General features: G+C 42.3%; 7 protein-coding genes across 9 annotated transcripts; 4 read left to right on the forward strand and 3 right to left on the reverse strand.

The window, feature by feature from the left end:
* Positions 1-4,922: 4,922 nt before the first annotated feature.
* On the forward strand, positions 4,923-22,754 carry LOC117400821 (tyrosine-protein kinase receptor Tie-1). Its single transcript, XM_034001139.3, has 23 exons — positions 4,923-5,350; positions 6,337-6,633; positions 7,329-7,439; positions 8,376-8,531; positions 9,703-9,834; positions 10,097-10,237; positions 10,814-10,942; positions 11,285-11,430; positions 11,531-11,675; positions 12,111-12,269; positions 12,779-12,913; positions 13,144-13,434; positions 13,809-14,099; positions 14,249-14,442; positions 14,731-14,941; positions 15,351-15,461; positions 16,282-16,472; positions 16,890-17,003; positions 17,806-17,876; positions 19,461-19,501; positions 20,500-20,596; positions 20,800-20,899; positions 21,703-22,754. The coding sequence occupies exons 1-23, from the start codon at positions 5,302-5,304 to the stop codon at positions 21,772-21,774; spliced, it is 3,384 nt and encodes a 1,127-aa protein (XP_033857030.3). The 5' UTR covers positions 4,923-5,301; the 3' UTR covers positions 21,775-22,754.
* Positions 22,755-25,370: 2,616 nt separating this feature from the next.
* On the forward strand, positions 25,371-32,345 carry LOC117404240 (thrombopoietin receptor-like). 2 transcript variants are annotated; one of them, XM_059031447.1, is made up of 9 exons: positions 25,371-25,652; positions 27,701-27,821; positions 28,000-28,175; positions 28,735-28,868; positions 29,228-29,366; positions 30,063-30,171; positions 30,331-30,485; positions 30,636-30,778; positions 30,896-32,345. In XM_059031447.1, exons 1-9 carry the CDS (start codon positions 25,547-25,549, stop codon positions 30,899-30,901), a joined length of 1,089 nt encoding a protein of 362 aa, XP_058887430.1. In that variant the 5' UTR covers positions 25,371-25,546; the 3' UTR covers positions 30,902-32,345. The 2 variants fall into 2 exon arrangements, with proteins under 2 accessions (XP_058887430.1, XP_058887429.1); XM_059031446.1 differs by having other exon boundaries at positions 25,372-25,652; positions 30,888-32,343.
* A 565-nt stretch (positions 32,346-32,910) lies between these two features.
* LOC117405418 (origin recognition complex subunit 1-like) lies at positions 32,911-45,765 on the reverse strand. 2 transcript variants are annotated; one of them, XM_059031444.1, is made up of 19 exons: positions 45,485-45,765; positions 44,930-45,039; positions 44,419-44,543; positions 43,451-43,629; positions 42,216-42,567; positions 41,318-41,621; positions 40,647-40,766; positions 40,083-40,142; positions 39,595-39,696; positions 38,629-38,890; positions 38,135-38,241; positions 37,877-37,978; positions 37,588-37,759; positions 36,873-36,980; positions 35,970-36,119; positions 35,357-35,476; positions 34,583-34,749; positions 34,091-34,178; positions 32,911-33,742 (listed from the first exon to the last, which is right to left on the reverse strand). In XM_059031444.1, exons 2-19 carry the CDS (start codon positions 45,025-45,027, stop codon positions 33,548-33,550), a joined length of 2,811 nt encoding a protein of 936 aa, XP_058887427.1. In that variant the 5' UTR covers positions 45,028-45,039; positions 45,485-45,765; the 3' UTR covers positions 32,911-33,547. The 2 variants fall into 2 exon arrangements, with proteins under 2 accessions (XP_058887427.1, XP_058887428.1); XM_059031445.1 differs by lacking the exon at positions 40,647-40,766.
* Positions 45,766-45,814: 49 nt separating this feature from the next.
* On the forward strand, positions 45,815-50,342 carry LOC117417420 (pre-mRNA-splicing factor 38A). Its single transcript, XM_034029564.3, has 10 exons — positions 45,815-46,019; positions 46,916-47,075; positions 47,262-47,383; positions 47,609-47,694; positions 47,807-47,914; positions 48,471-48,577; positions 49,179-49,205; positions 49,337-49,428; positions 49,807-49,855; positions 50,106-50,342. The coding sequence occupies exons 1-10, from the start codon at positions 45,890-45,892 to the stop codon at positions 50,146-50,148; spliced, it is 924 nt and encodes a 307-aa protein (XP_033885455.1). The 5' UTR covers positions 45,815-45,889; the 3' UTR covers positions 50,149-50,342.
* A 553-nt stretch (positions 50,343-50,895) lies between these two features.
* Positions 50,896-67,676, reverse strand: LOC117411850 (terminal uridylyltransferase 4-like). The gene is made up of 29 exons (XM_034019653.3): positions 67,501-67,676; positions 66,959-67,125; positions 65,990-66,106; positions 65,069-65,246; positions 64,560-64,648; positions 63,888-63,939; positions 62,766-62,835; positions 62,120-62,246; positions 61,655-61,774; positions 61,355-61,561; positions 60,678-60,852; positions 59,658-60,331; positions 59,110-59,260; positions 58,601-58,687; positions 57,197-57,300; positions 57,049-57,106; positions 56,841-56,944; positions 56,577-56,666; positions 56,347-56,460; positions 55,869-55,946; positions 55,294-55,471; positions 54,782-54,829; positions 54,578-54,660; positions 54,017-54,132; positions 53,768-53,916; positions 53,435-53,541; positions 52,782-53,292; positions 51,910-52,080; positions 50,896-51,425 (listed from the first exon to the last, which is right to left on the reverse strand). Exons 2-29 carry the CDS (start codon positions 67,109-67,111, stop codon positions 51,337-51,339), a joined length of 4,200 nt encoding a protein of 1,399 aa, XP_033875544.3. The 5' UTR covers positions 67,112-67,125; positions 67,501-67,676; the 3' UTR covers positions 50,896-51,336.
* A 3,125-nt stretch (positions 67,677-70,801) lies between these two features.
* Positions 70,802-78,945, forward strand: LOC117413501 (glutathione peroxidase 7-like). The gene is made up of 3 exons (XM_034022743.2): positions 70,802-71,083; positions 76,670-76,931; positions 78,069-78,945. Exons 1-3 carry the CDS (start codon positions 70,952-70,954, stop codon positions 78,230-78,232), a joined length of 558 nt encoding a protein of 185 aa, XP_033878634.1. The 5' UTR covers positions 70,802-70,951; the 3' UTR covers positions 78,233-78,945.
* Positions 78,946-97,317: 18,372 nt separating this feature from the next.
* LOC117401454 (protein shisa-like-2A) lies at positions 97,318-102,120 on the reverse strand. The gene is made up of 3 exons (XM_034002180.2): positions 101,685-102,120; positions 99,358-99,497; positions 97,318-97,976 (listed from the first exon to the last, which is right to left on the reverse strand). The coding sequence occupies exons 1-3, from the start codon at positions 101,864-101,866 to the stop codon at positions 97,792-97,794; spliced, it is 507 nt and encodes a 168-aa protein (XP_033858071.2). The 5' UTR covers positions 101,867-102,120; the 3' UTR covers positions 97,318-97,791.
* Between the last annotated feature and the right edge of the window lie 380 nt (positions 102,121-102,500).

Here is a 102,500-nt window from a genome sequence, read left to right on the forward strand (position 1 = left end):
TTAACACAGTCAATTATTATTTCCTTCTTTATTTATTTGATGCATTGATGGTTTCAGGCTTTTCAAATCACATTGCAGTGCATTCTGGTAAGTGTAGTCCTGCTGTGAAAGGTACCTGCGACAGGTAAAACATACCAGCATGCATCGGGTGTGAGTTGAACTGTCCCAAACTGTCCTAGTGTACACAAAGTCATATGGTCCCTCTAGTTTAAGGTTAAGGGTTAAATGCATCCACTGCTTTCAGATTCTGGTGCATCTCTCAAAGTTAGTTGTGTGTGTTTCCTTTCAGTCGTGCTTCACTCTTGCTCATTAATGTCCAGTGATGTACTCACTGTACTCAGCAGTAACCTTGATGTATAACTTCATTGCAGTGGGACACACTTCCATACACACCTTACACATCCACGGAGCTCGTCAGAAAGAACGAAAGCCAGCCAGCCAGACTGGCATTGCATTGCTATGAGTTATAACACATTATTTATACTGTAACAAGTTCAGAGGGTTATAGTGACATTCCAATACTGTACTGCCTGTGCACAATTAGAAAAGAGGATCTGCAGCCATGTGAAAAAGGCTGAGGACTGACAGCCAGGAACGTTACATCAATAACAGGGTGTTTCTGTTAATTGATTGAAATAACATTTTGAGAAATACAGTAAGTGGTGCTGTACTGTAAATTACCCCATTCAGGTTTTTTTCCCGTAGCGACACCAAAATATTAAGAAATCCTGGCTCCATTTCCAAATCAGGCTGTCTCTCCATTAATGTGCCCATTAGACTCCCCTTGGTGCCCCTCACACTCCTCTGAGTCCTGGCCTTGTTGGTGAGGAGGGAGCAGCGCGTGTGGAGAGCTGCCAGCCCCCTTGACAATAGCTGGAAATGGAAACTCACAACACACTTTCTCTCTCAGTTTTTCCCACAGTATTTTTTTTGTGTTTCTCTTTATGACCTATATTCTAAGTTAAACTACCATTGAAAAAAAAGTAAAAAATGCTTTCTTTTTTTAATTGCATTTAAGTTAATTATTTATTTCATGCAACTTTTTAAAACTTCTGTATTACAATTTTTTTTTTTTTTTTGAAAAGAATCGGCTAACAGGAACATAACAAGGATGATATTAAATACCATAGATTTCCCCCAAAGTGTGATCCTGTGTATAGCAGTCTCTAGGAAATGGGTAGATGTAGGCAAAAATACACAGTCAAAATATGAAGAACAAAAACCTGAAAACAGACATTTGGAAAAGGATGGAATACATTGTGCAGGATACGAAAAGTGCACTGTGCATTGTGAGATATGAAAAGTGCATTGTGAATATGAAAAGTGCATTGTGCATTGTGAGATATGAAAAGTGCACTGTGCATTGTGAGATATGAAAAGTGCACTGTGCATTGTGAGATATGAAAAGTGCACTGTGCATTGTGAGATATGAAAAGTGCACTGTGCATTGTGAGCTATGAAAAGTGCATTGTGAATATGAAAAGTGCATTGTGCATTGTGAGATATGAAAAGTGCACTGTGCATTGTGAGATATGAAAAGTGCATTGTGAATATGAAAAGTGCATTGTGCATTGTGAGATATGAAAAGTGCACTGTGCATTGTGAGATATGAAAAGTGCATTGTGAATATGAAAAGTGCATTGTGCATTGTGAGATATGAAAAGTGCACTGTGCATTGTGAGATATGAAAAGTGCATTGTGCATTGTGCGATATGAAAAGTGCACTGTGCATTGTGAGATATGAAAAGTGCATTGTGAATATGAAAAGTGCATTGTGCATTGTGAGATATGAAAAGTGCACTGTGCATTGTGAGATATGAAAAGTGCATTGTGCATTGTGCGATATGAAAAGTGCACTGTGCATTGTGAATATGAAAAGTGCATTGTGCATTGTGAGATATGAAAAGTGCACTGTGCATTGTGAATATGAAAAGTGCATTGTGCATTGTGCGATATGAAAAGTGCACTGTGCATTGTGAGATATGAAAAGTGCACTGTGCATTGTGAATATGAAAAGTGCATTGTGCATTGTGAGATATGAAAAGTGCACTGTGCATTGTGCGATATGAAAAGTGCACTGTGCATTGTGCGATATGAAAAGTGCACTGTGCATTGTGCGATATGAAAAGTGCACTGTGCATTGTGAGATATGAAAAGTGCATTGTGAATATGAAAAGTGCACTGTGCATTGTGAGATATGAAAAGTGCACTGTGCATTGTGAGCTATGAAAAGTGCACTGTGCATTGTGAGATATGAAAAGTGTAAAACTGCTGTACTGAGATCAAGCACTGATCTGCTTGCTGGGCCAAAACAGGAGATCGTGATCCAGTGAGTAACAGGGTGCACCATTGGAGGAAATAGCTGAAGGAAAGCCCTTTGATTGTAGGCTGAAGGACTTGGGAGGAGCCTATCATCTCTGAGTAAGAGGGATCTGCAGGACCTCCATAAGCACATAGCTGGAAGATTAAAAACACCACAGGTTATTTTCCTTAGAAATCTTCACCTACTATCCTAATCTCTCTGCCATACACGTGCACAGTCTTAGATCCTGTCTGATATAATCAACATATTCAGGAATACTAAAAGAACGAGCAAATCCCTTTCCTCAGAAATAAGAATTTCGGTATGTTTTGAAATGGAGCATATGCCTGGCAACCCTGTATAAGCACCGCATCTTCAGATAAGCGATCACACGCAGACGACTAAATATTAACGCTGGATTTACAAAAGCCTTTCAAGACAATGCCCCCCCTTCAGCGGTCTTGACTTCCTCGCCCAGCCGGAGACAAACAACCCCCCCCCCCCCCTCCCCCCGGCTTCCTCCTCCTTCAACCTGACCCCCCCGTGCTTCCCCTCTGGCTCTGAAGAAGGGCTGCCTTCAGGACAATAATAATTGTATAGGTCTCTACATGTCTTTTTATCGTAGATGGACATCAAAGCCCAGGGCGGATCCTCTGAGGCGGGGAGGACTCTTCACAGTTTGCACAGGAAACGTGAGGAAAGGCCGCTCTGAGCCGCAGTTATTTGTGCTTTTCATGGCCCAGCCAGGGGTGAGAGGTCTGGGATACTGTGAGGGAGGCTTTATAGTAAACAAGGAGAGACTAGCTTTATCTAACAGAGCAGAGGCAGGACACAAACCAGAGACCTTGCACAGTGCAAGTAAGAGTCTAAACCACAATGAAAAAATAAACGCTGGGCTTGTCTTCATTCATGGGTCTAGAGCTTTTAACCTCATCTCAACTCACCAATGGGGGACAGAACAAGAATCCGTACTGGCAGCGCATCACACAGCACTGCTGAAACTTTCAAATGGACACACCAGCTGTACCAACCATTGCCCACTGGTCAGGTCACATTGTATCAGGGCCAATCAAGGGCATTGTTCTTTAACTTCGTACACTCAGTCACACAATCTGACAGCAGAAGGGCCAGTAGACCTGTCTGCTAATGCCTCCATTGTGTTGCCATGGCTGACAATGCTGTGGTCTGTGCTGTTACTGTACTGTTGGAATGCATTTTCTATTGTTTTGGCCAGATTACAGTTTCTGCGCTGTGTAGATGATTTTATTCATGTTATTAGTTGTTATAGTAATGATTAGTTGGTACTCACACTCTCTGAACCCGGCCGGCTCCTCTGAAGAGAACACAAAAACTTTACTGCCCCATATTACTATAGCAGCCTTATGTTACTATCCACATTTTTTGTAAAATAAAACCAAAATTGTTTGAACTCATACAGAAGTAATTATATTAAATGTATATTCTTGGTTCAAATCTTTTTTTTTTTTTTTTTTTTTTTTTAGATAATTAAATATAACAAAAGCTGTTTGAAAACAGGAAACCAAAACAAATAACGCCAACGGCAGCCAAATCCAGTCACTGGAAGTTGTCAGGAAGCCCTCCACAGAAGTGACTGCATGGCCCTGCTCCAAGTTAATTAACACTGTACTAGATTCGCTGGGGAAAATGTAGCTGAATGTTAATTGTAACAGCCATGTTTGCTTCCTCACATGGATGTGCTGTTGGAGCGACTAGCACTCCTAACCATTGAATTCTAGAATGTGGAGCACACAGTTTCAGGTTGGACTGCTCTCCACGAGACAGACCGTACCGGACTCTTTAAGGGTTATGCTAAAGAAAGCAATTGCGCAAAAAGAGAGGAAATCAGGCAGTCATTGAAATAGCGAAGATATTGAGGCCTTTTATTTAGTAAAAATAAAACAAATAATAACAGTATATAGTTAACCTGGCTACGTTTGGCAGCACTGAGCAGACAGGCCAGAGGCAGTCTTTTATACACACTGGATGAGCTAAACCATTGAATAAGTGATTGGCACACCAGTCAAGGCCCACATTTTACTCCATTCGATCCACATTCTAACATGGAAATGAAGAACCTTAATTAAGACAAACTGCACCACGCCCTGGGTTTAGAACGCACACTCAACCAACCTGCTGAACATTTAGAAATGACAAAAATCAACCCCATTTACAAGTGAACGCGTTCAACCCTGTCACAGCAGTATGTGTGATGAGTGGTGTAACGTCAGAGCTTTTCCAACCCCTTGTGTTAAAGGGGAAGATTAATTATCCCACAAGCATGTATCCTAACTTTAACCCATTCAGTAGGGCAGGCTACTTTGTAAATATTTTTGGCCCATTTTTAAACTGGCATCTACCTGTGGTAATTCAATTTTCTCTTTAATTTTATGATAACTTACTCAGTTTTGTTAACAGCAAAAGTTAAGTCTAAATGTAAACTATACAATGACATAAATACAGCTGGTGTTCTGATTTTTTCAAACGTATTTGGTACTGAATGTGTTAAAGTCATTGTCAGTCTGCATGTCGGTGTGGAGTACAGTACATGTGTGTTTGTGGAAACCCCGATAGATCCACCAACCGAGCCGAGGTCCAGCCCCGCGATCTCACGGCTCAGTTTATCTCACAGCAGAAAGCTCCCCCACCTCTGACGCGGTTCCTTCCTTTCCCACCCAAAAAAATCTAATCTCTGCAAAGTTTACAGCAGAGTGAAAAAAACAAGTTCTCGTCTTGCTGACTGGAGGAAACGCATTACATTCTTACTCAACCCACTTGTATGTATTGTTTTAAGAAATAAAAAAAAGAACTTTGGGATCTTGGATGACAGATTTTAAATGCAGAACAACGCGTGAGAACCGAGCCTTCACGCTGGAAAGTATTACTCGGCTCTTGTTTTTCATCACACGGAAAGTCTGACATCGCCAGGTTGTGTTGTTCTGCGTTCCTTTGGGTTACGCGGTTGAGATCTGCTGTTGCTAATGAAGCCTCTCAGCGCTTGGGTACTGATAGGTCTTTTCTCGTTGTCGGGTAAGGTCCGGGTCTTGTTTTTTGTTCATTTTGTGATGTTTTGACCTATTTATCACTTGTTTGAAATACTTTTTAAATGCGATCATTTGAAAAAGTTGGGCTATGTCTGGCAAGTATATTGTACTTGTAGACCATGTTTTTATACATTTAAAATTACCATACAAATTATTTTGTAAAGGTAACTAATTGTATATTATTATTATTATTATTATTATTATTATTATTATTATTGATAATAATAATAATAATAATAATAATAATAATAATAATAATAATAATAATAATAATAATAACGGACAGGACTCAAGATGACCAGACTTAAATCATTATTTTAACAACTGCAATTTTATTGAAACAGGAACAGTAAAGATGCTCAGAAGAATATGTATATGTTAAGTTACTACATTTTCTCAACCACATGCTAAACTGTTTTTAAGTTATTGTCTGACTAATAACTAACAACAACCCATATTGATCAGTCAAAATGCGTAATTCCAAGCCGCTCAGATTGGCGTGGTATTTGTGAGTTCATACCAGTGCTGTATCAGTACTAGCCTTGCCAAATACTAATGCTAAACCTTAGCTTGCCATATGACTCCACGCACACTAGGACAGTTTGGGACAGTTCAGGCTTTTCAACTCACATCGCAGTGCATTCTGGTAAGTGTAGTCCTGCTGTGAAAGGTACCTGAGACAGGTAAAACATACCAGCATGCATTGGGGTGTGTTGAAAAGCCTGAACTGTCCCAAACTGTCCCAGTGTAACCCTAGCTAAACCCTTTCTCTGAACTGTCCCAGTGTAACCCTAGCTAAACCCATTCTCTAAACTGTCCCAGTGTAACCCTAGCTAAACCCTTTCTCTGAACTGTCCCAGTGTAACCCTAGCTAAACCCTTTCTCTGAACTGTCCCAGTGTAACCCTAGCTGAACCTTTTCTCTGAACTGTCCCAGTGTAACCCTAGCTGAACCTTTTCTCTTTTCACGCAGGGGCTGCTTTAGACATCACCCTCATCTCTAACTCTGATGCCAGCTCAACACAGAACTTCTTCCTGTCCTGCGTCTCGGGGGAGCGGGAAGCCAGCAAGATGGAGCTGCAGATCAGGAAAGATAACGAGATCTTCATGGTCCCCAATCCGCCCCAGTTTCAGTTCATTCGGAGGAAGGATGAGGAGCTGAGAGCCACGGGCTTCAGCAAGCCACTGGACAGGCAGGGCATCTTCTACTGCAAAGCCAAGAGGTCAGCCGAGCAGACGGAGGTGGTGCTCATCAACAACAACCCACAAGGTACCGCGCCCAGCACGTGCTGCACCGTGGATTCAGTAGATACCCTTATCAGCATCAGCAGCATTGACGCTGGTCCTCTGCATGTCCCTTCACGTGCTGTACAGCGCATTCAGTAGATACCCTTATCAGCATCAGCAGCATTGACGCTGGTCCCCTGCATGTCCCTTCACGTGCTGTACAGCGCATTCAGTAAATACCCTTATCAGCATTGGCAGCATTGACGCTGGTCCCCTGCATGCAAAAAAGGGTCCAGCGATGAAAGAAAGGCTAAAAGTCCTTCTTCCTGGTTCCCTATTACTTCCTGTTGTTAAGGTCAATTTCCAAAGGAATTCTGGTAGGCACAGGAAATGTTAGTGTACCAGGAAGAGCAGCCCAAGCTTTACAAATACATGGGCTGGATACTGAAATAAAATACATCTGCATAACCCCAATTGAACCCCCAAAGTACGGAAAGGTATTCCTCACAATGATCAAGAGGCCAGTAATAGAGGTCAGAAAAAATATGTAAAGCCTTCTTTTAGTTATAATGACTAAACAAAGCCAATGTTATCACAGCCCTTCTTGAAAGCAGTCCATTTGAAAGCATTGTGAGACACACAGTACCTGGTTAGCAGCTGTGGAGCTGTTCGACAGACAGCCCTGCTTTCTACAGCACTATTCTACAAGGACTGGGTCATCCTTCCTTTTGTTTTCAGCCAAATTTCAGCCAAAGATCCTCTCGGTCACAGCGAACAAGGGAGAGACGGTGCAGCTGGCTGTGAAGGTGCTCCAGTTCCAGGAAAGAGACATCATGTGGAAGTACAATGGTGAGCTTCACTGCTGTCCATTGAGGGAGGAGAATTGGAGAATCAGGACTTAGGAAAACTGAGTTTCAACCACTTTCACAAAACTAATTTCATGGGCAGAACAATTAAATAAGAAAAATAAATAAATACATAATAATAATAATAATAATAATAATAATAATAATAATAATAATAATTATTATTATTATTATTATTATTAGTAGTAGTAGTGTTAGTATTCTTCTTTTCAGATTATATCCCATGTTTACTACTCTGTTGTGACTGATGCAGATGCTGTAGATGCTGTACTCATGCGTGTCCTCTAGCGAGCACACGCACGAGTACATGCATGTGCTCTAGCGAGCACACGCACGAGTACATGCATGTGCTCTAGCGAGCACACGCACGAGTACATGCATGTGCTCTAGCGAGCACACGCACGAGTACATGCATGTGCTCTAGCGAGCACACGCACGAGTACATGCATGTGCTCTAGCGAGCACACGCACGAGTACATGCATGTGCTCTAGCGAGCACACGCACGAGTACATGCATGTGCTCTAGCGAGCACACGCACGAGTACATGCATGCCATTGTTATTCAGAACACCACTATAAACTGGAGCTGTGAGGTTTCTGCTGTTCTCTTCCAATCTGCATGTGACTCCTCCTGTCTCTGCTGACTTAAGCTTCAGTTTCAGTGAGTATATTAAAGACTCCCTTAGAAAAGCTTACCGCAGTAATCCTGCAGTTTCCCCATGTTTTTCCCCATTGTTGATCATGGTTTGCTGTGTTTTTTATTATGCTTTAGCATACCTCTCTGAGCTTTACAATGCTTTCATATACTTTGCTTTCACTGTTCTTTATTACACTTTGCTGTGCTTTTACTCCGGGAAACTCTTATAAGGACTGTCTTAAGCAAGCTTTATGAATGGCAGATTTTGCCTTTGTGTTGCAGGTAACTACCACCACATGAGTCACGCTGGAGACATTGTTAATGACACTATAGTCCTGACGATGGAGGGAGTGAAGGAGGAGAACACAGGGGTCTATAGCGCCTGCTATCTGGCTGAAAGTCCCATCTTCAGCGTCTTTCTGAGACTAATAGTCAGAGGTAACCACCAAGTCTCTTTAAATCCCAACTTGAGTTTGGTCTAAAGGCTTTACCATGATGATTTTGAAATACTGGTATATTTCATGTAATACAATATAATTTCAACACACAAGACACATATGAAAAGATAATATAAACGCAAAACATTTATTAGTAAACAATTTTGCACAAGAGAATTAAGTAACTATATATTATAGTATTCAATACAATACAATACAATGCACATTTCTATAGAACTATTCATCACAAAAACCATTACATTGAAAACAGTTTAATACAAAATTTAATAAAACAGAAAAAAGAAAATGTGTTCTTAATTATAAAATTATACCATTTACCAGACAGCTGCTGAGCTGCGTAACTCTAATTCCAGTAAAGGTGTGTTTGTGTTTGAGTCTTTAGTTCCAGTAAAGGTGTGCTCGTGTTTGAGTCTTTGGTTCCAGTAAAGGTGTGCTTGTGTTTGAGTCTTTAGTTCCAGTAAAGGTGTGCTTGTGTTTGAGTCTTTAATTCCAGTAAAGGTGTGCTTGTGTTTGAGTCTTTAATTCCAGTAAAGGTGTGCTTGTGTTTGAGTCTTTAGTTCCAGTTAAGGTGTGTTTGTGTTTGAGTCTTTAGTTCCAGTAAAGGTGTGCTTGTGTTTGAGTCTTTGGTTCCAGTAAAGGTGTGCTTGTGTTTGAGTCTTTAGTTCCAGTAAAGGTGTGCTTGTGTTTGAGTCTTTAGTTCCAGTAAAGGTGTGCTTGTGTTTGAGTCTTTCATTCCAGTAAAGGTGTGTTTGTGTTTGAGTCTTTAGTTCCAGTAAAGGTGTGCTTGTGTTTGAGTCTTTAATTCCAGTAAAGGTGTGCTTGTGTTTGATTCTTTAGTTCCAGTAAAGGTGTGCTTGTGTTTGAGTCTTTCATTCCAGTAAAGGTGTGTTTGTGTTTGAGTCTTTAGTTCCAGTAAAGGTGTGCTTGTGTTTGAGTCTTTAATTCAAGTAAAGGTGTGCTTGTGTTTGATTCTTTAGTTCCAGTAAAGGTGTGTTTGTGTTTGAGTCTTTAATTCCAGTAAAGGTGTGCTTGTGTTTGAGTCTTTAGTTCCAGTAAAGGTGTGTTTGTGTTTGAGTCTTTAGTTCCAGTAAAGGTGTGCTTGTGTTTGAGTCTTTCATTCCAGTAAAGGTGTGCTTGTGTTTGATTGGCAGCATGTCAAGCTAAGAAGTGGGGCCCGCAGTGTGACCAGGACTGTCAGGCGTGCCTGAACGGGGGGGTCTGCCATGATAAAGAAGGGGACTGCATCTGTCCACCCGGCTTCATGGGGAGACGCTGTGAGACAGGTAAGAGGACAGAGACGAGGCGTCTTCATGGGGACACAACCAGTTACATAGTTACAATGTACTTCATGTGTAAAACATTTTTGCATGATATAATCCTAACCATAACTCTAAACCTTACCCCAACCCTAACCCTTTTCTGATACTATTGTGTACTTACATATGTCATGCAATAAGATTTCCACGTTAAGTACATTGTAACTATGCATAACATTGTAATTATGTGTAAGTACACATGTATTTACTATCTGACTACTCCCTGCAGCTTGCCGGGCAGGGATGTTTGGCCGTAACTGCCAGGAATCGTGCCGAGCGGAGATGGACTGCAGCGGGCTGACGTTCTGCCTCCCGGATCCATACGGCTGCAGCTGTGCCAGCGGCTGGAACGGGCCGCAGTGCAGCACGGGTGAGTACCGGACAGCGAGGATCAGGCTGAGAAAACACAGCTCTGCCTCTGTGTACGGAGATGCAAGCAAACCTGCAAACCTGCAAGCAAAACCTGCTGAATGTTTCAGCTTGTAATTACTTCTCTGGTTTTTATTCACCTTCGGATTTATCACAATACAAGGCAAGGGAAAGTCTGATTTATCCGCACCTGTTATTTAAGAAATGAATGAGGATTTTTATTTTATGAATAAGATATAAAATAATAACATCCTACAATCCAATGGAAAATTACTTTGGAATACCTTTTTTTAGTGGTAAATAAAATAATTACTTGGAAATTGCATGAATTTGCAGTATAAAATTTCTATATATTGTTACCGATAACAAGTAAAGAAATTAACAAACTTTATTAAGAAATAAACTCATTGACCGATTGCTTAATCTGAAAATCATTTCTGAAAGCAGTTCTCTGTGCCGTAGTTCTATTAAGAGCCTGGTAGCTGTGCTGTTGTGTGCTGTTTGTTTTATTAATGCCCTCCTTTACCTGACTGTTGGAAAGGATGTTAACTCTGTTAATTGTCTCTCCCCTGTGAAGCTTGTGATAAAGAGTCCTATGGGCCCGGCTGTCAGCTGAAGTGCGAATGCAGAAATGGAGGGACCTGCAACCCATTTAGTGGCTGCCAGTGTCCCACAGGGTGGCGTGGGCAGCACTGTGAACAATCAGGCATGCAGCATTTTAAATCATCTCTCTCTCTTTCCATTCCATGTGTTTGTCCGCTGAAACTGCTAGCCTTCTCTGCCCCAGTGCTACTGAGTTCTGCAATGCCACTGCTCTGAATGGAATCCTATTCAAATTCCTGGTCTACATAATTCTAATCGTAATACTGATATAATCACTTACATTTCACTTTTATTGATAAAAGATCTATAAGTAAACAAAAAAAAAAAAAAAGGTTGTATTCACGCTGCAGAATGCATATTGATAATACATGCTGTTATCAGTGATTGCTTCTCCAATCCCAGTCATTCAAAAACTAGCATGAGTGTTTTTTTTTTTTCTTCCCAGATGGCGTCCCCCAGATCTTAGACAATCCCAATAACCTGGAGTGGAACTTGAACTCCAGCCCCAGGATCACCTGCTCTGCGTCGGGGAACCCTCTGCCAGGGCACGGCAGCATTGAGCTGAGAAAGCTTGATGGTGCTGTCCTGAAGGTGAGAGTGAGGGGTAGATTACGTAAAGAAAGTATCACAGTTCATCAATACAAGACAGATCGTTACACCCCTAGCGCTAACGCTGTCCTTCTTCCTGCAGGCCACCAGCACCACCATGGAGTCCAACAAGAGCTCTGCGCTGTTCGAGATCAAGAGGCTGTCGAAGGAGCACGGGGGGCTGTGGGAGTGCCGCGTCTCCACCAACGGGGGGCAGGATTCACGCAAGTTCAACCTGACTGTGAAGAGTAAGAGAGGAGACAAAATACAGATTGTAAACGATCTCAGGATCGAGTCGAGATCACGATATAAACAATCTTTTAACACGCCGCGATGGAAGTGCAATATCAGTGTTACTGCATTATTCCATAGTTGCAGCCTCCTCTGCAGTATGCATCTTTCTGCTCCCCCCAGAGGAGTTAGCTGCCCCTTCAAAACTGAGCGGCTCCAGATTTTACCTCCAGCTTCTGTTGATGAGATCTCACCTAGTTTAACTCGCTTTGAGATGGCTCTGGGGAAAACAATCTGATTGCTTGATTGAACACAATTCAAACCATTTTAAAGCCTTTGCCATAGAAATAAAAACAATAACCCTTGAGCCAGACTGCCCTTGAATTGCATCTAAAAGAGGTTCCATGGCTGGATTGCGTTGAGTTTGAGACACTCTCTGCTTGTCCTCACAGCGCCGCCCTCCCCCAACACCCCTCCCAAGCTGCTGGAGAGGAGGAGCAAGCAGCTGGTGGTCCTGCCTGCAGAGACCTTCCAAGGAGACGGGCCCATCATCTCCACTAAGCTCCTCTACAAACCCAAGGACAGCGGGGCCCCGTGGTCCTCCATCATAGGTGAGGATGGAAGGCAGGTTGAGTGACTGAGTGCCCCGCGCTTTTGAGTTTCCTTGGGGTCTCTGCCCCTACTAGGAGTGCTCATTCCAGCTGCAGGTATAGAAGAGAGAAACCAAAGAAAGACTGAGCTCAGGTGTGTCCAGTCACGGTCCTGGAGGGCCATTCCAATCCAGGTTTAACAGGTAAAACTAAGAGAATGAACTACTTCAGGGTCTGGATGGAGGTTTAATTGGTTCCATGAAACAATTTAGAGCAGGGTTGGAAAGAAGACCAGGACTGGAAGGGCCAGCTTTGGCCACCCCTGATTTATCACCTGCAGATGTTACAGCACAAATTATGAGAAGCAAAAACTACTCATTCATAAAAGGCAGCAGTGGAGTCCTAGGTTAGATCAAGACTACAACTGTGTAACCTACAAATACGTAACTGGCAGCTGAACTCTAGGTGCTATTTCTGAGGTTTCAAGCCTACAGTGTGTGTTTGATTGCTTTCCTCCTCTCCCCCTGCAGTCGACAACGAGCCCACCACTCTAGTGAACCTCAAGCCCTCCACCAGCTACCAGGTGCGCGTCCAGCTCACCCGTCCTGGAGAGGGGGGGGAGGGGTCTGAAGGACCTGAGGCCAACCTGGAAACTGACTGTCCAGGTAACTGCCTGAACGAATCCTATCCTGATCTCAGAGAGAGGGTCGTCTGTCCATATGAAGCAGTCAGTGCATATAGAGTACACTTGTAGGCAACACATACTACCCATGCTGGTGTACTTCTGGGATATTGTTGCCCATTATTTGGTGCCTCCACCTGCCAAGTCTAATTCTTTGCACTTGAGGTCCTGTGTCTTTACATCCATGTTTACGTGTTGCCCTTTGCCCCCCAGAACCCACGGTCCAGCCGTTCATCGAGTTCACCTCAGTGGAAAGTAGGAACACCCTGTCGGTGAGCTGGGGTATCCCCCTGGCCCACGGCAATGGCAACGGCTTCGTGGTGCGTCTCTTCAGCTCCTCCAATGTCCTGCTGAAGGAGGTGGCCGTCCCCTCCCTGCTCATCCGCACCGCCAAGATCCCAGACCTGGAGTTCAAGCGGGACTACCGAGTGGAGGTGATGATGGTCAACTGCGGGAGCCTGGGGCCGCCATCCGAGCCATACCCCGTGCGCATCACCAGCCAGGGTAACTGCCAGCACTGCACCAAAGAGAGAACTAATGTGACTGTGACAAGATTCTGAGCCCGCGGGCTCTTTATATTTCACATACAGAAGCTAATATGGTCCTGAACTAATAGTCTGGGATTTTTAAAGCCAGTATTGGCCAGTGCAATTATAATACAGTTATTTCTGTATCTCAGAGCTGATGTGACAGCCTGCCCACTACTGTGATCTGTTAATTCTAACACTCAGCTCAGTCATAGATACACAGTTCAGCTAGTGTACATTCACTTCTGCAGTTTCTTCAACCTCTTACTTACACTGCAGTTGAAAGTATGTCTTGAGCTTTGAGTACCGTTCCAGACACTGATGTGTGTGCTGTTTCTGCCACCCCCCCAGGCCCCACGTCCCCACGCAATGTCCAGGCCACCCCTCAGTCCATCAGCGTGGTGCGGCTGACATGGCAGCCCCCCGTGGACCCCAACGGGGGCATCGTGAAATACATCATCGAGTACAAGCAGGTCGGCACGGGCAGCCTGCACCAGTGGGTCGACACCGACGACGGCAACAAGACCAGCAAGGACGTGACGGCCCTCAACGGCAGCACCCACTACCAGTTCCGGGTCCGAGCCAACTCCAAGGTGCCGGGGGAGTGGAGCGCCCCTGTCACTGCCTGGACGATGGGGGACGGTGGGTGTGGCTCAGTGCATTGCACACTTACTGTGTTTGTGAATGGCTCTGGCAATGAGGAGATAGCAGAGGAGCCAGTCCTGATAGATAAACTGAGAAGGATTCTTCTCTGTCGGTGATTCTCTGATTCTCTTTCCATCCCCTCCCAGGACCCCCGAGTTTCACCCCGACCACACAGGAGGTGCAGGGGCTGCCCGGGGGCAATGACCAGCAGCTGATCCTTGCCATCGTGGGCTCGGTTTCGGCCACCTGCCTGACCATCGTGCTGGCCCTGCTCACGCTCTTCTGCATCCGCAGGAACCTCTGCCACCAGCGCCGCACCTTCACCTACCAGTCTGGATCCGTGAGTGTGTCCCAGTGGTCAGCCGCCCCGCATGGGGAGAGCAGCTACTAACAGCACTGCAGACAGGCAGTCGCTGCATACTGTACTGAAGGAACAACGCCCTGCTAGAATATGTGTTAAACAAGTGTAGTTGATGCTAACAGGTTCCAATGGGGGCTGGATTTCTAATCTGACCTGTGTTAAGAGGTGCCCTTGATTTCTAATCTGACCTGTGTTGAGAGGTGCCCTTGATTTCTAATCTGAACTGTGTTGAGAGGTGCCCTTGCTAATGCATGAGTCTCCACCCAGGGCGAGGAGACCATCCTGCAGTTTAACTCGGGGACTCTGACCCTGACCCGTCGCCCCAAGCCGCAGTCCGAGCCCCTGACCTACCCCATCCTGGAGTGGGACGACATCAAGTTCGAGGACGTGATCGGGGAGGGCAACTTTGGACAAGTCATCAAGGCCATGATCAAGAAGGACGGCAACAAGATCAGCGCCGCCATCAAAATGTTAAAAGGTCAGGGGGCATGAGCGACCCGAAAGGGGAGGCTGGAGTTTCTCTTTGTGATCAGCATGTTCTGAGCCGTTTTCCCATGCTTTTCCCACGGTTATACTCTGCATTTACCAGAGGTGACCCTGGTTTGCCATGCTTATTAATATGCTTTACTATACCTTGCTATTCTTTACAATGCTTAGCTATGTTTTCCCATGCTTTCTGTGCTTTATTACACTTTGCTATGCTTTTACTGTGGTACATTTTTATAAGGGATAACAGAGTGCTGGGAAGCTAGCAAATGTTTTTTTTATGTGTAATTAACGGAAGGCAGGGCTTATTACTGAGTCTCTTGGAACCACAGCCCTCATCAGCTTTCCTATCAGTAACACAAGCACAAAAAACTCAACTGTTTGGTTTTCTCTCCCCCTAGAGTTTGCTTCGGAGAATGACCACAGGGATTTTGCAGGAGAGCTGGAGGTCCTGTGTAAACTGGGGCAGCACCCGAACATCATCAACCTGATCGGAGCCTGCGAGAACCGGGGTGAGCCGTCTGTCTGTCTGTCTGTCTGCAAAAATAGCAACTGCTGAATTTTCTTTTGTACTAAGTGACTTTGTGAAAAGATATACCCTAATATAGATTATAAAATAGTCTTAGTTTCCAAGTCATTAAAAAAAGACATTTTAAAAGTGTATATATATATATATATATATATATATATATATATATATATATATATATATATATATATATATATATATATATATATGCGGTATGCAACAAGATGATAAACCTGAAAACAGAGCAAACAGCGCCTTCTAGTGGAGAAACAATTACATGTTTCTCCTCTGTTGGACTGCAGTGTGTTTGCTGCTCCCTCACTCTGGAGCAGCATGGATTTAGTAGGTATGTTACTTGATGCTTGTTTGTTTGTTTGACAATTTTTTACATTGGAAATAGTTCTATTTTCCTACTTGCAAAAAGTTTGCTCTGGAGAAGAAGTAAGTCTGGCCTCGAGTCATCATTTAAAAAAATAAAAATAAAGACATTTTCACTTCTGTTAATGTGAATTCAGAACCAATGGGCACCCTTATAAAAGAGTCCCATGTTAAAAGCATAACAAAGTGTAATAAAGCACAGTGAAAGCATAGCAAAAGCATAGGTACGCTTTTTATAACACAGAGAGGTAAGGTAAAACATATTACAAAACATGGCAAACCATTATAAACTATCGTACAGTAAATGCATAGTATAAGCATGGAAGACGAATGGAAAAACTGTAAAAATACCACACAGATTTCCCAGAGTAAACCTTTCTAAGGGCAAAGGCAGCGTGACTGAGCACTAGTGTGTCCCTCTCCAGGTTACCTGTACATCGCCATCGAGTTTGCCCCCTTCGGAAACCTGCTGGACTTCCTGCGGAAGAGCCGCGTGCTGGAGACGGACCCGGCGTTCGCCAAGGAGCACGGCACGGCCTCCACGCTCACCTCCCAGCAGCTGCTGCAGTTCGCAGCCGATGTGGCCACGGGAATGCAGTACCTCAGCGAGAAACAGGTGGGCACGCAACCCCCAGCCACGGAGTCCTGAATCTGAAGGGACCGGAACACCACGAAAATATACATGTTCTTAAACAAGAATTATTACACAAATTCACATTTTAGCTGTACACTGAACACGTATACTTATATAATAACACATGTAACAGGTAATGCATTTCTCTAATGTCTACAGGTACTTCCAGTGTCTTTCTCCATCTTTTCAGAATGCCATACGTGTCTGTGTGTCAGTGGCAGAACAATGTATGGGAACGGGGCTGCGGCTGGACTACCCCGCTGATAACACGTTCATTAAGGGGTTTATTCCACCTGCATAGTCGTGTGTCGCGTTGCTTGTGTGTTCGGATGTAAAATGCCATTGAGTTTCCAGCATTCTCTTCAACGTGCCGTAACAGTTTTGTTTCTGTTTTTAAAGTTCATTCACAGAGATCTGGCCGCAAGAAACGTGTTAGTCGGGGAAAATCTGACAGCTAAAATAGCAGATTTTGGACTTTCCAGGGGAGAAGAAGTGTATGTCAAAAAGACTATGGTGGGTATTTTTCGTGCATTCAGAATTGTACTGGAAGCACAGCATACATCTTTAGAGGGGTTATGCTAAATGGAAACACAGTATTTTTAATATACTGTAGTGTATGAATTACAGACAAACCTTTTTTCTTCTTTCTTTCCTTCCTTCGTTCCTTTCTTTCTTTGTCTTTTTTCTTTCGGTCTTTCTTTCAAACAGAGTAAACATTGATGAGTGTCAGGGCTGCAGTTCACCACAGCTTCATGTTTTCACTGTCTGCTGCAGTTGTGAGTTACAGCCCTGATCTCAAAATACTCACAGGAAGTCGGGGCTGTACTGTAAGCTAGTGATCCCAGCCTGTTTTACCAATCTCCAATGCAATTAACTCTTGTTTGATCAGGCCCTGGTGACACAGTATATAGAACATGCTATTTATATACTACTATGTATTACTAGTATGGGTGCGAAATCCCAATTCATTTATTCTTCATGTTTAAATTCTCTGAATGTCAGTTGTCACATCCTGGTGATTTTATTTTTTTGTATTAAGTTTAAAGTTTAAGAATTTGGAAATAAATCCGAAGCATGTTATTCACAGTCAACACAAAAAACACGTAAAGACCCTGTAGTAGTAGTAGTGTTAACCTTGTTTAAAACAAAAACTCTTTATTATATTACTATATTCAGGTTCAATATTGAACCTCTGGCTAGGCTGTTCAAGGCAACAGTTGCAGCTCCTCTAAGTATGTGAATCATTTTTTAAATGATTTTATTGGAGGATTTAAACTTTAAGAACGAGTCCAGTGACACCTCCTTTATTTTCCAGGGAAGACTGCCAGTGCGATGGATGGCAATCGAGTCTCTAAACTACAGCGTCTATACGACAAAGAGTGACGTGTAAGTAGCTCTTTCTGTCTGTGGAGCAGGTAGATGCAAGCTGATATATACAGCATGAGAGATCATCGTTTAGCCAATTGATAGAACGTTCATTCTTTGTTTTAGACTGCTTACATCTTTCTTTCTCTCGTTCATTTAACTAAACCTCTCGGTCTCCACAACCATACCATAGGTGTAATTTACATGGGGGCATGGGACCCTCACATTGCAGCAGTACTAAAAATTGTATTTCTCAATAATAATAATTCCTATAACTACTAGTCAGGGCAGCATTTTCCATTCGGAGCCAGCGGATACGGCAATCGACTGAGGCAGCGTTGGCACACAGTGCATTATGGGCGATACAAGCCCTGGCTGGTAGCCTGGTCAGAGGCTGAGTGGAGATTTGAACCCCAGTACTGAATGCCCTCTTTTGTATGTTTCAGGGTGTTGTTTTTTTTCCACGATTTATCCCAGAAAACATGCTTTGTACCAATAAATAAATAAGTAAATAAAGCCAGTGAATGAGACCTCCATTGTTTATAGACGTGACACTTCATTAACATGTAAATATTAAATCTGCCCTGGACCTCCCTGCTTCTCATGCTGATACAAGTCTGCTACATGAGAGATACCATTTACCAGGAAGCAAGCGTGAGAGACAGCCGCAGCTAGGTGGTCAGAAACAAGTCTATTTATACTGTGCTGTGAACTGTGTGCAACATAATTCAGAACAAAGGAAGTGGGGGAAAAAAACCCAAAAGATAAGGCTTGGTGTTCTTAACTCAAGTCATGATAGCGAGTCCAGCCAAGTTAGAGGAATAACAACTCTGTATCAGGACTCGGCACATTGGCAGTGCTCAGATACAGCTATTCCACATGGTGAAGCGTCTTTACTGCTGTGTTTGAGAGCTAGACACTCTACCGTCAAACAAGCAAACAAACAGACAACATGTTAATATCATAATTGGAGTCATTATAGGAGGCTGTGTGGTCCAGTGGTTAAAGAAAAGGGCTTGTAACCAGGAGGTCCCCGGTTCAAATCCCACCTCAGCCACTGACTCATTGTGTGACCCTGAGCAAGTCACTTCACCTCCTTGTGCTCCGTCTTTCAGATGAGACGTAGTTGTCAGTGACTCTGCAGCTGATGCAGAGTTCATACACCCTAGTCTCTGTAAGTCGCCTTGGATAAAGGTGGCTGCTTAATAAACAAATAATAATAATTAGTTAAGAGAAAACACTTGTTTTGTGCTTGATGGCACGTTTATGGCATCTTCTGTGTCTATTACAGCCATCAAGTGATGAATAATAACTCTATAAACATCAGTGACTGTGTTACTGCTGGGAGATTAAAAGCACAGCTAAAGAAACCCCAAAAATCAAGGCTGGAGATTAATTATTATTTTTTTTTTCCTGTGGGGTACAGTATGTGTGTAAAATAGGGTTAGAATTCTACATACCGCCATTTTGAGTCAAGAATGGAAGGGGAAGCCTTCTGCACATGTAACATTTTAACAAAATCCTTTACAATACATGTATTATTATTCTGAATTAAATTGTATGTGCATTTTCTTTAATTTTAAATACTTGTATTTTCTTTCTCAGGTGGTCTTTCGGAGTGCTGCTGTGGGAGATTGTAAGTCTAGGTAAGCACATTTCTAGCTTCCTTTCAGACCCCAGCAGTGAACCCATAAGACACTCACACTCACATGCCTGGGGTCACAGCCCAGTGAGTGAGGTGCGAGACAGACGCTCACACTCACATGCCTGGGGTCACAGTCCAGTGAGTGAGGTGCGAGACAGACACTCACACTCACACGCCTGGGGTCACAGTCCAGTGAGTGAGGTGCGAGACAGACACTCACACTCACATGCCTGGGGTCACAGCCCAGTGAGTGAGGTGCGAGACAGACGCTCACACTCACACGCCTGGGGTCACAGTCCAGTGAGTGAGGTGCGAGACAGACACTCACACTCACATGCCTGGGGTCTCAGTCCAGTGAGTGAGGTGCGAGACAGACACTCACACTCACATGCCTGGGGTCACAGCCCAGTGAGTGAGGTGCGAGACAGACGCTCACACTCACATGCCTGGGGTCTCAGTCCAGTGAGTGAGGTGCGAGACAGACACTCACACTCACATGCCTGGGGTCACAGCCCAGTGAGTGAGGTGCGAGACAAACACTCACACTCACATGCCTGGGGTCACAGCCCAGTGAGTGAGGTGCGAGACAGACACTCACACTCACATGCCTGGGGTCACAGCCCGGTGAGTGAGGTGCGAGACAGACACTCACACTCACATGCCTGGGGTCACAGCCCAGTGAGTGAGGTGCGAGACAGACGCTCACACTCACATGCCTGGGGTCACAGCCCAGTGAGTGAGGTGCGAGACAGACACTCACACTCACATGCCTGGGGTCACAGTCCAGCCGTGTCTCTAATTATGAAATTGAACCCACTGATTCCTTGACCCCCTTAAGCACTTGGATCATTTAGCTGTAGCTGTTAACCCAGGACTAGACCAGCACTCCTGAATGGAGCTGCCTGTGTCTGCAGTCCTGTAGAGTAGGTCTCATTTGGGATTGGGCTGGCTGTGGTGTGGTGGCAAGTGTTTAAACCCTTTGGTCCTGTCCTACTTCAGGTGGCACTCCCTACTGCGGGATGACCTGCGCTGAGCTCTATGAGAAATTACCGCAAAGCTATAGGATGGAGAAGCCAAGGAACTGTGATGATGAGGTGTAAGTACAGTACAGCAGTGATCATCTCTATTGTGTGCTTGTTTATTCATGGTTCCAGTTTCAAGTGTGTCCGTGTCACTGGTGTGGGCAGCAGCCAGTCGCCATGCTGCGGAGTGTCTAGGTATTCAGCAAGCAAAGCAGTGTCATACACCTGTGAGCACCGTGATTGGCTGGGAATGATGGTAATGCGTTTGTAACTGCAGATACGAGCTGATGAGGCAGTGCTGGAGAGACCGCCCCTACGAGAGGCCCACCTTCGCTCAGATCTCAGTGCAGCTCAACAGAATGCTGGAGGCTAGAAAGGTATGCAAGATACACAGGACATATATCGTAGATGTCAGTATGCATAGGTAGATTGTAAATTTATCCCAGTTATATTCTTCACTATTTTGCACATTTTTTTATATATATATTGGTATACAGATATATTTCCAAAACGTAGTAGCGCAGGTCTATTGCATTCATTTGACCATATAGATGCAGTATTACACTCACGGGGTTTGAGCTCAGAGCGAAACATGGGCCGTGCCTTTTCACATGTTTCACATTTTACTGAAACACAAACATCACAGGAACCTTGGGTGAAATGAGATGCATTTCCAGACAGAGCCTCCATTGTGGTTGCCATATATCATGGGGTGCCCTTGAGAACGAACACTGGCAAGCTATCAGGGCTGTGCAGGCAGGCAGGAAGCTAACCCGGATACATTCATTATTTAAGATGTACAGCATTTCATACAGGATGTACACATATAATATTGGTATATCATTGATATGCCCTATATGGGAAGTTGGCTCTTGAGCAAAACATTATTATATATCATTTTATTTCGAATTTTTAAAACTCGGTTAGCTTACTGTAAAAACATAAATCTGTAGGAAAGGTCAGTGAAAGTAGGGAAGGCATAGTAAAGCAGTGGTGAGCATGAATAATCACCAGAGTACAGTAAAGCCTGATAAAAAAAGCACATGGCAATGCACTGTAAATTCACATTATAGGCAAAGAAAAAACACAAAAAGTTGCAGTTGTGCAGAGCTCCATGTTGAGATGGGCGTACCTTGTGCTGTCAGACCTCATACCTGTTCTCTGTCCCCCCACACTGCAGGCCTACGTGAACATGGCTCTGTTTGAGAACTTCACCTACGCTGGAATCGATGCCACCGCAGAGGAGGCCTGACCTGGGTCCCACTGGACTCCTCCAGATAATCCCACACCTTTAAACCAGGAGCTGACCACTGCCATGCTGCTGGATCCTCGAGAGGCGATAAGAATCTTTAAGAAGAACAACAGCAAAAAAAAAAAAAAAAAAAAAGACTCAAAAAGACTGAACTTTATGATGTGTTGAAAAGACTGTTAGAGACGGTGCTGAAGAAGAAAATGGAGTTCCTTTCTCTGCTAGTGGCGCAGCGAGCCATTCTTAATCGATGGAGCGTGATGCTTCCTGTCATGAGATCTCGGGATAGAGGAGTGTATCGTGATACATGACTAAAAGCAATAAGATACTTGTAATCTATCAAAGGGTATCTGATTGATGAAGATATAAAGAAAAGTGATTTATAGCTATTGTGAGAATACATGTCCGTCACATCCCATCATTACTGATCGTTTGATCTTATTACATAGAAAGTAGCCCGCCAGGAACATGACACGCATGGCAATATATATCACACCAGGACTGTATTGTTACACCCCTGTCTGCTGCATTTGTAAACTAGAAGAAATTACAAACTAGGAGAACTACTGCAGAATAAAGTGACGGTGCAATGAGAGACAGGCCTGATACATGCAGGCAGACTGAGAAAGGAATAAGACACCACAAAAGGGGTCTGTATTCTCTTCTGCATGTGGCTGGGCCTGCTGTGGACTGGAGTCTGTTTGTGTGTGTGCAGGTTAACTGGAATGGAGCTCTGCAAGGTCCAGTCTTTCTTTCCATGGTTATAGAGAACAGCCAGTGTAACTGGAGTGAATGATGTTGAGGCACTTAATGACCTGCTCGGTGTACTGTAGGGCACCCAGCTGCAGGGCTCTCTTGTGTAAGAGTAACAGATGTAACCCTTGTACTGTATCTAACTGTAGCATCTGTGTATCCAAGATACAATTCACTAACAATGTTAAACGTCTTGCACCGACATTCACATAAAAGAGACGTATACTTAAGGTGTGTTTTATCATTTAAAAAACCAGACTTGCAAGTAAAACAAGCCTGTGATGACAGGACGCATCACATTTAAAGATATTATTTGGGTTATTAACTGGCACAGCTTTACTTTAACGTACCACCATGTGTCTTAGTAAATCCGCTGTGCGTGGCCCAGTTGTGACATGTATATACACTGAATATACACTGAAATGCATCCAGACTGTAAAAGGTTAATGGGAGAACTCGCTGTGGATGTTTTCTCATAACAAGCCCCCCCCCCCCCCCCCCCCCGGGTTGCTCAAGTGTCAAGAAAACATTTCAAACTTTAAGAAGCGTGCGGTCTGTGAGTTGTGAACACTTGCCCCTGCTGTGCCTCGCTGATCTGCCACAGCGTTTCCTCACACCCTGGGGTGCTCTCTGAAGCAAATCCAGATAGAGAAGCGCAGCGAGGTTCAGTCCACAGCCTCTCCCCTAACTCTCAGGGCAGGCTCAGGGTCCTACAGCTTCACTGCATCTCCCCTAACTCTCAGGACAGGCTCAGGGTCCTACAGCTTCACAGCCTCTACCCTAACTCTCAGGGCAGGCTCAGGGTCCTACAGCTTCACTGCATCTCCCCTAACTCTCAGGGCAGGCTCAGGGTCCTACAGCTTCACAGCCTCTCCCCTAACTCTCAGGACAGGCTCAGGGTCCTACAGCTTCACAGCCTCTCTCCTAACTCTCAGGGCAGGCTCAGGGTCCTACAGCTTCACAGCATCTCCCCTAACTCTCAGGACAGGCTCAGGGTCCTACAGCTTCACAGCCTCTCTCCTAACTCTCAGGGCAGGCTAAAGGTCCTACAGCTTCACAGCCTCTCCCCTAACTCTCAGGGCAGGCTCAGGGTCCTACAGCTTCACAGCCTCCCCCCTAACTCTCAGGACAGGCTCAGGGTCCTACAGCTTCACAGCCTCCCCCCTAACTCTCAGGACAGGCTCAGGGTCCTACAGCTTCACAGCCTCCCCCCTAACTCTCAGGGCAGGCTCAGGATCCTACAGCTTCACAGCCTCCCCCCTAACTCTCAGGACAGGCTCAGGGTCCTACAGCTTCACAGCCTCTCTCCTAACTCTCAGGGCAGGCTCAGGGTCCTACAGCTTCATAGCATCTCCCCTAACTCTCAGGGCAGGCTCAGGGTCCTACAGCTTCACAGCCTCTCCCCTAACTCTCAGGGCAGGCTCAGGGTCCTACAGCTTCACAGCCTCTCCCCTAACTCTCAGGGCATGCTCAGGGTCCTACAGCTTCACAGCCCAAGTGTTTGGCCCCTGCTTACAGCTGGTGTTCCCCTCCCTCCCTGCCTCCCTCCCTGCCCCGCTCACACTCCCTCCCCAGCAGCCACTGCCAGTAAATGCCCCTGTTTTGAGACATTTGCTTATAAAGGTTTACTGCGGTGTACCAGAGCCTGCAGAAAGCATGGCAAAATACAGATAAGCGGAGAAGTATGGTAAAAACAGACATGGTAAACCACAGTAAATGCATACGGGAAGCATGGTGACTGCAAAATGACCAAGCAAGAGTGCCTGCAATGTGGGGAACTACTGTAGCCTTCTAAAAGAAATACTTTTGGCAGAATTGGTAAAGGAAACGTACCTAACTAGTTTTATGTTAAAACGCCCTTGGAGGTATGAAATGTGGGCATTCACCAAATCTACAATATTGGCTATTGTTTTCACTCATTGATACAATTTCATTAAATAAATCTGGTCTGTGTTGATATCCCTACATCCTATGGTATGGTTACCATGGCAACCTACTAAATCTACTGAAGTGGGCAGCATGTTTCTACAGTGCACATTTTTAAGCAAATCATATAAGGCAACTCTTCCCTATACAAAAAAAGTGCCCAGTCTGCTCTAGTCTAATTTACACCAAAACTAAACTCCAAAACTGAAAAAAAAAAACCAAACAACATCTTTAAAGCAATAAAGTGTTTCATGCACAGCATGTCGTTTTTATATATACCTTTTGTTTCTTCTTTTTAAATCAAGTTCAATAATAATAATAATAATAATAATAATAATAATAATAATAATAATAATAATAATAATAATTGTATGAAATCAAACCACGCATGTGAGTTTCATTTCTGCATTTCAGTCAGTAAAATATGCAACATGCCTGGGGTCCTATTTAACAATTTTATACACAGTTTTAGATCCGGCAACGTTTATATCAATTAATACTGGGATGGAAATAAGACTCCCATTGCATACAAGTTTGATCCATTTCTGGTTTTACTATGAGTTTAATAAGACAGACCTGAGCTTGTTACCTGTACACTGCGGCTAATCAAGCACATATTAAAACCTGGAATGGGTGACTCTTCTATGCAATAGGAGTCTTATTGCCATCCCTGGAATAATAATAATAATAATAATAATAATAATAATAATAATAATAATAATAATGAGGAATAAGTTAGAATTGAAGAACATTTTAAACTGTAGTTATGTTGTCTGCAACAAAGTAAAAACGCAACCAAAAAAGCTCCTGCAACTTGTGAGATAAGCATTCGTATCACCCTGTCTGTTTACCTGGCAGTAAATCAGGTGCACTTTCATTTCTTTGTTTTGCTGTGCCCTGTCACCCTGCTCGCTGTCTGTGTGGTGAGCTGGTAAGGGGTTAGCTGTGGGGCACTCACTGGGGAGCAGGCTCAATCCTCCAGCCACACTTCCTGATCAGCCAGGCTGAGTCTTGTGAGATAGTACTCACTTTCAGAGGGTCTCACAACAGAGTAGCACAGAGCAGCTTGGATGGGGTGAGTCGCACCTGTTGAAGAATGGCTCCTCGTTTTGCATGGAGACTCAGGATCATGTTCCCTGCTTGGATCAGCTGTGCATTGCTATTGACATCCCCGTGTGGATCCCTCCGAGTGCTGAGGGAAGGTAGGATGAATCCTCAATTTGCATTGGTAGAAAAGGGTGGAATCATGTGTGTATCATTTTGTTAGGTGTTGTTCATCTGAAACTATTAAATACTCAATCATGCTAAATTTAATTTGCACAGCCAGAAACTTAATTGATTCAATGACAAACGTTTCCACTACAAATCTCATTTCTGTGTTGTTGCGCAAAACACAAGAAACTAGCCCAGTTTTTTTCGTTCAAAATAAAGCATTATTTTGCTAGTGCTGATTTTGCTGTTATTTTGTATTTTGATAAATACAGTTACTGTGATTAGATTCTGGCAAGTTCCCCCTGTGTTTTCTGTGTTTTTATCAAGCTTTACGATTTCAACATGGTCTGGTTGATTTTTCAGTACAATTAGCTTTTACCATGAATTGCACAATACTAACACTTACTTTTCAATTCATAGCAAAGTCATTTCTTACAATGAACTTTTATTTTCGGTTTGCTGCAAAACATCCGTTTCTGTCTACGTGGCTTTTTAGTGGCTGTTCGTGATCTCCCTAATAATCTTTTTCGGGAGATCTATCATGCTACAGTAGGTTCTTCCAATGTTTGCTGCTTTGTCAGATCTCAAAAATCCTGAAATGGACACATTCTGTAATCTTTTTTTTATATAAATATTTGTATTACATTTTTAAATAACACATGCAATCTTATAATACAAACATATTCTCAAATATATATCTTTAACATTCATGCATGCATAAATCTAAGCCTTCAGTGATACATCATAGGAACAGTATGATAACACATGCTACAACATATCGCTGCAGTAAGCGACAGTAATATATATATATATATATATCACCTCTATTTTTGTAATTCATTTATAAATGGGCCCTACATTTTAAGGAAGCAATTTAATGTTCTTTTATATTCTCTATTGTATTGCACTGTATTGTATTGTATTGTATTGCAATGTTAATTCAGCAGTAACACATGGCATTAGGTTAACAGAGGGCCTCTCATCGTGATACAGCCACCAATCGCCGGTATGAACACCCTAATGCTGCTGCGATAGCTGTGATATATATATATATATATATATATATATATATATATATATATATATAGTAATATAGCGGGTTGTGAGAGACGGCAGGGAGGGGGTTAAAACCTCCCTGCAAAGAAAAAAAAAAGAAAAAAAACATGTGAAAATGCACCTTTTTGTTTGATTTGTATTGTGTTGCTTTATTGTTTCATTTAATTTTCTAATTGATTTCGTAATTGAATTATTGTTTAGTTTAATTGTTTTATTATTAATTATCATCCGCACCTGGGCGTTATTGGGGAATTGGACCCAGGTGCGGGGTTTAAAAGGAGAGCAGGCAGTCTACTCGGGGCTGCTGAGTAGAAGGAGGCAGAAGAGGTGCTCTGTCTCCGAGTAGCCATTGAAGAGCAGGAAAGAAGTAAGTGCGGTTTTAAACCGGGTGTTTTGGAAAGGTCGGGAAAACAGCTTAGCTGTCCCGTGTTAGTCAGGGTGTTCCTGTGTGTTAGTTAGTGCTCGTACAGAGCTAGGTGTTTATTTTGTGTGTTTTGTTTTATTTTGTGTTTATTAAAAATAGCGCGTCAGCGCTTGAAAATCCATTTCAGTGTCCTGGGTCTGAATACTTTTGCAAGGCACTGTATATATATATATATCTATATATATATATCTATATATATCTATATCTATATATATCTATATATATATATATATATATATATATATATATATATCAGTGCCTTGCAAAAGTATTCAGACCCAGGACACTGAAATATATATATATATATATATATATATATATATATATATATATACAGTGCCTTGCAAAAGTATTCAGACCCCTGACCAATTCTCTCATATTACAGATAGTACATTGAAATTTCGTTCTGTTTGGTATTTTATTTTAAAACACACACATCTTCGGTTGGGTTGCTGAAACGCTAGCGCCACCCTGCTTGAAATGCTGTTTCTTTGCATTTCATGTGATTTTAAAATTGCAAGAATTTTTTTTAATTAATTATTATTTTTTTAATCAAAGAAATCTCTCTGCTTGCTGATGATAAAGATCCCAAATGCTTCACCCGAGCGGACAAAGACCTGACTTGTTTTTGGAAAGGCAGCAATATCACTTCATACGATTTCTATTATGAATATGAGGGGTGAGTACTGGAGCTGAACGGTGTGAAAAAAGTACCGTAACTGTCTGAATATAAGGTGTCACCATGTATAACATGCAACCAGTGTATTACAATGCAGCTTTGTGTTGTATCTCTTAAGCAAGCACATATACACAATCAAACATTTCTGAAATGAGGGAAAAACCTTTTTTCCTCCCAGAGAAGAGGAAAAGAAATGCACACTTACCCATCAGAGAGTGGACCCAGACACAGGGCTTCACGTTTGCTCGTTCCCTCCTGAAGATGTTTACCTGTTTGTAGAAGCACAAATCAAAGTGACGGAGTCCGGGACAAACGAGCCTGTCTACGAGCGCGTGGTGAATGTGGAGAACCAAGGTACAGTAAAGATTGTACAGCATTTATTGTGATTACTCATGACTTTAAGGTAATGTTGCATTTTACCTCCTGAAAATACATTTTACTGTTAAAATTTTAGGGTAAGTTACTCCCAGACTCAAAACCTTATCTGGAGCGCTTGTAATGTGAATAAAAAAGCCTTCCTACAACCTACAGCACTTCATAAGAGCAGAGAAGTGATTTTGCACATTTTGAAAGACTAATGAGAAGGCTTTTCTTTGTCTTTCGCTTTGGTAAGGGTACCGCTTTAGGGAGCTGGACTGCTGTTACAGTTCAGCCTATCATGTGGAAGATCACCTCTGTGAAAGTTTACATTTGATCCCTCCCATTTCATCTTGGATGTTTACTGTGGTGTTCCACAGTCGAAGGACCGAGTTGCGCAGTGAAGCATGCTGCATGCATAATAAACTGCTGAATAAGACATGGTACCCCATAGTGTCTGTCAGCATCATCACAATCCCAATTTATGTATCAACCTTTATCTTTATCTGGCTCTTGCAGGCAGGCAATCTGTTAATCCCAGCTTGTTTTTTTGCAGTTCTGCTAGACCCACCAACCGATGTCTCAGTTTCTCTGAATGGTAAACCACAGCAGCTTAAAGTGAGGTGGACAGCTCCCAGACCAGGCAATCTGCAGTATGAAATACAATACTCCACTGACAAAGCACAAGCGGTAAGACTGAGATCTTATTCCTTACCTGCAGCTTCCATCCGTAACCTTAAACACAGAATCATACGTTTGGAAATGTTAAGATAAACTAAACAGATCCAGCAAGCGCTTTGATTACAAGTCCTTCTCAACGTCTTCAATGCTGAAATGAGTCGAGAGTTTGCTAGCGTTAAGTCGCGCACGACAAAATCATACAGCAGCACTAAAAGGAAACTTTGCATCATCAGACTTCTTTTTTGAAGAGAAGCTGTTTATCAGAACATCAGCAAAATGTATGAGTGGGAGGTAGTTAGGTAAAAGTCATTCTTACAGTAGGTGTCCAATTTGTTTAGCATTTCTTGACGCACTTTCTTTTTCTTTAGAAGGTAAGCGAGCCACAGTCACTGGTTCACACTCTGTATGGGCTGAGTCCGGGTGAGAAATATAACATTGCAGTTCGTGCCAAGCCGGACGGCAGCTCGCGGGACGGATTTTGGAGCGCTGTGGTGCCCAGACCTGCAGGTGGGTTCCGTTAGCAATCCTGGAACAAGCAACAAGGCACACCAGGCTAAAGAGGCACAAGATCATGAAATAATCCTACCTGGCTTCTAATGCTTTTGTATAGGACCTGCTTTTTTTTTTTTTTTTTTTTCTTTCTACAAGGACTCTCCAGATCTTGTATTTGCATTTAAAATACGATGCCCAATCCTCACGAAAGGGCACATACCAGGACACACTTGAAAAAAATACATTTAAAAAAACTAAACAAATCTGGAATTCAGTACAGGAAGTCAATCTGTTTTCAGCGTACCTGAATATTTTATACCGTACAGCCGGAGCTGCCAAATCGGGATACTGATAATCGGGATTGCTGCTTAAATGGGATAAAACACTGGGAGATGGGTCTTCCCAATGCTATTTATGTTTAATTGGGATACAGTATTTTCAAATACTCTCCTGTGGTTTCTCAGGCTGCTTTTGCAAAGAAAGTTGGTGTGTCAACATCGCAGGTGTCTCGCCTTGTGATAAAGCGACGCAGACTGTATTATTATTATTAATCCAATATGATAAATGGTTAGTCATTCTTAAAATCAAATAAGCTAGAGATTAAAACGTTGCATACAAACAAAGGAACAAGTGGTTCCCGATCTAGTTAAATATCCTATTTGCTAAATACAGGACACGTTCAGTAACTCAATGGTAATCTTCTTTTTATAGATGAAATTCATCTCAACTGCTTCACCCCTTATCTCCAGTATGTTATCTGCAACTGGAATTCAGAAGAGATGGAGAAGGATACTCAATACACTCTCTATTACCAGTCCAGGTACTAGTGCTCACTGGAGATAACCTGACATTATGAAATCTCTGCTGGTCCTGCTATATACCCTGTACAGTGGGGTCTCAGGGATGAAGGCAATCAGCTTTGCTGCCCTGTTGTCAGTTGATTTATACGGGGTCCTTTTTTTCCCCCAATTCCCATCAGAAACGGTGACTGGGAAGTGTGTGACCACAGTGACGTCACCAACACCTGCACATTCCAGGGCTGGAACTCCAGTGACATCATCGTTACCGTCAATGCCAGCTCAAGGCATCAGAACCACACCTTCTACAAGGAGCCAATCAGCATGAATCGCATGGGTGAGTGGCAGGGTGGAGAGAGGAAACCCGCAGTGTACTCTGCCATCTCCTTTCTTATGTCCGTGCACTTCATAGATGGTACAGTTCAGGACACGGTGCAGTAATTCTTTTAAAGAGGTTTTCTTTATAAACTCTCTGTGCTGTTTTCAGTTCTCACAGCCCCGCCGAAGCACTTGGCAGGTGAAGTGAACGATGGCAAGCTGAGGCATCAGTGGGAACCGGCCGTGGCAGAGCTTGCAGACCACATGGTTTACCAGATCCGGTATTCACTGGATAACCACAGTGGATGGAAGGTGAATACCTTGAGGGGGAAGGGTCGATTGTGGAAACCTGCATGTAGCCACATTTAAATCAGCACTCATTTCTAGAAGAAACCACTTGATAATGGCCACGTTCTCTAAGTTTTTCAGGTATGATCCTCTACCTAACCCCACGCCAGAAACTGGCCGACCCTTCAACTACGTGACAATCCTCAACTAAACCAGACTTGCAATCCTGGAGACAATCCTGGAGTCTCCATCGCATCTCAAACTATATACACAGGATTTTGTACAGAGGACTGGTTTAGGGGCAGACAGTACAGCTGAACACTGCTGGGTCTAAGGGGCGCTCTAGGGCAGGGGTTTTCAACCAGTGGTACTTCTAAGGCTCATAGAACTGCACAAATAAAAATGAAGGTAAAATAAAAGAAAATAATGTTTTTTTTTTAACAGTGTTATATATTCTCTAAAACACTGTGTATAATTATCTAATCTTTGTTTAGCAGATGAAAACAAATACACAAAATCTACCACGTCCCATTTTCCGCCTGTACGCACGTGTGATTTCGATTGAGTGGATTTGATATATAGGTGAAGCAGGCGTCTGGCGATTATGCTGAGGTGGGAAGTAAATGGTAACATGATAAACATTTACTGTGCAGACTCTTTTGTATTACGAATAATGACTTTGTCAAATAGAATGTGAATACGAGTGTTCTCGAAGCGATTCCTAAATACTGTCTTTTAATTCTGTGCATCCAATGACGTGTAATTAAGTTTTAAGAATTAAGCCAACTGTTTGGTATTCTGTGTTAAACCAGCAGTTCAGTTGTCAGCTCAAGACTGTTGTGAAAAATGATATATTAAATAAACAGGGAAAAAAAATGTGTTAATCAGATTATTCTGCCTTTCATTGCAATTGTGGAGGCACTCAGTGAGCAAAACTGTAGAGGGTACTTTAGCTGAAACCGCCCGACAGAATGGGTACAGTTTCAAAAAGAGGTTGAAAACCGCTGCTCTAGAGAACCCTCAAGTCTGTTTTTAATAATGTGTTATTACTGTAGATAGAACAAAATGTACAGAAAACATATTCACATGTCAGTGTTCAGGGAATGCTTAACTGTACATAGAGATTAGAGACAACAAATAATGAGGGGGGTAACAAAACTTTTAGAATACTGTTTCTTCATGTGTATGTATTTTTCTGTCAAGTTTAGATCAATTTAGAACAGTCCACATGAGATGTATATTAAGTTTGATAACAAGATCTGCAACTTGGGAAATGCAGTTTATTTTCATTTCTAAAGTGATTTGTTTTTCTTTTTGTAATTACGGCAGCACTTTTTGCCATTTCAGTCCAGCCACTGCAAGCGGTTCTAATGTGTTTGTTGCTGAAACTTTGACGAAACAAAATTCCTATAAAACACTGAGTGAAAATGCATCGCAGTTCTGTGTACAGCGTGAGCTTATCCCCTTCCACATCCATATCCCCTTCAGTCACTGTGTGCACAACTGTATCATGGCAAGCCTTCTAGCAATGTATATATTTTATAATCCAATATATATATTTGTTCCCCACAAAGTTTTGGCAGGGGGTAAAAAGTGTTTTAAAATTTTACAAATTGTAAATAAAAATTTGTGACCAAAGATTTTTCATTTCCAGTGGTTTGATTTCATATGCACAACAAATCAACAGAAGCAATGGGGTGTTCTAATACATGAGCACACTGCTGAACTACAGAAGCAATGGGGTGTTCGAATACATGAGCACACTGCTGAACTACAGAAGCAATGGGGTGTCTAATACATGAGCACACTGCTGAACTACAGAAGCAGTGGGGTGTTCTAATACATGAGCACACTGCTGAACTACAGAAGCAATGGGGTGTTCTAATACATGAGCACACTGCTGAACTACAGAAGCAATGGGGTGTTCTAATACATGAGCACACTGCTAAACTACAGAAGCAATGGGGTGTTCTAATACATGTGCACACTGCTGAACTACAGAAGCAATGGGGTGTTCTAATACATGAGCACAGTGCTGTGCGGTTGATGAAATATTGGTTGGGATAAATGTAAACACTGGAAATATGAAGTGGCATCTGAACCTCCCTCCATCGAGACACCTAATTAACTACTTACGAAGATCAATTGAAACTATATCTAATTAAAACTTCTTTATTATACATATTCAATTATTACAAGTCCATTCTTTTTTTTTAGTTAAGACCACATTGAGAAAAACACACATCTATATTAAAAAGCTGTGTTTCAGTTGTTTGAGTTGAAAATGGGACTTAAAAAGAAACAACAGAAACACACAGGGATGGAAAGAAGACTCTTATTGCACAGCAGCCAGGAGTACCTAGGTAATAAGTGGTGACAGGAAAGCAGAGCCCATCACAGCCACTGCTGCACTGTCAGGTTTTTTTCAGTTAAGTTTCTTAAAGAAGCTATTCATTTTAACTATATTTTCCATAAACAATTACCAGTGATAAAGGCCTCCACTGGTGCCACAATTCCAGTACAAGACAAGTGCTGTGGTGTCCCAGCGTACATATCCAGGGTTGCAGGGGCACCCTGATTGAAGCTGCAATGTATACCGACTATACACCACACGCTTCTTCAGCTCGGCACTACTGAAGGCATTCGCCAAAACATTAGTCCCGCAAATTCATTTTACCTTTAGGGTTGGGCAGTATAAAATCCATTCCCAGTCAAACCTCAGTTCTTTATGCAGTGTCCTGAAACCTCCCAGTGCTGGTCCTCTCAGTACCAGGCACTCTCCCCCTCCCCTCTCTAGCCCTCCTTGAGCGCATACAGCACGTCGTCCTGGCTCACGTTGAGCCGCACGCGCAGGTGCAGGTCCCGGTGGCTGGACTCCAGCAGCAGCAGCCGGCACGCTCCCAGCCTGAGGCAGGTGGCGAGGCCCTCGGACATGCAGACCGACGAGAGGCCCTCGACGCGGCACAGAGCCAGGTGCTGCCGGAACACCTGCGGGAGGGGCAGAAAAACAAACAGATACAATGGGACTGTGAGGCTGCACATTACACACACAGACAGACCAGGCGTTCCGAGTGTTTATAGCAAAATAAACGCAAATATGTAATCTCCTCAAGCTCCACTTTTCTTATTGTACTACAGTTCCTGTAAGAGGCAGAAGCCAAAAACGTCATGCTTGAATATAGCAAAAGCATCTACTGAACAGCTGCTTGACTCTGTTCCCCGTGCTTCAAGAAACTACCCCTACACTAAATAATGTGCAATTCTACCTGTTCACCCAACCGTTGTGACTTCATTCTTGAAACGACGTTGCTTGCACGCACACACGCACTCGCTCACCTGTTGGAAGGTAGCCTCTTCCAGCCCCAGCCTGCGGAACTCAGCAATAACAGCCTTCAGGAAGATCTGCTCCTGAACGGAGGCACACCTGAAGGCAGAGAGAATGCAATGCAAGTCAGAACGTATGCAGGCAATGCAGATAACCATGATGCAGGTAAATGATGAGAATCTCAGGAGTGCTCTATTAATATCATAGTAAAACCGGGAATATTTCGAACTGCTACACAGTGGGAGTCTTATTTCCATTCCTGTACAAACCTGGAACACCTTCCAACAAAGATAACATATAGGACATTGGGGCTGTACTGAAAACTAATCAGTGCACCATTAACTGCAGTCCTACACATGTACTGGTGTGCTAATGCTTTATGAATACAGTTCCCTTAAAAAGGTACTTGTAGAATTTACACACACACACACACACAACCAAAAAAAGAGAGTTCCAACAACATTAATATGCAGCAAGTGGATGCAGCAGGCAGCGTGGGTCACCTGATGGCAGTGATGTAGGGGGAGGAGAACATCTCATCCAGGGCCTCCATCACATGGCTCATTGCCACCAGCCCCGAGCCGCTGCGCTGGCTGGAGAACTCACAGATCTCCGTGGCTCTGCGGCAGATATCCAGACATCGCCGCGCATCCCCAGACAGAGCCGCCACCTGCGGGACAGGACAGCGTGGGGTCAGGGGACAGGGGTCTCGCACAGCCACACTGTGAAGTCTTGAGGAGGGGGAGGGCAATGTCAAATGCATCGCCCTTGTGGTCGCTTACTCCATATGACGACCATCACCCTTTCTTTATAATTTCTTTTACATTTAACCTTGCAGCTGGTCAAATTAAAACCGCACCAGTTTCCTTTCTAAAAACTGCAATACATGTGCAAGAGACACCTTTGTAAATGTAAAATAAATCTCCACATTAGTTAAATGTAGTCAAATGCCCACAAGGAGACCTAGTGTGTGTGAGGACTTACTGAAGATAATCCAGGGATGAAAATAAGACTCCTATTGCATAGCAGTTTCACCCATTCCATGTTTTACTATGAGCTTGATTAGCCCCAGTGTACTGGTAACAAGCTCATGTGCGTCTTATTAAATTCACATTAAAACCAGGAAAGGATCAAATTGCTATGCAATGGGTCTCACTTCCTTCCCTGTACCTCACAGCAATAAACGTTAGTCTGACATTATCAATTGCGCATTTCGTTCTGCTGCTTCATAACCGACAGCGCTGCACAGGTGAGCGAAGCTGCTCTGAAACGCACACCTTTCTGGAGACCAGCTGCAGGGCGTCATCCTCGAAGGCTCGGACCCGGTTCAGGCGTGAGGTGATGATCTGCTGCAGCTGCTTGTAAGAGTACGGCTGGAAGGACATCCTGGTGAGACCCTGCAGGGAGACACTTCAAATCAACTACTGCAACTTCCACAAGCACAGCTCCGAGTGGTGCCAGATCAAGTCACACCAGGGGCAATCTACTACTGCAGCTTCCACAAGCACAGCTCCGAGTGGTGCCAGATCAAGTCACACCTGTGTCAATCACATTTAAAATAGGCTAATCAATGCAGGGGTGGAAATAAGATTGATTGCATAGCTAGCAGTTTCACCCATTCCAGGTTTTAGAAGGAGCTTGATTAGCCCCGGGTGTACAGGTAACAAGCCCAGGAATGGATCAAACTGCTACGCAATGGGAGTCTTATTTCCAGCCCTGCAATGCCTTGCATAGAAAGGCAGTAAATAATACTATCAATGCAGTGCAGTAACTAAGCATGTAGTGCTGCACCTTAGTTATTGTTTTTATTACTCTATTATTCATATTATTTTACAGAATGAATGCTCCCTTCACTAGTTTACCACCACCTCCCTCACCCTCCTGCCTCACCAAGCGACTGGCCACCCTGTTGATCATGATCCTCTCGGGCAGGTCCATGGTGTTGGCGATGGCCAGGACCACCAGCTTGGCTTGCCGGTGTGTTGGCCAGTCGAACAGGTTGTACATCACGTTCTGCTTCCGAGTCCACAGCAGGTCCAGCTGTGCACGGGGGGAGACACAGGTGAATACTTCCAAAGAGACAGTGCGTCCACCCTTCTCAGTCCAATCAAGGCGTATTCAGAGATTTGTATGTTAAGCATGTCGATACAAGCACTGCAACACACATCTACATGCATGTGATCACACTTCATGTTGATCTATGACCAGGACAGACTGTAGTGCCACACTTGCATTATCCCATCATTGGAAACTGATTTTGCATTAAAATGATCCTTGAGCGGTGTTATATACAGTACCTACAGTACCTGGCAAGATTTAATTACAGGATTTGGGGATTCATTTAATATACTAGAATATACTGCACAGATCTATAAATCTCTCAATTGCTCTGAACTGTTGCTTGCTAGTTCCTATTCCTAGGTCAGCAGACAAGTCCAGTGATGAAAATGAGATCCCCGTTGTATAGCAGTTTAATCCACTCCTGGTTTTACTATGTGATTAACAAAAGACACACCTGAGCTTGTTACCTCTACACTGTCTAGGCAAGCTTGTATTGTAACCTGGAATAGGTGAAACTGCTTTGCAACAGGAGTTACTCCCATCCCTGTTTGTTTCTGTCGTGTGAAGTTTTTTACAGCAGCACTAACTCCATTTTCAACTCAAACAACCCAAACACGACTAATACATGTGTCGATATGGACTTCTAATAACTTAACATGTATAATAATAACGTTATGATAAGATATAGTTTTCAATGAATGTTCTTCAGTAGCCCCCTGGAGTTTCTGTTACCTCGTCCACCAGCAGCACCGTGGTCTCTCTCTTAGGGGCGGGGGTGCTAAAGCGCTTCTCCAGCAGGGCGGCAGCGTGCTCTGCAGTGGCCTTCTGCCCGGTTAACATCTGGAAGGAGACAAAAAATAAAGAAATAAAAAAAAAACCCAACAAAATCAGGCAACTCACAGAATGCAAAACTGCAGAGAGCAATAACTACCGTGGTTGTGAGAATACAGCATTGCAGTGTGTGTTAGATACGCATTATATACAAGATGTGCAGTATACTCAGGCAACCGTTTTCTATATAGCAGAATATTTGATATGTTTGATATGGTAGCACACGTTATACAAGGGAGGTAACCCAAGGCAGATGTGTCATACTTGTTACACAGCATTCTCGTCACACACAGGGTTCTATCATTTCATTACACTGTATTCTCGGTAAACAGCAGGGATGGAAATAAGACTCCCATTGCATAGCAGTTTCACCCATTCCAGGTTTTATTATGTGCTTGATTAGCCTCAGCGTAGTGGTAACAAGTTCAGGTGTATCATATTAAACTCCTAGCGAAACCAGGAATGGATCAATCTGCTGTACAATGGGAGTCTTATCTCCATCCCTGAACAGGGCAGTGTGGTAAGCAGTGTACCTGCAGTATCTGTGTGTAGACTTGGTGCAGGTCTGTCATTGTCATGAACAGGACAGTGTAAACTCCTGTGGTAAGCAGTGTACCTGCAGTATCTGTACATAGGCCTGGTGCGGCTCTGTCATTTTCATGCCGTTGATCTCGATGAAGCAGAAGGAGGGGAGCTCGTCCTGCTCTGCCGCATGGTGGAGGCAGCGGATCACCTCGTGAACGGTGGCTGTCTTACCTGTGCCCGGCACACCTGAGATATACATGCACCTGAGAACACAAAACACAGGCAGGAGGTCCTTTACAATCTGCAGCATTTCAATAGCGCTTCTGTAATGTGCGCCCGACACGACAATGAAATGGTAGGCTTCTGTTTGATTCACGCACCCTCCAGTCCCGTCCATGACTTTGCTCTCCACAAAGTTGAAGATGTCCTGGAACTCCTGCTCTCTGCAGGGCAGGGACTCCGGCACGGAGGAGACGTGCAGTCTGAAACAGGAGCGAAGGCAGACAGGGTGTTGAAGAAACGACACTCTGAAGCTCCCCACTGGAACATCACCGTGGACAGCAGAAACTCATTCTACACACGGTCATGATCGCACTACAGACCCCCTGAAAGGCACATACATTACAGGATGCGCTCACCTCGCTCTCGCTTCTTCCAGCACATTCCCCGGCTTCCTGGCTGGCTGGGTCCTGCTGGGAATGCTGGGAGTCGCGTGCCGTGGGGTTCGCGGTGTCCTGGGAACAGGCTGCACAGAGGAGAGGGATCGTTTTACTGGCTGAAAACATACGCTCAATAGTCTATTTAAACAATTACAAACACACCTACATAGCTGCTGTAAGTTCTATGTATTACACCTCTCTAGTTTACTGCAGTATCCCATACAATTCATGACCCAATACACATGGATAAAAACACAACGTGGATAAAACACAACAGCATATTTAAAAAGGACATTTCAAGCACCGCGTTGTACTCAACAGTAGTGAAGTGTGGTTATGGTAAAACACACTTCACTACTTTCCTCCATATCCCTTTAAAACACTAAATAAAATGGCACTGGATTTACACAGGAAATGGCCTTCAATGGACCTTGCTTATAGAGTAAGACATGCACAAACAGGACGGACAGTACCGTTTTGCTGGGTGTTCTGCGTGGTGTTTTGTTGGGCGTCTTGGCTGGTGTTCTGGACGGGGCCTTGCGAGAGGATCTGGGGGTACGGGGCACAGCACTGCGGCTGCCCCTCCTGCCCGTGACGCTCTCGCTCTCGCTCTCGCTCTCGCTCTCGCTCTCCTCCTCACTGCTGCTCCTCAGGTCCTTCTTTGTAGGCAGGAATACGTCCTCCTCATCATCGTCGACATCAAAGTCAGTACTCTGGTTCCTGTTTAAATAATTTCTAAAAAAGACAAAAATAGAGAGACAGGAAATGACTTCTGCAGCTTCACTGTGTTTACGCAGTGTCGGGGTACGAGGGTTCCCTGAATCAGAGGGGTCTCAGTCTTTACTGACTCCCCATGACTGACGAGCCACCACTGAATTCATCCTTATCCCTTACATCCTTCTGGCACGGGCATTGAAAATGCAGACTAACACATTAAGCAGCAAATACCGTTTCCTTTGAAAAAAAAAATCAGAACACAAGATGTATTTAATTTGATACATCGCTTTTAGACTTTTGCGGTTAACAAAATGACAGTAAGTTATCATGACATCATATTTACGGGCAGCAGTGTGGAGTAGTGGTTAGGGCTCTGGACTCTTGACCAGAGGTTCAATTCCCGGTGGGGACACTGCTGCTGTACCCTTGAGCAAGGTACTTTACCTAGATTGCTCCAGTAAAAACCCAGCAGTATAAAAGGGTAATTGTATGTAAAAATAATGTGATATCTTGTAAGTCACCCTGGATAAGGGCGTCTGCTAAGAAATAAATTATTATTATTATTATTATTTAAAGAGAACATTTAAATAACAGGTAAATGCCAGTTAAAAATACTAAAAAAAAAAGTAACAAAGTAGCCTGTCCTCAGACGAGGGCAATGGCACTTCATGGGTTACGGTCCAATTGAGTGTTGCACGGGTGTTTGGGATCTCAGGACTTACAGTTGCTGCCGAATGCGAGCGGAAGAGACCTGCGCAGATTTCCTCCTGGACCTCGGGGTCATCGTCACCACAGGCCCCCCCGCCTCTCCGCCATCCTCAATCCTGGGCAGAACAAAAAACAATTCACTAGAAAGACACAAGAGGTAAATAAGCAGTGTGGCTCAGGGTGGCCTTTTCATTGTACAGCAGCTTCACCAGGCTTTTATCACACACTCCAGGACTGGGCTGGGTTAACGCTCCCAGCCTCCTACAGACGTTTTGAATTGCATTAGGCTATAATCCGAGAATGTCTCCATTTTACACACATTTTACTTCTCCTTCTGGTGCTGTGTGATTAAGAGGACCGTCTGTCTGTGAGTGCACAGGCTCAAATAATTGTGACGGAGCAGCATTAGGAGGCCAGTAGGCATCAGTCCTGATTTTAAGGACAGTGGTGAAAAAAGGGACAGACCAGCAGAGACAGGAGAATGAAATCCTGAATCACTCACAGAATATCGAGAGGTGCATCTTTTTTGATTGAGTCTTTTCTCTTCGAGGGAGTCTCACCTCTGGTGGAAAAAGAAAATACAATATTTAATTCCTCCCAAAATAACAGAACCCTTCTCATATATATATAAATGATCAGTTCAATGTGCAGTTTAGCCCCTCAGGGAGATGTAAAGTGCGTACTATACAGTATATAACCAGTGTTTACAATTATTTGTTCAACAGCCGTAGTTGTGCACCGTTTACATGTCAATGCTAACCAAGGTCTTCCCACAGATAAACATAAATAAGATGATTTTCACCCTTAATTGTTGCAGTTTCTACAGCGCACTTATTTATCTTAAAACACTGTGCATGATTAACCCTTTCATGCATGGAGACCTCATATTGGGATGGATAAAAACTCTTCTTGTAACATGTAATATTTATCTTTGTTCAAAACTACTTCAAATGTTTTCTTTCAGCTGTTTTCATGCATGAAAGGGATCAAACTTCCCAGCCCTTGTTAAGACACCCGTGCAACCCCACCTAGAGCACAGCAGTGGCTCTGCACGCTGCACGCTTACTTTCTCTGTGATTTCACACTGCTTTTTCTTGGGGTCGCTTCTTTCTTACGGGGGGGGTTTGACCCCCTTGTCCAGCCCTCAGGCACCTTACTTTCCAGAGGGGAGATCCCAGCTAAATCCCTGAAACAATCCAACCGACACAGCACTTACTGGGCTGCTCCCACAAGAGACAGCCCTGCCTCTTTCCCAGACCCTGTTCAGCACTAATCCTGGACTTGAACACTGCGCCATTCTGCCTCAACGCACTTGCAGTGCAGATTACATATTGGCTAGCCTGTCCTGGTGAATAGTTACTGAATTACTCGTGGGAAGGTAAGGTACATAACGCCACCTTGCATTTTTCAACACCTTCACAATACACTTTCATGTGTCTCATATCTAGAAAACAGCTTAAGAAGAATCACGAAAAACATCAGAGACAGCTCCGGGATGGAAGTGAGACTCCCACTGCATAGCAGTTTGCTCCATTCCTGGTTTTACTATGAGCTTGTTACCTACACCCAGGGGCTAATCATGCTTGTATTAGAAACCGGGAATGGGTGAATCTGCCATGCAATAGGAGTCTTATTCCCATCCCTGCAGCATAAAGAAGCAACATTAAAGAATGACCAGATTAGGAGAAAATAGTGTTCTGAAATAAAAGCTGTGCAATTGTGGGAGCCTGTACTTACTCTGTGGACTCTGCCCCGCTCTCTCGTTTCAGTGTTCTCTTGACCAGCTCCTCTGGCTGTAGCCGGGGCCCTATCTGGATCCTGTTGGCGAGCTGGTGGTCCTGCGTGATCTGGCCGCCACGAATGGGAGAGAGGCGGATACAGAGGTCTCGAGGTTTCTTCGACGGGGAGCTAGACGGCTTGCTGGCCACAGCCCTCCTCCTGGTCACTTCAGCCTCCAGCGAGCTGACCGCTCTGTCCTCGTCGAGCAACTCGGCCAGAACGTCATCCCGGGTCAGCTTGGACCCCGGGGGCTTAACAGAATCTGTGAACAGAAGCAAAATCATCAGGACTCTCGACCGGTGTTGTGACCAAGCCTGGCAATACAGGTGTGGAAAGACGACTCCCGGTGCAATTTGATCCATTCATGTCTGTTAAGACACACCTGAGCACTGTGGGTAATCAAACACCTCGCAAAACCTGGAAGGTGTCGAGTCTTACGAGTCTTATTTCCAACCCTGCAATGACAGCGCTGTCTTGCTATGAAACTGTAAAACATACAAAACTTGTGTTCAAATAATAAAATAAAGTATTTGAAAAAAAAAAAAAACATATATGCATTGGCACAAAAGCTGTGCACCAGCAGCAGCAACAAATGATGAAAGCAACAAAGTTAAAACATTTTAAAACTGCACAAAACAAACAAACTAAACAGCTGAGATTAGTCAATTGTGCACCAAATATAGACAACAAAACTGTGTTTAACCGACCTTTGCTTTGACAAATTTATAGCTGGTTTCACCAACACAGATCATCACTAACCATGCGCTGTTAATTGCAGTCTGTGAAACCAGCCTTTGAAGCAACAGCAGAATGATACAACGTGCAGACAGCCGGAGGGTTCAAGAGCTCTACTCACTGCTGAGCTGAAGCTTCTTGCGCGCGGTGGGGGTGGAGATCACATTGCTGGGCTGCCTGTCGCTGAGCTCCTTGGACTGAGAGTATTTGGAGGTGGAGCTGTGCTGCTGTCTTGCGCTCCGGGTGGGTCGGCTTGGAGAGTCCACAGCCAGCCCCCTTGAGACCTCCAGATCTGGTTTGGGCAGGCTGTCTGTGTGGGAGCTAGCTGGCAGCATGGGTTTACCTCCGCTCTGCAGCAGCAGGTCCAGATTCACAGGACTGAAGTTCTTCCCGTCCCAGGACAGCTTGACATAGAGAGGGTTCTCCTGGCTTTGAGCAGCAGGGAAAGGGGAGTCCTCCTCCAGGTGTTGCACCTTGAAAGAATCACAAGCAGTCAGCAGGGATCAGGGCTGCAGGGTTTGTAAGAATCACAAGCAGTCAGCAGGGATCAGGACTGCAGAGTTTGTAAGAATCACAAGCAGTCAGCAGGGATCATGACTGCAGGGTTTGTAAGAATCACAAGCAGTCAGCAGGGATCTGGGCTGCAGGGTTTGTAAGAATCACAAGCAGCAGGGATCAAGACTGCAGGGTTTGTAAGAATCACAGTCAGCAGGGATCAGGACTGCAGGGTTTGTAAGAATCACAGTCAGCAGGGATCAGGACTGCAGGGTTTGTAAGAATCACAGTCAGCAGGGATCAGGGCTGCAGGGTTTGTAAGAATCACAAGCAGTCAGCAGGGATCAGGACTGCAGGGTTTGTAAGAATCACAAGCAGTCAGCAGGGATCAGGACTGCAGGGTCTGGGAATACCTTGTATGTAAAATGAAGAAATAAATTATTATTATTATTTTTTTTTTTAAAGATGTTAAGTGGGTGATGGTCTTGAAATATGTAATATTTCTCTCTGATCAAAGCACCTGAATTGAAAGCTGCAAACTGAGATTCCAAGTGTTATTTGGAGTTGAGCAAGCCCTTTGTTAATTTATTGAATCTGCTCAACTAAATCGGAGGCATTGCTATATACATATTTTTTATTAAAAAAAAAATTAAACCCAGCAGGACACACCCATTGCAGAGCAGTTTGATCCATTCCTGGTTTCAATATGATTTTAATAAGACACACCTGAGCTTGTTACCTATGCACTGCGGCTAATCAAGCTTTTAGTTAAACCTGGAATGGATGACACTACTCTGCAGTAGGTGTCTTATTTCCACCCCTGACCTGGCTGAAGTGTGCGTGCAGTCCCTGGGTGCTCACCTGGACTGTGGTGATGATGGTCTCTGCGTCGATGTCACTGTCACAGTTGGGGATCTCGTACAGGAAGACCTCATTGGGGTGGGGGTCTCTGCCCAGCTGCTTCCTCTTGTTCTGGGGGACCTCGTGGAACCGGACGAACCACTGCACCTCTGCATGCTTGCTGGATCTTGTGCCAGTGCCTGGGAGCAGTGAAAACAAGCCTAGCGTTACACATCTCACAGGGAATAGACACTGCGTCACAGAGCGATTCCACTTTACCATGAGCCTTAACTGTAAAGTCACCTGGAGAAAAGATGCATGCTGTGTTTACTGTACACAACAGGGATGGAAATGACTCATTGCATAGCAGTTTGATCCATTCCTGGTTTTACTGTGAGTTTAATAAGACACACCTGAGCTTGTTACCTATACACTGCAGATTTAGATGAAGTGGCATTGCACACACAGAAGGATTAGATTTAGATGAACTGGCATTGCACACACAGAAGGATTAGATTTAGATGAAGTGGCACTGCACACACAGAGGATTAGATTTAGATGAAGTGGCATTGCACACACAGAAGGATTAGATTTAGATGAAGTGGCATTGCACACACAGAAGGATTAGATTTAGATGAAGTGGCATTGCACACACAGAAGGATTAGATTCAGATGAAGTGGCATTGCACACATAGAAGGATTAGATTCAGATGAAGTGGCATTGCACACACAGAAGGATTAGATTCAGATGAAGTGGCATTGCACACACAGAAGGATTAGATTCAGATGAAGTGGCATTGCACACATAGAAGGATTAGATTTAGATGAAGTGGCATTGCACACACAGAAGGATTAGATTTAGATGAAGTGGCATTGCACACACAGAAGGATTAGATTCAGATGAAGTGGCATTGCACACATAGAAGGATTAGATTCAGATGAAGTGGCATTGCACACATAGAAGGATTAGATTTAGACAAGGGGCTCACCATCGTCATACAGTTTGAGGAGCTTTGCTACATAGGATCGGTCTTCATCTCCTTCAATCAGGATATAGTGCCCGGGCCTGATGCAGCCGGTGTTAGCATTCCCATCAGTTTTAATACATAAACCCCTTCAGAGGAAAACAAATGCAAAGTTAGACAAAGTGCTCTACTATGAAATAATTTCCACAGCATTACCAGCAAACCTCTCTAAGTTTTGACAGGACCCTCAGACTCCGATTGTAGTTTCACCCATTGCAGGTTTTACTACGAGCTTTGCCCCAGTGTATAGGTAACAAGCTCAGGTGTGTCTTATTAAACTCCTAGTAAAACCAGGAATGGATCAAACTGCTATACAGTGGGAGTCTTATTTCCATCTCTGCTTCCTGCACTTATTCAGTTGCCCTTCTGACTCTGCTTATGTTCAATGTAAGCATGTTCCTTATTCTATGACAAAGCGAGAACTCTGTAGTTGTTTAGTTTCACATGCAGAGTAAAATGAATTCCCACGACTCACTCATAAAACACGTGTTTAAGTTTCCTGTCTATGGTGGATGGCCTCCCAATCCAGGAATACACTCGTCTTTTCTTCAGTCTTGTAAAGTAGCGGCTCATCCTTCTTTTCTCCTGTGGGGAAGCAGAAAGTAGATTTGCATCAGTGCTGCGTCTCCCAGTCCTGATTTAACCCTGTCTGGAGGAACACCACATACTGGAGCACCAGGACAGCAAAACAAACAGCTGCCGGAAACTCTCCGGGCTAACTTCTACTAAACATTGTAAAAACCTGTACAGATTTACTTATATCTGGCGATGCGCACACATTATGCTGGATGAATTGTTTTACTAGCTGTCTATTGTCGACACAGCCTGTCGTTTAAAAGTGTAGGTGTGAGCATTCATTTAATGTACGTAGTTAGATGAACAAACAGTGCATGTTTACAGTGTGCAAAATCAGGTTACATTACAAAAAACAAACAAACAAAAAAAAAACAGTAACACGCATCAACTCAATCTAACTTGCAAAGAATGAATACAATTGTATTACTGCATGAAAAAGTCTTGGCATACTCACAAAGCAGTGGTAAAGTGAAATAAAACTGAAGATACTGAGATGCAGCCTAGAACACAAAAACACTATCGCAGTGGAAAAAGTAAAACACTTTAATAATCTTCAAGTGCAACTGTTAAAATACATCCGCACGTAACTCAGCTCCAGTCACGCAAACACATCAAGTATAATTTAATAACCGATCTGTGCAGTTAGTTAATCGTCTAACTTCCTCTAAGGTCCGTACAAGTCACATTTTCCCGCGGCAGAAACACTGCAGACCGTGACATCGTCCAGGACCAGGAGGCGTGTCGAGGGATGTCAACCCTCATCATGTGATTAGGGCCAGGCGTCGAACTTCAAACTTCAGGAAGTGAAGTGCCGTGCGACGGAAGAGGTTCTGTTGGTAATTTTCTTGGGGGGGTAAAGATGGCGAACAGGACAGTAAAGGATGCGAACAGCATTCATGGAACAAACCCGCAGTATCTGGTGGAGAAAATCATCCGTACTCGCATCTATGAGTCGAAGTACTGGAAGGAGGAATGCTTCGGGCTGACCGGTGAGTGATGTGGAAGAGAGAAGTGTGTTTTAATATGGATCAGAAACTGACACACGGGCGTGCGATGGGGGAGACCAATGCTACTGCCAGCCACTGTGTACTGTCGGTTCTTACTAAGAATCTTAGACGCGAAATTGTAGATTAGTACGTGGTGATGCACTACCAACACTATAGCAGCGTGCAACTATCAGTTATATTACTGTACCAAGTAACGCCCGCTCCAAAACCCGTGTGATCGCTCCGGGAGTATTAACGCATGCTACGTTGCATCGTGAAGTAATCAGAGACGTGGGCTTATTGGCCAGTAGCAAACCAAACTCAGTGTCTTACTGTGTTAGAGCGGCAGATAGATTTTCCACGGAGGGCATTAAATAACACCATAGGAAACTAGCTGCCGTTACTAACTGTAGTGTTAAAACATTGCACACAAACTAGATGCAGTTACTAACTGTAGTGTTAAAACATTGCACACAAACTAGATGCAGTTACTAACTGTAGTGTTAAAACATTGTTGGTGCACGGTACAAATAGACGTGCATTTTTTTGCCATGTCTACAAGTGATTGAGAAAATAGCAGAATCTGTTGCTTATATTACATTGTAAATAGTTGCTTTACAAAACAGTAATATGTTCAGTCAGTGTATTAAGAATACTCTGATGAAAATAAGACTCCCGTTGCATAGCGTTTTGATCCATTCCTGGTTGCTATGAGTTTATTAAGATGCACCTGAGCTTGTGGCTAATGAAGCTCTTCTATGAAACTGCTATGCAATAGGAGTCTTATTTCCATCCCTGTTTTTTTGAACTCTCATGTGGACACGTGTAACAGAGTTTAAAGCATCATTGTGGTGACGGCAGGATTATAATGTTGCTTTGTTTTTTGTTTGGTTTGTTAGCTGAGCTGGTGGTGGATAAAGCTATGGAGCTCAAGTTTGTGGGCGGTGTTTTCGGAGGAAACATTAAGCCAACGCCTTTCCTGTGCTTGGCCCTGAAGATGCTCCAGATCCAGCCAGAGAAGGACATCATAGTGGAGTTCATAAAGAACGAGGATTTCAAGTACGTGGCTGGAGTCATACGTTTCATGAAGCGAGGGAAACGTGGCACGAAAAACATAATGCAGCTGTCTGGCATTTTTCACTCTTAAGTAAAGACAGTAAAAGGACTGGGGTGTGTCTCTGCCTAGTTTAATAGCTTTGAGGAGTGGAGACATGTAAGTGTAACTGAGCCTTCCTTTGTCTCCAGGTATGTCCGCTTGCTCGGAGCCATGTACATGAGACTGACCGGCTCTTCAGTGGATTGTTATAAGTACCTGGAGCCTCTGTACAATGACTACAGGAAAATCAAGAGTCAGAACCGAAACGGAGGTAGGCTTGCTTTCTGCTTCTCTGCAGTCCACATGCTTTGTATTGATCAGCAGGAAGCAATTGTTTACAGTATTTAGTGTTGAATCTCTTCCTATTCACAAAGGAACATCACCTGCCTTCCTGGATGTAGACATGTTATGTTTAATTGTTGATTTCTCTTTCTTCATGTCAAAGTAATTTAAGGCATGCTTAATACCACCTTCTTTTTGTGTCTTTCCTTTAAAGAGTTTGAATTGATGCATGTGGATGAGTTCATTGATGAATTGCTGCACAGCGAGCGAATGTGTGACATCATTCTACCCAGGCTACAGGTAGGTCATGTGGCTATAACCTTTGTGTATGTGCTCCTGTACCATTGTTCCTGTCTGCCTACTTGTCTGTATGATCCTGTGCCCATGACTGCTGCCTGCATTCTCCTCTCAGAAGCGGCAGGTTCTGGAGGAGGCAGAGCTGCTGGATACACGGGTCAGTGCTCTGGAAGAAGATCTGGATGAGGTGGAGACCAGCGAGGAGGAAGAGGAGGAGGAGAAGGTGGGTGGGGAAAAAAAAGAAACTTCACTGCCAAATGAAATTCTGTTTCTCCGTTCAGTCAGACTGTCATAATGGGCTCCTGAGTTAAAGTAAAATGCCAGCACCCTATTTTTGTTTATTTTCAGGGATGGAAATAAGACTCCTGTGTCATAGTGTTTTCACCCATTCCAGATTAATACCAGCTTGATTAGCCACAGTGTGTAGGTAACAAGTTGAGGTGTGTCTTATTAAACGCCTAGTGCAACCAGAAATGGATCATACCGCTGGCAATGGCTTATTTCCATGCCTGATTTTAAAGGCACTGTACACAGAGACACGCCATGTTTATTTTCACAAAGTCTCTTCTTTTGAAATCCTTTGAACGGCAGTGGCGGAATTTGGATCCATCAGGGTTTAGATCAAATGAATCGACTCAGTTGACTGCTGGACAGGGGTGTAAATGCATTTTCATCTGTAAACCTGTCATTTGTTTTTGTGTGCCCCTGTAAGAAGTTTTACATACTGTTCTTTACATCATGTTGGAGTCTGCCTCACTAACAGCGTTCTTGTTCTCCAGCCCGAGAGAGGGCAGTCCCAGGAGCCACACCGCAGGAGTTACCGGGACACGGAGCGGTCACGCAGATCTCCCTCGCCTCGCTACAGACGCAGCCGCTCCCCTCGACGGTACAGCCTTCTGTTATCTCTCCCAGGCATCGGGGAATAAGACTCCTATTACATAGCGGTTTGACCCATTCCAGGTTATAATACGAGCTCGATTAGCCACAGTGTATAGGTAATGAGCTTGGGTGTGTGTTGTTAAACTCCTAGTAAAACCAGGAATCAAACTGCTGTGCAGTGGGAGTCTCATTTCAATCCATGATCTCCCATCTCTTATTTTTTATTTGTGCATTAGGCAACCACTCAACAGTAATTGTTATGCCTCCACAGGATTACAATTTACAATCCTATTCCTGATTTAGTAGAAAAACATGGTTGTCCCGGAGTAAAACAGCAGTCTCCGAAGCCCTTCATTAGCTGAAGCACTTTGAGGTCTTTACTTCTGAATAAGATCAAGATCAATGGAATTTGTAAAAGGAGAAATAATTCATCTAAATGCAAGGGTTTGTGGGAACAAGACTAAAATCACAAGATATTTAGTTGTGTACGTAAATGTAAAAGGTGTAATTGTGTGTGTTGCTTTCCTCTTCTCAATGAATTTGCTGTGATATATTTTTAGCATGCTGTCTGTGTAAGATTCAAGCTTGTTTTGCATTTGTTTTTACAGGCGTAGCAGGTCACCTAAGAGACGCAGGTAAGCTGCTTATGATTTACTTTGTTAAAATAAAGAGTTAACAACCAAATCTATATCACACACACACACACACACACACGCACATAGAGATTGTACTTTTTATTTTAAGTTTTTTTTTTTCCGCCCCCTAGCCCTTCACCCCGTCGAGACAGACACCGCAGCAAGAGCCCTCGTCGCCACCGCAGCAGATCCAGAGAGAGGCGGCACCGCTCCAAGTCACCAGGTAGGGCTCAACCCAACCACCGTTACCGCAGTCTAAACTTCTGAGCTTTGCTTCCATCTAAGCAGATAAGAACTGGTGCTACATCACAAGTGAACTGTGGTGCAGTGGGTTAAAAACAATACCAAAGTAAAGGAAACCCTGCAACTCGCATATCAAAGTCTAACTAAAATTCGGCTTGTTTGCTGCAGTCAGGAGTTTTGTGTTGGAGGTTGGAAAAGCAGCATGTAATTTGTCCAGTTGCTTTAGAGTCACGGTTGAGAAGTCGCCTCTAAGCTAGTGTGTAGACTTGTACTGGATGAGAAAGATGAGCTTCTCTTAGGGTTCTGAAGCTTCTGTTTTAATATATTGTACCCCCCTCTCCCCCCCTCTTTAAATCAGGACACCACAGAAGCCACAGACACAGAAGCCACTCCAAGTCTCCAGAAAGGTAATTGGCTCAATCTCACTTCTTGGGCCTAATGTATGTAATGAATTAGCAGCACGTGAAGCTGGTGGGGGATATTCATCTAATGTAGGCACACTTTGGGTGCAGTACTGCGTTTCCATTTCTGTCTAGAATCCCTGTGTAATGTGCTACTGGTGTAGCGAAGGTGCAGAAGAAAGTGAATCTTTGTGTTTTCTTTAAAGAAGGAAGTTGGCAGAGCACATACTAAAATATCCCTTTTTGTGTGTTTAAGATCAAAGAAGAGTCACAAAAAGAGTCGCAGAGGAAACGAATGAGGATTTCTCACAACTGGATTTCTGGACTCGGACCTGTTTTGTACATACTGGACCTTTCGTTGAAAGTTATTCCAGGATTCTCTATGGATCGGGTGGTGCTTTTTTTTTTTTTTTGTATGAATTTTCAGGTTTGACCGATTTTATCAAACTGATGACTTCAGGTTTAATAAAAAGTCAGTTATTTTTACCCTTAACATTGAATCTGTGCTTTCTTCTCTATATTTACTTGCTTATAATAACATCACTTTTTTTAGGAAGTCACTTTCCCCTGCACACTTTTTACTCCAGTAAAGTTACACATCTTAATGCAGTAGTTGAATTTCTGCGAGATCTTTGTCTTGCTAACTACTGAACAAAGAACATGCATGGCATAGAAAGAATTAGCACTGAATATTTTTACAAAACTAGTCTGTAATATGTGGAGAGAATTTGTGTGATACAACTGGTATCCTTTTTTGTTTCTTTGAAGAGCGGAGAATTAAAATGCTGACAGCCTTCTTGATTCAATACCCTGTGATCAGTAGGAACTGCACGTGATTCTGCATCAGAATTCTTCAATTTGCTTTGGTCTGGTATAGTGAACTGTGTAGGGTAAGCCTCCTGTTACCACACAAGGCACATGGACCTGTCTTAGTGATCCTAGACTATTCCTGGTGTGTGTGGTTGTTTTGCAATGTAACTTAGCAAGCACTAAGCTCAAACAAAACAAGTAAATAGATGTCTGACACAAGTACAGCAGACCTTGGATCGTTTTGCTTTTGCTGTTTATTTTTTTCGTTTTGTTTTTATTATTTGCATTTTTTTTTCATTTTTTTTTTTTTTGGCACTACATAATTTGAGTTAAAACACATGTCTATTCGAAGCCTTTTAAAAGCAATGTATGAATACAGCGAATACAAAATAAAGAAAATAACTTTTAAAAGTGTCCCTTTACACATACAATAAAAGACCATTTGGGTTTGTTGTTTTTGGTTTTTTTTTTTCAACCCCCTTCCAAAACGGGGTATAAATATTTGACATTTGTATCACAAATCAATATGATGAGGCACAAAAAGGTAAAAACGTATTTACAAAAATGGTACAATTTAAAGTCTTGTGACTTTCTGGTGCACAACACAATGATGTCTATTTTAAAATATATTTTCTTTTTTAAACTAAGACCTTGAATCTCTGAGAATGAAAGCAGGTTCACTTCTTCTGCTGAATGAAGTTCAGGTTGACGTGATGTCTTCCGTGTTGCAGCAGAGGGAAATGCTGATTGCTGTGCATCACTGAACCTGGACAGGAGACATACATACAAAATATTATTAGTTCAGTTTTTCTTTTGTTACTTGGAAATCAGTAGCAAGTAGAGCGTTTTGGCTTCCGCCTTCCTGAGATAGCATGGTATCTGAAGAGTTGTGGCTAATTAAAAGCGAGTTTTCAGTTTAGCATAGGTCTTTCTAGTGACTGCTGAATATCCTGTTGGATCCTGATTCTCCTTGGATACAGAGCTGTTTGAATTCTCTGTATGTAGCAGCATATAATTAATGGGAATAACAAGTATTTAATTGTTAAGGACAGCCATGGGAATAATAGCCAAAGCTGAACCTAAACTGCTGTGTGCTACTGAAATATGGCTTGAGATGGATTTTATAGTCTATTACAAACACTGAATTGGAGCGGGTCGTTAGGTAACAGCAAACGATTGTACAGAGGAACTCCTGCTGGTATCGCTTTCAAGTGCAGTCTGGAAAAGCAGCAACGAGAGCACATCCCTACCTTGCGATATGAAAGGCTTGTTCTGCTGGAAGCCTCCGTTTCCCTGCTGCATGACGTTCTGGGGCATCCTGTAAGGCCACGAGGCTGGGAGAGTGTAGTGTCCAGCAGCGTTGTGTTCCCAGGGCAGGGAACCAGGGTTTACTTTAGCATACTGTCCCTGAAAACCCTGGTCTGAACAAACGAGAGGAAAAATGGGAGTTAAAAGTGCAGCACCGCTTTTAAACGGTCTGAAATGAGTGTTTCTGATCTGCACAGTGGATTCAAAACGGGGTCAAAATGATATTGCAGTCCAAAGAAACTCCCACGCTACAGAAAATGCAGTTCTCTAAATCCAGTCTTGATTCTTAGAAAGAAGGCAAAGCACTCTGTGCCCTTAACCCTGGCAGCATTTCCTCGTTCTGCAGATAGCCCTGGATGCACAGACCCATAACCAGTGCAGTGTTGTGTTGTGCTGTGCTGGGTGCACATGCCAAATATACGTTTAGCCCAGGTGTCACTTACCTGTCACTTATCTGAGCCACAAAACACAGAATGGGCAGATTTGTTAAAAGAGAGTGAAAGACAAAGAAGGGAGAAATATAGAAAGGGGGCAAATCAAAAGATATCAGAAGACAGAAACAGCCACAATCACATTTAATTTAAAATCTGTTTGAGAAAAAAAAGTAAAACAATGAAAAAAAAAATAAATATATATATATATATCTTTTATTAAGGAGAACAGGAACTTAAAACAAAAAATCTTGTAGTCATTTTTTTAATAAAAATTATAATTTATATATATATATATATAAAAACAAAAAGAAAGTGTAAAGTTTCATACAGAGACGGGAGGGAATGATAAAGTGCAGTGAGTAAGTGTGCTCTGTGTCTACCTGACTTTGCCATTGTGCCGTTCCCCACCAGTGCTCCGGGGGTGATGTGGTTGTGCCAGTGCCCGTCCCGCCCTGCGCCCGAGAGACCCCGCACCGCCGGCTGAGCGAAGATGATGCTGGGGTCATTCAGGTTCATGGGGCTGGGGCTGCTGGTGGAGCTGCCGTTCCCGTTGGTGGGGGCTGAGCGCAACATGAAATTCAGGCCTGGGGGGGAGGAGGTCTGTATCACGGGCCCGTGGATGGGCCAGGACGTGGAGGGGATCGGGACAGGGTGCTGCTGCTGCTGGTGGGGCTGGAGCAGGCCCAGGGCAGGTAACCCGGGGTGGTACTGACCTGGGTGGGAGTGGGGGAAGTTAAAGAGTGGAAGCTGGACTTGGGGGAGCTGCTGCTGCTGCTCTGGGGCTCCTGCGCCCTTGTGCTGGGAGGAGACCCCAATCGGCTGGGGCTGGGGGGTGCCCTGACTGAATAGCGGGGGCTGCGGAGAGTAGGGAGGTGTCTGACGAGGTTCTGACTGCAAACAAACAGAATGGAGAGATCAGGGACGGGGTGTTGAGAATTATAACAGACTAAATCCACACACTAAAGACAATATACATAATGTACTTCTACCAGCCACCTATAAAACACCCAACACGCTATACACATAAACTTACACACTCTGAGTGTTGCCTGGTTCGCATGGGCCGGTCCTGAGGGGCCGGTACAGGCTGAGGAACTGGGATTGACGGAGAGCTTCCGAATCCGTGTACCATCGGAGGGCCTGCAGACCAGAGACAGGGGACATGTGAGACAAGGTAAGACAGTGAACATTTCAAGGGATCAGAACAAACTCCTTTACAAATATACTGACAACATTACCGACTGTATCTGCAAAACTAGAACCATTGCAAGCACGACTCACCATGTACCTTCTCCATAGGGATAATCAAAGTGCACCTGGCCCGGTCTCCCACCCAGCTGCCCAGCCCCTCTCCCAGCCTGCCTACCTGCTGTGCTTCTCTGCCGGACCTGTCTGTACTCTGGGCAGTCTCTTCGCACGTGCCCGGTATCGCCGCACTGGAAACACCTCCTCTCTCTCAGCTCTCTGTCGTCCTCCTTTGAGTCGTCATCCTTCTCATTCTCCTTCTTCTTGATCCTGAGAAACACACCCGAGAGGCATTCAGGTACGCAGGCAGCACTAATATTCTGGAGTGATGTTTATACCTCATCTCCTCCCCTTCCCATCCCTGCCATACCTGCGTCTCTTGGGACAATCCTTCATGTAGTGGCCGATCTTTCCACAGATCCTGCAGCACCTGTCATTTGGGGCCAGCTCCCCATCTGTCAGCACCTTGGAGTCGAAGAAGTAGTCCTTGGAAATGAAACAGAACATGAATCGTGACGTAAAGTACATAGGGCAGGTATACAACATGCACCCGCAGATATCATCACACACACACACATACACACTGCCTGAAATAAGTACATTTCAGCAGTCTGAAACACTTCTCTGAGACTCCCATTGCATAGCAGTTTGATCCACTCGTGGTTTCACTATGAGTGTCACGCCCCCATCTTATCTAATCACGTTGGAACCTCATGGGACTCCTAGGCCCACCTGAGGTAGTGCAGAACTATATGGGAAAAAAATGTGTCCTGTTCTCATGTATACTCAATAAAGGAGTTCTTTTTTTAATTATAGAACTTCATTTCCTGTACACTGTGGATAATGAAGCTCATAATGAAACCTGGAATGGGTGAAACTGCTACGCAATAGGAGTCTTATTGCCATTCCTGTGTCTACACTGGCTACGTACCGCCTCTGTCCCAGGATGAGGGTAAAACGGGGTTCCAAATAACTTCCTTCCATTTATAAAGGCTTTCATTATGAAGTTTGTCACTGGGGGAAGACAACACAAAAATACAAATAAGCTACCCCTCCAGGTCAGAAAAGCAGAACTTTTACAATGTTCTTTAAATGTAGTTTTTTTTCTTTAAAGAATGCATGTTTCAACACTTACTTTTCCGAGACACTCCGGCTCCAAGATTGTGGTTCAAATCAAAAGGATCTATCATGGAAGAAATAACACATCGCATTGTATTACATGTAAATAATATGGAGTTCCTCGCCTTCATTATCCCCTCAACAAAAGGCTTACAAAGACTTAAGAGAACTTGCACTCCGAATGCTTAAGTGGGGCGCTTGTCAAACCCATTTTCTTGCAGCAGTCGGTCTTTGCATACTTCAATCAGGTGATCACATTTGAATCCAGATTCTAGCTGCACCTTCTCTACAACTTGGGTTGGTACCTGTATATGTAACACAGTGGAGACAGGATGCGAACCGCAAGCCAGCGTCTTGACCACGATGCAAAAGAGCGGGGCTCGTCTGCATTCTGGTTTTAGAGCTTTTAACCTCATCTCACTGACAGTAAAGACGCCAGGAGGACTGCTCCCCTCTCTCCTGACTCAACCAGCAGAACAGACAGCTGGGTGGGTGGTGTAAGCTGCTTCTTCCAGATGAGGGCCCTACCTTCAATGGCTATGCACTTGGAAGTCCACTGCTTCTCAAAAGTGGTGAGCAGTTTCTTCTGCCGAATGCTGATGACGTGCTCCTTGAAATCAAACTCTTCAGTGTAGAAGCGCAGCAGACCCAGCCAAAGCTCCCCTACCGACTCAGAGTTCCTCCCCAGCTCCGGAAAGCGCTTTCTCTGGGGAATAAACAAGACTGTCAGGGACAGGGCGGGACCAGAAAACATCTACATGCACCATTATTCTTGAAGTTTGCAAAACTCTTAACGTAATACATGATTAACGAAATGATGTCACTAGGATGCCTAAAGGGAACATCTGTATTTTTCCATTTATTCGTTTTAAGATAATCTTCATGAAAGCAACTATACTGTGTCTATTCAGAGTGCTACAACTCAGCCATGAAAATAATGAAACAAATATATATATACAGTGGCTCTGTGGTAGATTTCAGTGACAATAGCTTTATGTAGGTACATGCAATGAAATGGCGTGCAATGGCTTAGGCAGTCAGCCTGCATCTCTGTATGCACTATCAATAAATACAATCAGTAAAAGAAACAGCAGGGAGTGTACCAGTTTATTCGTATCATTGAAAAAGAAGGCATTCCACCCATCCACCATCTTTTGGGGAATACTCTTGCCGTCGAATATCTGGGTTGGAAACAGAAGACATCGTTGACAATTACACAACCAGTTTAAATGGCAATCTTCTGCTATGCAACTGAATAAGAAATAGCACAGCATGCAAACTCAAGATTATAACACTGACACGGACTGCGACAACTGTGTGAATTTATAGAAACCAACTTAATGTCAGCAGCAACCGCTCACTTGGGTGCACCATAGTGTTTGCTGCTTGTCTCAGACTTTGTGGAGAACAGCAATCCACACAAACCCAAGCAGCTGTTTCTTCACCTGTTTCACGTGGAATGGTAAATTATCCCGCTCGACAGCAATGACTCTCGTCTGTAGAGAGCTCCCTCTGAACAGTGGAACAATGTGTTTGTGCAGCTCTCCTAAGGACTGCCCTCCAGTGTGTGTGAAAGCATACCTCTTGCAGGACGGGGATTACCGGGGGCTTCCTCTGCTGTAGGAAGTAGAGCACCATGAGAATGTAGGCATATGAGGAGAGGCTTCCCCTCGAGGCGTCTCCGATGTCACAGCGCTGGGAATACAAAACAACAAAGAAGAATTCAACACTCACAGTAAAACCCAAACTGCTGCAGAGACATGAAATAGTTCTTATTGGGACATTGGAATAAAGTAAGTCATGATTTCTACCTTTGCAAACACCTTCATTGTGTAACCCAAATACTGCACTCGAGGATCAATGGCAGCGTAAGTAGCCAGCATTCTGGTATTGTGCTGTGCCTGTTGAAAACCAGAGAAGAGAAATGATTCAGTTTGTTTCAAAAGCCTTCAGGTGAATTCCACCACACGGGAGCAGCGAGTTCTGCTTTCTGCTGGGCCAGTTCAGCCCTACCCATTACCACTCCATTACTTTAAAGTTGAAAACGAGCAGGGTACTCATGACAGCAAACTCACCAGCGTGTTGTACAAGCTTATATCTCCTTCCAGTCCACTTTGCCTGTGTTCAAATTTGACTATAGGCACTTTAGCTGTGGTAATAGGCAAGATGTTTCTTAAGCCTGCGAAAAGAACAGATGGATAATCAAATGAAGCATCAATGTGATCTCCCATACACAACGCAGGCTCCAGCATGACCCTCCCTGACACAACACAAAGGAAATACCTGCGTGCTTCTTGAGGATCTTTGCTAAGCCTTCAATGATCTCTTTACAGTTCAGTTTCTGAAAGAGAAAAGGAAACAAGTTACAATTCCAGACTGCGTTGTGTCGCCCAGATTATTCAAATGGTTTTTATAAAGACCCCACTCCTACCTCCGCTGTCGCGTGGCCTTCCAGCGTCATGCAAATATCCAGGTCACTGTCCCGGAACCCAAAGCCATTCTTGGAGGAGCCAAACAGACACAGCCGGGCTTTGTCTGCAAACATCCCAAAACAAGATTCAGACTCTGAGCTTTCACAAGCACCTTTAGAGGCCGTTATCCAACACAAAACCGAACTGGGTACCATACCCCTGTGTGTCACTGCGTGGATAACTGTACCATGCTAAGTTTCCTATCTATGTATCTGTTTTCGGTTTTAACCGATAAAAAACAATAAAACATCTCCGATACAAAAAAAATTAAATCGGTGATTAACCGGAAGAGCACTGGAAATGGTTACTCCATTCACGCTGAGTTCACCCCTTTCCCTTTAAAAAATAAAAACCTACTCTCAGTGCAGCTGGGCAATGTCCCTCCTTCCATTGATTCATTCTGAATAAAACCCGCCCCAACTACTGAGTGCCAGCACATTCCTACATGTTATTATTATTATTATTATTATTATTATTATTATTATTATTATTATTATCATTATTATTATTTATTTCTTAGCAGACGCCCTTATCCAGGGCGATTTACAATTATTACAAGATATCACATTATTTTTACATACAATTACCCATTTATACAGTTGGGTTTTAACTGGAGCAATCTAGGTAAAGTACCTTGCTCAAGGGTACAGCAGCAGTGTCCCAACCTGGGATTGAACCCACGACCCTCCGGTCAAGAGTCCAGAGCCCTAACCACTACTCCACACTGCTGCCCCTTAAACATTTCTATTGGAGACCCCGCTTGCGAGATTTAAAACGCAATTACAATCATTAATGGAGGCTTGTTTGCGCGATTTGAAGCTGTATTACAGTTAAGATACAGAGGATTTAAAACAGAATTGCAAATTGTGTTGAAATGTAAAAAAAATACCTAGACGCACAAAAACCCCAGAAGAATGTGCCCGTGACCACAAGGATTTCATTGTGGAAGACAGCAAAGGAAAGAAGGTACAACTTAAGTGTGCAAGTACTGTCGAGTTACTATACATATTGTGACAGAAAAAAAAACCCAAGCATTTTGGAAAGTAACTGAAAACAATAATTTCATACAATATATAAAAAGCAAAAGCCCCAGAAAATAAACATTTACATAAAACAGAGTATCTTTGAGTACATCGCAAATGTAGCATGTGTGTTTTGCACATGCTACATATGTGTTGAAGCATAACTGTGCAATCTCCAGGTGTTTTGCACATGCTACATATGTGTTGAAGCATAACTGTGCAATCTCCAGGTGTTTTGCATTAGTATGTGTTGAAGCATAACTGTGCAATCTCCAGGTGTTTTGCATTAGTATGTGTTGAAGCATAACTGTGCAATCTCCAGTCGTTGCAGGTCCCACGTACCGTTGTACTCCTTGCGAATAAACCTCTCCAAACTAGCCAGAATCTGCTCCCTCTTTTGTTGCTCCACTGGAGGTGGGTAGAGCTCATCTAGGAACAAATGAGACACAGTAAAGCTGAGTAAACTGCAGGAAAGACATTCAGGCTCCTTGCACAAGACAGTAGACTGCTGCTTAATAGTATAGACCACAACCTTCTAGTGCTATAAACATGGCTGGTTAGCCTCAACGAATGGGTTGATATTGTCTCCGTTACACTCATTTTATTCTGGATAAGCAACTGCCTTATCCCTCCTGTGACCTGAGTGATGTTAACAATCAAATCTGTGTATGGCAGAAATACAGGTCTGTGACTGGCTGACTCAAACACCAGAGATGTACACATTAGACTGGGGGATTAAATTGAGAGTCTCAGACCAGTCAGAGTTGAACACAATGTAAGTGGGTTACAGCCCTGTCCACCCCCATGCCTGTAACATGCACAATGGCACGGATAACTAACTCAGCACTCACTGTAGCACATTCTGCAGAGCCCGTCCAGGATTAGCCGGAACCTGTCTGTCATCGGCGGCAGTGTTTTCAGGTCGATCTTCTTGAAGTCTTCGGGACAGTCGTTTTTCAAGTGGCCATCCCTTTTGCACATACTGCAGACCACTGTGGGAGGCTAGTGAAGGGGGACACAATTTAACAGCGCCGCTAAGTAAGTGACGTTCACAAGTAATGCATTTTTCTATTTCCTTTAAAAATCTCACTGCACATGAGATCTATTTATTCTCTGAACAGTCCCTACATCACGTTCTAGAAGTTCTTGGAAGTTGATTACATCTCTCAAAACGGTCAACAGGACTGTTTGTGAACTGAGCCATTTGTCTTGCTGAGAATATTTTTTTTTTTTTAAAACTCCTTAGGCAAACAAGCATGTGGATATCACTGAAGAAAAACATTTGGAAAATAAGTAATAAAAATCCTTAAAAAAAAACTAACTGTAAAGGATCAGTAAAACCCCAGAGCTCTCCGAGGTGTCAGGGCAATACAACTAGGCCTGCCAAGTGTGAGTTTACCTTTCCTCTTGTTAGGACTGTCTTATCAAACACATAATACAGATCCTCAGGGGGGATGTCCTCTGGCTGCCTGCGTTTCTCCTTCTCGTTCTCTGACACCCCGTTCTCTACAGACTCCTTCTTTGAGGTAGATGAGGCGCTGCAGTCCCGGCAGCGCCCCCTGCAGGACTCGCACTCCTCTCCCAGTCTCTCCTCGGGACTGTCCACTTGCAGGGAACGCTCAGAACTCCTCTCGTGTTCTCCACGCTTGCAGGCACAGGCCTCCGGTGTGGGCTTTATCCTGTCCGCTGTTTGCAGTGCAAAGTCTGCCTGATCTTCCTCACTGTCTCTCAGGGATAATCCCCCCATGCCTGTGGAAATGGGCCCCACTGGAGCACAGTTGTCATCGCTGCCCCCTTCCGCCTCATCTTCCTCGGTTTCACCCTCTTCCCCCTCAGTGTCTATCAGATCCTGCACCCTGCGATCAGCCTGCCCCTCTCCCCCCCTCGAGTCCTCCCCCACCTTGCTGCCCCTCCTGACGGCTCGTTTGCCCTGCCGTCGCCCCCTGCTGGTCGAGTGTTTGCTCTGCGGGCTGGCGAAGTATCTGTAAGCAGTGCGGAAGCGCTCCTGGATGTACTCGAAAACCATCTGGCTGTTCAGACTCCGCGCCACGTTCCTCTTGAGCGCATAGGGGTCTGTCAGGGGGGACAAAGACAAAGCGTGGAAAAGAAGAAGGGACAGTCATTTGTTAAAAAGAAAAACAGCGTATGTTTGAAAGAATATGACAATCTAATTTCGACATAAATAATGTAATGGGTTTTAATTTTGGCATTCTAATGGTGTTGCATTTTAATTCTTAATTGTTCACTGCTTTTATCTACTGTTTTATATAATATGAATAGTTGAACATATTCTTAATGATTACACACACACAAACACAAACACAAACACATATAGATACACATATAAACACAAAATAAAAAAAAACAGTAACTACTTAAAACAGCAAATCGCCCAGCCCAGCCCAGCCGCTGAGCTCACCTTCGATGGCGAGTCTCCTCTTGGGCCAGTTCTTGCTCTCCCGGGACAGGGGCTCTTTGAGGCGGATGCTGATGACGTTCTCCTCCAGACTGAACTCCAGGGTGTAGAAGCGCAGCAGCTCCAGCCAGAGCTGCCCCAGAGAGAGCTGCCGCGGGGTCTGCAGGATCAGCCGTGTCTGCAGGGGGACAGAGGGCTTGCACTGCAATTACTGGAGACCTCTTCAATGGAAATGGCATAGCAGGCATGCAAAAAAGACTCCCATTGCACAGCAGATTGATCCACCCCTGGTTTCACTAGGAGTTTATTAAGACACACTATACCTATACACTGTGGCCAATCAAGTTCATAATAAAACCTGGAATGGGTGAGATTGCTATGCAATATGAGTCTTATTTCTAGACTGATAAAGATCTTATGTTAGAGTACTGTATATGAAGGCCTTCCTAAAAATGCTTACCTCTGTATTTTTGCAGTTTTCACGTGCTTTTCTCATGGTTATACTCTGCATTTACCACAGTACACACTGGTTTGCCGTTTTTATTAACATGCTTTACCATACCACGCTGTTCTTCAATATGCTTTACTATGCTTTCCCTGTGCTTCATTACACTTGGCTATGCTTTCACTATGGTACACTTTTCTAAGGGTTTCTATGAAGCACACATAGAATCGCTCACCCTGCCTTGCTTTGTTTTGGTCTGCCGAGCGCTTGTGTCTGAACTCTCGGGTTTCTTGCCGGATGGTTTTCTTTGCTCTGTTTTGGCTCCGCCGGTGCTTTTCCCCTCACCGCTGCTGGTGGGTTTGTGCTCCCACAGCACGAACCTCTCGTTCTCAATGCCCTTCAGCTGGTACTCGTCTATCTGCTTAGCGTCGAAGCCCTCGATCTAAAACAACAGTTTGCCTCGTCAATCATTTTTAAACACTGTGGCTCTGCTTGCGCAGGGCACCCGAAACTGGTTAAAATGAGCTGCACCTACCCACTTGCCCAAGTAGTGCGGGAGGATGGGTTCCTTTCTCTGCTGAAGGAAGAAGATCACCATCAACGCAAACGAGTAGGAGGGAATCCCGCCCTCCGCCTGGCAGTCTATGTGGCAAAGCTAAAGGAGAAATACTGGGCTTGAACATATTGAAATCAAAGACATCCGAATCATGTCTGCGCAACACAATCAAGTCAACGCAATCGGAATGCAAGATTATAATATTATATGATATACCACACACACACTATGCAGGGTATGGGCAGTACATTCCTAGTGCCTGCTTTTGAGGGCAATAGCTATTTTTTATTGCCCAAGGGTTGCAACAGTCCCATATGCGTATGTGTAAAGGCAAATATAAATGCATTTTAATAATAATAAGAGATATACATCAATGTCTGGGCACCAGAATAGCAAAGCTAGCAGATAGGCCTGTGTATTAAACTGCTGTTGAGAAGCACCTACCCTGGCCCAGTAGCGGAATGCCAGCACCAGTGGAGTCAGTCTGGGTTCCAGTTTGGCCAGAGCTGCCAGCAGGTTGGTGGTCAGACAGGCCACATCGTTCCCAGCACTCACTTTACACAAGAGACCACTGTGGGAGAGGTGCAAAACAGATTTAGCAAGTCTTCAGGCCAACAGTAATGGAAATAAGACTCCTAATGCATAGCCATTTCACCCATTCCAGGTTTTACTATATGGCTAATATTGATTAGCCACAGTGTATAGGTAACAAGCTCTGGTGTGTCTTATTAAACAGCCAGGAATTGATTGAACTGTTATGCCATGGGAGTCTTATTTCCATCCCTGGACCAAGGACATCATAATCAAATTCACATCGATGTGTATCTTCACTTCATCGAGTTTGCCACTTGCTATTTATACAGAAGAGTGTAAACGTAGCTCAGACAAAGACATGGATCAGATAAACACATGAGCAGCCAGTCAGCCAGCCAGCCAGCCAGGCAGCCAGGCAGCCAGGCAGCCAGGCAGGCAGGCAGCCAGGCAGCCAGGCAGGCAGCCAGGCAGGCAGGCAGGCAGCCAGGCAGGCAGCCAGGCAGGCAGGCAGGCAGGCAGGCAGGCAGGCAAGCACAGAAGCACTGGGCGCACTGACCTTTTCACAGCCCTGCAGAACACAACTGGAACTTTGGTATGAAAGTCAGACTCGACATCGGAGTAAGACGCTGCAATACAAAACAAAATATTCTAGTATTACTTTCAAACCCGGAGTCAATTCTAATTATATTTGCAGCAGCATTGCTTGCTGAAATTACAATTACTGTCACATTTTGTTCAATTACAATTAGTTACAATTATGCTGCAGTGATTGCAATTCTAATTATCACTGCACTACAAAGTAACATTAAAAGCTCCACACACTAACATTTCCACTATTTATTCATAATCAAATAAATAATCAATCAGTAATCACTAATACAAAATACAGAAACATACTATGTACCTTTTTCAAACAAACTACGAGAATAATGATGTAAAACACAACATGGAACTGCGAATGACTACGTTAGGAAAGGTGTGTAACTGAATTACATGGTAGAATTACAATCACAACTCCAATTACACAGGTGTGCCAAGGTTCAACTTCAATTATAATTCCAATTGTAACTCACCTCAGGGATGACTGTTATCATGTCTACTGCTATTACTATTACTATTACTATTATCAACAGATATTGTAGGCATGCAATGTTATATCTGGTGAAACCTTTCATCTCTTTCCATGCTGGCACACTGCACAGGCGGTTAGATATACAGGGTAACCCTTCCAGCTTGTGAGCTTCACAGCCAATTTCCAGAGTTTCAGTGGCTGTTCTCAGCCTCATTCTCCCTCTTGTGTTGCGTCACGTTGATTATGAAGATGTAAACTCACTATAGACTACATCAATGGCCACTCTCAACTGACACAACTAACAGCACAGCACTGCACTGCAAGGACCTTTCCACATGAAGATCAGCTGACACAACTAACTGCACTGCACTGCAAGGACCTTTCCACATGAAGATCAACTGACACAACTAACTGCACTGCACTGCATGGACCTTTCCACATGAAGATCAGCTGACACAACTAACTGCACTGCACTGCAAGGACCTTTCCACATGAAGATCAGCTGACACAACTAACTGCACTGCCCTGCATGGACCTTTCCACATGAAGCTGCTTCTGCACCTCCATGACGTACAAATATGAACATTTTAAATAAAAACAACTTACGACTGTTTTTGAGGATTTCCAGGACTTTTATTAACACATCTGGTTGAGTCATCTGAAAGTGAAGAGAAGGAGACATTCATTATCAGTGCAGGTACACTTTTTTATTTTTTTTAACAGATCAAACATGCTGAAAAGTTACTAACATTCTGCCATTGTACATGAATTCACAGGTTTTTCTTCCAGGGATGGAAATAAGACTCCCATTGCATAGCAGTTTGTTCCATTCCTAGTTTTACTATGAGTGTAATAAGACACACCTGATCTTGTTACCTATACACTGTGGTTAATCAAGCTCATATGGGTGAATCTGCTTTGCAATAGGAGTCTTATTTCTATCTCTGTGTTCTGATCAGACATCAAAAACATGAATGAAATCTAAGCCAGGGGTAGACAACGTCAGCAGGTCAAGATATATATCCCAACAATGTCCTTATTCGTTAAATAAGAAACAGCACTCTGAGCAGGTAGGTGCGACAGCAATTCATCATTTAATGCAATCACTGCATGAAGAGCTATTTTCAGGCCTGGCTCTTGACAATACTACAGAACATGCAAAGTGTGGGATTCAAACCATGCAAATTGCAAGTTCTTAGTATTGCAAACCACTTTGTTAGTCAAACTACCTGCCACAGAGACCATGGAGGTACATCCTAAATACAGATGTTTACTCACGCTGGAGGGAAATTTGACATCTATATTGATATCACTGTCTTTAAAGGCGAACCTGGTGAGACACGAGCCGTACATCCCCAAGGAACAGGCTGAAAAATAAAACAAAAGGGATTCAGCTCCGGAACAAACACACGACTGCAACGTCAAGACAGGGCCATTTCCCCAAAACACCCCATTCCGTTTAGTGAAAAAACATGAATCTGCTTGTTCTGCAGGACCATGCAACCATGTCACCTGATTATACCAGACCTCAAGTGCGAAAGTAAGATCCTGCCTGGTAACCCACAGAACAGTGGAGGTGTGATGAAAACCCAGAAAAAGGAGTGAGGGAGCCTGCAATGTTTTTTTTTTCGGATGAGACACTTTATATTATAACTGTAACATGGCCCTGTTTTGATCTATCATGAGACAGGGAGGGATGCATTTACAGTAAGCAGCTTGTTTCCTGGTTGATTATGTGTTTCATACTTCTTATTTCTTGTATGTTTACTTCACAGCAGCAGCCTCACCTGGTAAGTGCTGCTGGATTATGTTCTCCATGTCGCGGACAGTTTCCTGACGCACTGTAAAGTCCTCCTCTGATATCCCCTGCTGCGTGGCTGTGTCTGTCACAGCTGTGTGCAGGGCCTGGAGCTGAGCCTTCGAGGGGGTGCGGAGGGCTCGCAGATCCTTCTCCTCTTGCTTTTCCTAGGACAGGAGATACAGGGATCTCTCAAACAGCCTGAGCTACACACGTGATTATTATTATTATTACTTCATCACTGTATGCTTGTGTGCTACTGTAACATGCTCCTTCCTTCCTTCTGGCAAGCTGTTTGCAGCTCATCTGGAATAACATTTTAAATACCTACATAAAAATATAAATAAATCCAAAACCATCAAACACTCAATAGTGCTGAATTCAGAGCTACTCAATAAAACTCTAATGCACCGACTAGAGGTCTCTTGAAGACACTGAAAAAGACTTCAAGTCAAAACATTTGTCACTGAATTAAAGTTTCTTTCAGTATTTCTTTCCTTATTTTGTTCCTTTATATATATATATATATATATATATATATATATATATATATATATATATTTTTTTTTTTTTATTAGAAACAAACTTCAATTAAATAAGCTAAAATAAAACACATGACAAAGTACTGTAGGTGTGACTAAAAATCTTAAGAAGAAATACTGCAATCAATGTGTCTGTGGTTCTTTTGCTCATTTTAAACACACTGTAAAATCTGCAAATGTTCAATAACTTTTTTTTTTTTAAGCCAGGTAAATCCATTGAGAACAAGCTTGATCTTTTGCAGAGGAGACCTGGAAAGCACTTAGAGATAAGCTCACATGTTCTCATCTCATCGAAACAAATGCTGCCCTGCAACTTTACAGCTGCTGGACAATATTACAATGTTCAACCAAACAGAAGCCGGCCTCACCATGATATTTTTCTTATGGCGTTTCTCCTTGATGTGTTTGTGAGCTCCCTGGATGTTCTCGATGTGGACGGAGCACAGCTTGCAAAGGTACTGGTAGTTGGGGTATTCCGGTGAACGCTAGAGAGACATTAACAGAATTGAAATAAAACAAGAGGGCAAGACAATAGACCTGATAGTCATGCAAACGACAGACATTGGCTAATCATTTGCATTCAAACTGACTGACACCCTTCTCAGCCTATCAGTGCGAGTGGCAAATACAAATTAGAAAAATTCATTAAAATATTTACCGAATCAATCAATCAATTTTTATTTTATATAGCGCCTTTCATAGTGGACCACCATCACGAAGCGCTTTACAAGATGCAGTAACAACAAGAATACATGTATTTATTTGTTTAAAGACAGGAGAACCATGGTTCTGCCCTGTCTTTAAATGTTTCCAAAGAGATTTCTGTTTCCCAAATCAGTTTTTGGCCCATTCCACATTATGAGTGTTAGTTTGGAGCACACAGACCCTCCTGCATTGTAATGTAGGCTGAAAACCTGGTGCAACACATATTCTTAAACGTTATAGCCAAAAGCTTCCTAAAGGAACATTTTCTTGATTACAATTTTAAAAACTAATAAGGAGTGATTTCCAGGGTCCTTAATGTTGCTGTAACACACGTAACATAGCATGCTCCTTATAAGGATATATTTTTAATTCTTCACTGATTATGTGTTGGATTGTTCCCCTCTTAGCGGTTATCAATAGCAAGCTGCAAGCTGCAAGCAAGCAAGTGATCGACCAGGCTGTTTTGCAGGCCCCTCTGCTCCGGTGCTGTAACGTTTATGTATTTTATTTTTAAAGGAAGGAGGGTCAGGTAGCACAGCAGGCAAATTCATTGGCTTTCACGCCTCTCTCCTCCTGGGGGGTTCCTTGCAGATGATGGGGGTTCCCTGGCTTGGCAGTGCAGGTGCCCGTACCTTGACCAGGCGCTGGATGCAGTCCCGCACCAGTCTCTCCTCAGCCTGTTTCAGCCCCAGCTGCTGCTCTGCGCTCAGAGCCGACTCGTCGATCACCGGCACGCCGCCGCCGCTGCCCAGCTTCTCCGGCAGGGGAGACTCGCTCAACAGCATGCCATTCTCCTGAGCTGCAGAACACAACACACCATCCACTCACATGGGCAGAATGTGCAGGGCACCCCCTTTTAAAGACTGCTCACTATTGCTGTGGCTTAGCCTTGGAATACAACAGACTTGAGAATTGAAGTTGCACGACGGAGGTTGTCTGGCAGAATCAACCCAATGCATGCAGGGATAGAAATAAGTCTCCTATTGCACAGCAGTTTCACCCATTCTAGGTTTTACTATTTTTGGTAACAAGCTCAGGAGTGTCTTATTAAAAACTCACAGTAAAACCGGGAAGGGATCAAACTGCTGTGCATTTGAGTCTTATTTCCATCACTGGCATGCCAAAAAAGCCAGTTACATTGTAAATGAAAGAGTCAGTGCTAGCACTTACTTACCTAAATCACTGGGTCCGTTTCCCTCGGCTACAGTTGCCTTGCCATTACTGCTCCACTTGTTCTCCTCCCCAGGAAGCCTGGTGGACTCAGCAGAGCTCTTGTGGTGTCTGACAGTTGGAGAGCCCCTCTCACTCCCACTGGAAGCTAGAAGTTTCCCGGTACCAGCCCCTGCCCCAGGCCCACCCCCTACCCCTACCCCTACCCCTACCCCTGCCCCATCCCCATCCCCACCCTCTACCCCAGCCCCATCCCCACCCCCTACCTCAGCCCCACCCCCTGCCCCATCCCCATCCCTATCCCTACCTACAGTCCCTGCCCCAGTCTCAGTCTCAGCCCCAGCCCCAGCCCCTGCCCTTCCCGTCAGCCTGCTGGATTGTCCCTGTCCCTGCTGACTGGAAACTGCACTCGTGTCCCTGCAGCCTGGGAGACAGTTTTGCTTCCCTGTGTCTCTCAGCTCGTCAGCCTGTCTGGTTTTGCTGTTGTTGTTGCTCCATTTGGGGGCTTTGGTTGTGTCCCTGCCTCCGGGAGACTTTCTGAGCTGCCTGGATGCTGTGGCCTTGGCACCCCTGGCCTCGGTGCGGGTTAGCTTAACTGCTTTTCTGGGGCTCCTGGGCTCCTCCATGCTTGTGGCAGCCCACAGCTCCCTGCCACGGCTCGATGAAGACCCCCTCGCTCACCTATCAGCCACAAACCACGTCAGTATATCAGCAGGGAGGAGAGGGCAGCAGCACTATCCCACTCTGTGCCTGTGAGGAACAAAACAAACACTCATCAGCACCCCATTGCTGCCAGTCTCCTGCTCCTCTCAGCTATATTTCTCCATGTAGCTCCGACACCACATTCCTGTTTCGTCTTGTGCACTGAAAAAACATCAGAAAAATCAAAAGATGTGTTCTAGAAAACACAGACCCCAAATATCTGAGCTACAGTACATATGAAAGGAGCTACTGGGTTACCCTCTTGGAGTGGTCAATAGTCAAGACAAGAAGTAATTGTCTGAACAGAGATTCAAATCTAAGATCTCCTGCCTCCATTCATGTGATGCCGAGCACAAATGTAAAGAAATAATACGCCACCTCATCATTTTTTTTAATGTTTTACATTTTCAGTAAATGCCTGCATATAAAAATCTTCTTTAAATTGAAGATCATTTATAAAGACTAACATTCCTCCTATTTCTTGTTGTTTGTACCTAATATAACAGAAAGTAATATGCATTTGACTTCTCATATTAATGATTTTTCCTTTTCAGTTATTGGCAGGAGGCTACTGATATACCTGCAGCTGACTGCACTATTCTCTGCACCACTGTTCTTCTCCTTTCACTTTTGAGTTGTGCAACAGAGTAAGAAAAGTTTGGGCTCAAGTGGAATGGAAAGTGAAACTCGGCAGGAATATGGTATGGGGTGTGCAGAGAAACAACAAGAGGGAGATAGGTGTGCCAGGTGGCATTGGTGCTGAGAGTTGAGGAGACTGAGGTACTAGACAGTCATGTGACTGTTGAATGTTAAACAGAACTCAACAGGCAGGTTTGGACAACAGTGGAGTGAATGGACCAGTATAGCTTTTATTGCAATGATTCTGTTTTTGCACTCCACATTCAGCAGTGACCACTTAGACACATTAGTAAGCAGGTTTGCAAGGGCGAGGGGAACTTGCACAGCCCATGTTCGTTTAATACTCTGTATGGAAATAATGTTAGAAAGGGCACTGCAAGAGTGCAAAATTGCAAACTGCACAATACAAATAAACACATGGATCTTTTTAAAGCAGTTCTGCAAAGGTAAGCTGCTTTCCAAATTCTCCCACTCAAATAAGCAGCAGACAGACATTTAGTTCCATAGAATGCACTGTATTTATTTAATTTTGGATAGGTGCATCGAGACTGTACCTCTCACACCGGAGTGGATTGTGTCAATGTGTGTCAGTCTCCAGGATAATGCTCAGTGCGAGTCTGAACAGAGAGGGTTAGCAATCTATACCCGTCTGAGAGAATGATGGATACACGCTCCTGTCTTACGGCTTTATTGCTCGGCATTCACGTTGTTTTGGGATTAACTGCTACCCTCGTTATTATAAATAGTCTAATGTAATGATAGCAATACAGTAATTGAAATAGGTTGCACCTAATAAAAAACGATGTGTTATACGATTGTTGTGAAGCTCAAATCGAACAATAATCGGAATCAAGTTTATTTATTTTTATTAAGTTTAATAAATCAAATCAATGTCTAGTTAAAAAAACAAAACAAAAAAAAAACACATTTGTGATCATCACGGTAACACCCCATCAGACATTACGCGACTGCTGATCAACACTTAGGTTAAGCAAACATAAAAGACAACATTTCAAATCGAAATGTCGCTGTGTATATGAATCTAACCGAAACATTCTTCTGGGAAAAAAAAAACGAAAAAAAAAAAACAACACAGAACATCTGTGGCCCCATAATAACACTGACTCTATTAATAGATTCTCGACACGCTGAGCCGTCTTCCCAAACAACAACAAATCCGAAATATCTGATCAACAACCCATGTCTGATCCGATCTCGACATTACAGTGCAAAAGAAAACCCGATAATAAAAGCATCGAGCCCCTTGCAGCTGCACCAATACGAGCACCTGGACTGTATGAAGCAGAAATAGCCATCTTTATAAATATCACATAGATACCCACGCAGAGACAGACCTCCTTCTGCCTCTCCGTTACACCTTTTTGACAACACAAAAAGATGAGATGTGTTTGTGGAGAGGGATTCGCGTTACCTCTGTTCGTGTGACTTTCGTTAGATCACGACAATTGAAACGGCCTCCATCTTCGCTCTCTGTTTGTGTATTTCACTAGCCAGGGCCCTGGTACAAACACCAACCCCAGACGCCATGTCAACCTGCTCGGCATTGTGGGTAAAGCTGAGGGACAAAGCCGCGCAGCAGAAGCAGGCTAGCAGGGGTTGAGTTGCAGCTAAAAGGGAGTGATAAAAAGGATAGCTGAAGCTTTATGATCTCCGGCAAAACTAGAGAAAGGGATTAGTCGTTTTAATAATCTGCCGACTGCCGCCGCTGCACTGTAAACGTAACATATCTCAGAGGTCATCTGAAATCTATGTTTAATATATGCACTCAGTTCTATAAACACTGCATACTAAACTAGCCTGGGGACCTTGACATCGATATATAGGTCATGTCACTCAGCTTCATGAATGATACGATTGAGAATATATATATATATATATACACACACGCTGATTCTCTCGCTTACACGATCAAGAGCAACCATTTCACTGTTGATGTTTGCTGTTACGTCACTGCTTTACGGCACACGATTTGGAATGTGAAAGGGCTCTATCTATCCCGACAATTCACTTGTACGCAGAATCCTGTCCGGAGCGTAGAAAGGAGCAAGGAGAGCATATTTTGGAGAACCGGTGTCTTCTTAGCAGCTTTAGCAATGCTTCTCTCATTTGTGACGTTACTTCTCCTGACTTTCACCTCTTTAGCGGCCAAAGTCAAAGACTTCTATACTTTTAAAGTTGTAAACATCAGGGGGAAACTAGTGTCTTTGGAGAAATACAGAGGCTCGGTAAGTTGCTGTTCGCGGTAGAGCTTGTGTAGTGACCACTGCTGCTGCCTGAACTGCAGCTAACACAGCGCTCGTTTTTACACTATAGTAAAGCTATTAAAATGCACGTCTTTGTAGAACTGTTGCATGTCTGCATCCTTTCCTCTGAACTGCTTCATTGTTACTTTTAATAAAACCCTAACTGCCTTGTGTTTAAATTCTCCAGTGCGTCTCAGGAGGGTCTGGGGTATGAAGCTGAGTGTATACGTGGCAACCACACACTAACTTGGTGAGAAGCGTGCAATATAGGTGTTAACGTTAACTTACATGTCTGTGTTTCTTTGCATGCTTTCCAATGCAGTGTCACCATTGGGACGAATGTGTTTATTATGGGAATTAATATATATTGTTTGCTTAAATGCATCACTTCTGCTCACTCCGAGGGTCCCTGTGAGTTATTTCAGAGTTTATTAGAAACGATGGCATAACTAAATAAGGATGGGATATTTGGTCATATTCACAAATCATTTACCACCGTTTTTAATTAATTATTTAAAATACAACTTTGTTAAAACTTCAAATAAAACACTCACGGGGTCAAGAATGAAATGACTTCTACATGCATTACTGTAACAATGCACACCTAGTGGCGTTGTTTTAACGTGCAACTCTGAAGAGAGCGTGCAGACTCGGCATGGGCAGCTGGTTTTGTTTAATAATGAGGAGATGACACGTGCAATGACCACGCCCAGCCCAAAGGCTTTGAAGTTTGCTGGTTCCGGTGTGGTCTGTCAGTTTGTTCTGAAAACAGAAAAAAAAGACTTTTGCGCTACATTTGCTAATACAATATACCCAGCATCGCGGTCACAATGGATTCGTTTACACAGGTCCAATACATTCCCAGTTATTTTGAAGTGACCTACTGAAGTTTATTTTCCTGTTTCAGAACACTTTTGTAATTTTAGATACATGAAAAATAAATAAAAAATCAAATACTGTAAACTGAGATTTAAGAGTGTGTGCAATTTCACCAGCTGTACACTAGATGGCGCCATTGTTTTGCACTTCCCAGCAGTCCTCTGCAAATATTTCTCATTTTTTCTGGTGGTATATACAATATTATAGACAGAGACATTTTTATTAGCTGAACTAATTTGACCCAGTTTGGGTTGGGCTAATAGTTGGAGAGAGCCCGTAGAAAAGGTAATAGAATGCATCTGTTTGTGCAGGTTACAAATGTGGGTAGAGGTGACAATTTACTGAGTCAAACAGTCCTGCTAATTAGACATACAATAGATACCATCTTGATTGCCATTTTATTATTATTATTATTATTATTATTATTTATTTCTTAGCAGATCATAGTGAATCATTTTACCAGCCTGTGGTTCTCCTACAGTGTTTGCATTGAATACTGTGTCAGCATCACTGTACTCACCAGCTTCAGCCACTGGGAGGCAGGGCCTGCTGAAAGCAGTCTGCACACACGAGAGAAAGACAAACTCAGGTCAGGGATTGGGAAAAACTGGACAGGCTGCAACATGAGGTGGGGATTACTAATGCTTACTACCAGCTGTCAGCCCACGAGTTTGGAAGTGTTTATAAAAATGTCACTTCCTCTATGAAAACATGAAATAGCATTGAAAAAGTTCCATGACTGATGAGGCGTTCTGCTGATGTGCATCCCTACCTGACTGACTGATGAGGCATTCTGCTGATGATGTGCATCCCTACCTGACTGACTGATGAGGCATTTTGCTGATGATGTGCATCCCTACCTGACTGTGATGAGGCATTCTGCTGATGATGTGTCATTTAGGTAAAAGTGCACATAATCTCCAGTGAACTGGGAGCTCTTAGACTTGGACATTGGATGAGTTTATGCATAACTTGTAAACACTGTTATATAGATTTCTACTGGTGCATTAGTAACCGAATGAACTGGATGAAGCCGTCTTCCTGCTCACAGTTTACAAGCACTTATATCTATAAAGAACTGCAAAGTACTTCATAGCCTTATTATTGGATCATAGTGAATCAGTGCTGTGATGAAATCGTCAGAGGTATAAGAAATAAAGTCTCATTACTTTAATGAGAGGAAATAAATTTTTCGTCAGACCTCCCCTTCTGCTACTTATTGGTGCTGTGCAGTGATGCAGATTCTTCACAGGAGACAGTTCCCCTCCATACATATATTTAATAACTGCTGGCTCCTTCACTTTAGCAGTGTTTCAGTCATTAGTGAAAAACAGAGATATTGATGTACACGCACTCTTGCTGTTATAGCACCTGTTGTTTATAGACCATAAAGTTTTGGAATAAAGACAGAAGTAAAGTTGTAAAGATGAGGAGGCCGCTCAGCCCTTTACCCAGCAGCTGATTGACCTTCCCAGTGACACGAGACAACAACACAACGTGGGCCTGAACGCAATCAAAATCTGTGGCACAGCCATTGTTATACCTTCTAATGGCTAGGGCACCACCGTTAAATATATTTTAATCTAGGTCCTGGTAACCTAATACAGATGTTCACTTAATTGTTTGTTTGAGGGGAATACTATTAATTTTCCCTATGTCCTGGAGAGATGCATTGCGCTGTGATTTTTTTTTTTATAAATCACCCCCAACAAACTTTTTTTCCAGTATAGAAATTAGTAGAAGGCATCAGAAAATAAACACATTTAAACAAACTCTTTGGACACTGTATGAAAAACTTCAACAGGAAAAAGATTACTTTTTTAATCTAAAAAAGAAGCTATTCTGTTGGTTATTATTATTTATTTCTTAGCAGATGCTCTTATCCAGGGCGACTTACAATTGTTACAAGATATCACATTATTTTTACATACAATTACCCATTTATACAGTTGGGTTTGGAGCAATCTACGTAAAGTACCTTGCTCAAGGGTACAGCAGCAGTGTTCCCACCGGGATTTGAACCCACGACCCTCTGGTCAAGAGTCCTAACCACTACTCCACACTGCTGCCCCAGTGTGGAGTAGTGTAAATCATTAATATAGAAATGAATTTTGGGATATCTAACAACATTTTTCTTACCCCCTAAGGGTTTCAAATCCATATCCTGATCTTTATTAAATTCAGCTCTGTATTATTAATTAGTCATTTAGCAGACGCTTTTATCCAAAGCTACTAGGGGGTGAACTATGTATCACAACTGCTGCCGAGTCACTTCCAATAGGATCTCAGTTTTACATCTCATCTGAAGGATGGAGCACAAGGAGGTTAAATGACTTGCTCACAGTCACATGCAGCGAGTCAGTGGCTGGGATTGAACCAATTACCCTTTAATATGCTTTAATTAGCCCAATCTGTGTTTTTTTTTTTAATTTGCACATTTAATTGCTGGAATACAGCAATCTAATTATTGTATGCACTGCAACACATTAATATTATTTCCTTAATCACCTCTAAGCATCTTTCTGGCAGGAATGCATTAATTTAATATAGCAATTTAATTTTGAAACATAATTGTTCTTATCATGCTAATATAAAATGCATAAACTGGCAGGCACATAAACTGTAAACGAACATTGGGATGGAAATAAGACTCCCATTGCATTGCAGTTTGGTCCATTCCTGGTTTTACAATGAGTTTAAAAAGACACACCTGAGTTTGTTATCTGAACACACTGTGGCTAGTTTGTATGAAAACCTGGACTGGGTGAAACTGCTATGTAATATAAGTCTTAATTCCAGCCCTGAAATGTGTATGCAGTCATACAGGAAGAACGAGATTTGGTCCCTTGTAGACTGCTGGTATATTTTGTATTGATTCTGAAACTCAACTAATATAGATAAAGTAATGACATACATTATTGCATATTGTATAGATCCTGGCTGGAGGAGCTCTGTGTTGATAAATATGCTGAAACTAAGATTCACAGAGGTTAATTCCATGTCCAGACCATTCAGTCATCTTCACCATCGAATTTTGAGTTACACGCCTCTATCACACTTTATCCGTTTGTTGTCAGATTTTGCACTTAACAGGAAAAACGTATCCATTTGGTTGATATTTTCAGTTATAAACATCCCATCTGACTTTCTAGGGGGTGTTTTTTAATTCTGAATCCAAACTGCTTGGAGCGGTGGTGAACTTGCTGGCCTCAGTGAATGGTCGGCTGAAGCAGCATGTGTTTCTATGTTGCTCCCTGTAGGATTGCAACTCCCATTGCTGGCGTCTCAGTAAGAATGGAGTTCACTAGTTTCATTTGCTGTGCGTAAGATTCTGGAAGTCCTGTTTGCTGGCTTTGATTTAGCAGCCTCCAAGGTTCATCTGTAAAAACAAGTTCTTACCCTCAAGTGCCTGACTGTACGTGGGGACTTGTCATTCATTTTTAAAAGCTGAGTGGTGTTTCTTCCATTTATTTAGACAATGGTTGATGCCTTAGTTGGTGGAATAACAAATGGAGCTGTCAGAAGAGTTGTCATTAACTTTTTGTTCTCAAGCAACATCTGTGAACTTATAGACTTCCTGCCTGAGTGAGTCGGCTCAGATAGAAAAAGGTTTGCATGTTTCACTCAAAACACAAAGAGCGATGTTAAAGGAAGAGTGAAAGATAATTTTGAAGCCAAGGACTCCTTGGACACTTGGTACTGTACCTACAATATCCCAACAGCAATACGCTTACAAATCATGTAGAAACAGATTTCATAACCATCTTCTCTGTAAATATGATACTCATCACACAACACGAGTCAGGAAAGAGCTGTTGTCAATACATCACAAATGCTAGGGGCTGGAAAAGTCTGCATCAAACAGGGGTGCAACTCTGGTGCTATGGTGCTAGATTCTACCACCAGGGGGCTTCGTATAGCGTCAACAACATTCAATTCTGACGCCAGAAAAAAATAAAATTGTATTCCTTAGCAACCATAGATGATGATAGTTTCTTATTGGGTCTGGTCTGCTCACAAAATGTTAAAAGCTCATTGAAGATTGGGGGAGGGGAGCTTGATTAGGAGAGGGTTTGATCATTAGCACCAGTAGGCTCTCTGATGCTAAACTTTCAAAGCAGTTTAGCACCAATTTTCAAAACAACAGAGCAGTCTGGTGGAAGATATTGATGAAAGAGTCTAGAGAAACCACTGAATAAACAGCCGAAATGGCATTTCAGAATGACTGACAGAGTGAAACAACCGGAATCACAGCAGAGCAGCAGCAGAGCTGACAGTGCAAGCTGGTATTATACTGGATCAATGAACTCTAATTATCTACGATTTCTACTTGAAGATTAAATGTTGGTGATGATTAGTGTCTGCAAATGTAACAGAAAAAAAAAAAATCTATGTTTTACCTTGATGCATCGGTACATGACTGCAAACCTGTCAAGTCAAATGTGAGTTTAATCAATAGAAGCAAACCACGAAGTGTGATGAACTCTTTAATTGACTTTACCTTTGAGAGAGTAAGCATGTTGATAGCCTGCTTTAGTGTATCCATTTTCCGCAGAAAAGCGTCGCACCCTCCAATTTTTCACAGCAAATGAATAACCTTTGTCACCCCTTATTCGCATCCAAACTCACACCTATTGTAGCATCGCTACATTCTCCCAAATATATGAGAGCTCCTGGTTTCTTCCACAGGTGTCGCTCGTGGTGAACGTGGCCAGTGAGTGTGGCTTTACTGAGGGGCACTACAGAGCCCTGCAACAGCTCCACAGGGACCTGGGTCCTTATCATTTCAACGTGCTGGGCTTTCCCTGCAACCAGTTTGGGCAGCAGGAGCCTGGCAGCGACAAGGAGATTGAGAGCTTTGCCAGGAGGACCTACAGCGTCTCTTTCCCCATGTTCAGTAAGGTCTCTGTGGTGGGCACTGGGGCCAATAATGCCTTTAAGTACCTTGTGGGTAAGTACAGAAAAAAAGAGATGCATTCATGCAAATACCAGACCTGAGACAGGTATAGTTGTATTTGATATTCAAAGATTAATTGCACAAAGTCAAATATTATTTGAAAATATTTAATTTTTGTTGTTGTTGCAGAAAACAAATACTATTTAAAAATATTTAAGTATATATAAGTTATTTGAAAAATAAAATATCTTCAGCTATTCCCAAATAGTTAATGAATAATCAGAATTTAAAATCTCATCATTACCCTAAATGTATAATTATGTACCAAGTCTTGCAATTACCACATGGTGGTTGAGGAGGATTTCTAACAAGGAAAATGCTAAACATGTTCAATTCAATAACTTCAAAACAGGCCATTAAACCAGTGGTTAAAGACATTTCATTGTTTTCAAATATTTACCCACTGAAATAAAATATTAAAATATTTCAATTAGTTGATCAAATTAAATCTAATTTAAATAGAGCAGTTTCCAAAAGATAATTGAGTGGTTAACAAGGACAAGACTTAACCTGCTTAGAATGCAGGATAATAATGAGGCTGCTGTGTGTTACAGTTACATGTTTTTGAAGAGTTTAAAGTATTTCAACATGTTTCAGCTACTTTACTCATAGTTAAATATTTTCAAATAATAGTTACTTTCTGCGATATGTATTTAATTATTTCCAAATAATAGTTACTTTTTACAAACCAATTTATACCTATATTTATCCCAGGTCTGGCAAATACATACTTGTAAGTTGAAAGAATGTTCAACACCAGCTAAACGTTTATGAAAATCGAAGCAATTCTAAGCTTGAGAAACTGGACTTACAAAACCGAAGGGCTTCCATTGGATCCTTGTGCCTGAACGGTCATGTCATTTTTAATGTTCCAAATGTGTAATGAAGTTTAAAGTCAATAACGACACTTACCTTAATAAGAACAGATGTTCTTAGTAACAACCCTCCTTTGAATTCAATGATTTATAAGCTGCAAGTTATTTTTTTTTCTTTTTAATTCAGCACTTAATCAAGACAGAGTAAGTGTTCGCAGTTCTGATTTAACTGTAGCATAAAGAATACCAGTTGGTCTTGTGATGTATGACTCCCAAGGCATCTACAGTTATTGGTTTATTTATTTTTCTCACTCAGAGTCGATCGGAAAGGAGCCTGACTGGAATTTCTGGAAGTTCCTCGTGGACACCAATGGGAAGGTCGTGGATGCCTGGGGTCCGAACGTACCTGTGGAAGAAATCCGGCCACAGGTCACTGCGCTCGTGAGGCAGGTGATCCTCAAGAAGAAAGATGAGCTTTAGTGTCAGACCCAGCCCTTCCAACAGCCTGGACTGTATCCAGGTGCAGCAGCTTTCAGAACAACTGCCCGCTTTCAAATATCACCTGATCAAAAATTCCATTCAAAATGCTCTTAAATCAACCAGAGCGTTTTGCTGTTGTGCGCCTCGTTTGTGGAACTCTGTTGCGGTTGACATTAGGCAGGTTGAAACACTGGATTCTTTCAAGTCATCCTGTTCTGAATGTGCTTTTCTGTAATTGGTTGTAGCTGGAGTGCACTGTGCATATGAGCTTTTGTTTTGTTTGTAACTTTGCACAGCGCTCTGCGATGCCGTGGCGTGAAGGGGGCTATGTAAGAATACATTTGTGATGGTTCTGGCAAAATAAAGTTCTGTTTGTCTTTTTAAAGTTTGAACAGCTTGATTTGCAAGCACTGCTGTTGGTGAAAGGTGTGACGGACATGGAAGCTGGCATATTCCACTTTGGAGGGGCTTCACAAACTAAGAAGCCAAGAAAGACAAGAAACCCTGACTGTAAAGAAACCCTGACTGTAAAAACTTTGTACTTGCTAGCGGCTGTTGCTCCTAACTAGTAGTGGAGCCTCCTGGTGTATTCAGTTTATGTGCGGACCAAAGAGGTGGAGGTGGTAAAGTAGATATTAATCATTTATTAGCAGGATCATTAGATCAAATGAAAGAGATTTATTCAAGAAATAAAGTCCAACATTTCAACAAAATAGTTTTCTGTGAATTTTTAAAATAGTCAGTTCTTTCTTGTTTTATTTTTCTTATGCCTTCCAGAATCTGATCAAACCATGTAGTTTATGACCCTGAAGAAGAACAAACAACAACATTGACTACAACACTCCTGTGTATTTCCATCAGTCTTGGAGCAGAAAATAAAGCTGTTGTCAGGCTAACAAGTAAAAATAAAGCCTAAATAAAGGGCATGATATAGATTTATACAACACTTCTATTAACCCTTTAATGCATGAAAGGGAACAAATGACATCCTCATATGGGGCTGTCATGCATTGGCTTCCACATGTCTCCATATAAAGACTAGAGGAAAGAGTTCATGAAAGAGTTTTTTCATGAATTGCATGACAAGTTGAATCTCAATAAACATATGTCAGCACCGAGTGGGAGCAGCACACAAATCCATGTCTTTTATAATGGAAAGTGTGACAGTCTTATCACTTCATACAGTCTTCCCTTGTTTATAGCCTGCATTGTAATACCACCCTCACAGTCCTGCAGCTATTACTTCTGAACATATGTGCACCAATATAAACTCATCACATTTGCACCCGTTATCCCACCACATTCTCCTTCAGCCATCTGCCATCTGCACCCAGTCAAGGAAACATACAGACATGCATTGCAGTACTCATAACCAATCACAATGCAGAAAATAATTGCTTTGACATGAGGTGCACTGTACAGAATACACAAGTATCGTATTGAAAAAACAACATCATCTGATTGGCTATGCTGAATGTTTTGAGGTTGGAATTGGATGTTTAATGGTACTTGTTATATCCAAAATTAAAATCATGTTTGTGGAACAGCGTGACTCTTGGGCATTAATAGAGTGTTTTGCATTCCAGTTGTACAAAAGAAATGACACTTCCCAGGTACAAAAGGTCCCCATGGAGGCACTAGAAGCTTCTTGCTGTGAGAAGGCCAGTGTGAAATGAGGAGTGGGTCAGAATGCTCTCAACACCAGCACAATGACTCTCTTGAGGGGGGGCATGTTGAATTTCAGGCATTATGTGGCTGCACTCCGACCTCCGTCACAGTTCCTTTGCAAGTCAATAAAGCAATTATCCCATTTAATTACACCATGCAATGAGTAAGCGCGTGCTATAGAGCACTAGCATTCTATAAAAAGAATAGAGAGGGCAATCTCGCGTGTTACAATACCAATTTCAATTGACAGGATCCTGCTTATAGGCAGTATTTACAGGATTTGCAACCCATGTCAGGTTTAAAATAAGTATTTATGAGCGAAAAGGTATTGTGAAGAGGCTGTTGTTATGTTCGACGGCAATGAATTCCAGCGATGGGATGCTTGTTATACAAAGGCACGTTGGCCCATACGAGATCTCAGATTTGAGATTTTAAAAGCAGGCACATCATTTGCACAATGCGGGGTTCTGATAACTTGGTCTCTTCAGATGGATGGCTTAAGACCTCTCATTTAATATTTCTGAGCAAGCATGGGTAACAATTGAAGATGGGAAACCAACGACAGGAAATGTAAGGCCTTCACTTGTAGTTAGTGGTGTTGCTAGGATACTACTGGATTCTAACGTCCCCCATTACAACTTCTTTATTTGCACTTAACAGATGCTAAATAGTTCTTAGCCCTTGAAAATTATATGTCCTAGGCGTTACCGAGGCAAATCATACAAAGGACATGTTTTTCAGTGGGGTCACATTTCCGTTTGTAATTATTTGTATTGAAATTTTGCAGTAAAATGTATTATGATTGACCGTTAAAAGTACATAATAACAATAATAACAAAGGGAAAAAAACATTGTTGCATTAGTATTTTAAAATATTGACACAATTATATACATAAAAGGAAAGTTTAGAAACAGGAAATCATGTGTTCTGGTTTTTAAGGTTCTCAAGTCATTTTAAAAGAGCAGTTCAGTTTAGTTCCACCAATCTGTTCAGTATCTTGTATTATTGGTACAAGATGTTCTCCTACCTTGAAATAAATGTTTTATTTACATATTGCGCTAGATAGGATGCTGAGGGCAAGCATTTGGTGTGTTTCACTTTCTTCGTGCCAGGTTGGCAATGATACATCATTCATCATGATCTCACAGCCACGTTCTTCAAGCAGATACGACACTTTCTCAGCACCAGGGGCTTGAATCCTGGTTCCAGGAGACTGGGGGACCTAGCTTAAGGGAACTTTGCTTTATCAAACCCCAAGTGTTCCCTGGTGTGCTGTGCAGTGGCCTGAAACCTAGTCTCCTAAAACCAAGTTCCAAGCCACAAAGTAGCTCTGTGTCCCCTCAGTTTAAGGACAAGACAGCCCCCTTTGTTAAATCCTATTGGTTGAACAATCTTCTAGAAACCAAGATTAAATACCAATGTCTTTGACGTATTTATCAACCCCACATTCACTGTGACACCATCTCTGCGACATCTCTAGTGTTAGTGGATTTGCCTTTTGTTGTTTGAGATCTGTACTTTGTTGATGGTTGCCAGCAGATTGTGGAAGGTGTGACGATATTTAACATGATCAGTGTTTACAGCAGCATGTTTTTGCTGTAAAGATAGTGCCGTTATAATTCACTTTTAATCCTAGCCTGCATCTCTGTAATTATTCTGTAGACTCGATTTGGTTCTTATGCTACATAAATATACGAAAATAACTGTTTTCTGATCAAATTGTGTACTTGCATATATCGTGCAAAAAGATGTACACATTAAGTACATTGTAACTATGTATAATAACATTGTTATTAGAGATTAATATACAGTGTTACTGGTTTCCCTTTTTCATGGTACACCATTTACCACACTCACCTGGATCATGACTGAACTGTGCTTTGACTTTGTTTTACCATGGCCATGGTAAACTACTGTATACCACCCAGCAACATAGGCTTATATTTCATTCTGTTAATACAAAACAAATGCTGGACAAACAAGAACGCTGCTGTCATGTCAACTAATTTGACTGCAACCGTAAGTATTTTTAAGATAAACAAACAAAGTCATTATTTTTTCCAGTTATGTCTCATAAAAATCTTCAGGGTTTTGAGTTTTAAAGGGCATTGACACTGACATCTAATTATTTCCATGCTGTCTTCCCACGTCGTTCAGATGACTCACTCCTAAGTGCATGCTCAATTGCTAGCAATTCTTGTAAGAAAAGAGTGAAACACCTGAAGTGATGAGATATATATATATATATATATATATATATATATATATATATATATATATATATATATATATATATATCATATTGGGACTGTGTACTTGTTGAAGGCATAGGTGGCACAGGGTATTTTACAGACATACAGCGCAAGATATTCTAAAGTGTTGAGTCAGGTGTAAGCTTTACAATTGGTGCAATCTAATACAATATGTATTTTACCATTCATGTACACTTTCAATGTCCTGAAGTCCTGAATGTGAGACAGTGGCACAAACAGAAAAGCTCCACTTTAACTCACAGGTGCTTCAGTATTATTTTAGAGGCTGAGAAACATGCTTCTCTCTAATGCTTTCTCTCCACCATGTCTGTATCCAGTAATTTACACCTCATTTAAACCATATCTGTATCCAGTAATTTACACCTCATTTAAACCAACACATTGACCAGCATAAATGAATACGGTGTTTGACAGCTCTGTTTCTGAGCATTCAATTCCCAGAGCTTCACTGCAGTGTGTGATTAAAAATGTATCAATAGGACATGCTTGGCAGAATGGAATTCCGATGTCACTCTGTGTGCTGGCAACCAGTGATGTCGTGCATGCATCCCATTGGTCTGAGGTGGCAGCTTACTCCAGGGCACCATGAGGGTGGAGTTCCTACAGTATATTAGCAACAGAAACCCATATATATATATATATATATATATATATACATTATGAGAACTCATTCAACAGCAGCTGGTGTTTATTAAATACCACCTATAGCATTCAATTCTCCCTGGGTATACTCTCACACTCAGGTCACTCCGGTTCTGTTGTCTTCATGAGGGTCTTTAATCCACAGTGCCACAGTGTAGGGGTTTCCCATTCATACTGCAGCTGCTTGGATATGAGATATTATAAGTCTTTGCATTGCTGTGTATTTAACCTCAGTGCTGAGTTCCTTGTGACATATTGAAATATCCTGCTTTGAAATTCCTGGCTAGATTTGCCTTTATTGTTGAATTTGCTGTCTTAGTGATCCCAGAACTGAGTGTAATCCCAGACAGTCCTGTATAACGATGATTTGGAGGACCTTTTTTTTTTTTTTCAAACAGCCAGCCTAATGCTCTTTGTTTGTGCTGCGGCCGTACTGGAGGGAAGTCCAATTCCACACTGGGACCAGCAATCTGAGAGTCAGGACAGGAAATATCCCTTTGAATGTTCCAAGAAGATCTATCCTGGTTTTAAGTGGGACAGAAATAGGTTGTTCACAGAGGTTCAATATCTGGTTATGGTAGTTTCAAGGGGACATTCATTTATAGTGAAATAATTGGTAACACTTATACACTTATTACCAGTAATTACAATTGCTATAAGATGTTACAAAGTCATTTCATATCATTTGGGTAACATTTTCCATGAAGTGTCTCTAAATACTGTGTATTTACATAGTAGTTACTTAGTAAATACATGCGTACTTACACAGAATTACAATGTTATTAAGCATAGTTACAATGTACTTAATGTGTACATTTTTGCATGATAAAACCCTAACCCTAACCCTAACCCTAACCCTAACCCTAACCCTAACCCTAACCTCCCTAACCCTAACCCTAACGCTAGTAGATCAAGGTGATGTAAACCTGGGATTTTATTGGTTACCAGTAAAAAAACCACGATTCAGTAACCAGAACCCCCCCCAACACTAGTGCACTCACTGGCCAATTTAATAAAAATCTGTTTGACCTGCTTTACCCTGTTTTATGGAAACTGTTCAACAGATGGAGGGTTGATTTCCAACTCCTCCCCACCCCCCATCCCCTTGCCCCTCACAGAACCACAAGCACATGTTGCCTAAAGCTGAATAGGACAGCAGAACATTGCTTTTGTAAATTGATTCCTCTTGACTGACTAGCTTGTAGAACCTTGGTTTAATTCCAAGAAAAATTAAATAAGTTTGACCTTTGAGATAACCAATTAGATTCCCAGGATTTGTGCATCTTCAAAATGTCCTTAAGCCCATCTAAGCCATGTAAAGCTAATGACATCCTCTGTGAAAAGCAATCTAAATGTAATGCACCTTAAAATAAATAAATACATGAATTCATTAAAATAAATGATACGATGGGGGAAGAGAACTAAAGAGATAGCTAATGAGAAGCCACGAGAAAATGCACATTGTTTTAGGAAAATAAAGGCTCTGTTGCTACAGTACATCTGTTTCATGACTCATACAGCTGCATATGATTGTTCAATCTCATTCTCAGAACACAAAGAGATATTTATTTTTATAAACATAAGATCACAATGAAACAAAATAGACTTCAGGGTTGATTTGATCAACCTATACCCAGGATAAGTCTAAGCTGGATTTTTTAGTTCATTTTCTAGATCTAGCCATCTGTCGTTTGTGTTGCTTTATTTCAATTTCTTGTCTTGCCTTGAACCTTGACATGTTTAAGCTTTCCATGGCCAGTAGCTACACGACTCCCTGCAGAAATCTCAACAACGTCAAGCCTCATTCAGCGTTATCACATTGCAATGCCAGCAGGGAGGTATTGACGGTGTTGCTAGATTGATTTTGGATGCCGGTTTGCTGCGCTGTGCCTATAGAAATGGTGTTGGGGAGCGAGGCATGTAGCTCATCTACTGTAAAATGCTCTGCCAGCGCTTCTTACCAAAAATCTTTTAAATCTCACAAACAATTTAGAGTATGACTCTTGCACTGAATTTCTCTTGGGGGCGAAAACACAACCAGAAGGATCTTTATTTGATAAATTCCTTAACAAATAATTTTTTTGCAAGGGCTCAGGGTCTAGCTCTTTCTGCAATGGCAGATCGTTCTTGCTATCTCCAATTGCCTTTGTTATAGCACGATTTCTATGCTCTACACAAACTGCTGCTATAGCAAGTTAACCTTCTCTGATGTCAATGGAACTCAGATCTCAAAGGGATTCTCACAATGGATGCTTTAGAAGTACTGTGCATGACTTTCACAATCCCTATTGTATCTAAGTAGCATTATCTTATCTTAAGGGGTTGTGGAAAACCTCTTATTAAAGTAGAACCCCTTGATCTACACCATCTTAATCTCAAGTGTGCTCTAATCTGAACAACAAGAGTGCGGCTCAAGATCTCCCAGCAGTATTAAATCTGGTAAGAACAAACTCTATCTGTATGCTCGTTTATACAGACTTCTCATGTCTATATGCTGTGCTGTTGAATTCCTTCAATATGCATTTTAAAGAAATACAGAGCAGCCAATCATAGTACAGCTTACCTTGAACATGAAAGGGTGTGTTTCCCTGCCACTACCTGTCTTGCTTTTAAAACTCTGTTAAGTTCAAGGGTCAGATCAGGGGCAGCCAGAGTAGGGCCTTCCACACCTGGTCTTTGTTCCAACCTTGTTCTAAATGGTTTAATTGAACCAATTAAACCTCCACCGAGACCCTGAAGTAGTTAATTATCTCATGTTACCTGTTAAACCTGGAGTGGAATGGCCCTCCAGGATCGTGAATGGACACCCCAGGGCTTGGTTCTTAGTCATTGTTTTTATCTTGCTCTTAATTGTATTATTACTTGTACTGTGATCCTTGAAATGTATTTTTGTTTATGACTGTAAGTCGCCCTGGATAAGGGCGTCTGCTAAGAAATAAATAATAATAATAATAATAATAATAATAATAATAATAATAATAATAATAATAATAATAATAATAATAATAATATTTGCAACAAGTTCTTTGAAAGAACCCCCCCCCACCACCACCACCACCAATTTCAATTCTAAAATAAATTAATCATAATATCTGTTTAAAAGTCTGAGGACAGTTATTTCCAGTGTTTCTGGTTTATTTGTTTTTAAAACCTGAGGACTGAGTTGTTTCCAGTGTTTCTGGTTTATTTGTTTTTAAAACCTGAGGACTGAGTTGTTTCCAGTGTATATTTGAGATTCTATGTCCACTCCATTCATTGATTCCCTGTTCCTTGCTTGAATGTCAGTTATGGCAATTAATTTGCTAACGTGGAGTAAATGTAGAAAGCCCATTGCAGCGAGGACTGCATTAGAAGCAGTGCTTCCTGGCTCTCTGTTTCTAATTCTCCAGCTTGTCAAGGCTCTAGTAAGCAAACCAGGACCTCTTTCTTATTTCCTTCAGATAATTGGGAGAGGCGCATAATGTCTGATTCACAGCTTTTGTATCTCTGGCAGTCACTGCAATTAGACATTTAATAGTGCCTCTGCATTCCTCTTTCATCTTTTGTTGCACCATTAAAAAAAATACCTTAATAGTTAAGTGTCTTTTATACTCCATCTTTTGAAGTGGCTCTTCTGCAAACACCACTGAAAAAGGGCTCCCAAAAAGCATCATTCATATCTACACCTCAAAGTCTGATGACTAGAATGAATAGGAATTTGGTTTGTTCCAGAAAGAATGTTTGAACTTTGCAAGCCTCTTTGTTCTAAAGTGTTTTTTTTGAGTTCCAGACAGAATGTTTTGCTTGTATGGGGGGGTTCTGAACATGCATTGCCGATAACAGAGGTTCACAACCGTTTCCAAGATAGAGACCATCTTAGTGCTTTAAGTTTTTGAATGACAGAGACCATCTTGGTGCTTTGAGTTTTTGAATGACAGAGACCATCTTGGTGCTTTGAGTTTTTCAATGACAGAGACCATCTTGGTGCTTTGAGTTTTTCAATGACAGAGACCATCTTGGTGCTTTGAGTTTTTCAATGATAGAGACCATCTTGGTGCTTTGAGTTTTTCAATGATAGAGACCATCTCGGTGCTTTGAGTTTTTCAATACCAGCATGAGACCAACTACATTCATTCTAAACCACTTTACTTTCCATTAGAACGATTTACATTCTAAACCTTATTATCTCAAAAGTAGACCTCAAAAACACACAAGACTTTAGTCTCTTTAAACTTGCTTTACATGGCAAAATACATTTCAAACAGCCAAAGCGATCCCAGCCCCAAAGTGCCTTCCTGCACAAGAGCACTCATTACCTGCCTGATGCATGACCTTGTCTTTCATTAAGGGTCCTTACCTAGGGCACGATACATTCTAGCAGTGCCAGCGACTAATCATCTGGCAGGATAGGGACCCTATAATACAGAGGGAATACGCTTTTCTTTAAAGGGGGAAGGTTACACCACTGTTTCACTGATTTTTTTGGTTTGTTCAGGAAACATCTGGGATCATGTGGTCCCTGAACCACTGGATGGAGATTGGATTAGCAGCATGACTCATGACATTAAACTTTCCTCAGTTCAATGCAGTCGTGAGCTGTGCAGAGCCACTGGGTTCATTAGCTTCATTACTTTTATGTGACATATCTCCCACTCTCAGGGCTCGCTGCACTGTATGCGCTGACACCCTTTCCTTTCTTATTGGAAACGAATGCCTACGAAACAAAAGAATAATAAAGCAGCAAAGATATCCGGTACTATTCATCACATACGGACCATGTTTTCATTTAACACACATTTAGACCTCTCAGTTATTTAATTAAATCCGTAAAGTGGGCATGTAGGTGCAAACTACTCAAAAATACTCTGTGAGTCAAGATGAAATGCCAGGGGCCCCTTGAAATGAGATGTATACCTCAAGGGTTCTAGCCTGGTTAAATAAATACATTTGGGTATTTGAAATATGAAACATCTTTTCTGTGAAGCAATAGCACTGATATTACCATGTCATTTCTGATTATAGACTACTAGCCCATTGAATATACAGTAAATCCGAGACACCTGTGAGAACAGAAATCAACTCTTAAAAAACACAATTGATAACCTGTTTCAAATATTTGCTTCCAGCTGTGTATTATAAGCTGTTTGATTAAACATTATTATCATATACTGGTTATGTGTATTTCAAACACATATTTTAAGCACAGCTATGTTTTATTTAACTTGGCATTCTGCTGTCATCACCTTGCAGATGGCAACCCTCGCCCTTTGTGGTTCCTGAACGGAATTGCTACTTAGAGATGCACCTTTAGGTTTTATACACAACTTTTAAATGTGCAATAGCTGTTTCGCTGTCTGTCATTGATACATGAGAGCTGCTGTATTATTTTGGGCTGACGATCTTCGGCAGCTTTTTTTTTTTTTTTTAATTATATTAACATATTGGGTTCTGAAAAATGTGTTTTTATACAAAGCAATAACTAAATTTAAAATTGAACAGATTCCCGGTGCACTCAGTAGGACTCCAAATCACTCTACAGTGAATAATTTAGTAGTTTTTGTATTGCTGTGAACATTCAATCTTCCATCCAATTTCCCATTCAGACTAGAAGGTGCAGAATGGTAAGGTAACAGCGTAATCTTTATATGCAGAGTGAAAATTACAGAGATGCATGTGTTGAGTTGAATCTAAAGATGTGTTCCTGGTGAGTATTTAAATTGCTTTATTTCAAAAGGGGCAGCAAAAAGAAAAAATATATATATATTTTTTATCTTAGCTCTTATTAGCACTTGCAATATCATCACTGTTTCCACTTTGATTCAGTCAAAGTTTTTCTTTTGGTTTCATGTATTTTATACTTTGGTTTCAAATTTCTCATTATTTTAAAGGCAATGCTGTATGAAAATGGCCTTGTAACCTAATCATTCTATGTGTTTGTGGAAGGGTAGCGTTGCAGCCAAGGCTAGGGAATAACAGGTTCAGGAGTCAGAAGATTGCAGATTGGTAGCACACTTTTATTCTGTTACAAACTAAATAAAACAAACAACTAAACAAAATGCAAAACAATGCAGCACCCGCGCTGTGGCGGTCACAGGGCACACCCAGTGCACAGCCTGCTGCTCTGGCATGAATCCCTAAACTGAGCCAAGAAACTGGCCTTCCAGATCTTCCTTTATACCATGGGGCCAGGTCTAACTGGCAATCAAGTAGAATCAATCAGAACCTGCCCACATTCCGCACATGTCTTTGCAGGGATGGTGTTTACAAAACTCAAATCAAGCACACACAGTAGACACACGTTTCCATGTGCAGGGCCTCTGCCCCGCCACAGTGTTGTAGTTCAGACTCACTCCAAAGGTTGAGATGCAATGAGACCATGTGTCTGGGGGGCTGTAGGTAGAGGTGCGAGGGGCAGGGCTTAAAGGGGTTGTGGGAAAATGCTTATTTAGAATAAATCTCCAGCTTGGAGGTGCTATTTCATTACACTCCAGTACATTGAATAGCAGTGTCTTTTATAAGTGGAGGGTGCAGCTTCTGATGTTCCAGTCATTGATTTCAGTGACTGCGAGACCCATTATCTCCTCCCAGCACTATGTATTTCTGCCTCTATCAGACTGGCTTGATGATAAAGTACAGATGTCCAATAATGCTTGTATTCTGATGATTACCCTCAAAATCTGGGCAGACTAAAAAGCAATCACGTTTGGAAACTGAACACAGGAAGACCTAGAAATCACTCAACCAAACTCACTCCTAAACTGAGGCAGCAGAGGAAACTATAGCTATGACTAAAACTTTTGGCCATAGCTTTAGATGTTTCTCACTGGTAAACTGAGCATAAGAGCAGCATATATATATATATATATAAGAAAAAAGAAAAAAAGAAAAGGATATTTTAGGTACTTAAAAAGGTAGAATAATTGATTACAAAATTCCAGAATATTGATGATGATGATGATGATGTTGATGATAATGACCATCATCATCATCATCATCATCATCATCATCATCATCATCATCATCATCAACATTCTGAGGTCATCATCATCATCATCATCATCATCACCATCATCATCATCAACATTCTGGAATTTTGTTTAAAAGACTACTTGTTTGTTTTTTTTATCAACTTCTTAAAGCACTGTTTTTTGTATTCAGCCGATGAAGGACTTGTAGTCCGAAACGTCCTGGTAATTGATTTGTAATCAGTTATTCTACCTTTTTAAGTACCTGAAATATCCTTTTCTTTTTTCTTTTTTCTTATTGATCATTTTGGTACACAGCAGTTTTCCTTTTTCTCAAACTATATATATCTATATCTATATCTATATCTATCTATCTATCTATCTATCTATCTATCTATCTATCTATCTATCTATCTATCTATCTATCTATATATATATATATATATATATATATATATATATATATATATATATTTTAGCTCAAAGAGCCATATATATATATACCTGTATATATAACGATTGTGTTTTGTACTCCAGACAGTCATTGCATCCAAGTGCTTTTTCATGTATTCAAGCTGTGTGGAAGCAGCTTCCAATGCACATCGATCTGGCTGCAGCTGCTGCCTTTCTGTTTATAAATATTTGACACTGCATTATAAGAATGTTACTGCTCACCTGGATAAATCTATATTCTCAGATAATGACCTAAGACCTGCGCATCTAACTACTCTTCGGTATTCTGCTTGCGTAAAGGAAGTTTTAAAACGGCAATGAGGTCTGTCTTTGTTTTACAACACTGGCGTCTCATTATCCACTGTGGCTGATGCCTATCTCCCTGGCAACCAGAAAGCCCATTTGTACGCGTTCCTCTGTCTGTACTGTCTGTCTCTATTCACTAATCCAAATCCGTACAGCTAAATATCTGGTCATCTCATTGCTATAATTGATGACTTTATATAAAGACAATATTTGTATAACTTCTCGACTGAATTTCAACGCTCCTCCGAGTGGAGCACAGCTATGATTAGACTAGAGGTTTCATTCTCTGCTGGGTTTTTCTACCCAGTGTTTTTGACCAGAGTTATTAGGGGTATATGTACGGTTTGTACACAGACAGGTATGCATAATGAAGCTACACTAGCAATGCAAGGTTTAATAAGCTTCAATAAGCACTAAGTATACGTTGATTTTTACTTCTGGAAAGGGCTATGTTCAGCTGCACAATAAACACTGTAGCTTCTACAGAAGAATTTGCCTTTTTGAAGTGTGTGTGTTTGAGTCTGGATTCTAAAGCCCTGGTATAATGACTAGAATTAAAGAACGAATATACGAAAACACCTGTGCCCTTGAACAGTATCCAATAACATTCAAAAAAGAAAGCAGCAGAGACTAGCTGTAGCCAGGCTTACTTAATTAAAGAAATAGAATAGTTAATTACCAGTTGTTTAATACTCAGTCCTAAGTTAATTAACACTAGTTAGCAGTCATTAGTTGGAGCTGTGTTTTCTGTTTTTGACCATTGTGTTTATTTGTATTATATAAGTAATGGATACAAAAACCAATATCATAGCGAGGACTCAAACTCCATATGAATGCTAGGACTTCTGTCAGCACTGTGATTTCATTGATCAGTCCCTATCTGTGCCCCGTTAGTGATTGGATGTCTCATTGTGGTCGTCATCTGTGTCTTTTCTGTTAGTGTTGCCAGGCACATTAGATGCTCCAGCAAAAAAAAAAAACAACCTTGCCAAACAGCTCACCCTTGTCTAATTATTTTTAACATGTAGTTAACTTGCTTTCTTCCCAGGGAATGGAAATGTAAAAAGGCCACCCCTGTATCCTTCTGGGTAAACATTTCAAACCAGCACTTACAGAGCAATCTCCTCATTGCTACCTGACTTCAATACTAAAAGGATTTCTTTTAAATATTGTGTTATATTCAGTAAGGTTAGAGGGTAAAGCTCTCCACATCTCCAGCGGTTTGTTGCTAGATCATTAGATGCTGGATTATGTCTGCTCAAACTGTGCAAAAGGTTACACAGGACACAATGTATTAACTTATTATAAAGCCCCCAAGAAACAAGATTGCACTCATGAGCTACCTTTTAATATGTATTTCTTCTATGTATTTCTTCTATAATATATGTATTATGTATAATATATATATATATATATATAAAAGTGTAAATATCAGAATGCTATAATGTTTGGAGTATCTGAATATCTTCCTCTCAAGGGGTCAAGATAAAAGTCCTTGTGCCTTTTCTTATCTCTGTTTTCTGCTGCCATTTCCTACAGAGAGTAGGACAGGTTCTGAGTTGATGCTGTTCAGTTTTATCTGTTATGAAGCCGAGGCTGTTGTGCTAATCACTGCTTTTCCCTGTCCCTTTTTTTCCCAGGATGCTATTGCGGTAACGGCTGGATTTATCTGAGATTCAGCTGATTCAACTTCAGGTAGCTCCACTCCTACAAGAGGTACAAGGTAGGTGTTGTCAGTTTTGCGTTACAGACTTTAATACACATACAGCTTTAGGGGAATCCAGATTTCCGTCAGGAAACTAATGCAATATTTATTAGAACATAGACTATTTGATTGACGATTTCATGTGGTATTGGAAGCACCTAAAATATGCTTGATATTTCATTGAGTTCCCTTCCAAAACCACAGCTTTGCATAATTAAAAAGGTTGTGCGCTATGTACCATCTGCCTCCATTCACCCCCAGGCTCAGCAGCTATGATGAATGAGGCTTTGCTCCTCACAATCATTTTACCAAACAGTTTCAATTTGCTATTCCTGATTATGTAGTAAATTACCAAGGCTATGTATATATTGCTTCTCCTTGATGGGTGAACAGAATGGGGAACGCGTTGCATGAGTTTGAATTGTTTCCATAGTTACTTTCCAGATGGCAATAACTAGCGCTAACCTACAGAATTTAAAATGTTCAGTATTAGGTTTCACTGTGTATTCTGTAATTCTGAGTATTAACAGGTATTATGTTCACCTCGGGAACAGCCGGATGTTTATTTCAATGCTCCCTAAGAAATGCAGAGATGCTCAGCCTTACAGGTCTTGGGTCATTTTGCTTTTGAATTTCCCCTCAGCTCAGCACAGGTCTTCCATCTAACCAGACAGAATCTTCCTAAATTAACATGCAATGTCTTCTGCTAGCTAGCTGCTTGGGTTGGCGTGCAGTAATGTTAACACAAACACACCGAGAAAACCTAGCTAGAACACATTGGGACTTATTTGTCAGGAATCCCATCAGCTTACTCCAGTATGTGCCAAAGTACCATCCTTCCAGCATGCTTCTGGCAACTGAACCATCCTCCAGTCATGGTGTGATACGATGTGAATCATGGTTGCGCCTGGTCAGTGCAATGCATGGGAGAATGCCATCAAAGTGCCGCTGCAGAAAAGACCAAGAAGGCTAGCAAAAGGTCTGTTTGATCATGATTATTCCCAACACAGTTACCAAACACATGTTGACATGTCAAAAGCATTGCACTGTAAAATATATATCTCAATCTCTTTTGGAACTCCCATTTTGAGATTCTTAAAATAAAACACTGCTGTCCAACAGGCCTTTTCTTCTGATGAATCTCTTCTGTGCTTTCGTTCCTTATAGTATAACCTCATGGCTATGATTGTGCCGGTGCTTACCACTGAAAAACGAGTTGCACGCAGAGGCAAACATATTAGCCTGTCATACATGCCAGTCCTCTCATTCCCTTTGGGAAAGCACCAGTGCAAGTGAAAAAACAATGATCTTATTTTTTAATGTGGTGATGTTGGGAAGTCGGGGAAAAGCATGAACTTGCCTAATTATACTAAGAATTATATAAAGTGAATAAGTTGCAGCAGCCCAAATGCACAGTAACCAAGCTTTAAAAACGCTGGCTTCCATCTCATTAGCATCACAGCATCCCCACAAGGGCCTGATTGCATTGCTGCTGGTTTTCATTTCTATATTACTCTGGAGTAATATATAATCTTTTTTATGAAAGAACACCGTTTCTTTGCCCATTAAAAGGATAATTAGCAAGTATTTAAAACAGATTTTTAATACATCTCATTAGTGTCCCGCTACCAACAAATACAAAGTGGATTTATGGTGCAGCAGCAGGAGAAATGATGTCAATTATGTTTTTAAACACAGATTTATTCAAAGGCATGCAATGAGAAAAAAAGAAAAAAAAGAAAGTAGCCGTTGTGTTTTTTAATGTCTTTTTAAATGCTTATTTTTTTATTTTTTTACTGTCGACAAAATCCGAATGAATGAATGAACAGAAGTCTCCATGTTGATTTGGAAACAGAACCTGTGGGAATTCGATGACAGAAATGCACACTGCTTTCAAGGAACTTCTTCATCCCATAGCACCCTATACAGAGCTGGCACACTGGCATTGGAAAAGGATCTTTGAACTATATTACACTCTATTACAAATTTTAAATACAAAATGCACACTCTTCCAATATCTAACATTGTGTCTGTTGTCTCTGTGTCAAATATGTTTGCAATACCACAGGATGAATACTTATGCCAACACAATTACTAAGTACCTGTCATGTAAATTTGCATACTGTACAGCTATGGCCAAACATTTTGCATCACCTAGAATTTTAAGATTGAGACATTTTTTTTAAAACTATATGAACATAATTTAGAGCTTTTATTTAACATCATGCAATCAAAGCAACTACAAAATGATATTGCAAAAGTCTACCGGAAACCATACTAGTAGTAGTACAGTGTTTCATGTGAGAAATTTTCTGTCAGTTTTTCATTAAGTATATGGCAAACCACAAAGCGGTATGTAATTCAGTATGTTAACGTAAAATTATTCAGCAGGTTTCATTAGACTTTATGAATTCATTCTATAGGGTGATGCAAAACGTTTGGCCATAGCTGTATAGTACCTAATTTTTGACTGGAGTCGAGGATTAAGTGCAAGGCTATTGCCCGATGGGTTGAATAAGCGAGAGATACAATTTCAGTCATCCCCTGTTTTGTTAAGCCTGTGACATCAGAGGACAATAGTGTGTAGACTACTGACAGCCAAGTGACATCAGAGGACAATAGTGTGTAGACTACTGACAGCCAAGTGACATCAGAGGACAATAGCGTGTAGACTACTGACAGCCAAGTGACATCAGAGGACAATAGCGTGTAGACTACTGACAGCCAAGTGACATCAGAGGACAATAGCGTGTAGACTACTGACAGCCAAGTGACATCAGAGGACAATAGCGTGTAGACTACTGACAGCCGAGTGACATCAGAGGACAATAGTGTGTAGACTACTGACAGCCAAATGACATCAGAGGACAATAGCGTGTAGACTACTGACAGCCAAGTGACATCAGAGGACAATAGCGTGTAGACTACTGACAGCCGAGTGACATCAGAGAACAATAGTGTGTAGACTAATGACAGCCGAGGGACATCAGAGGACAATAGTGTGTAGACTACTGACAGCCGAGTGACGTCAGAGGGCAATAGCGTGTAGACTACTGACAGCCGTGTGACATCAGAGGACAATAGCGTGTAGACTACTGACAACCGAGTGACATCAGAGGACAATAGCGTGTAAACTACTGACAGCCGAGTGACGCAATAGTTCTTTAACTACTGACTACTAGAGTGACTATTGCCTGGTTTGTGGGCATATCAGATTGTATGACTGAATATGGCTACAAGTTTTAATCCAAATGGTTTGACCTTTTTACTGTATTTTACCATTTGCAATGCTGTCAGTATTTTTAAACCTCCTGCTGTAAATGCCGGGTAAAGGAGACAGCTCAAGTGCATCTCAAATATTTGTGCAGTACTGCACTACAAATAATTATTTACATTTCAATGCCAACACAATGACTTCGTACCTGTCATGTAAATTTGCACACTGTATACTGCACACAATATCTAGCAGCCTCACCCTGTGTACTTGCACTCAGATGTTTGATTTTTAAAATGAGCAAAATAACAACCAGGTTGCAATATACAGTACTGTGCAAAAGTTTTAGGCAGGTGTGAAAAAATGCTGTAAAGTAAGAATGCTTTCAAAAATAGACATGTTAATAGTTTATATTTATCAATTAACAAAATGCAAAGTGAGTGAACAGAAGAAAAATCTACATCAAATCAATATTTGGTGTGACCACCCTTTGCCTTCAAAACAGCATCAATTCTTCTAGGTACACTTGCACACAGTTTTTGAAAGAACTCGGCAGGTAGGTTGACCCAAACATCTTGGAGAACTAACCACAGTTCTTCTGTGGATTTAGGCAGCCTCAGTTGCTTCTCTCTCTTCATGTAATCCCAGACAGACTCGATGATGTTGAGATCAGGGCTCTGTGGGGGCCATACCATCACTTCCAGGACTCCTTGTTCTTCTTTACGCTGAAGATAGTTCTTAATGACTTTCGCTGTACGTTTGGGGTCATTGTCATGCTGCAGAATAAATTTGGGGCCAATCAGATGCCTCCCTGATGGTATTGCATGATGGATAAGTATCTGCCTGTACTTCTCAGCATTGAGGAGACCATTAATTCTGACCAAATCCCCAACTCCATTTGCAGAAATGCAGCCCCAAACTTGCAAGGAACCTCCACCATGCTTCACTGTTGCCTGCAGACACTCATTCATGTACCGCTCTCCAGCCCTTCGGCGAACAAACTGCCTTCTGCTACAGCCAAATATTTCAAATTTTGACTCATCAGTCCAGAGCACCTGCTGCCATTTTTCTGCACCCCAGTTCCTGTGTTTTCGTGCATAGTTGAGTCGCTTGGCCTTGTTTCCACGTCGGAGGTATGGCTTTTTGGCCGCAAGTCTTTCATGAAGGCCACTTCTGACCAGACTTCTCCGGACAGTAGATGGGTGTACCAGGGTTCCACTGTTTTCTGCTAATTTTGAGCTGATGGCACTGCTGGACATCTTCCGATTGCGAAGGGAAGTAAGCATGATGTGTCTTTCATCTGCTGCAGTAAGTTTCCTTGGCCGACCACTGCGTCTACGGTCCTCAACGTTGCCTGTTTCTTTGTGCTTCTTCAAAAGAGCTTGGACAGCACATCTGGAAACCCCTGTCTGCCTTGAAAGAGACCTTGCTGATGCAGTATAACTATCTTGTGTCTTGTTGCTGTGCTCAGTCTTGCCATGGTGTATGACTTTTGACAGTAAACTGTCTTCAGCAACCTCACCTTGTTAGCTGAGTTTGGCTGTTCCTCACCCAGTTTTATTCCTCCTACACAGCTGTTTCTGTTTCAGTTAATGATTGTGTTTCAACCTACATATTGAATTGATGATCATTAGCACCTGTTTGGTATAATTGTTTAATCATACACCTGACTATATGCCTACAAAATCCCTGACTTTGTGCAAGTGTACCTAGAAGAATTGATGCTGTTTTGAAGGCAAAGGGTGGTCACACCAAATATGGATTTGATTTAGATTTTTCTTCTGTTCACTCACTTTGCATTTAGTTAATTGATAAATATAATCTATTAACATGTCTATTTTTGAAAGCATTCTTACTTTACAGCATTTTTTCACACCTGCCTAAAACTTTTGCACAGTACTGTATATCTTTTAAAACCTTGATATACTGCCGGTGACAAAAGTGCTCTTTGTGTATTTTAAAGGGCCGAAAATTAACCAACAATTATCAGTAAGAAGACTAAAGCTGGTTTTGAAAAGCAGTTGTTGATTTATTTTGCATTCTTTACATCCCACAAGTGCTGCAAGTTCCACTGGATTCATTTAATACAGAACAAAAACCCTGACAATAAAACACTAAATATAAAAAAAATTACTTGAATTATCAAAAGCTGGTTTGCTGGTAATTACCATTCCTGTGGCTCCATGAATAAGAAGCTGGATTTTTATCCCAGTATGAGAACAGTAAGGGGCCTCTTTAGAAACTGCGTAAATCTTATTTGTTTCCAAATCAAAGGGACGAAAGCGGTTTTACCCTGTAGCAGTATCTTGAAATGTGAAAGTGGGATCAATGCAACGGAAAGCGCTGGATAGTTTTAAGATGGCCCCTCTACGTTGATGGTGGTGACCGTTGCCGTGAAGCATCTCTGGAAGAGGCGGTCCTGGTCCGGCGGCTGATTGGTGCAGTCCAGCTTACGGCTCATGAAGTGCTTCTGGATCCCTGTCGGCGCCCCCACCGTGTTACAGTGACTCGGGCCTTCCAGAACATTGAGATCCACAGCTGAAATGAACGAGAGGAAAGCTCTTGATTAAAGGTGTAACAAAGCTTGCAATAAAAAATGCATGAGAATTTTATAATACTAATGAGAGTTTATTAGTCATTAAGCATGTCCGGTAATCCCTTGATTCAAAACACTGTTACAATATCTAGGAACGAGCCATTTCTGTGCACTGAGGATGGGCTTGAATTGATAGAAGTGTTTGCACTCCTGCACTGTTTGCCTAGCACTTCTGGCCTGTACTTCTGTATAAAATGAATGACTTTGTATTTTTTGCATAAATTTGGCATTTTAGCTCATTCTCTTTTACTGAAATATTTAATAGTGTTCAGCGTGCAGCTCTAGTGCATGCCTATGATTTCTGAACTGTTGGTGATCTATGCACCTGCACTGTACTACCTCAGCGTGCAGATCTAGTGCATGCCTATTCCCTCCCCCTGTCCCGCAAGTTGAATGTCTGTGTTTGGCATTCAGAATGGATTTGCCAGCCTGTCTAATCAAAAGGACGTAGGCAAGCACTAAGGAAAATTGTGTGACCATTATATCTTACCAAAACGCCTCAGTTGTTCCAGGCTGCTGACGTCAACTTGTCAGGAAGCATTAACAGAACTGAACATGCCATTAATGGATTCAGTTATTTAACCCTTTAAAAAAGACACACAACACAAAAGGCTGGATCACCAGGCAACTGTTATTAAAACATTGCACGTGTTTGTACTGAAGGTTGTTTATTCCATAATTGTTTAAAATCATTCTGGAATAGAAAAGTCGCGCCGAGCCTGCAAGTTTAACAACACCTGCAAATGTAATACAAAATCTGCCTGCAAATGTGTATAGACTCCAAATGTAATAATAATAAAAACAATCATGCTGCGATCGTAAACTGTGTAATGACATGTTCAATCCTTTGCAGCGAAAGTAATGTCAACTACATAAGTAATAAGGGGAATGCCATCTCTGATTGAAAAGTTTGTAAACATGAACTGAAATGGATTATGAAAAAGCATGTGCTGTGTATTACTGATATGGCCAGAAGTCAGTGAAAGCATTTTGTTTAGCTCCCAATGCCGGTAAAGAATGTGAAGACATCTAAAATCTAAAATGCGTGCGGTCTGTTATGTTGCTAGGTTGTCACTGAAACTTTACTTTGCAACACAGCCAATTGAAAGTTCTGTAACGACATGCATTACCATACTACCTGTAATAGCAGGGACATGAAAACTGAGATTTATATTCCCAAGACATGTCATGAGTCTCATTTAGATATGAATTAGATATACCCCATAAACTCAAAAGAAGAAATATTCTGCACCCAGTGAGGTATGATAATGTTTGTGGTGCAGCGTCCTCGTTATTCCTCTGCACATTCACAGCTCTTCCTACCTGGGCTGTGCAGTGGAAGGCCGTTGTCAAGTCTGCCGTGGGGCTTGGTGGAGATGAAGAGATAGCAGAGGACACACACTGTGATGATAAACGCCAGCAACACCACCGCCGCGATGGAGAGGCCGACCAGCGCCCCCACACTGTGAAGAGAGAGCGAGGGGGGGGACACTGATTATTATATAATAAAACTTTCAAGTGTGTATATGTATTTAAGAACCGTTTTCATCAATCAAAATCTGTTTCAAAACTAAATTAACAAAGTTCTAGATCTATATTAGCTTAATTATGCATCCTCAATTATAGCACGAACAGCATCATTGATAGACCAGAGAGAGAGAGAGAGAGAGAGAGAGAGAGAGAGAGAGAGAGAGAGAGAGAGAGAGAGAGAGAGATGGTACTGATGGTAAATGGCATTTATCCACACGGCTCCCCCTAGTGGACAGGATGAGTTTGCAAGGCAGCGTACGAGTGTCTGGCCCTAATTACGTATGTTAATTACATATGTTATTACATATATAGTAATATATGTACAGTAGTGTGCACATTTTTTAGATCACCTAATAGAAACAATAGGGACTCACGTGTGAAAATGTTAGAGCACTTTGTGCTTGAATTAGGGATCTTAAACAACTTCTAAAAAGTCTCATGCATTCTATGTGTTCCTTTTCTCATACTATCTAAATTAATTGCACGTGTGGCCTATTAAAGTAACAATAATATTATATAATCACTAATTTGCCTATTTTGACAATTTTCCAAGATTTTCAGTTCCAGTGGTTTGATTTCATATGCACAACTTATCAAAACTACAGAAGCAATGGGGTGTTCTAATACATGCGCACACTGCTGAACTACAGAAGCAATGGGGTGTTCTAATACATGTGCACACTGCTGAACTACAGAAGCAATGGGGTGTTCTAATACATGAGCACACTGCTGAACTACAGAAGCAATGGGGTGTTCTAATACATGAGCACACTGCTGAACTACAGAAGCAATGGGGTGTTCTAATACATGAGCACACTGCTGAACTACAGAAACAATGGGGTGTTCTAATACATGAGCACACTGCTGAACTACAGAAGCAATGGGGTGTTCTAATACATGTGCACACTGCTGAACTACAGAAGCAATGGGGTGTTCTAATACATGAGCACACTGCTGAACTACAGAAGCAATGGGGTGTTCTAATACATGTGCACACTGCTGAACTACAGAAGCAATGGGGTGTTCTAATACATGAGCACACTGCTGAACTACAGAAGCAATGGGGTGTTCTAATACATGAGCACACTGCTGAACTACAGAAGCAATGGGGTGTTCTAATACATGAGCACACTGCTGAACTACAGAAGCAATGGGGTGTTCTAATACATGAGCACACTGCTGAACTACAGAAGCAATGGGGTGTTCTAATACATGAGCACACTGCTGAACTACAGAAGCAATGGGGTGTTCTAATACATGTGCACACTGCTGAACTACAGAAGCAATGGGGTGTTCTAATACATGTGCACACTGGTGTATTTATTAAATGAGCTCACTGTTACAGTTTTACAGTACATATTTTGGAAGCCAACATTTTAAAAAGAATAATAACAACAGAAAGTATGCAAGATAAATGAACATTATTTCTGAACAGTTTTGGGTTACACCCAATGCATGAGTGGTGGGCAAAGCACGGTTTAGCTAGTTTCTGGGTTAGGTTAAAGAGTAAGTAGTGGGGTTCTGAAAAATACAGCGTGACACGTCCCCACGTATTGCTACAACTGTCTAAATAATGTGCCTGTAATTTTTCTTTTCATTGTTAAAATCCTGACAACTTTTTACACTTCTAACTTTAAAGTCTGTTTCAAAGCTCTTTTCAAAAGACTGTTCTAGGTCACTGCTATTGTAAGGATTATCGCCTGCATTGTCAAACAGGTAACACAGCAATTACCACCCATGATGTGGCACGGAACAGAAAAGCCAGAGGATAGACCAACAGGTTAAACCCGAGGTAACACAACAAGGTTAACCAAGATAAAAGACGACAATGCATACAGTAGTATTGGTTTTGGAGAAGCAGGGGCACGACCTTTGGACCAAGTTGGTTATCTGCATGTCTGAACGCATGTCTAAATAGAAGGCATGTCTTTATATGCAGCCCTGCCCTCATTTCTGAGTTTATCCGGTTTGGCATTCATTGCAGGTGTTCTAAACGTTATTCAGAAATGCGTTGCTATCTCTTTAATAATACTGAACAGCAGCCCCATTTTTTATTTCAAGTTCAGTTCTCATAAAGCAGGGAAAAACATAAAGCACTACTGCAAACTTGGAAGTCTTACCTCAGCCTCCACATGTACTCATACTCGTAGGGAAAGAAACTGTTGGGATCGTCGCAGCAGTATTTCATGTCGTTGAATCCACAGCAGTGCACGGCACTCGCGTCGTTCTCCGGTTTGGGACAGGTGAACGCCTCAACAAGAACGCTCTCTGCACTGTAGTAACTCAGGCACGCAGAGCTCATCGTGACTTCTGCGAATTCACACGGCTCAGCCACAACATGAAATAATAACACAAAGGTCAGACAAAACCCTCAGTTTTTAGAGCCAAGGGCTTTTCATGCAGTAACTTTTTCCTCTTCAGATGTAACTTTTACATGCTGAGGTGCAGGTGTGCATTTTAAAAATACAGAGAACTCTGAAGTCACATTGCTCGCAACAAATAGAAAGCACGTTCTCTGCGTATCTCTGGTGCGCTCTCCTCTCTCTCTCTCTCTCTCTCTCTCTCTCTCTCTCTCTCTCTCTCTCTCTCTCTCTCTCTCTCTCTCTCTCTCTCTCTCTCTCTCTCTCTCTCCCTCTCTCTCTCTCTCTCTCTCTGCACTTCACATATCCACATCATACACGTTCCATACTCGGTGATCTGTTTAGTGTCTCTATTCAAAGCTAAACAGCCCCTTATAAAAGTTTCCCACAGTAAAACCACAGTGAAAGCATGGTAAAGCATAGGTAAACCTTGTACAGAATAGCGAATAGGTATGGTAAAACACATTCATAAACATGGCAAATCAGGGTAAGCTATGGGAAATGCAAAGTATAACCATGGGAAAAGCATGGGAAAACTGCAAAAATACAGTGATACACATTTACAGATATGTGTTC

This window comes from Acipenser ruthenus, chromosome 10 (genome assembly GCF_902713425.1).
Source record: "Acipenser ruthenus chromosome 10, fAciRut3.2 maternal haplotype, whole genome shotgun sequence".
Taxonomy (NCBI): Eukaryota; Metazoa; Chordata; class Actinopteri; order Acipenseriformes; family Acipenseridae; genus Acipenser; species Acipenser ruthenus.

Coding starts and splice junctions, on each gene's coding strand:
- LOC117417420 (XM_034029564.3), top strand. CDS start 45,890: ATGGCGAACAGGACAGTAAAGGATGCGAACAGCATTCATGGAACAAAC. Junction 46,020..46,915: donor GGAATGCTTCGGGCTGACCG/GTGAGTGATGTG, acceptor TTGGTTTGTTAG/CTGAGCTGGTGGTGGATAAA. Junction 47,384..47,608: donor GAGTCAGAACCGAAACGGAG/GTAGGCTTGCTT, acceptor TTTCCTTTAAAG/AGTTTGAATTGATGCATGTG.
- LOC117404240 (XM_059031446.1), top strand. CDS start 25,547: ATGGCTCCTCGTTTTGCATGGAGACTCAGGATCATGTTCCCTGCTTGG. Junction 28,869..29,227: donor CCACTGACAAAGCACAAGCG/GTAAGACTGAGA, acceptor CTTTTTCTTTAG/AAGGTAAGCGAGCCACAGTC. Junction 30,172..30,330: donor ACTCTCTATTACCAGTCCAG/GTACTAGTGCTC, acceptor AATTCCCATCAG/AAACGGTGACTGGGAAGTGT.
- LOC117400821 (XM_034001139.3), top strand. CDS start 5,302: ATGAAGCCTCTCAGCGCTTGGGTACTGATAGGTCTTTTCTCGTTGTCG. Junction 8,532..9,702: donor TCTGAGACTAATAGTCAGAG/GTAACCACCAAG, acceptor TTTGATTGGCAG/CATGTCAAGCTAAGAAGTGG. Junction 9,835..10,096: donor GGGGAGACGCTGTGAGACAG/GTAAGAGGACAG, acceptor TACTCCCTGCAG/CTTGCCGGGCAGGGATGTTT.
- LOC117401454 (XM_034002180.2), bottom strand. CDS start 101,866: ATGAGCTCTGCGTGCCTGAGTTACTACAGTGCAGAGAGCGTTCTTGTT. Junction 99,498..101,684: donor GAGTACATGTGGAGGCTGAG/GTAAGACTTCCA, acceptor CTCTCTTCACAG/TGTGGGGGCGCTGGTCGGCC. Junction 97,977..99,357: donor CCTTCCACTGCACAGCCCAG/GTAGGAAGAGCT, acceptor CGTTCATTTCAG/CTGTGGATCTCAATGTTCTG.
- LOC117405418 (XM_059031444.1), bottom strand. CDS start 45,027: ATGAGCCGCTACTTTACAAGACTGAAGAAAAGACGAGTGTATTCCTGG. Junction 36,981..37,587: donor CCTATGTACAGATACTGCAG/GTACACTGCTTA, acceptor GTCTCCTTCCAG/ATGTTAACCGGGCAGAAGGC. Junction 34,750..35,356: donor TGCAGCTGGTCTCCAGAAAG/GTGTGCGTTTCA, acceptor CCTGTCCCGCAG/GTGGCGGCTCTGTCTGGGGA.
- LOC117411850 (XM_034019653.3), bottom strand. CDS start 67,111: ATGCTGTTGAGCGAGTCTCCCCTGCCGGAGAAGCTGGGCAGCGGCGGC. Junction 61,775..62,119: donor CATTCCGCTACTGGGCCAGG/GTAGGTGCTTCT, acceptor TTTCTCCTTTAG/CTTTGCCACATAGACTGCCA. Junction 56,667..56,840: donor TAAGCTTGTACAACACGCTG/GTGAGTTTGCTG, acceptor GGTTTTCAACAG/GCACAGCACAATACCAGAAT.
- LOC117413501 (XM_034022743.2), top strand. CDS start 70,952: ATGCTTCTCTCATTTGTGACGTTACTTCTCCTGACTTTCACCTCTTTA. Junction 71,084..76,669: donor TGGAGAAATACAGAGGCTCG/GTAAGTTGCTGT, acceptor TTTCTTCCACAG/GTGTCGCTCGTGGTGAACGT. Junction 76,932..78,068: donor TGCCTTTAAGTACCTTGTGG/GTAAGTACAGAA, acceptor TTTCTCACTCAG/AGTCGATCGGAAAGGAGCCT.